This window comes from Arachis hypogaea, chromosome 2, assembly GCF_003086295.3.
Source record: "Arachis hypogaea cultivar Tifrunner chromosome 2, arahy.Tifrunner.gnm2.J5K5, whole genome shotgun sequence".
Classification (NCBI taxonomy): domain Eukaryota; kingdom Viridiplantae; phylum Streptophyta; class Magnoliopsida; order Fabales; family Fabaceae; genus Arachis; species Arachis hypogaea.
In genome coordinates, this window is record NC_092037.1 from 88912218 (window position 1) to 89056396 (window position 144179).

The window sequence follows — 144179 nt, forward strand, 5'->3', positions numbered from 1 at the left end:
TTAATATAAAAAGAAAATAAAAACATTCATGACAAGGTAAAAATAATAAAATATTTATTGTTCATGTTCCATATTGGTTTAAAGTCACTTGATATTTTTAAAATGCTAGTAAACGAATGTATTTTGAATTTTGATTTTAAATTTCTGATTATATTTTATTTTTTATTTACATAGGACTGGGTCAGCCGGTTCATCCACTAACTCAGCGGTTGAACCAGTGACCTAGTGAACTGAACCGTTCGATCACCGGTTTGATTCTGACAACTATGACATCAACGCATGATTAAATAATGGTTAATAAAACTAATTTATTCTTAACTAAATCGATAACTAACTAAAAAAATTACTATCTTAAACTTAAATAAATAAACATATACACAAAAACAAATACCAATTGAGTATATTCCAGAAACTACGTACCTGCACTCATATATTCCGGAAACTCCGCTACATGCATGGCTTCCAAATCCAAAACTCGCATGAATGAAGGCTCCTCAAACGGCTCTTCGTTTGCGAGTGCATTTGCCACCTCTGTCACATTTGGAGCCATAGTTCTGTCACCTTGATCTTCATTTCCGTTTGGTCCAACAACTTCGTAGTTGCTTTCAAACTCTTCTTCACTGTCACTATTATAATCTTCCCATAAAATATTCCACCAAACATCGTTATGGGATATCTGTACAGAATACAAGATATTTTTCTTGTCCTCTCACAGTCAATCTTTTCATAGATCACGCCTTTGAGCTCTTCAAAGGAGATTGTGAAAGGAATAACAACATCTAATGGATTTTCACAAACAAATTTCACTCCTTCAGATGTTTGTAACAAAATCTGACCAAAATAATACACTTTTAATAAAACTTTGTCACTCATTTTTTTCAGTCACTTAAAAAAATATGAACTTGACTAATAAATTTCTTGGTTTCATGAAACACAGCAAGAAAAAATCAGGAAAAGAAGCCGTTGAAGAAGGAGAAGAAGACGTTGCAGAAGGAGAAGAATACGCGACTAGATCTCTTCTCTAAGTTACACACTTTTATATATGTCCATAAAATAAAATCGGACCGTTCGATTAGCTTAACCGGATTCAAAAAAAAATAAAAAAACCAAATGATACTGTTCGATTTGATCCTCCATAGCGTTAAAAAAATTATCCAGAACAAGTAAAATGGAGGGTCTGAATTCTACGTTTTAGATTACAAATTTCTCTAGCTGCAAATCGAATCATGTGATTTGTGAAGCAAAATTTTATGACAAAAGCTTAGACTCAGAAAAAAGCTATTCCACAATTTTATCTTGTACGCCATAAATTTATATTTAAACAGATCACACCTAAACCTTCCATGTCCATAAAATTGAGCCGCAAAATGGCTACTTGGAAGAAAAATTGAATGACAAGGACTTGCAGACATTTGTCGAGGTTGAAGCAGAGGAATTGACAAGGAGGACAACTGTGAGCCGAGGTTCAACACCAACATGGGATGCAACGCTTAAATCTGTTACATCTATCATTAAATTAGGCAAAAAAATTATCTATTTTGTTGTCTAACTTCTTTTGTTTTTATCCTTTTGTAATATTTTTGTATTACTTTATTACGTGATTAAAAATTTAAGTTCAAATTAATTTAATACATGAAAAATTAATTCAGTCAAAACTTTTTTAACAATTAATGATAAGATAGGAATCATAGGATGACAATAATTTAAATTTTAATATGTTATTTCCTCTATCTATAAATCTGTGGCATCTATCTATAAATTAGGATAAAGTCTAATTTCCTTCTTATGGTCTAATTTCTTTTTTGTTTTTATCCTTTTGAAAACTTTTTTGTATTTTATTTAGGATTTAAAGTATAAGTAGTTCAAATTAATTTAATAATTAATACATAAAAAATAACTTCATAGACCTGGCTTGGGATTGTCTGATGACGTTTTTCTTAATATTTTTTTTTTTGTTACCGTTAATATTATTTATCTATTACTAATTTGGTTCAGACTTGAGAGATTTCCGGAACGAAAATTAAGGATGGTTGTTCTGGTATTATTACTCTTTCTTTAACAGCCATGCTAACGTAACAATCATTATTATCCGATTATTTATCTAATTAAATTTATTTTTCAATTCCTATATAAATATTGAAAATATAAATTCTAATTATACAATTGAGTAATTGTTATGGGAAGTCAAGAAGGTAGTAACATAGACACATAGTAGTATTAAGGTTGAAATGAATGCAATTAATTAATATCATCAACTTGCTTTGCAAATTGAACTGCATGAAAACTTGTCTTTCCAAACGAACTAAGCCATGTTCATTAGGGATATAAATAAAAGAGAGTTTTTAATTACTACTAACTAAAACGTAAAAACGCACATACAAATGATAGAAGTAATCAATGATTAGTTAGCAGTGATGACCATAGACATTCCCATTCCAAGACAGGGGGCAAAACCGTAACTACAGAGACGCTAAGATAGATCAGAAGAATATTTAACTTAATTTTCAAAATTCAATTTAATTTGATTTGGTGAGTGTTTTTCTAACTAACCACACACAGTGACTATGACAAGGTCGTAGCTATTAGAGGCTGCATGGTTTGCTTCAAAAAAACACACACTAATCACTCTCACAAACACTCATACCATTTTAGCAACTAACTTTTGCTTCCAATCAGCCATGCCTCGCCGTAGTCCTCCGTCCTCATCATCGCCGCCGAGGCCAACACCTATTCCGGCCAAATTCTGGCGTGCATGTGCTGGAATCTCTGCGCACGCACCAGTAGTGAACTCTAGGGTTTACTACTTTCCACAGGGACACATCGACCAAGCTGCTTCGCAACCGCTTAACCTTTCACCTCTAGTTTACTCCAGGCCGGTCATCCCTTGCCGTGTCGCCGCCGTCAACTTTTTCGCGGACCCTAACACCGACGAGGTCTTCCTCAAGATTCTTCTCCTTCCTGTCACCGATGGATCCGCTCAGGATTTTCTTTCACCTGCCGTCGCCGCCGAAGGCAGCGGCAACGGCAATGGCGACGATGAAAAGGTTGAGTCGTACGCCAAGATTCTCACGCGGTCCGATGCGAACAATGGCGGAGGGTTTTCGGTGCCGAGATTCTGTGCGGACTTGATCTTCCCGCCGTTGAACTTTGAAGAGGACCCGCCGGTGCAGACGCTTCGCATAACCGACCTCCACGGCGCCGTTTGGGAGTTTCGCCACATCTACCGAGGGACGCCGAGACGGCACCTCTTCACTTCTGGCTGGAGCAAGTTCGTTAACAGCAAGAAGATTATCTCTGGCGATACTGTGGTCTTCATGAAGGACTCCGATGGCAGGATGTTTGTCGGAATCCGTCGCAATATGTCACCGGACGACGGTATCTCAGACGGCGGATTGGATTGGTTATCAAAGATCGTTGGGATGGACGAGGGGGAAAAGGAAAAAGAAGAGGAAGATGAAGAGGTGATGATGGAAGGGTTTGCAAGAAACGGGAAGGGGAGGGTGAGTTCGGCTTCAGTGGCGGAGGCGATGGAGCTGGCGGCCCAGAACAAGCCGTTCGAAGTTGTTTACTATCCAAGCGTGGGTTGGGGGGAGTTTGTGGTAAAGGCAGAGGATGTAGACGTGAAGATGAATGGTATTCTCTGCAGTGTTGGGATGAGAGTGAAGATGGCTAGAGAGAACTACGATTCTTCACGGATGACTTGGTTTCAGGGAACAGTTTCTGGTGTTACTATTCCCGGTGAAGCTCAACCATGGAGCGGTTCTCCTTGGCGCATGCTTCAGGTATAACATTTGCCCGCTTTGTGAATTTTGATTTGTGTGTTTATATAGTGATATGGAGACTAAATCCTCATTTGTACAAGATTATTCATTTTTTTTTAAATTTAAAATTATTTATAATGGTCTTTTAGATTTAAGTACGTATATTAATGTAGTTCTTTAATTTTGTGATAACTGGATAAATAGAGTGCTGAGATAGCACCCTTACTGCCACGCTGGATAATGAGTAAAGGAGGTCGTTATCATCCAAACAAGTTGTTTTGTATATGAAAGGAGAAGAAATGATGGAGATCTAAATCAATTGTTTTGGTGTCCATACTTAAACTTAGAGGACTACTATAGCTAATTTTAAATTTGGGAATCAAAATGGATAATCGCGTTAATTTTAAGGACGGTCGTGATATGGACTTTGAATGAGAATTTGCAAGAAAGAAAAAAGAAAAAGAATGGAATGAAAGAAATAAGGTAGAAAATCAACTGCAATCAATTTTACGTAAAATTGATAATTAAGAGTTGGTAGATGATACCAAATTTTTATCTAATGATTTCTTGTGGTGTGTTCTTGTGGTGTGTTCTTGATTTCTCAATCTTAACGTGACAGTTGTTTAATAGTAATTATATAATGATAATAAATAATAATAACAAAAAAATTGGAAAGAAAGAACCATTTTCTTGGTCTGTTATAGTGTGTCAGCAATTTGTTTGTGTGTTGTTGTAGTTTGTTACTTGAGTATATACTATATAGCATAATGGATGAATTTTTACTGAGATTGTTTTGGTGGCTAACTAGAAAAAAAAAATACGAGAGAGTTTCTTGGCCTTTTGTGAAGGGAAAAGAAAAAGAAAAAGAAAGGAGAGTTGTTTTGGTCTGTTATGTGAGCGAGTGAGTCATATATTTTTAATAGATTTTGATTGAGAATTATTTAATGATAAATAGATCTATTTAATGTTATTTCTTTTGAGATGATAAAATAATATATCTAACGAATGAAAATTCGGTCCTAATATCTTTTCTTGAAGCTGATGTTAGCTTTTTTATTTTTTCCTTTTCTGATAATATTATAGATTACATGGGATGAATCTGAAATCTTGAAGAATGTAAGTCCCGTTAGTCCATGGCAGGTGGAGTTTCTTTCTGGCACACCTTCACTTCCTCAAGTATTTCCCCCAACAAAAAAGTTCAGAACTGCAGACGGTTCTAAAATTTTCAGTCATGAAGTGGAAGAATCCTCCTTTTCCATGACAAGACTTGCTATTCCTGATTTAGCAATGGGAGTGCTGAATCAAACATTGTTGATGAGTAGTTATGGCACCCCTTTTCCTGCTAGCATTCAGGGAGCCAGGCATCCTCTACTTTCTGCACCTACTTGTCCCATTTTTCCGATTAATCCTCCTCTGTCTATTGCTAACTCCTTTGAGAATAACATTAGACCAAGGTTAAATGCTATGTTGCCAGAGCCTAATATTGACACTCATAAACCTGAAAGCTTATCTCCACATAACAAGTCTAGTTTGACCCCTAACAGCAACTCAACCAAATCTGGGACTGCTTCTTTTCAGCTATTTGGTTGTACTATTCAAACAGATCAAGCTTCTGATGAAATTGATGACCATAGCACCGCTAAAAATGACGCAGGAGAAGACAACGTATAATAGAGGCATTGACAAACCAATTACATAGAATTTGACTTACACTGTTAACATTATTCTGAATTCAAATTGATCACTAGTTAAGGAGAATGAGTATCTTCTACTCAAACTAATCACTGTTAGTGTATGCATATAGTTTATTAGTTCTTAAAAGAATAAATGATTAGTAAAATATAGAAGTGATGATTCTATTTTTTATCATTGTATTCTTTTTTTAACAAAATAATATTCTGTAAAATTTTATGTTTATTTGTCTTGTTTATTAAATAAAATATATTTGTATTTCTACAATTTATATAAATGAACTTGTACTAATATACAAAAAATTAGTAAAAATGAATATAAACAACATAAACTTTGATATTTAATTTATTTAATGCTTTTATTTTGACTACTGAATTAAAAGGCAAGCAGTTCACATTTCGTTTTTAATTTTAAATATTAATCTTTTATGAGCATGCGCAGCACTTATAAACTTCTATTGCTTTTGGTCAAATTAAATTCAAAACTCATATATATATATATATATATATATATATATATATATATATATATATATATATATATATATATATATATATATGTTACATATTTAAGTTTTTTTTTGTCAACTAAATCCAATTAAGTTGGTCAAAACTCAACAAAAAATAGTTTTATTAGTGGAGCGTGAATACATGCTCCTACTATGTAAATGTTCTCCTATTTTCTCTTCCTTCTTTTTCTTTTTCTATTTCTTCTTCTTGATTTTATTCTTTTCAAAAGAATAAATCAAAAAGAATTTTGAGAAAATAAAATAAGAAGAAGACGAAGAGAAAAAAAGATGAAAAAGAAGAAGGAGAAAATGAGAAGGAGAAATTCAAGTAAAATGAAACTAAACGAACGTAAACTAAACTAAGAAATGAACCGAAATTTATTAAAGAATAAAAAAATTAGTCAATATTTAAAAGCAGCATCAATTGAACCTCACTTAATTCACAAATAAACTGAAATTAGTTCAGATTTGAACAAAAACTAACTAAACAACCACACATAAACAAGTTCAGCAAATTCAAGTAAAATGAAATTAAATGAACCTAAATTAAACTAAGAAATAAACCGAAATTTCTTAAGGAATAAAAAATTTAGTCAATACTTAACATCAACATCAAGTGAACCTTAGGTAATTTACAAATGAACCGAAATTAGTTCATATTTGAACAAAAACTAATTAAACAACCACACATAAACAAGTTCAGAAAATTCAAGTGAAACGAAACCAAATGAACCAAATTTTCTTAAGGAATAAAAAATTTGATTAATACTTAACAGTAGTATCAAATAAACCTCAATTAATTCACAAATGAACCGAAATTAGTTCATTTGAACAAAAACTAACTAAATCATCGCATATGAACAAGTTCAGCAAATTCAAGCGAGGCAAAAGAAATGAACTGAAATTTCTTAAGGAATAAAAAATTTGGTCAATACTTAACAGTAGTATCAATTGAACCTTAGTTAATTCACAAATGAATCGAAATTAGTTCAGATTTGAACAAGTAGTAAAAACATTCAATTATCAACGAAAAGACACTGGATTCATTTTTGGATCCAAATGAACCTCAAATAAACTAAGAAATGAACTGAAATTATTTAATAATGACATTAAAGAAAATTAGAACTAATAAAATTGTTAGCAAAATATTGATTTTGTTGGTGATTACAATAACAAGAGAAAAAGATAACGAAAAAGAAGAAGAAGAAAAATAAGAAGGAAAGAAAAAGAATCCGTATGCACAAATTTAAAAAAAGAAACTATGACCATAAATATACACGCGTGAATTTAAAATAATTAATTAAATATAAACTTAATTAGGTCATGACTTAAATGTGAAGATTTATTCTAAAGTAGTATTTATTGCTTAGTCTCAAATAATAACTAGGATAAATGTAAGAGATTTTTAAGGGAGAATAATGGACAATAAAGAATCCATTGCTAAAGCAATTCTTTTCTCTTTTTTTCCTCCCACAATATTTGAATCTCGTATATTAAAAGAAGATATAAGATAAATTTAAATTATTATCTCCTCTTCTCTTTAACTTGATTTAAAATGGATAGAGATTGTTGCCTCCAAATAATGTGGGTGGTCAGCTTATGAATGAATGAATATCATTGCAACTCAGCTAGAAGACAAGTTTCAATATATACACTTTCTGTCTGAGGATAATTTTGTCTCTAAGAGAGTACATAATATTATCTAGTCCATTCTTCTTTCTTTCTTTCTTCAACGATCATAACATCCCATGCCAAAAATAAGAGGTATTACTATTTTGATATTCCACTCCTTATATAACCGTATGCTTTTTTTTTAATCCATTGAATAATTTTATTGATGTACTGAAGGGAAAAAAAAAAACTTAATCACGGGAAGACAAAGCATGTCGTTCAACTAAAATGAGTAATAAGTTTCAATTATTTATATGCAAGTAAATGAAATATAGTATAGGAAAATGATCACATATACCTGAGGAAAAAAGCGGAATATGGTATTATTCATGGTACGAAAAGTTAGCCTATTTACATAGATGTTGAGAGGATAAAAATAACCTTAGTTGCAGAGACAAAATATCAACAAAGAGTAGTTCTAATTCCTAGTGGCTTAAAACGGGTGTTAGTGTGTGGCTTGTGGCTAAGTGATCACCATAGACTCATACATTATTTTAAAAAAAATATTCTCAGAAATACGTTATTTACTTATTTTCGCTTTGAAATTTTGGTTTTGTTACAAATATAATTTGTGTTTAAAATATTTACATTTCTTTATTATTATATCTTCATTATAAAATATAATTGAAAATACTGACAAAAAAATTTTAATAATATCCCCTATTTTAATTTAAAACTAACTACATTTTTAATTTTAAATTATGAGTTTCACAAAATTTATGGTTTGAATTACGATTCTTGAATTAGACTAAAAATATTTAAATTTTAAATCTTAATTTCATTTTAAACATAAATTACATATAAATTGAGAGTATGTGTTGTCTCAAATCTTTTATTCTATTGTATATTTCTTTAAATTTTAATAGTTTAATTATTCTGTATTTATAATTTGATTGTTATAAAGGTATTCGTAAATTAAAAGTATTCATAGTTAAGAACTTAATCAGATCTTTAATTACATATTTTTTAAAAATAATATTCTATTAATTTTAATATTTTTAACATAAAAATAATCTAATTACAAAATTAAAAGCAGTATAAAGACTAAATTAAAAATTATAAATATTTAATTATAAATTTGATAAAATTATAAAAACTAATAAAATAATTAAACTACTTTTAATTATACAATTTTCAAAACCGTATAAATCAACGCTAATTATTTCATATGAACTTGTCAATTTAATAATTCCTTTAGTAATATAACCAACAGAAATCATAGTACTTTAATTTAAAGTTTGAAGAGATATATTTTTTATTCAAATTATTCAGAGTGATTTTTTTCATTTATTGATAATCGATTAAATTTGTCCTAAATACAAAAATATTGCATAATATTAAAGAACTCTATATTATTTTCAATTATTCATTTTATAATACATTAAAAAAAATTTCAACTTTACCCCCACAAATAATTCATCCATATAATATACAATAAACAAATGAATACAAATTTTCATCCATATAATATACAATAAACAAATGAATACAAATTTTATATGCATTTAAATAGTTCGATTTCATGATAATTTCACTCAATTTTTTCTCTCATCAAAAATATTATTTTATCTATCACTGTATTTTGCATAATTTAATTCATCTCTTATTTTTTTGGAACATTGCTGTATTTTTTAAAAAACAAATTATCTAATTACATGTATACTATTCTTTCCATTCAATTAGGATCATTTCTTATTCATTCCATGATTACCAAAAATTGTTTTCTTCCATGATTACACAAATATGCCTATTAGGCCTATTTCTAACAAATTGCCAACTCGGCTGTATGCTTAAGATCACGCGAAAAGCCAAAAACACACCATGACACCAAGCTTTATTGCACATAGTCAAATAAAATAATATATAAACTTCAATACTTTTCAACTACATAGCCGATTTGAAGTCCACCGTAAGTTTCTTCTCTTCATGTTCACTTAAAAAAAGCTTCCAAAATCTTAAACGTTCAAATAATTTATATTATATCTAAATGATCAACATAGATGAAATATCACATTCCGCTAAATATAACGGAATACGAGAACCGCTTCCGTTAGTATATACTATTAATTTTGTTTACGTTAATATAAGTAAAAAAAACTTCTCTTTCCAAATCAGACCATGTTATAAATGAAGCAATAATGTTTCGCATCCATGTTATAAATGTTGGTGAAGTAAAGAAAGAGGCGGGCTTGGAGGTGGTTCGGGTCTGAGCTTAGAATGTTGCATTCTTCTGCTTGTGGAGCTTGGCTATGGACACTGCTTGCATATAGGCATTGGGCTTGGCTAATAGCAACTCATATTTGAGTGTATCGTTAAGCCCAGCTATGAAGAGTGAGACGATCCAATTCTTGCTGAGTTCACATACATGGTTAGTCAGCTCTTCAAACTCTATTTGGTATCCCTCCACCTTATTAAATGTAAAACTCGATAAAATTATAAAAAAAATAATTAAATAATTAATCATTGAATTAAAATAGTTAAAATGCATTTAGACGGGTCAAAAATTAAAACTTAGGAATTTGAGAATTTAAAGATAATAATTGAATTTAGTGAATTTTTTCGAGTGGGAAGATGTAGATATTTTGAAAAAAATAAACGTGTAAAATGCATATTGGTAAATTAACTGGCAATATCGGCTTAAATCTGTCCGACACTATGAGAAAGACTATTAATTATAAGTGAAGAGAGTTAAGAAATTGAAATTTATAATTTGGCGAGATAAAAATAATTAAAATATGAATTATATGCTAATTTTAAATATTTTGGCATAAAATTAGATCAACGGGCTAAAAAGAGTGAACTGGGCCAAAGTGGGCCTAAGCCCACATGCATATATAATCCCTTAACTCAGCAAAGTTTCAACACTCAAATCCCTTTTCTTGTGAAATTCACGCTGAAATAGAGAAGGGAGGAGAAGAAGAACACAAACCTTAATTCCACAAACTTTAATCCTCTATAACTTTTGATTCGGAGCTCCGATTAACAAGCTGTTTGTGGCCAAACATTCGTATCAGAACTTTTTTCGATTCTATCCGAACAAAGTGGTAAGAAACTCTGTATTTCTCGTCCAATTTCCTATTTTGTCTAGTTTTGCGTTTTTAGTTTGGTTTTTGAAAAAATCTTGTAATTTTGGTTGTTTAGGAGTGCTCTACTATGAGCTACTGTTGGGTTCCATCACTAATCTCAGTGGGCAAGGTAAGGTAACTCTAAATCCTTGTGGTTTGTTGAAATTGTGAGTCCCAATATTGATTTTTAGTAATGTATGATATTTGATTGTAATTGGTGTTGATTGGAGTTGATTTGGCTAATTAGAGTAGTTAGATGTGAGCTTGGTGGTGAGACTTGGTGTTTTGAGCTTGGGAGAAATCAATCAAGGTATGGTTTAAGTTTCATTTAAATACTATGTAATGTGACATGAAGTCCTAGGCTAGATGTCCCTAGGAATAGGATTGAATTGTATGATTTGATGTGTCATAATGATGAAGTGTTGGATTTGATTTTGATTTGGTGATTGATTGTTATGAGTTGTGAGAATGCGGTATGAATTGTCGATTGAAATTATGAACTGTTAAATTGTTGAAATATTGATTTGAATTGAATTAATGAATGTTGGACCAGAGGCCGTAAATTTGGACTGGAGGCCGTAAAAGGTAAGTTGGTGAATGTATTGAATGCTGATTCATGAGCTTGAAATGGTAATTATGGAATCGAATATGTGAAATGAGGTAATGATTTGTTAGAATAGCGGAATTGAGTTAAGATGTTGAAATGAGAATTTAGAGTTGTAATAGGTAATTTAAGTAAGCTTGAACTTGGTTGATATCAAATGAGTGAATTGGGATGATTGAGGATATTATATTGAGTAGAAATTGATATGGCTTGTGAATCTTTGGAAAAATTGGTAAATTTTGTTTTTGGGCAAAAACTAATTTTTGGTCAATTTTGGCAGGCCAAAACTCGGTCCTCAGAGTTAAAAATTTAACAAAAATATATTTTTATGAAAGTTTATTTATTGATCTTTCCAACGGTTCAAAAATGGTTGAAAAATGATTTTTAACGAAAAATTTATGTGCATTTAAAGTTTTGGTAAAAAATTGCATTTCTGCAGCATATCAACATATCAGCTCTTTATTTATTCGTTTTTCAACGGTACTCAACGTTTTTCTTGTAATGGAGTTCCGGCATCGACGACTCACCAACAGAGCTAACAGAGCTTCGGTCAGGTCGTCCAAGTATACTATGGCTCAGCGACCTTCATGAAGACTAACGCTAGGCTAGTATGTAAAGTGACTGTAATTTTGTTAATAACATAGTTATATTCCTTTGTATATCATTACTAGGTATCCTAATCATATTATTCCAATGCAACATGTGTAGTTGAAGTCATTAGATTGTGAGGCGATATTGGCGGAGACGTTCAAGTACTCAGGACTATTATGTGAGTAAACATAAATCTGATTATCTTCTGCTAAAAAATTATTAGAGATTAATTGTATATCTGTCGTACTAATCACAATAACTTGTGTTAATTACACAGGAGTCCTACACATATAGACTAAAGGCCGCGACTCAACAGTCTCAGCAAAGTGGAGAGGACCTTACCAATGGCTCTATAGCTTCAATTGTTGATTCCGATGCGGATTGGCGTGAGACCGCCTCAGCGCCGTACAAGAACTACATATACAGGATGGGGTTGTTCTTCGCTAGCAGCCTCCGTACCTCCATGTTGAGGCCGTCGTTAGGCTCCACCACCAGTCGAGCCCAAGGAAAGCGTGGATTTGATGCTGCAGGTACAGGAGCTCCAACGCAGCCTTCAGCAGCAGGCTCAGGAATTTAACAATTATCGGGAGAGGTATCAGAAGATCCTCACCTGTGTGACGTCTACGGATGAGCTCAAGCTGGAGTGGAGGGAGTTGCTAGACTGGATGCAGCGTATGGAGGCTCAGATCGAGGTGTACAAAGCCCAGATGCGCGCCGCTGGCATCGACCTTGCTGGTGGCATACGAACATCACCGCTTTCTACGCCGCCGACTTAGGACCACGGGACTAATGACAACGACGATGACTACTTGGATCTGTAGTTATTAGTTTTTTTTGTTTTATTGGTTCATTGTATTTATTTGATGTACTTGACTTTTAATATATTTGAAAATTGTATTATTTATTTTAAATAAAACTTTTTTATTATTTATGAATTGACCACTAATTATGTGAAAAAATTTAAATTTAAAATTAAAATTGACCATTTATTTCAAATTAAAAAAAAAATTGACATTACCGTTCAACGTAAGAATAATCCGACGGTAATAGTGCGTGAAATAACATTTTTTTGCGCCATCAAACTGTCGAAAAAATCTGCCAGTATTGTCGGACAAAAAATTTCTGACAGTAAATATTTACCAGCGAGATTTATACCGTCTGATTGTTTTCGACGATAATTAACTTACCATCCGATTTTATTCATTTTTTCGATAGTACTCAACATTTTTCTTATAGTGATTAAAAGTGTAGTGTTCTTTGTATTTGTTGCTTATAAAATTCGACAATATATCTATCGAGTTTTTATATTTTGAATTGTTTAAAGAACGCGACTTGATTTGTATCGTGTTATGCTTAATCTAAGTTTAAATTCATCAAATTTTTATAACCTAATATTAAATGTCACATTTTTGAAAGTTTGAATGATTTTTCTTATGTTATGAAAAATTTTCGTAACGAAGACCCATGTTCAAATTTGTGTCTATGAATTAGAGATATTTTGCTGAGTTGTCATATTTACGTATTTGATATATTTTGGACACGATATTCATTCACATTCGTTGATACATAGGTCTTCTATATCCAACAATGTCTTAAGAAAAAATAAAAAATTCTTCTTCGGATATATTTGGACACATCTAAATATTATCATGTGTCAACGTGTCCAGTCTTATTTTTAACGTGTATTTTTAAAACGAGTTTAGAAATAATATATATTATTATTTATTAAAATAAAAATATTTTAAATATTTTATATAATTAAAAAAATATTAATAAAATAGTTGAAATTAATCTATATTTTAATATCAATAAATACAATTTATCTAAAAAAATACTATATATTTTTTATATATACAGTATCCAGAATTTAAAATTTGTGTGTCTGCGCGTCAGTGGTCAAATATCGTGTGCAATGTCTGTGCTTCTCTACATCATAGTTAAACTTTAATTACCAAAGTTTTGTCTTTTCTATCTCATCATATATAAGCTATTCGTGTCATACTCTATGTTCAACTAAGAAGGAAAAAATGAAACACTGTTTTGGATGTTTATGGTTTGAGTTATGAGTAGGTTTTGTCACTAAATTAATTGAATTGAATTTCTCCATTAAAGTTGCAAGTAGGTTATAATTTTACAATCGTCATAAAATGCTTAAATCTCAAATGAATTCTTGTAATTACTCCAAAAATAGATCTCCGGGTGAAATATTTAACCTTTTTTTACTTTGATATTCGATTATGATAGCTCACTGTTAACTTACCTCTCACATGTTGATAGTGTTAATATAATCTAAAGTTGCAAAATGTATTGAGTCAAAATGGTAAAGTTTTTCGAGATAATTCAAAACTATAAGGATCAACTCAAGAGATTGTGATAATAAAAAGTGGGGAAGCAAATTGCTTTGGTTAGAATTATGAGAGAGTCATGTGCTTTGAGGTTTATTTAGTGATGATAGTTTTCATCGTGTCCTTGTTCTCAGCTATAATCTCTCCTGAAGATCTGCTTCAATACATCTTGTCACATATCAACAATGCTCATGGTAGCTTGTAAATGGGTCTTTAAGCGATGAAAAGATGCAACTTCTTATGTCAGAACCCTCTATTTTACTCTCACTTCATTTGATAACTCTGGATGGTGAAATTCAAGACAACATTGCAATGAGAATGATTTCATCTATTATAAAATTAAAAAAGTTAGTGAATATATATATATATATTCAAAATTTTCAACATCCATCTATATATATATAGATTTAATATTTATTTAAAAAAATTCTATAATTACTAGATTTTATTAATGATGGTCGGATTTTTAGTTGTGTGTGTTTTTCTAGGTAAGTAATAGTCTAAACTCATGGAGGATTTTGTATTGAAGAATTTTGTTTTTTGGGAAGGCTTTGAATTAAATTCTCTCTCCCATTTTTCCTTTCGAGAAGTGTTAGGAGCTAGTAGAATCTGTAATATATAATTATTAATTAGCAATTATCAATATTTTTAATGGTATAAGATAATATCTAGTAGTGTAAGATTACTCAATTTTTTTATGATTAAATGCTGGTCAGATTTTAACAAAAGTGTTAACTCTAGACTTTCTCTTCGCGTAATCCCTCTCAAGTGCATATCGATCCAAACTCATGGAGATCAATGCTTCAAATAAACATAACTTCTCTTCTTTGTAAAACACTAAAGGACGATATACATAATAGAGGGGATGAAGTTAGTGTTATAAAGAGCTGCTGCAAAAAAATTTTTCACAAGGATGTTGAATGTATATAATTTTTAATGTACATTATATTATATTTAGGTATTTTGATGCGTACCGCATGGACATCAACGCTAGTAGAAATCAAAATCTCGACCAAAGATGTATGCAGCCATGCATTAATATTACATGAGTTAACCGTTGCTACAATGACTAATATATTTTCACAAAACTACTACATGACCAAATGATTTTCTTAACCAAATTTCACCAAATTTTTTAAAAATAAGAATATCATTTTTCTTATCCATTTTTTTTTTTGAAAAACACAAAAATAGAATTTATTATAGGCTAGGAAAAGAAACAAAAACAAAACAAAAATACTCAACACAAATAAAAAACAAACCAAAGTACAAAACACAAATAAAGAACAAACTAAAATACTCAATACCTTCTCTCTACTTTTTCTCCTGTTTCTTATTCTCAAATTCTCTTGTTTCATTCAAATAATCAAATGTTCTTTTTTTCATTTTTTTTGTTCCTTTGAAATTTGCTATTAATTGAGGAATTCATTCAAGCAAACAAGTTTTGAAATTAAATTGTACAGAAATATAATACATCAATTATTTTAAATTATACATATTTTTAATTGAATGCTATAGAAAAATAACACTTAAATTTTAATTAAGAAATAGAAATATAAGCAAAATAATATAAAAATTATTTTGAATGATGCCGCTTTTTTAATTATTGAATAACACAAATAAAAAAATCAAATGAAAAAGCATATAAACATTAGTTGGATAATACAAAAACGTAGCTTGAACAACACCTAAACTATTTCGTGTTTATCGTCATAAAATTATGTATTTGCTTACAATGTTTCTCTTAAAAGATTTATGTGTCTACATTTAAAAAATTTATGTGATTATCACTGATAAATTTCGGTATTTATTTCTTTTTCTCTTAAAAGATTTGTGTGTTTACATTGAAGATTGTAGTGTTTTCTTATGTTTTTCTGTGTGGTTGCTTTAAAAATTTTGTATTTATCATTAAAATTTTTTTGAAGTTATTGTCAAAAAGTTTGTGTTTTTTCCCCTATATTTCTTTTAAAAAAATTTGTTGTGTTTACTTTTAAAATTTTCTATGTTTATTGTAAAAAAATTTATACGTTTATCATTAATAAATTTCTACGTTTGCTTCTTATATTTCTCTTCAAAAAGTTGTGCGTTTACTTTTAAATTTTTTATTTATTTATCGTCATAAAAGTTTTGTATTTATTATAGACAAAAGTTATGTGTTTATTATTTTTTATATTTCTCTTAAAAATTTATCTTTAAAAAAATTATGTATTTATCGTCACAAACTTTATATATTATTATCTCTAATAAATTTATACGTTTGTTTTATATGTTTCTCTTAAAATATTTGTGTTTATTTAAAAAAAAATTTGTAGCGTTACAAATTTTTTTTAAAAATACATTTCTTCTTTTTTTTCTTTTTTTTTTGTTGCTCTTATTTATTCTTTTTCTCATAAAATTTTTAAAATACATAAAGAAATAAAAAAATAAAAGGTACAAGAGTAGAAGACGACGATACACAAAGAAAAAAATGCGCAAAAGAAAGAAGACGATAAAAGCAATATACCGTAGAAGAAAAAAACAAAAAAGTGGCGCATATAACAAGTATAACAAGATTTGATAACTCAAAAGTTCTAATTTTTATTAGAATGATCCATACATATATAAAATTTTAGATCTACTATATATTCAAGTTTTATTGTCATTTAAATCTAATTAAGTAGGTCTAATACCAATGAAAATCGTTCTTACTGAATGAGCGTGGAGTATGTACCCAAAACCCCAAACATACATTACCTCTTGCTTCGAATTCTAATATGAAAAATCATTTATATCTTCTACTCAAAATTGCAATAATAAGGAAATTTGAAACTCTCTCAAAATCTCTCAAAAAATTCTTTCAAAAAACTACAGGAAAATTCAGTGTTGCGTTTGAGATCATAAAAAAAACACAAAAATAGAATAATATAGATTCCTTAAGATACTAATAAAACTACTTGTTCATTATGTTCAATTTTCTCCTTCACATTTCTTGCATTTCTCGCATTTCTACTAGTTTAGTTTAGGATTTAGTGGATTGAGTTGGTTTATTTAATAGATCGAGTTTCTCTAATTCAATTTTTTCTTGTTTTTCTCTCTCTATAACTATGACATCGAATGAAACTGCAGTAGTTGTGGTGCATTTTAATTAAGGTTCATTTAGTTTCGTTTCATGAAGTTATTTTGGTTTATTAAGTAATTTCGGTTCATTTCTTAGTTTAATTGAGGTTCATTTGGTTTTGTTTTGCTTGAATTTGCTGAACTTATTCATGTGTGCTTGTTTAGTTAGTTATAGCTCTGATATTTGTCAGCTGTATACACTTGAATAATTTATAATAAGATGCAATTTTTTCTTACAGTGTATGTGTTAGTTGTAATTTTCTTATCACTCATTAGTCATTACTCTAATCGTGTTTTGTCAAGGGATGTGTTTAGTACTTGATAACTATTTTTGTTCTCTTTTTTAATGAATGTTAGGATATAATTTTTTTTTTCACTGCAACATTTTGCTAACATCTTTATTGGTTCTGATTTTCTTTGCACTACAAGAAAATATTGATTTTGCCATACTTTTAAAGCGTGGCGAAAGGTTAAAAAAAGCATGGCGATAGCTTTTTGCCACGCGTTTTGAGCTATTGGCACGCTTTTGAAAGGCTCACATGTGCATGCGTATCGGTTGCACTATCGCCACGCTTTTGTTGACCTATCACCACGCTTTATTTTTTGCCACACTTTTAAAGATCGCCACGCGTAAATGTATAGCATATATGCCAGATATGGCCACGCTTTTAAAGCGTGCCAAGAGAGAGAGATATGGTCACGCGTTTAAAGCGTGCCAAGATTGAGAGATATGGCCACGCCTTTAAAGCATGCCAAGAGTGAGAGATATGGCCACACTTTTAAGGCGTGGCTTGCCCGCTAGAACCTTTTGCCATGCTTTCAAAGCGTGGCCTATTCCTTTGTCAAATTAATAAAAAATGGAGAAAATAAGAAAATATAAAAAAAATTAATTTTTTTTATTAATTTTCATGAATTATTTGCATGATATTATAATCGGTGAAACATCTTAAAAAATGACTCTGAAACTTCATTCTTAATGCAAACCCTTTCTAAATCAGCTGCAAGTTCTTCCATCATCACTCACACTTCGTCCGGCCCTATATCTATCTTCTCAGTCAGTATTGTCTTCCTGAATCTGAACCCTTCACACCTCTTTGGTTCCCCTTTGAATATTTCCGTCGATAAGTACTCGTGAGCCCAAAATGCATACTCCATATCTTGCACTGGAAACAACAAAATTTCAAAATCAAAACCACACAGATATATGAGAAATATAGAGCCAAATGCATCAACTTACAAGATAATATGATATCATTTTACAGTGTTAATAAATCAAATATGTCACTCTCCCTAGTCACTAACTATTAAAATTTTTAGATATTCTAAATTGAAATTAAATTATGCAGTGATTAAGATATTCTAAATTTTTCTACAGGAGTCTCCACTAGTCAAAATTGAGTAAAAAATTAAGGTTAAATTATACAGTTGGTCCCTACACTTTAGTGAAATTGCAACTTAGTCCCTACACTTTAAAAGTTTATAATTGAGTCCATAAAGAAAATTAAAATTTGTAATTTAGTCCCCGCTGCTCAAAAAGTATTTGATTTAATAGAATATTCTCAGCATATTCCTATTTTAAACATGTGAGCTGCACATGTTTGACAATAGGGACCAATTTGCAATTTTAGTGAAAGTATAAGGACCAACCGTGTAATTTAACTATTTGAAAATGACCAAAAACTCCCTAAGCTATCTGAACCCACCCCGCCCCTCCCCAGCTCTCTCACTCTCACTTTCTCACTTTACAAAATGGTACCCCAACCCCAACCCCAGTGCTCTTTATCACCTCGGCTCACCATTGACGTGCCTCTCGCTTCCGTCGCCGCGCATCGGATTCACCGATAAATTGAGTTACTATTTTTATGTTGATTTGTTGTTATTTTTTTCTTAGACATTGAATTGTTTGCTTTGAGCATGTTTGGGATTGGAATTGTTCTCTTTCATTTATCGGTGTTCAGTATCGGGATTGGAAGAGAAGAAAAAGTCGTTGGATGAGAGAGGTGAGTTGGAGGAAAGAGGCGAGACCCGACCCGTGAGCACAAATGCGGTGGATCCGGCATGACAACGGTGAATCGAGGTGAGTAGGGGTGTTCGCGGTGCGGTTTGGATTGGATGATTTTTTTAAAAAATCTGATCCAATCTTATCCAATTTTGAGCAGTTTGGATTGGATTGAATTTGCAGTTTTGTAAATTAAAAAAATTATGTATATAACAAGTCTCAACATCAAATTTTAAATAACCAACAATGACATAACAAGTCTTAACAATATCTTAAAAAACTAACGATAACATAACAATAGAAATAAAATTATAGGTTAGTTAAAATAAATAAATCACATTTTGAACATAAAATATTTATTAAATAATAATACATGAAAAATATAAAAATGTATAACAGATTGAATATGTTATAAGTATAATTATAAATATAATAATAAAACAATAATATTATAACACATTGTGTGGTTTGGATTGGATTGGATCGGTTGTGAAAGTAGATCCGAAATCCGATCTGATCTAGCGGTTTGCAAAAATTAAAATCCAACCAAACCCGAATTAGTGCGGTTTCAATCGATTTTCAGTTTAGATTGGATTGGATGAGCGGTTTAATTTAGATCGGTTTGGATTTGAACACCCATAGAGGTAAGAGACAGAGAGTGTTGGAGTTGGGGTATCGATTCGGAAAGTGAGAAAGTGAGAGTCAGAGAGCTGGAGAGGAGCGAGGTGGGTTTAGATAGTCTAGGGAGTTTTTGGTCATTTTCAAATAGTTAAATTACACGGTTGGTCCCCATACTTTCACTAAAATTGCAAATTGGTCCCTGTTATCAAACATGTGCAGCTTACATGTTTAAAATAGAGAATATGTTGAGAATATTCTATTAAATCAAACACTTTTTGAATGGTAGGGACTAAATTGTAAATTTTAATTCTCTTTAGGGACTCAATTATAAACTTTTAAAGTGTAGGGACTAATTTGCAATTTTACTGAAAGTGTAGGAACTAACTGTGTAATTTAACCAAAAATTAAGGCAGCTTTTTAATTGAAAAAAAAAGGAAAAAAGAAGAAAGAGAGTGACAAGGGATACCATGGAAAACAAAAAAAAAGAATACATCAAAATTCAGAAAAAAAGAAAAAATTACAAAGTAATGGAAGCAGAAAATAATGCAAAGCAATTGAAACTTTCACCTGTTGTACTGTTCTGTTCATCTCTAAATGACAATGGTGTAGAAGTGAAGTCTTTCTTCTCAACACACTCTTGCTGTTCATAAGCAAAAACAGTAACTAATGGTCAATTTTTTATGTCAAGGCATTAAGAATTGAAAATAGCAAAAAGCAATACAGACCTCATAAATTTCTACAAGATCCTTCTTACTTTTATTGTCATCCTGTAATCATTACCAAAATGATTTGCTAAGCTACATATCCATAAATATACAACCAAAATGTTTTATACATCTATTTAGTTAAACCAAAAATGAAATTCCATGAAACTCACCAAGTGAATCAACAAAATCTCTTCCAGTTGTGCCTCAATTTCTCTCTTTTATCATCAAAACTTTCCAAATAAACTTAGTCATGTCACTTTGCAAACTATATCAACAACATGTTCGTTATATGGGTTTAAATTAATTAAATCATTTAACTCTGATCGATGCATTTTCGCAAAAAGTTTGAGTATAGATTTTTTAAGTAAAATTACTTTTTGCAAAGGTAAAGACAACCGATAGTTATATTTGGATTATATATAGTAAAATTATTTTTTTGATTAAATCATATTTTAGAAATCCAGTGATGCTACTTGTATAAGCAGTTTTAATAATTAAGTATAATTAAGTTTTAATAATTAAGTATAATTAAGTTGGTTCAAGTCAAACAAAAATCATTCACATAACATTTGTATACTTATTTTCTTTTCTTCCGTGTTTCTTTTTGTCGACATAACACAAAAAGTTTTGTTAAAATATACAAAAAATTATTAATAGAACATAAAAATTTTTGCACATAGCATAAAAACTTATGAATATAGTACAAAAAATTTTTACTACACAATTCAAAATTTTCTGTTATTACAATTTGTAACACCCTACCACACAGAGTCTTATGCTTAAGTCATAAAATTGAGGTGGCAAGGTATTATGACCTCTAAAAGTAAAATATATATAATAATAATAATAAGAGATAATATACTAGGAGTCTTGAAAGATAGGTAAAACAAAATCGCAAAATCAAAAAGTGCAACCCTCAGAAAATGTGGTTACTTGCATGAGAAGAAAACTAAAGCTCAACAACAAATATGGTTACTTGCATGAGAAGAAAACTAAAGCTCAACAACAAATATATACAGATGACACGAGTAGAGGGTCAATAATACAAAATAACAAGCTCCTAATCCAGCTTGCGAAGTTAAGGCTGGCCGGAGAACATATAGTACATATATATACATAATAATAACCCAAAAGAACATGTTCAAAACCCTAGTTCTCCAAAAAACCTCTAAGAGGTACATAAACAAAGTATTCTTACATACAAGAGGAGAAACTATATATATATATATATATATATATATATATATATATATATATATATATATATATATATCAAAGTAACAAAAGGGGATTCCAAAGTAAACCACTTCGTCGCAGAAACTTCAGACGCTTACCGAGATGCCGCTCGACCTGCATCTGAAAACAACAACACAGTATGGGATGAGAACTGAAGGTTCTCAGCATGGTAAAGGCGCCACGCACATAATATATAAGGTCATGAGAATGCCAGAGGCAATCCTAGAACGCCGACTCTCAAATTATAAAGCTTAAATTACTAAACAAAAATCATAAAAAGGGTGGTCTTCTAGGGAATTCTAAACCTAGCTTAAACTTTAACCTTAACTCTAACATTTCCATCTTTCCTCCGTACCTACATCTCTGATGATTCGCATAAACAAAACAAACAGACAAGGCAAGCACAGGTAGAAAACAAGTAGTTCAAGTAACAACTACAACAATTAGCAGAATATAATCAATTAGGCATTCCCAATTAAGGCATAGCAAACAAAGCACACATATGCATATGATGAATGTCTATCCTATTGGCCGTGAGCTCACGTGTTGGTTACTTTGCCAGAACCCGACACATCTGGTAGCTAACCCAGACATTGGTCTCTAGGTTGCGCATCTCTAGGAGGATCATAAATGAAGGAGAGTGCCTTTCCATCTACTCCTGGAGGTTTCACGAAGGAGAGTGCCTTTCCACATTGAAGGAGTGTTCCTTTCCACCTTGCAACTAGGAAGAATGTGGGAGAAACAATACGAAGGAGAGTGCCTTTCTACCTTTCCCACATCTGCATCACGACAAGAAAGGGAACTTCCGTCCTCAACTTGCCATATTGACCATTTCAGTCACACACAATCATTCTCAAATCTCATCACTTATCATCATCATTTCCTTACATTCGTTCTTTATAGCCATAGCAATATGTATTCATTTAGCTTTCAAATCATTCTCTTATAATTCAACACGTTTACCCTTTCCAGGTCCCGACCAAACCAATTCTTGTAACACCCTCACTACCAGAATGTCATGCTTTCGGCTGTGCCACTCTGATAGCAAGGAGTATTACGGCTATTTTATATATTTAATATTAAAATAAGAGCCTGTGACTCGACACGCTAATTTCTTTTAAAACCGAAAAATAAATACTTTATCTTAAAAAAAAAACAAGCGGGCATAGATTCATATACAAGACTCCTTACATAATATCTTATAATATAATATATACATATAAAACATACAACTCCTATCCCTCTTATAAAATTGTAATAACAAAGACGAGGGAAGAAAATAATCTAATTAATACAACAACATATAAACCAAACACATGATAACTCTTCATAATGCTTCTTCATCCGGTTCCTGAAAAGGTAAAGCTGTAGGGGGTGAGAACCTAACCACACGGTCTCACCACGGAGTTTCAAAGTTTTCATAAGAAGATATTTAATAAGAAAACTGTTTTCAAACTTAGTGATTATCATTGCCTTATGAATCTTTTAAAAACCAATAGGTAATCGTTCAAAACCTTTTCAAAGAAACAATGTTTAATCTTTCAGAAATTCGAAACATTTCCTTCTTTATAAGAAAATCTCAATCAGAAACAAGCCACGCAATCAAACAACACAATCATTAATTCAGCACCAAAGTTCATTCTCAAATGTGGCACGCCAGGACAAACACAGGCAAGACAGACAAGGAAGGCACATGTTTAGGTAGCAGTTATAGCAAATAGTTCAAGTAGCAGTTAAGAACAGTTTAGCAATTAGGCAAACCAAAACAAGTTCAAACCCAAACAAAGCATACAAATGCATATGATGCATGCCTGTTCTATGGCTGATGAGGCTCATCCGTTGGTTATCCAGCCAACTAGACAAGTCTGAATTGAACTTAGACTGTCCCCGACGTGCATCCCCAAGAGTCTATGCATAGCTTTTTCTCAAATAATCAATATTGCTCAATGGAGGTTACATTCTCGGGAATTTATATAGTGTTCGGTCACACTTACGTCGTAGGGTCAACAGAGTATCTCAACATTCTCAACATCATAATCATTCGTCAATCCAAATCTCATTTCCAAATTCATTCAAAAACTATATTTCAAAGAAAATCTTCATCGTTCTTCTTTTCATTCCGTTCACTAATAATTCCCAATCCAAAACATAACTCTTCCTTTGATAAATGAAGTAATCTTAAATCATGTAATACTTAAAATTAAATATTTTAAAATAACTACTTCAAATGAAACTTCTAATTTTATAAAATTTCGGCAACATCTCCTCTAAAACTCGGATTCTGCCACCCCTTTTCGGGTCCCATCCAAACATTTCTCAAACCTTTTTCTCAACCATTCCCAAATCTCATTCATTTCCAAGATTCAACCAGTTCCAATATCAAATTGTTTTCAAAGTGAATCAGTGCCAATAATAAATCTCTTTTTAGAGTCAAACCAGCTCAAATACTAAATCATTTATAAAGTCAGACTAACTCAAAATTAAACCGTTTCCAAAATTAATTCAGTTTCATATTCCAAATCATTTCTAAAGCTGATTCATTTACATTATCAAAAATAGCTTCAAAACCAAGAAAGCCATTTTTTCATAATAATCAACTAAATAACCTTTCAAACTAATTTCTTTTCAGCAATCACAAACTACTCAAACAATCAAGCAATTAGTCATTCAGTCCAGCAAACAACCACATTTATAAGACAATCATAATCACAAGTATATGTTTCTCACATTAATATCTATTTATAACAACTCTGTAATGTAAAATAAATTTTAGGAAAAACCCATACCTCGATGTATCAATCGCAGAATTTAACTCAATAATCCCCTTTATCCCCAATTCACGGCAGCAGCAGCGATCTTAGCAGCTCCATTATCAATTATGACTTTGCAATAGATAAATCAACGATGGCTAGAATGGAAACATATTTCTGTAATTAGAGTAAGGGTAGCACAAGAAAACCAAATAGCAGTAGGATAAAGGCAAAAACATTATAAATTTCAGAATTAAAGGAGTTGAAATCAAAATAGGAAGAATAGTGCTACTGGAGACAACACTCAGTAGTTCCAAACAAGGGCAGCAGCACCGAGATATGACAATAGTGACTCTGGTAAATAAAACGAATCAAAACTAGCTGCATAAATAAAATGGCACAAAGAAGAATCAAAGCGACCTTACCCATAACTTACCAGGATGAAAAGTAATGGCTAAAACGTCTCTCACTACAATCAATCAGCAACAAGGACACAACCAGGTTCATCACTAAAAACGGCAGTAACTACAAGCTCCGGAACACCGATAGTAACAGCAGCAGCATCGGAGGTATCCATCGCCACCTTCTTCCTTTTCTTGCTCGGACTCCTCCCTGCGGCAAATCCAACAGCAGCAACAACTCTCACGATAAGGTAAACTTAATAGATGAAGAAGCTGAAGTAGGGTTGGGGCTTACCAACAGATACAGGCTTGAAAGGTGGTTTCCAGCGCTAGCAGCGGCGGCGAGGAGCTCCGACACGCAGCAGCCGCACGAGCTGAATGACGGCAAGCCCATCAACACGGCGGCGATGGCAGCTCCGCGACGGTTTCCTTCGCGCGCGTTCCCCTATTCGCGACTCAAACGGCGGCGCGTCGGTGGCCATGGAAGCACCGTGACAACAAGGAGTCACCTCCCTCTTGCGCGACGCTCCTCCTGGTTCTCCCTCTCTCAGACGCGACTCTTCCTCTCCAAACGACGTGATGGCAGCGGCGGCACCAAGTCCTGCGGCACCGTTCCTCCCTCTCTCTTCTCCCTCGTCCTCTGTCTCCCTCTCTGTTCTCCATTTTTCCTTGAGCTCCCTCAACGTTTTCTTTCTTTCTTTTTGTTTGAGGTTGCTTTTGTATAGTGTTTGTGTTTGCGGAAGGGAAGGAAAATGATAGGGGCTAGGGTTTTCATTTGGGTGCAGGGAGTGATTTTAAGTATAATTGGGTTAGGGTTAGGCTTTTTGGGAATTTTAGGATTAATTTAGGTTTATTTTAATTAAATTAAAACTTACCGTCGTAATTTGAAATTCAATTAAATCTTTAAAATTATTTTAAAATATTATTTGTTGTATAATAATACTAATTGATTCTCAATCAATTACTCTAATTGAAAATATATGGTAATATAATTAATTTTTTTTACTTTTAACTTAAAGTATTAAATGATATAAATATAAAGTATCTAAAATCGAATCATATAAAATTTTTATTATTTTCTAACTACTAACTTTATAATTTAAATATAGAAAATAATTCAATAATTATAAAATTAAAAAAATTCTAATTTAAATAGCCAAACCTCATTATTTTCAAATTTCTAGAACTTTAAATCATAAATAGGAAAATAATTCATAGGTATAGAATTTGGCTAAAAACCTTAATTTGTTTCAAATCCAATTAATTGCCTTTAATTATTTTCAATAAGAATAATTTCTAAAACTAAAACTATAAATAAATATATAATTTGGGATTAGTTTAAAATAAGACTTTTCAAAAGTCTTGATTCTTACAATTCTAACATTAAATCAATCACATAATACGAAGATTAATCTTTGACTTTCGGACCCATGACTATCAGTAAGACATCCTCGACACTCTATTTTCTTTTCTGTTTTTAATATAACAAATGAACTCGGAATTGGGCAAACTTTATATCCAGACGTTCAACTCGGAATAAGATTTCTAAAAACCCAAAAATCATAATTTTCTGATTTAACTAGCCTCAAGAACAGAGGAGAATTGCTAACTACTCTACAGTGCTTTGAAACCAGAAAACAGCAGCAGCATATGATATCTAAAATTCCATATAAAATAATCAAATTCAATAGCCTTAAAAATTAATATGGTTCAACTTAACATATCCAGGTTTCTTTTCCAATTGGTTTCAAGTCAAAATCATTTTTAATGAAGGAGTTATGGAACTTGGAAGTTGAGTAACTTTCTGCAGAATTCTATTTTAAAAGCCAATGAACATGTCCTCTTCCAAGTCCCATAACTCACTCATTAAAATATGGACAGCCCTGAAATTTAAATCACATCTGATAAACATAATTAATTTTCACCTCCAATTGGTTGCACCTGAATATCCATCCATAATCAGAAGTTATAAACTCTCAAAGTTGTTGATCTAAGAAAACAGAATCTGGCTTTTATTGCATAACGCATCGTATTTCAAAAATTCATATCTTTAAAACCATAAGTCCAACCACTCTGAAATTTTATGACGTTAAAATAATAGGACTAAATTATTTAAAATTGGTTCCATTTCAAAATTCATTTTGAAACATTCGCAGCAGAGCCAACAAGTTACAACATATGTAATACCACTACAACACAACTCTACATCCTTTCATCATCCATCATACCTCAATTCTAAATAATTCTCATGCATAATTCCACAACTATATCATGAAGACCTTCAACAATTCATCATCTATACACATTCATTAATATCATTTTATCAACCATCATTAAATCATCATTTAACATTCAAATTTTCATTCTCAATATTAAAGAACAAATTCATACTCAACTTGGTTCATAGTTATCAACAAGGCACTAAGCAATTTACACCCTCATACATTCATTCTTATCCTATGGTCATCTAGCCTAAGTTTTCGCAGAACATTATATATTAAATACGCGAAACCTAAAGCATACCTTGGCCGATTTTCGCGTGTTGTCCAAAGCGAAACAACAACCAACACAGCCCCTCAAGCCCCCAAAATCATCAAAGCTCAAATATCCAACCTCCACAAAGTTCCAATGCTCACAATTCATGCTCACAATTCAAGCTCCAACATATACACTTATACATCTAATTTCACATATATCACCATACATACTCAAAATTCACAATCTAACATACTAGAACTGAAATTGGCTAGGGTTGATGAACCTTACCTTGTATGTGCCTCAATCAAACCAAAGCCTACCAATTCCTCAAGTCAATTTGATCTTATAACATCAATTTAACCAAAATCTTACCACACCAAAAACCCTAACATTTTAGATTTAAAGAACAGAGAATAGAAGATGAGTTTATGATTTCCTTACCTTGAAAGGTACCGGGCTTTGTAGAGCTCGTCGCTGCGAACGCGTGGCTACAAATGTTGCGACGATCAGAGCTCCGAATCAAAAGTTATTGGAATTTAATCAAAGCCAATGGTTTGTGAACTTAATACATGTTCTTCCCCCTTTGCTGAAATGTTTCAGCGTGAATGAAGTTGAAGAGAGAAGGGGCTGTCTTCCTTTAAGGCATAATGGGCTAAATTGGGCCTTGGGCTCATTTTGGGCCCAGTTCAACCGGTTCGATCCGTTCGGCCCAATCTTGGGCCAATTTTTTGAAATTGGTGTCAAATTCTCGTTTTGAAGAGTTCTATCCTATTTTAATATTAGATTTACATTTTTAATTTTCTAATTAAAATTTAATTTTTTAGTTAATTATTTGCCAATTTTGCGAGGTTTACATCCTATCCACCAAATTAAGAATTTTGTCCTCAAAATTCAGATTCAGTTATCTGAAAAGAGGTGTGGGTAGTCATCTCTTTTCGAATCAATACTCCTTGGTTTTAGTCACTTGGTCTCAATTGCTCACCGTTCCTAACCTCGTCGAGATAATTTCTATAAAAGTGCAACTTCTCTTTTTCTAACTATCTATGTCTTCACTTCCAATTAAATCATTTGGTTAGGATCACGTAGTTAAAATCGTAGTTTGAGTTTCACTAACCTTTTCTCTATTATTTTGGTTTTCAATTTAGATCCTAGGTTGTCAAATCTTTTGGAGTTGGGTTAATACCGAAGTGACTAACGTACCGCGCCACCTTAATGTATAACCTGGTCATTATTCCTCCGATAGGTGAAAGGTGGATAGATTTTCGTCATTTGATTCACAATTACCTAACGGTATTAAATCCCTCAATTACTGCTAAAAGTCTTTCTACCGGGGCGTTGTCATGGCACCATAAGGTTGCATCCCCCCGCATCCTAAATCCTTGGTTAGTGTATCATTAGGTTCAGATATGATGAACCTCGACACAAAGGTCGCTTTCTTCTCTCGAAGTTCAAAAACTTGTTATATTGGGGCCTCTAAGTAATCAGTACATCTTAACGCGTCGATTAAACCACAGACAGTATGGTAGGCAAAATTAAAGTTCCAGATCTCTTCTTCTTGTGGTATACTACACATTCCATCTTCCGTATTTTAAAAGCTTTGCTCTCAATGAGTCATCGCCTAGACGGCTATATTTAGAAACAATACTAGATGTTTACCAAGCTCGAGGAAATTTCTGAGAAGACATCAACTAAAAAACGTTCACACCGCCTAAACGGCGTTTACAAGGAATGAAAAAGGGCATCTGGTATAATATGATTAAATTTTTGGGGGTTACTTATATCTGTTTTGTATGGTTAAATGACGAAAGCTGATAAGGTTGGGAATTAGCGAATAGGCTCGGGATAAGATTGGTTCTGGTTTGTTTTATGGCATTGTAAGGGGCGAATTCGTGATTGATCGTGGTGAAAGCTGGCCGTGTGTGAGTCGAGAGCAAGCACACAGTTGTATTTAAGTTAAAATATGTAGTAAAGCATGGAGGGCTTGAGTAATCTAAAAGAATTATCAACTCTAATTGTTAACAGGGCTTCCAAATTTAAACAAAACTATGAACTAAGAAGTAGAATCGGGAGAGCTACCAAATAACCAACTATAGTGTTGAAATAAGCTCGAGTAATGAGTATGTGAATGCTTAGGCTACTGACTTGTGATGTAACCATAGTACACGAATGATTTGACAAAAGTGATATTGTAATTGTCTTTTAGATTGAACGGTATTAAGTTGATTATCGAAAGTCTTTCTGTTGTTATCTTCCTCTTCCTTCTTGTAACCCACCGTCACCTTGGACCCTCTTACGTGGACAAACTATCGCCCTATGCCTCTGATTCACTTATCTTTAGGAGTCTTGATCATTCATCCAACACCAACCAAAAACTTCACTGAACTCTGCAAATTTTGACGGCAATACCCTACTCAGAACGATTTGGTTTGGTTCTAAGTCCTACACTAAGCTTGACATTTCACTTTTCCTATTCTAGGCTATAAGTTATTATGATACCCTAGAATGCTACATTGCTCCTTAAATTCAATCATTGCAATTACCTTAACCTGGTGATTGTGATCTATCTGCATCATGTGTTTCCACCACGTGGACTAAGACAGTCCTTAACTAGATGCCCGGGTGATTCGCACCGGTAACACAGACCTTGCTTATTTTTATGCTGCCTATTGGGTCGGTAGTTCTTAGTCCTCTTGAATTCTTGACTCCTTGGTGCCAAATTCTGATGGTGATCTCTTCGGCGGGACTCCTGATTATCATTCTTTTCCACGGCTGTGATCCTCACACATTCTTCAGCTATTCGACTCTTGTTCACAAGTTCAGAAAACACCCTGATCTCCATCGGTGCAACAAAGCTCAGAATATCACTTCGAAGGCCTCCCTTATACTTGATACATTTCCACTCAGCAAAATCTTCAGGAGTGCCTTGACAAATCCGTAAAAAATGACACAATTCCTCAAACCTACTAGTGTACTCAGTAACAGTCATCTGGCCTTGTTTCAACTGAAGCAGTTCAAGTTTCTTAGCATTTCTGACTGAACTGGGAAAGTACTTCTTATAAAATTCTGTTTGGAACAAGTCCCAAAAAATTACAACTCCATCAGGCTGCAGAATACACCTCATGCCCTGCCACCAATGCTGAGCCTCACCCTGCAGCTGGTAGGTTCCAAACTCAACCCACTATTTTTCAGGAACCTGCTGAGCCTGTAATGCTCTCTCAATGGCTTGAATCCATTTATCCGCATCGGTAGGGTTCGAGGTTCCTCTGAAGGTCGGAGGATGAACTTTCAGGAAGGAAGAAAGCATAATAGGACCCTCATCGCCGTTGTTGCCATTATTCCCATTATTTATTTGGTTGCCTAGGACTTCGGCTGTCGCTTGCATTGCCGCGGCCATATTCCCTAGGGCAGCTATGAAGTCTACAGGGTTAGGATTATTCCCTATTGCTTCTGGCATAGCATTTCCTATTCTTCCTCTACCTCGCCCGTGTCCGCATCCGTGAGTCGACATCTGGTCCCTATACACACCAAACAAGTGATATCAAGTTGATCAGTCTCAATATCACAAGTTTAGTACTTTAAGTCCCAAATACATGCTCATGAATGTTTATGCCACATATATCAGTTAGATATCCTAATAGTACATGGACACATACACAGAGAATGCACAGAAGTACAATCAGTCCGTCCTCAGGCTCTATAGGAATAAACTGCTCTGATACCATAATGTAACACCCTACCACACAGAATCTTATGCTTTATCATAAAGCTGAAGTGACAAGATATTACGACCTCTAAAAGTAATATATATATATATATATATATATATATATATATATATATATATAATAAGATATAATATACTAGGAGTCTTAAAAGATAGGTAAAACAAAATCACAAAATCAAAAAGCGCAACCCTCAGAAAATATGGTTACTTGCATGAGAAGAAAACTAACGCTCAACAACAAATATATACAGATGACACGAGTAGAGGGTCAATAATTGACAAACCCCATTTGTAGGGTTTATCTTGTATTGATTTTAGGAGATTTTATCACCTTTCACCCACATTTATTCAATGAAATAGCATGGTTTTGTCATTCTCCTTTAATTGTGCTTAAGAGTGAAAACATACTTTTTAGGACTTAAAATAAATAAATTTAATTCACCTTGATTCCATTAGATGCCTTGATATGTTTGTTAAGTGATTTAAGGTTTAGGAGGCAAAGATTGGATCAAGGGAATGAAGAAAGAAGCATGAAAAGTTGGAGAACTCATGAAGAAATGAAAGAACCGGAAAGCTGTCAAGCTGACCTCTTCGCACTTAAACGACCATAACTTGAGCTACAGAGGTCCAAATGATGCGGTTTCAGTTGGATTAGAAAGCTAACATCCGGGGCTTCGAAACGATATAATATTTGCCATAGTTGCTACAAGTATGGTGGCGCGCACGCGCAAAGTACGCGCACGCGCCGTTGCTGCCACCTAGTCCACTTGAAGCAAAATGTGGCCAGCGATTTTAGAAGCCTTGTGGGCCCAATCCAACTCATTTCTAATGCTATTTAAGCCAATGATTAAAGAGGAATCAACTGAACTTTTAACCATTAGTTTAGTTTAGTAGTTAGAAGTAGTTTCTAGAGAGAGAAGCTCTCACTTCTCTCTAGAATTAGGATTGGGATTAGGTTTAGTTCTTAGATCTAGATTTAGATTCATCTTCTTCTACTTCTATCTTCTCAATTCCTTGTAGTTACATTCATCCTTCTCCTACTCTTGTGGTGTAATCTCTTTTATGTTGTTCTTATATTTTGTTGTAGATCTAGTATTGTTTCTTCTACATTCTTCCAATTCAATAAGAGGTAATTCATAATAATTGTTCTTCTTTGCTTTTCTATTGTTGATCTCTTGCCTTTGTAGTTAGATCTCTCTTTAATTCTTGCATTTAATAATGTTTACTTCTATTGCACTTTATGTGTTTGTTGAAATGCCTCTTCTAGATATAGTGTAGATTTTGTTCCTCTTGGCCTAGGTAGAGTAATTAGTGACACTTGAGTTATCTAATTCCTTTGTTGATTGATAATTGGAGAGATTGCTAATTGGTTTGGAGTGCACTAAAGCTAGTCTTTCCTTGGGAGTTGGCTAGGGCTTGTGGCTCAAGTCAATTCATCCACTTGACTTTCCTTTCTTTAGTAAGGGTTAACTAAGTGGTAGCAATGAACAATACTCATCACAATTGAGAAGGATAACTAGGATAGAACTTCTAATTCTCATATCTTGCCAAGAGCTTTATAGTTGTTAGTTTAATTTCATTGCCATTTACTTTCATGTCTCTTATCCAAAACCCCAAAACACATCACAACCAATAACAAGACACTTCATTACAATTCCTAGGGAGAACGACCCGAGGTTTCAATACTTCGGTTATTAATTTTAGGGGTTTGTTACTTGTGACAAACAATCTTTTGTATGAAAGGATTAGTGATTGGTTTAGAAACTATACTTTACAACGAGATTTCATTAGTGAAATTCTAAACCGTCAAAAATCCAATCGTCAAAATGGCGTCGTTGCCGGGGAATTGCAATGGTGTTATGTTATTGGTTATTGTATATATGTGAATAGTGTGAATATCTTGCTTTTTGCTTTATTTGCTAGTTGTAGAATTTTATTTCTCTTATTTTCCATTATCTTTTGATTTTTGTTTTCTCTTTCCATTATGAATTCTCATTTTGGCTATGAGTGTGATTACAACTATGTTGTAGGAAGTGGAGATTACAATGAAGAAATGTATCAAGGATGGAACAACCAAAGGTGGGAGGAGCCATATGCATATGATCAATCCTCATGGCAACAACCTCCACCAATGCACTATGAAGAAGAGCCATTCTATGATGCATACCAATCCAATGGCTATGGTGAATCTACTTGTGACTTTCAAGAACCACCACCATATGCCTATGATCCATACCCTCAACATAACTCCCAACCATACTCACATGCCCCTTCTTACCAACCACCTTCATATGACCCTAATCCATACCCATCCTACCAACAACCATATGAGCCATATGAACCACACATAGAACCACCATAATTCCAACATCACCACTTTCAAGAGCCACCCCTTCCATATTATTACCAAGATGAACCACCTCCAACATATGAAAATTTTCAACCACAAGATGAATACTACTTTCCACCACAACCTCCCATGGAAGAATACTTATGTCCCTCAATCCAAGAGCCCTATGATCCTACTCATGACATCCAAGAGGAACAAGAGTCAAGGGATCATCTCAAGGAAGCATTGGATCAATTTCAAGCAACCATGGAGTGTGTTGTGCAACAAGTGGAAAGAGTGGAGAATATTGAACCACCACAACTCTACCAAGAAGAACCACCTTCCTACTATGAACCCTTCCCCCAAAATGATGAATCCTTCCATCCACCCCAACCTCTAATGGATGAAACCCTTGGTGTTCTTGTTCAAGGGCAAGAAGAGATGAAAAGGGATGTGCAAAATTTCATGGCCGCCTTGGATGCGGTAACAAATCAATTAGCCTCCCAATGCTTGAACACTCAAGGAACTCCCATGGCTACATGTGGAGAATCAAATGAAGAACATAGCATGAAGGAGAGATTGGGAACTCCGGTGGGAAATGAAGGAAATTGCTTTGTATTGGAACAATTGGAGGAAGCTTTAATTGTTGAAGACAAGGAAGAAGTGGTAGAAGACTTAGGAGATGCGGAACCTCCATGGGAACATAGAGTTGAAGAAAACCCCTCCAAGATGATTGAAATTGATGCTAGGGAGGAAAGTGCACACCTTCCAAGGCATACTCCATATGAAGACTTGGATGGGATAGAGCAAGGATTGAGTTCCCTTGGTGATGAAGATCAAGTATCAAGTCTTAGTGGTGAAGAATCCTTTGAACATGAAGAACCTTCTCCCGTTGGATTTGAAAGCGTTGAGGAGGTAAATTTTTCTCACCCTCCCTATTATGATTTGAGTAAAGGAAAAGGTTTAGATAAAATTGTTGAACAAAGGATTGAGATTAAGAGATCTTGTGAAGAGGTGGAAATCCCTAGAAATAGAAGAACGAGGGTTGGTTATGCTTTGTCAAGATCTTTGGAAGCATCTTTGCCTAGGTTGCCATCTACACCTTCATTTGAGTGGGTGAAATTCATTTCTATTAGTTTTATTATCCCACTTGAATATGGTTTGCTTGAAACGGATGACCAACTTAGGGAAGTTTGTGGGATGAAGCGTAAGCGGAAAAAGTTTTGTGGTCGGCGTTGCAAATCAAGGCTCATTATGGTTGATGCATCAAACATGAGATATAAAGGTTGGAGAAGTGCTCAAATAGATGGGTCTAGGAGGATTGTTGGGCACTTCATAGAGAATTCATCTTGTTTACCACCCGGATGGACTAATAATGATGATCAACCTCAAGACGGGTGTGAAAATAAAGTGTGGGATCCCGGATCACAAGAAGAGGATCAACTTTGGGAGCCCCAAGCTTGTGAAGAACTCCATCACCACTTGGCTCAATCCATAAAGAATCTTGGGGCACAATGGAGAACCAAGCATTGGTGGGAGTTTCAAGATGAATACAAGCACAAGCCACCTTGAGAGGAGCTCCCCATAAGTCCAACTTAAGGACAATAAACAAAAGTGCTAGGTGGGAGGCACCCCACCATGGTAAAAATCTTTTCATTTTTTCTTTTGTAAATATTGGTAAGAATTAGTTTGATTTCATGTTTTTATTGGTTTGTTAAGTTTAGTTAGACGTATAATATGATAAATAAGGTTTTAGGGTGTTTTGGTAGCTGTTTGGAGGATTGAAAGGCGTGGAATGGTGCAAGAACTTAGAAAAATTTTGAAAAACAGAACACCATCCACGCGTGCGCGCACCTAACGCGTACGCGCACCTGAGCATTTTTTGACCATCCACGCAGACGCGCACTGTACGCGTACGCGTGGATGCAAAATTTCACCTCCAGCCAAAAACCCGAGAGTTAGGCCTACACTGTGCAAACATTTGGCCTGAGGCACAAGTCTATGCACGCGTGCGCGCACCTGGCGCGTACGCGCACATCATCTTAAATTCGCAATGCACGCGCTCGCGCACTGTGCGCGCGCGCGTCGATTGCACAATCTGCACCCCCGGTACTTTTACCCGAGAGTTGTGCCAGACTTGGGCCGACACTATGCCTCCGGCCTAACTCGACGCACGTGTGCGCGCACCTGGCGCGTACGCGTCCTTCAACCAATATGCACATCGACGCGTAAGCACGCATGACGCGCACGCGTCGGTAAAAAAAAAAAGAGTTTTTTTTCTCCCCTTCCATTTTCTTTTGCTTATCACATTCGCATACTTCTACTCTTCCCATTTTCATTTAGTTTTTGTAGTATATTTTCGTTTTTTTTAGTCATTTAAATAATGGTGTTGGATTCTTACACTCAATTGTTGAGAAATTCTTGCATTATTTTGGTGCTTCTTGACTTGTTTGATATTGTTGGGTGATGAAACTTTTTAATCAATGCTTCATCTTGTATAACTCTTATGTCTTTGTGCATTGATATGACCTCATATTGTCTTTCATGACCCACTTCTTCTTATGTGAACTTGATGTGCCATATGCTCTTCATGCTTTGCTTTTACTTTTGCATCAAGTATTAGTTAATATGCCATTAGGTTATACTATTTTCTCACTTACATGCGTAGCTAACATGTAGTGAGAACCTTACTCTTATTTGGCATTAGCCCCGCCTATGTTCTATTTGCTTCGATATCTTTGTTATAGGCTTAACTTTCTTTCTTTTTCTCCCCTTTTAGGTTGGCCACCAAGAAGGGAGATATGAATAGCTTTAAATGGGGCAACAAACAAGTCATCCGCACTACCATTTGAGGAACTCATCAATTGTAGCAACCCATCCACCTTGCTCATCCTTCAATGCACCGAGGACGGTGCAAACTTTTAAGTGTGGGGAGGTCGTTCGACCGTTCGGCGATTTTGGGTGACAAATTTCTAATTCCAACACTTTTGCATTTCATTTTAGGATTTTATGGTTTTTACTTGCATTTTCTTATTTTTGCATATATATACACAATAAGCTTAGTCAAAATAATGAAAATTTTCAAGAATTCTATCTATAGGGCACCAATTGATTTGAGTGAAAACCTTTTCATTAAACTTGCTTGAATTATGTATCTTGTGGATCATGTTTTTGAGCTAAGAACACAAGCTTGTGAGATTTGAGCCTAATGGTGTGGTTACATCTTATAACCACTTATTTTCCTTCTTGTGTGCATTATTCTCTTTCTATGATTGTAATCTTTGCTTTGTTTGATTCTTTATGTCCATTATTTTGTGTATTCATGCATTTATATGATTGAGGCCATCATTTCATTTAGCTCACTTACCCAAAAAGCCTTACCTTTTATCTTCCATTGTTAGCCAAATTTGAGCCTACGATTAACCCACTTTGTTCTTAATTTTAGCACATTACAAGCCTAAAGCGAAAAACAATAAATGTCCTTAATTTGGATCTTTGATTAGCTTAGGCTAGAGTGTGTGAGTATCATTCAAGTGTGGGAATCTTGGGACATTGGGTGAATAAAAGGGTAATTTTGTATTGTTATTGAAAAATATTGGGAATTGGGAACATACTCATGTATTGATCAAATGTAAAACCTTATGCATTGAGATTCTTGTATATAGAAAGAAAAAAAATGAGAAAAACAAAAGAAAAAGGAAAAAATAATATGGAAAAGAAAAAAAATATATATATATAGAAAAAGAAAGAAAAAGAAGAAAAAAAAGAAAGGAATAAAAAGGGGACAAAATGCCCCAAATCAAAGTATGGTCCAATAAAATCAATGCATAGGTGTTGTGAAATGAAAAGGGATACATGAGTATGTGAAAAAGTGAGAAATGGGTAGTTAGGATAGCTTTGAATTTGTATAGGATGTCATAGGCTAGGTGGGAAGTTTAAGCTTATCAAAGATTCAAATTCCAAGCTCACTTAACCATATATGCATCCTACCTTGACCCTAACCCCATTACAACCAAAGAAAAGACCTCATGATACTTGTATGCATGCATGAAATATATGTTGATTGTTAGAAGAAAAACAAATCTTAGAAAGCATGATTAGGAGAGAATTGAGAGAATCGACCCTAAACACTTGAGCGAATAGAGTGCAACACTACCGATGAGGGTTTGATGCTCAATTACATGTTTCCACCAATGATCATCTCCTTTCATGCAAGTTTGTAAAAATATTTAATAGCTCAATTCAATTGTGGTTTGGCATGGTTGTTAATACCTTTTGCCCTTGTGCTTATATATGCTTCTTGGGAATTAATTTATTTTGACCAAGCAATTGCATTCATGTAGATAGTTGCATATAGGTAGATTGCATTTAGTTAGTTTTCATTGAATAAATGTTGATCCCTTTGCTTTCTCTTGGTTTAAGCATGAGGACATGCTTGGTTTAAGTGTGGGGAGGTTGACAAACCCCATTTGTAGGGTTTATCTTGTATTGATTTTAGGGGATTTTATCACCTTTCACCCACATTTATTCAATGAAATAGCATGGTTTTGTTATTCTCCTTTAATTGTGCTTAAGAGTGAAAACATGCTTTTTAGGACTTAAAATAAATAAATTTAATTCACCTTGATTCCATTAGATGCCTTGATATGTTTGTTAAGTGATTTAAGGTTTAGGAGGCAAAGATTGGATCAAGGGAATGAAGAAAGAAGCATGAAAAGTTGGAGAACTCATGAAGAAATGAAAGAATCGGAAAGCTGTCAAGCTGACCTCTTCACACTTAAACGACCATAACTTGAGCTACAGAGGTCCAAATGATGCGGTTCCAGTTGGGTTAGAAAGCTAACATCCGGGGCTTCGAAACGATATAAGATTTGCCATAGTTGCTACAAGTATGGTGGCGCGCACGCGCAAAGTACGCGCACGCGCCGTTGCTGCCACCTAGTCCACTTGAAGCAAAATGTGGCCAGCGATTTTAGAAGCCTTGTGGGCCCAATCCAACTCATTTCTAATGCTATTTAAGCCAATGATTAAAGAGGAATCAACTGAACTTTTAACCATTAGTTTAGTTTAGTAGTTAGAAGTAGTTTCTAGAGAGAGAAGCTCTCACTTCTCTCTAGAATTAGGATTGGGATTAGGTTTAGTTCTTAGATCTAGATTTAGATTCATCTTCTTCTACTTCTATCTTCTCAATTCCTTGTAGTTACATTCATCCTTCTCCTACTCTTGTGGTGTAATCTCTTTTATGTTGTTCTTATATTTTGTTGTAGATCTAGTATTGTTCCTTCTACATTCTTCCAATTCAATAAGAGGTAATTCATAATAATTGTTCTTCTTTGCTTTTCTATTGTTGATCTCTTGCCTTTGTAGTTAGATCTCTCTTTAATTCTTGCATTTAATAATGTTTACTTCTATTGCACTTTATGTGTTTGTTGAAATGCCTCTTCTAGATATAGTGTAGATTTTGTTCCTCTTGGCCTAGGTAGAGTAATTAGTGACACTTGAGTTATCTAATTCCTTTGTTGATTGATAATTGGAGAGATTGCTAATTGGTTTGGAGTGCACTAAAGCTAGTCTTTCCTTGGGAGTTGGCTAGGGCTTGTGGCTCAAGTCAATTCATCCACTTGACTTTCCTTTCTTTAGTAAGGGTTAACTAAGTGGTAGCAATGAACAATACTCATCACAATTGAGAAGGATAACTAGGATAGAACTTCTAATTCTCATATCTTGCCAAGAGCTTTATAGTTGTTAGTTTAATTTCATTGCCATTTACTTTCATGTCTCTTATCCAAAACCCCAAAACACATCACAACCAATAACAAGACACTTCATTACAATTCCTAGGGAGAACGACCCGAGGTTTCAATACTTCGGTTATTAATTTTAGGGGTTTGTTACTTGTGACAAACAATCTTTTGTATGAAAGGATTAGTGATTGGTTTAGAAACTATACTTTACAACGAGATTTCATTAGTGAAATTCTAAACCGTCAAAAATCCAATCGTCAATAATATAAAATAACAAGCTCCTAACCTAGCCTGCAAAGCTAAGGCTGGCCGGAGAACATATACGTACATATATATACATAATAATAACCCAAAAGAACATGTTCAAAACTCTAGTTCTCCAAAAAATCTCTAAGAGGTACATAAACAAAGTATTCTTACATACAAGAGGAGAAACTATACATATATATACATCAAAGTAACAAAAGGGGATCCCAAAGTAAACTACTTCGCCGCAGAAACTTCAGACGCTTACCGAGATGTCGCTCGACCTGCATCTGAAAACAACAACACAGTATGGGATGAGAATCGGAGGTTCATAGCATGGTAAAGGTGCCACGCACATAATATATAAGGTCCTGGGAATGCCAGAGGCAATCCTAGAATGCCGACTCTCAAATTATAAAGCTTAAATTACAAAACAAAAATCATAAAAATGGTGGTCTTCTAGCGAATTCTAAACCTAGCTTAAACTTTAACCTTAACTCTAACATGTCCATCTTTCCTCCGTACCTACATCTCCGATGATTTACATAAACAAAACAAACAGACAAGGCAAGCACAGGTAGAAAACAAGTAGTTCAAGTAACAACTACAACAATTAGCAGAATATAATCAATTAGGCATTCCCAATTAAGGCATAGCAAACAAAGCACACATATGCATATAATGAATGTCTATCCTATTGGCCGTGAGCTCACGTGTTGGTTATTTTGTCAGAACCCGACACATCTGGTAGCTAACCCAGACATTGGTCTCTAGGTTGTGCATCTCTAGGAGGATCATAAACGAAGGAGAGTGCCTTTTCACCATCTCCTGGAGGTTTCACGAAGGAGAGTGCCTTTCCACATCGAAGGAGTGTACCTTTCCACCTTGCAACTAGAGAAGAATGTGGGGGAAACAATACAAAGGAGAATGCCTTTCCACCTTCCCCACATCTGCATCACGACAAGAGTGGGAACTTTCGTCCTCAACTTGCCATATCGACCATTTCGGCCACACAGTCATTCCCAAATCTCATCATTTATCGTCATCAATTTCTTACATTCGTTCTTTATAGCCATAGCAATATGTATTCATTTAGCTTTCACATCATTCTCTTATAATGCATCACGTTTACCCTTTCCGGCTCCCGACCAAACCAATTCTAATATTAAATCAATCACATAACACGAAGATTAATCTTTGACTTTCGGACCCATGATTATCACTAAGACATTCTCGACACTCTATTTTATTTTCTATTTTTATTATAATAAATGAACTTGAAATTGAGCAAACTTTATATCCAGACGTTCAGCTTGGAATAAGCTTTCTAAAAAACCAAAAATCACAATTTTCTGATTTAACTAGCCTCAGAAACATAGGAGAAACTCTAACTACTCTGTAGTGCTTAGAAACCAGAAAACAACAATATCATATGATATCTAAAATTCCATATAAAATTCAAAATTAATCTAATAGCCTTAAAAATTAATATGGTTCAACTTAACATATCCAGGTCTCTTTTTCAATTGGTTTCAGGTCAAAATCATTTTTAATGAAGGAGTTATGTAACTTAGAAATTGAGTAACTTTTTGCAGAATTCTGTTTTAAAAGCCAATGAACATGTTCTCTTCCAAGTCCCATAACTCACTCATTAAAACATGGACAGTCCTAAAATTTAAATCACATCTGATAAACATAATTAAGTTTCACCTCCAATTGGTTGAAATTGAATATCCATCCATAATCAGAAGTTATAAACTCTCAAAGTTGCTGATCTACAAAAACAGAATCTGGCTTTTATTCCATAACGCATCGTATTTCAAAAATTCATATTTTTAAAACCACAAGTCCAACCATTTTGAAATTTTACGACGTTAAAATAATAGGACTAAAGCTTTATTTAAAATTAATTCTATTTCAAAATTCAATTTGAAACAGTCGCAGAAGAGCCAACAAATTACTGCTGTTCTAAACATGCTGCAGTAAAATCAGATTCCACGACTACAATTTGAAAATTCACCATAAATCATATATTTACCAAAAAGATCCCAAATTCTCTAGTTCAATTCCAAATATTCCGAAGTTTAACCAGGACTTGGTTCCATGCAATTTCGATCATCACAGAATTAGTTACAACATATGCAATACCACCACAACACAACTCTACATCCTTCCATCATCCATCATACCTCAATTCTAAATAATTCTCATGTATAATTCCACAACTATATCATGAAGACCTTCAACAATTCATCATCTATACACATTCATTAATATTATTTTATCAACCATCATTAAATGATCATTTAACATTCAAATTTCTATTCTCAATATTAAATAACAAATCCATACTCAACTTGGTTCATAGTTATCAACAAGGCACTAAGCAATTTACACCCTCATACATTCATTCTTATCCTATGGTCATCTAGCCTAAGTTTTCGCAGACATTATATATTAAATACGCAAAACCTAAAGCATACTTTGGCCGATTTTTGCGTGTTGTCCAAGGCGAAACACCAACCAACACAGCCCTTCAAGCCCCCAAAATCATCAAAGCTCAAATATCCAACCTCCACAAAGTTTCAATGCTCACAATTCAAGCTCCAACATATACACTTATACATCAAATTTTACATATATCACCATAACATACTAGAACCAAAATTGGCTAGGGTTGATGAACCTTACCTTGTATGTGCCTCAATCAAACCAAAGCCCACAAATTCCTCAAGTCAATTTGATCCTATAACATCAATTTAACCAAAATCTTACCACACTAAAAATCTTAACATTTCAGATGTGAAGAAGAGAGAATAGGAGCTGAGTTTATGATTTTCTTACCTTGAAAGGTATCGAACTTTGTAGAGCTCGTCACTGCAGACATGTGACCGCAAACGGTGCGGCGATCGAAGCTCCGGATCAAAAGTTATTGGAATTTAATCAAAGCCAAGGGTTTGTGAACTTAATACATGTTCTTCCCCCTTTGCTGAAATGTTTCCGCATGAATGAAGTTGAAGGGTGAAGAGGTTGTCTTCCTTTTAGGCTTAATGGGTTGAATTGGGCCTTGGGTCCATTTTGGGCCCGGTTCAATCGGTTTGTCCCGTTCGATTCAATCTTGAATCAAATTCTTTGAAATTGGTGTCAAAATTATCGTTTTGAAGAGTTCTATCCTATTTTAATATTAGATTTATATTTTTATTTTTTCTAATTAAACATTAATTTTTTAGTTAAGTATTTGCTAATTTTGCAGGATTTACACAATTACTTTTTTTATTATTTTTCTATACTAATTTTTTATTTTTAATCTAATAATTTTGTCTTAAGTTCTGATAATATTTGATATCTTGAATGTATTTTGTTGGTTGGATTTTAATATTTTGAGTTTGTGATACTTAAAAAATTTATGTGCTGATGATCATAAAATTTTAATGTTTTATGCTAAAATTTTTATGCTATGAACCAAAATTCTTATATTCAATAGTTTTGTTATTAACATATGTAGAAGAAGAAGAAGATGATGATGATAATGGTGGTGGTAGTGATCGAAGACGAGGAGGACAAAAAAAGAGAAAAAAGAAGAAGAAGAAATAAAAAAAAAAGAGAAAGGGGAGAAAAAAGAGGAGATGACGATAATGATGATAAAAGAGGACAATAAAAAAAATCAAATAAAAAAAAAACAAAAAGTATGTGTATATATTTACATGACTTGATTAAGAGTATGCTTGACTATTTATCATTTCTAATATTCTGTTATATATGTTAAAATATAAAATATAAATTAAAATTAAGTTAAGCTATATATATATATATATATATATATATATATATATATATATATATATATATATATATATATATATAATACTTGGTGAGTGTTTTTTGTGCTAATACTTGGTGAGTGTTTTTTTGTGCGTATAGCATTTTTTATTTTTTGCATTAGAAAAACTTTAATTTAAAACTATTGTTTCAGAATTAGAAGTTTTCAAATGGAAAATAATTATTTGCTCCTTACCTTCTTATTTTTAATACTTTAAAAAAGTTTTTGCATTATAAAATTTAAGTTTAATTATCATATAAGTTTTTATAATCTCAACAAACTTATAAAAACAATATTATATACATACAAAAAATAATTGCCAAATCAATTAACATATATTTTTATATAAATATATGTATTATTTTACACAATTTTTAATATATATTTTATATTTTAAATTTTCAAGTAGCATGTATTTTATATGAATGATTATTTTTGTATATATATTTTTTATTAGGTTCTTAAAATTAAAATTTTATAAATAAATTCTTTCAATAGATAAATATCTTAATTAAATTATTATTAATTATTCTCTTTCAAAAAAGGTATAACAATTATAAATCATTTTCTAATTAAATATTCCATAATTTATTAAACACAAAATCAAATATTTAAAAATATTTCATAATTCTTTTTAACAAAAAAATAGTTAATGGTTAACAATAAATTAATTGGATTTTTTATTTGATATAAGAATTTAATTAAAAATTTGTAAAACTAAAAAATAGAGCTTATTTAAATCTAAAATTTAGCAAAAATACTATTTGCATAAAAAAGTTATGCACTAAATCAGTCCCATATATTTGTGTATTTATATGTTGTGTTGTTTTTTTTTAATCAAAGATACCACTATAAGAAAATGAAACATTTGTAACAAAAGTTTTGTAACAAATTTAAAATTGTTACAAAAAATTATTTTTTTGTAACAAAAATTAGTAATTGTTACATAATAATAATATTTTGTAACAACAATACAATTTGTTACAAAACATTTTGATATTTTGGAACGACTTGATTTTTTTATTACAAATTATATTGGCTTTCGTAACGAACCAGTGATTTGTTGCAAAATTTTAAAATATTTTATAACAAAAGATAAAGTTGTTGCAAAAATTTAAAATATTTTGTAACAAAATATCCATTTATTTCAAAAGCTCCAATTATTTTGTAACAAATAATTAATTTGTCACAAAATTCAATATTATTTGTAACAAATTATTTGTTTGTCACAAAATACAAAAATTTTTGTAACTAAAAAAATTATTTTAAAATGTTAAAATCTTTAAGATAATTTTATTTTATTTTAAAAATTTTATTTTTAAAATATTATTTGTGTTAATTATTTATTTTTTATTAAAAAATTAAAGATTAAATTATTTATTTTTAAAAATGGTATATATTATTTTATATTTTTTATAAAATTCATATATAATTTTACTAATAATTAAGTCTTAAATGTTGATTAAAAATTAATTTTTTAAATTAAAAAAATTAATTGTTAAACATAAACAAAAATAGTTAAAATTTAAAAATAAAAACAAATATAAAAAGTAAAAATCATAATTCTAATCCTTACCTTTATTTTTTATTATGCTGTTTGTCGTTCTCGTCCATTTAAATAAAATTTTGAAAAACTTCCTTAAGAATAAAATATAGAGCTCTAATTTTTTTCTCTCTCTACTAGTCCTAAATCTACCATAACCCAACACTCATCGTTAAGCCGGTAAAACTTTCGATTGTTAGAAAATATATAATAAATTATTTATATTGTGATGTATTATAGTTATTCATGATTTTATTTTTAAAAAATTATTTACCAAAAAGTAATTAAAACTAAGTTATGAGATTTTGAGTTTAAAATTAATTATAACTCATATAAATTTCATAAATATTTAGATATTTTTTATTTAGAATTTAAAACTTTAGTAATTTAATTACTCCTAATTTTATTAAAAATACCTACTCTATACTCTAATTTTATTAAAATTCTCAAATAAAAATCTAATTTACACACTCTCCAAAATAATTTAAACTAAAAATAATTTAAATTAGAAAAATAATTGTTTGAGCCCATTGATAAATTGGTAAATAAAATTATATGTGTTTCGAAATTAACTTTTACCGTATTATATTTGAATTCTAAATTGTTATTCTATCATAAATATTTTGTAAAATTATTATATTACTCGTATATATTTTACCTTAACTCTAGAAGTACCAAATAAAACCCTAATTTCACTACATTCCTAAATTTATACCCAAAATCCCTAAACCTACGTTCAGAAAGGGAAAGAAAGGAAACAGGGGAAGCTCGAAGGAGAAGGGGGAAAACGGAGAACCAGATAAAGAAAGAAAGGGAAAGAGCACGAGGGAGAAAGGAGGGCCGCCTCCATCGCGGCCAAGCTGTCGCGGTTGAGGTCGCCGTCATGTCTGTCGAGTTCCTACGAGAAGAGGAGAACGACGCGCGAGAGAGAAAGTGAGAGGAGACGCGACGAGAAGAAGAGGAGAAGGCCGTTTCGGTTACCACTGAAGCCTCCGTCGCCGCTGCTGCCACCGTAGACGTCACCTCAGCTGCGAAGAAGAGGAGGAGGGGCGCTGTTTGTACCGTCGTCACTATTCCACCTAGTCCCTGTCGAGAAGCAGAACAAAATAGAGAGAGACGCGAAAGAGGATGATGGAGGCCACCACCGCTGCTATTGTCGTCGCTGGGCTAGTCGAAAGCCGCCGTGACCATCACTGAACTCTACGCTGCTGTTAGAGTCACTGATGGAGGTATCCTTGCTGCCTCTATTTTGGTTTAGGTCCTTCACTTCCTTAAACTTGTTCTAATTCCACTTTTACTCTACTATTATCCTATTTTCTGCTACAATTAGGTTGAATATTGATGCTAGTGTTACCGTGGGACTGTTGAAGTTGCTGCTAGTTCTAATTCGGTTACCTTGGTATTCATCTTATCTTTTCCTTAGGTTTGGACTGTCACTGCTATGGTTATCATGTTCTGGTTTTAATTCAATTTTAGTCCTTGCTTTGAATTTCAGCAGATTGTTGATATTACCAAAACTCTGCCATTGTTCATGGATCTTCAAACTTTAGGTGACAGGACATAAAGAACCATGCTCTGCAAAGTATCTTGTTTTCAATGTTGCAGGCCTCATTTAATTTGAGTTGAATCATTTGGTTATGTTGGCTGTGTGATTTCCTTAAATGTTTGTATTGACTGAACAATTTGAAACTACAGGTACTAGAGAAAGTAAAGCTCAAATTTTCTAGCCAAATTTTTTTAGGATTGCATTAATTGACATCATCTTGTTATTGATCTTGTCCTAGATATTAATTGCTAATTTCATTTTATAACTATATTTTGATCTTATAGGTACTTTACATCAACAAAGTGTTGGTGCTGAAGGTTTGAAAAATGTTTTAAAGCTTAGGAGGAATGGCTCTGCTGCATCTAATATAAGTAGTGTTGCTTCTTATTGTGTTGCAATATTATGCTTACTATTTCAGATTTTGTTTGTAGCTTCTTTAAAGCGAATGAGTAGCTTATGTTTCGATGAAAAACTATTTGTTCAGTCACTTTACAAGGTAATTTAATTTTCTTAAACTTCTATTATCTCATATTTAATAACAACCTACTCTGTTCTATAGATTTTGGAAAAAGAAGTTCTAAGAAGATTTTCTTTGTGCAGGTCTTGGTGTCTATCTCAGAAACTGCTCCCATCATTTTATACATTAGAGATGTTGAGAGGCTTGTTCTACAATCACCAAGGTTATACAACTTGATACATAATGCTTCACTGCTTTTAAAAATTGGTAGGTATTTATCCTTTTTCGTGCTCTTATTGACAAAGAATCTAAGTTATAATTAGTGTTATATTTTGTTTTTAATTTTTGTTTTGGTTTTTTATATCTTTTTTTACACTACTAGAAAACTAGTTATTACAGACGAAAAAGAGAATTCGTCAATAATTTTGTCGGAAAAATTAATTTTTTTCATGAAAAATAGTTACAGACAGAAAATTCGTCTGTAAATAAATGAACAAAAATGCTGTGTTTTATTAAATTATTATAGACAGAAAATTCGTCTGTAATTTAAAATTTTTCGTCGAAAAATTTTAATTTAAATCTAACTTCATCCCCACCCTATCGAGCTCCTTTCACACACATAAAATCACAGATCAAATGAGTTGTTCCTCTCTCCTTCAACGAGCTTCTCCGTCGCACGAGCTTCTTCTCCTCCTTTCCCCACTCACAGCGCCACCGCCGCCACCCTAACCACCGCAGCTACCTTCTCCTTCTTCTCCTCTCTTTTAAACACTGAACCAGTAGAACACAGCCCCTGGCTTTCTCGTTTTTTCTTGTTCGCAGAACAAATCAAGCTCAACCTCCTGTTCTCTTCGTATCAGGTGATGAGCTCCAGCACGCCGGCGCCACTTGTAGTAGCATCTGTCCCCACCACCGCCGTGCCTCTCTCTCTCCTTTTATGCCCACTCAGTTCTGGCTCACATATCTTCTCAGCGGCGCAGCCATCATCTCCTCCAGTCAATGCTTCCAGGTTTTGGTTTCAAAATTTTTTTTTAATTTTTGTTAAATTCAATTAATTTTGTTTAGTTAGTTTGATTTTAGTAATTAGTTTAGTTAGATTTATTTTCTTATTAGTGGATTTTTAGGTTTTGATTAGATTAGGTTTAGTTAGATTTGTTTTTTTTTATGTTAGTAATTAGTTTGATTTAAAATTTGTTGTTGAAACTTTTTTCCTCATGGTTTTTCAATTTTTAGTGTTTCCTTTCACTGCACTATCTTTTTTCTTTTGCTGCTGCTTCTTGCTGCAATGTGATAGTGATCCTTCTAAGAGAATACGATTATGGATTATGCTTTACAAGGGTTGAACTTAGTGATCTGCTTAGAGCTCTGTTAGCTGTAATTCTTCTATTCTATATGTCTTACTAATGAATCACCCATAATTTTTCTATTGGTGATAAAGCCATAAGAAGAAAGGCAAATTTTGTTACTGATGATAAAGCTAACCAAGACAAACTTGTCTCTACTTAAATCCTCCTGCATATATACGATAGAATAATATTTGGTTTGGATAGTAACCAAATTTCAAATAAGTCCATATAGTTAAAAAATTTGTAATCGTGTGGTTTTTATTGTTGTGTGTGGAGGAAGGCATTATTATTGAAATAAGAATACAGCATGGAACAAAGCAGATTGGTTTCATGGCTGTTATGTTCACTTCTTCTGTTGATGAAGGAGATTTTTGCTGCTGTTCTTTCTCCTTCTGGCATAAACTATGAAGGTTAGCCTTTTCTTTAATTTTCTTCCCCGCTTCCCTTTTTCATTTTGATCTTTGGTCAAGTTAATTATGCTGAAAAATACTAGGAATGATAGCTGAAAGATTGATGATGATGCTATTCTGTGACTTGTTATTTACTTTTCTTTTTTGCCTTGAGAATCTTAACTCTTAAGTACTTCTTAATTACCCGTTACATAGTGGCATATTCTCAAGTGAATCAATTGATGGGAGGTTTTAGTTCTTACCCTTCTTTCTGTTTCTTCACTAAACAGTTCTAGCTTTGATGGCGATAAAGAATGAATTGAATGATCCTCACAGTGTCTTGGAGAATTGGGATAGTAATTCTGTTGATCCTTGCAGCTGAAGGATGATTACTTGTAACCTTGATGGCTCTGTTTCAGTATTGTAAGTTTAGATTTTGAAGTGTTTTATGAAAGTAGCAAACAAGTTTCAAGATATTTATATAAGAAAATAAACCAAACAAATTTGAGTAGTTTGAATTATTTTTTCTTTCTTCTAAAGATCTTTTCTTTTCATATCAGGGGAATGCCTAGTCAGAACTTGTCTGATACTCTATCTCCTTGAGTTGAAAACCTTACTAACTTACAATCTATGTAAATTGTCCGGATTTTCATTTAAGTCTCTTGTATAGTTCTTGCTTTGGATGTTGGTTCAATTCTGAATCAGTTGCCTTTGCTCTTATTGATTGAATGAATATTTATTTTCAAATTCTTTGGTACATGATATATTATAAACTTATATTCACTCAAAGTAGATACAGTTACAGTGATGCTTAATTGGTACAAGTTGCTTTAGAACAATATAATTTCTGGTCAGATTCCTACAGCAATTGGAAGCCTAGAAAAGCTTCAAACACTTGATCTCTCCAATAACGATTTTAGTGGCGATATATGAAAATTAAGAGAATAAATAAGAGTAGTCTTAGGACTGATATATGGACTTAGGAAATGAAAACACCTAAAAGTGATGTTATACTAACTACTATAGTTTTTCTGGCAGGGCTATAACAAAAATAACATTTTCTCAAAACTGATAATGTCAAGAACTCAAGATTGATAGGCAGAAGCCATAGGCATTTATCCAAAAACTTTGCTTTCTAAGTCAAAGATATAGACATTCTACAACCAAACAACTGAATTTACAAAATTTATTGGCCCTTGTTCTTTTTAAGGTTTGTTGATATTAGCTTTTATCTGTAGGTTGTCAATTAAATGTTATAGTATTTGCAATATTTTCCTACTGCAGATCATCTTGGCTAGAGAGTATCTAAAGGATGTTTCCATTAGTAGAGAACAATTGAAGTACCTGGTTTTCGAAGCTTTACGAGGTGGTTGTCAGGTTAATTCTCTATAACTTGTTAAATTTCAGCACAAATTTTTTTATATATTTGATGTATCGCAGGAGATATCCAGAAGTTATTTGAACTAATTGTGATTACTTTGATCCTATATTGATTTCATTTCAGAACATTTTGTCCCTTGAGGGTGGTAACTGATTCTTCTGTCTTGTGAAATACATTAGCATGGAAGTCTCATTCTTTTGTTATTTGCAGATAAATACATCCTTCAAATTTTTTGCTACAGTTTTTAAAGATACATAAGTAGTTGAACTTTTGCTTCAATAAGAGATAAAATTTTAAAAAGAATGTTGAATCATTCTGACATCTTGTTTGGTCATCTACAAATATACTTAATTCAATAGAGAGAGAGAAAAAAATGCTCTGTGATCACAGTAGTTATACCAAGCCATTTTTTGCAAGCCCTAGTCATATGGATTGAACATTTCAAATAGTTATTATGAACAACGGGGGCACCGAGCTAAGCTATATGATGTTCGTGTTGCAAAGTGCTTAGCTGCTCTGGAGGGACGTGATAAGGTTTATGTGGATGACCTGAAAAAAGCTGTAAGCTTTCTTTAAGTGCAAGTTTCGCACATCAATATTACTTTCTAAAATAAACAGTCTTTTTGATAAATTATTTAACATTTCTTTTTTGATACAGGTAGAACTGGTTATTCTTCTCCGGTCAATTGTTAGTGAAAACCCACTAGAGTAGCAAAATCAGCAGCCTCCCCCTCCACCTCCACCTCCCCAAAACCAAGAAGGCGATGAACAGAATGAAGAGGAAGAACAAGAGGTTGAGTAAAGCATCTTTCAAGTCAACAAAACTTTGATTACAATATGTTTTTGAAAGCAATAAATGTTGGCCAGAAAATATATTAGCCATTCCTGTCCAGTGGGTTTCCTAATTCTTTTAGTATCCACCTTGTTGTTCTTATACAATTTTAAATATTTTTCATTTTGCACAGGATGAAAATGATAAAGAGAATGAGCAGCAGCAAGAGCAATTACCTGAAGAGTTTATCTTTGATGCTGAAGATGGCTTGGTAGATGAGAAACTTCTCTTCTTTGCCTAACAAGCTCAGAGACGCCGTGGGAGGGCTGGAAGGGCAAAGAATGTCATATTTTCAGAGGATAGAGGCCAATACATCAAGCCAATGCTTCCAAAGGTCAGCTACTCCAAAAGTCATTCATTTTTCCTACAATTAAAAAAGATAATCAAATATCTATCTGATTTGTAGGTGTTTCTAAATTTTTCTTGGAACATTGATGAATGCTTTTAGGTTATATAATTTAATGATTTGATTAGTTTGTAAACTGTATTGGGTTGCATTTGTATCATTTTATTCTAGTTTGACTATATTTTTGCGAAAAAGTAATTGAATCAATATTACTTCTTTTCAATACAACCTTATATTTTATATGCTTTTAAAAACTACAAACACAAATACATGATCTTTTTAGTTTATCAAATATAAAATAAGGAGCACAATGTCACGGCCTTGGACATACTCCAACGCTATCGTGCCGGCACTCGGACTTACTCAACCTCTTGAGCTAAGACTAAGTCAGCCTAATCCTCAATACTTAACAAGAAAGCTAAGAATACAAGAGAACACAAGAGAAAGGAAGCTTTGGTGGAAGAACACTTTATTGCTCAAGTGTTTGTTATAAATAATTCACACAAACCCACAAACTCTAACTCTCACCCCTATTTATAGCCATCCACCTCCTCAATAGATGGTTAGGATTAAATATAATCAATAGTCCAGATTAATCATCCAGAACCTTCTTTACAAATATCTATCCTACCACAACTTTCTAAATGTTTCTAGATTATTCCATATTACTCTTTATACTTCTATATACATCTACCCTCTTCTAGAATACTATATGACCTTCTAGAGTCTTCTAGAACCTTCTAGGGTATTCTGGGACCTTCTAAGACATTCTAGAACATTCCGGAACCATCTAGACCATTCTCAAACACTCCAGAAAACTATACAAATACTGTTAAATTTAACCTTCTAAAATTTACCGTGACATTCTCCCCCACCTAATGCTCAGACGTCCTCGTCGCATTTTGTTCATTGTAGTGCTCTAGGTGTTCTTGGAATTGCCACAAATCTTCACGAGCTTCCCAGCTAGCTTCGGTTATCGGGAGTCCTTTCCACTTGATCAAGTATTGGATACTTGGTGGTACTCCTCTTCGTCGCATGATACGATTAGCTAATATCTCTTCGATCTCTTTATCAAAGGATCTAATCACCACGGGCGGAGCACGACTCGAGTCACCCCTACTCGATTCGTCTTGGTCTCCATGATATGGTTTAAGCATACTCACATGGAAGACCGGGTGGATCTTCATAGAGGGAGGGAGTTGTACTTTGTAAGCAACCTCCCTAACACATCCAATGATCTCAAATGGCCATTCATATTTGCGGATTAAACCCTTATGAACTTTGCAAAAGGCTTTGAATTATTGTGGAAGAAGTTTGATCATTACCTTGTCTCCCACTTGATAGCTTGCATGCCTCCTCTTCTTATCTGCCCATTTCTTCATCCTCTTGGTAGCTTTGTCGAGGTAAGAACGAGTGACATCTGCTTGTTCTTCCCATGACTTAATCATATGATAAGCTCCAGGGCTCTTCCTTGAGTAAGAGGAAGAAAGAGAGTGAGGTGTAAGCGACTGTTGTCCAGTCAAAATCTCGAATAGGCTCTTCCCTGTAGACTCACTCCTTTGCAGATTGTATGAGAACTGAGCAATGTCTAGGAGTTTTGTCCAATCCTTCTGATTAGCGCTTACAAAATGCCTCAAGTAACACTCAAGTAAGGCATTCACTCTCTTAGTCTGCCCATCGGTTTGAGGATGGAAGCTTGTTGAGAAACAAAGCTCTGACCTAAGGAGTTTGAACAGCTTTGTCCATAGTCGTCCTGTGAAGCATGGATCTTGATCACTAATGATTCTCTTAGGCAATCCCCAGTACTTCACCACATTCTTGAAGAATAGTCGTGCTGCTTCCTCTGCATGCAGTCAGTAGGGCAGGTATAAAGGTAGAATACTTCGAAAATCGATCCACTACCACAATAATAGATCCAAACCCCTCAGACTTCGGTAAGGCATAGATGAAATCTAGAGAGACACTTTTCCATGGTCGCTCTGATGGAGGCAGAGGTTCCAACAATCCACTTGGTGTCTTGTTTTTCAATCTTTTCTTGTTGGCACACAAAACAAGTCTTTACATAGCTCTCCACTTCATCTTTCATTTGAGGCTAATAATAAGAAGACTCAATGAGTGCCAAGGTCCTTCGCTCACATTAGTGACAAGCCCACTTGGTTTCGTGGCATTCTCTCACTAATTTTCTTCTTAGATTTTCCCATTTAGGGACCTATAGTCTTCTCCCTTTAGTGTAGAGAAGGTTGTTTTCTAACCAAAATCTTTTGGTCTTACCTTCTCTAGCCAACTCCACCAACTTCTTGGATAATGGATCGGGGATGCAACCCTTCCTTGATGGTATACACAATATCTCCTTCAACCATAGAAATGGCCGCCAACTCAGCCTTGCGACTCAGCGTATCTGCTGCCACATTAGTCTTGCCTGACTTGTATTCAAATTCGAAATCAAACTCAGCCAAGAAATCTTACCACCTAGCTTGTTTAGGGCTTAACTTCTTCTGAGTTTGGAAGTAGCTTGTAGCTACATTGTCTGTCTTGACGATGAAGTGTGAACCAAGCAAGTAGTGATGCCAAGTTCTCAGACAATGCACCACTGCAGTCATCTCCTTCTCTTGGACGGTGTATCACCTCTCTGTATCATTCAACTTGCGACTCTCAAAGGCAATAAGATGTCCTTCTTGTATCAGAACCCCTCCAATAGTATATTCAAAAGCATTAGTGTAGACTTCAAACACTTTCGAGTAGTCGGGCAGTGCTAGTACTGATCCTTCTATAACAGCAGCCTTTAACTCATCAAAGGCCTTTTGACACTCTTTTGACCATTCCCAAGAGTGATTCTTCTTGAGAAGATCAGTTAATGGTGCAGCCTTGGTGGAGTATCCCTTGATAAACCTTCGATAGTAATTAGCCAACCCAAGAAATGACCTCAATTTAGATACATTGTTTGGCGGCTCTAATTCTTTGATAGCCTTCACCTTTTCTTGATCCATGCAGAGAGTTCCATCTTTAATGTCCCAAGAAGTGAACTTCATCCCTTGCAAAGGAAACACTTTTACTTTTTCATATATAGGTTATTCTCTCGCAAGATCTTAAACACGGTTCGTAAGTGTTCCACATGTTCCTCCAAAGTATTGCTATAGATAACAATATCATCCAAGTAGACCACTACAACCCAATTAAGGTAAGGTCGAAAGATCTTGTTCATCAAGGTACAGTAGGTCGCAGGAGGATTGGTCAAGCCAAAAGGCATCACCAACCACTCATACGATCCATACCTCGTGACACATGTGGTCTTAGGCTCATCACCATCGGCAATCCTCACTTGGTGATATCCTGACCTCAAATCCAGTTTTGAGAACCACTTGGGTCTACCAAGTTGATCAAACAAATCGGCTATCAAAGGAATATGGTATTTGTTCTTGATGGTTACCTTGTTAAGTGCTCGATAGTCAATGCATAGTCTCAACGAACCATCATGCTTTTTTTGGAACAAGGCTGGTGCGCCATAAGGTGTCTTTTATGGACGAATAAATCCAGAATCTAGCAAATTCTTGAGTTGCTTCTTCAACTCCTCAAGTTCTGGTGGTGCCATCCTATAAGGTGCTGAGGCAGATGGCTTTACTCCTGACTCCAATTCAATCTTGTGCTCCACCTTCCTCCTAGGTGATAGCTGTTTTGGAAACGCGGGAGGCATTACATCCTTATTTTCTTCAATGACTTCTTTGATTTTGGGAGAAACGTCTTCTCTTTCAGATGTTGACTCCTCCTACAATAGAGCCAAAATTATAATCTCTCCCTTTTTGAACCCTTTCTTGAGTTGCATAGCAGAGAGCATCGGTGGTCCTCCAACTTTAGAGACTGTAGGGACCATCCATGGAGAACCTTTCTCCATTATGAATACTATGTCGTAGTATGGCATAGATATTATATTTTCCTTCCTTTGCAAATCGAGTCCGATGACTATTTTAAAATCGTCCATCAGTGCTACTGAGAAATCCACAAGGCCCTTCCAAGAACCAAGAGTCATCTCAACCCCTTTTGCTACTCTCTTAAGAGGTTCACCCTTGGTATTCATGGGTTTGAACCAGCCATTCTTTTCGATGATCTTCAATATAAGCCTCTTTGCTTCATCAGGCATGATAAAGTTGTCTGTAGCACCATTGTCGATCATAGCCATGATGGGTTTTTTTTATTGACAACGGTCTTGACATACATCAAACCTTTCTTTTCTGTGTTGCTTGCTTCTTTGCCCTTCACAGCATTCATGAGTTGGATAGATCCAACACACTTATTTACTTGAGTTTGGGCCTCTCATTCTTCGGCGATAGATGCCAGAGTTCCTAACTTGGGACAATCCTTCATTTGATGTGGTCCCTTGCACACGAAGCATCCTCCTTTGAGCATGAAAGCCTTCTTCTTTTCCTCGTACTCTTTCTTTGAAGAGTATTTTTCTTCCTTCTTGGTTGAGAAACTCTTCCTCTTGTCTCCCCCACCTTTAGTAGAACTAGGTTTGGAGGAAGACTTGGGTTTAGAGTCTCCTCTATGATACTCAGTGAATGATTCGGCCACTACGATGGCCTCATCCTTAACATTCCTTCTTTGTAATTCTTGCTTTGCCCAAGGTTGGAGTCCATCAATGAAGAAGAACAATGCATCTTCTGATGCTAAGTTAGGGATTTGAAGCGTGAGAGTAGTGAACTTTTTTACATAGTCGCTAATTGTACTCTTGTGCTTCAACTCCCTCAACATCTTTCTTGTTTCATAGACCACATTCTCGGAAAAAAATTGTCTTTTCAACTCCCTTTTAAAATCTTTCCATGTGGCTATGTTGCAAGTACCTTTCTCTATATCTACGCATTTTCTCCTCTATCACAAAGTAGCATTATGAGAAAGGTAGAGAGCTGCAATACATAACTTTATTGCTTTTTCGATCACCCTTTGGCCTTCAAAGTACCTCTCTATTTGCCATAGAAAGTTCTCCACCTCTCAAGCGTCCCTCACGCCCTTGAGCTCCTTTGGATTTGGAAGATCAATCTTTGTCGTCTCCCTTATAATGGTTGGTCGAGATTTTGCCTCCTCAAACCAAACTCGAACTTTCTCAAATAACTTCAAGGAATTCTCAAACTTCTCTTTGATTTGGAGCATGCTTTCTTTGAAAGCATCTAGTTCTCCTAACACGTGAGTCTCAAAGCTTTCCTTGTTATGTTGATATGTTCTATCATTTGGAAGCGCTCATCCATAGAGGATAGAACATTCTCCAACATAGAAACTCTCTCTTCTAAGAAGTTAGAGTCCTTACCTCTAGGCTCACTTGAAGAACGGGCCTTCCTGCCTCCCCATTGAGAAGGAATAGCATCCCTTCCCCTTTGAGACTCAACATGCTTCATGGTTACACTAGAAGTCATACCCATAAACCACTTGTGCTCCCTCTCGAACCTTTCTCTGATACCAAATTGTCACGACCTTGGACACACTTCAACGCTACCGTGCCGGCACTCAGACTTACTCAACCTTTTGAGCTAAGACCAAGTCAGCCTAACCCTCAATACTTAGCAAAAAAGCTAAGAATACAAGAGAACACAAGAGAAAAGAAGCTTTGGTGGAAGAACACTTTATTGCTCAAGTGTTTGTTACAAATGATTCACACACACCCACAAACTCTAACTCTCACCCCTATTTATAGTCATCCACCTCATCAATGAATGGTTAAGATTAAATCTAATTAATTCAGATTAATCATCCAGAACCTTTTTTACAAATATCTATCCTACCACAACTTTCTAAATGTTTCTAGATTATTCCATATCACTCTTTATACTTCTATATACATCTACCCCCTTCTAGAATACTCTATGACCTTTCCGAGTCTTCTAGAATCTTATAGGGTATTCCGGGACCTTCAAGGACATTCTAGAACGTTCTGAAACCATCTAGAGCATTCTCAAACACTCCAGAAAATTGTACAAATACTGTTAAATTTAATCTTCTAAAATTTACTGTGACAACAAGTACCTTTTTAAAAAATTTTATCAAATTAAATCTTAGTCTAACAATTTAACAATATATTTTTAATCTAAAAATAATAAATCATCTTCGTCCTTTAATATTTTTCTTAATATATAAAAAAATGATCGTTATTAGTACAGATTGTGCATTGAATACATCAATCATGATAAATCAAAATACATGATTTCTACTTCTGTATGATAAAAAATGCCTTTAAATTGTTTGTTAGAAAAAAATATTGTTGATATATATGAAAACTAACTTTGTATATAATATATATTTTTTAATTTAAAAATAAATTGCGTCAAGGCTCATTTATATCTAAATTTAATTATTTCATCCATCGAAAAGGAATGAATTTGAATGTTGAAAATAGGTGAGTCAAAAGTAAATAAGAATTTAATTTTAATACCTGATTAGAATAAAGTAATTTACATGTGAATTTAATTATATAATATCATATATAAAAAATAATTACTTTTTATATTTGGTTGTGTGAATGATAATCTAAAAAAATAGATGTAATTATACAACAATATAAAATAGTTTGTACTATTAATATATTAAAATTAAACTCAATTAATAAATAAGTAAATATGTTGATTTAAATTTCCTATTTAAACTAACTAATGCACCTTCTATTCGATCTAAACTTATCACTAGACTATTAATCAGTATCAGAATAATTATATCTTGTTTCTTATATTAAACAGTGACAAGTGATTCTTGCAAAAATATTATATCATAATCTGGAAATAGTTAGTATAAATGATCATGATTATTATGATTATTTAAGTTTATTGTGTGAGATTGTGCAAATTTTTTTAATAAATTACTTTATTAAGGTTTAAACAATACTCTTCAATTGTTAGATCGATAGATAGAAGCCATCAAAAGGGTTGCTAAGTACGTTGCTCAACTGAAAAAGAGTTGGGAAAGGACATAGTAAGAATTTTAGAGTTTGTATTCATTGTTGAATAATATGAGTATAGTTTTTTGTTTTTCCTGTGCATTTTTAAAGGAAAAACAAATCTTGTTTCTTAAGCTAGTGTTTTTGGTTGGTGGTCTTTTCAGGTATGTGGCACTTATTAGAAGCTTCTCCATGAGAAAGGAGCTGTATGAACATGATGGAGTTTGTAATTTGTAGTTTATATTTTGTAGATTTATAATTTCTTATTTTTCTTGTCCTATATATCTATCTAGTTCATTAGGATTCTTCAATGTGTCTTGTTAGTTTGTACTTTAAAGTTTATATGTTGAAGATTTATAAAACAATCTTAGTTAAATGAAAGATATTTGAACTATCTATGTTATTATATATTATATAAATGTTGACTTGCTTAGTAAATTAGTTAATATATTAATTAATTAAAAAAATATAATTTAACAAATTATGTATGTAATTGGTATTAAAAAATTATTACAAAATAAATAGTGTTTTGTAACTAAAGAAAACAAATGTTACAAAATCAAGTTATATTTTGTAACAAAATTTTATTATAGGAAAAAATATATTGTCACCAAAAATATTTTGAAGATCAAAATTTGTTATCACTTTTGTAACGACTTTTGATTTTTTGTATCTGAAAATTTGTTACAAAATATTACTTTAAATTGTAACAGTTTTATTTTTTGTTACAAAAATTTTTTGTAACGGGACATACTGCAACGGCCTTTTTTTGTTACAAAATTTTTTTGTTTCAAAAGTTCGATTTTTTGTAATAATTTTTTTTTGTTACGAATACTGCTTTTTCTTGTAGTGTTGGAATTTAATTCATTGAATGAAAATTAAGAATTTGGGTCAACGATGGACTACCATACAAAGAAAAAAATTTATGAATAAGAATTGTGCTCTAAAACATTATCTTTCTCCTTTTCCAATACCTGAAAATCATCCCCAAATTGAGTTGCTGCTTCCAAAATCTGTTGATGGCTTAAGCCTTCTCTTTCAAAAACTAGTTTGTTCCTTGCTATCCAAAGTTGCTACATAAGGTAAGCTACGAATTGGATCTTTTTCCCCCTATTTCTACTTAGTTTCAAGTCTTTGATGAGCTTCAACCACTAATTTTATATCTCTGCTGCATCATCAGTCACGGTGCAGGTTATCACCCTGGAGTTATACCATGTCATCATTACGTTGCTTGTGCACAGCTCAATAAATAGTGCCATAGTGATTTCTCCTACTAGTCAAATCTCAAACAAATCGAGAAAACTGCAAGTAACATCTCATGGGGTCTCTTTCTTACTGGTAATCGATTATGAAATACCTCCATAGGAAAACTTTGATCTTTGCCTCTTTGGTGGGTATTTCAGGTCCCACAAGGAAGATCAGTGTCGCTTCGACTTGAATTATTCTGGGAGTAATTTTAACTGTGGGTGGTAAAATTCGTGGGCAACCTTATAACCCGAAGCAATAGTGTACAAATCCTTCTTTTTGAGTGATCGGGTAGGTCTGTTTTTCCATTTTGATTTTTTTTTTGTAAAATAACATGTGCAATTTCATAGCTAAATTATGCTATCACTACTTGATGATTCCATTTTTGTGATCTATCATTAGCTATTCAACTTATTCTGCTTGTTGTGCATTATTTGTTTGAATAATTGTGGCTAATAATGGATAATTTTTAATTCAAGTATCTATCAATACTTTTATTGAATTCCTCCTCCCTATCCTCCAAACAAGCTCTTTTTTAATTATTTTTCTTTTTTCCAGCAAACTCCTCTACCACAAGACGGGTTATTACTTGATTTAGCCCTAAAAAAGTTTGAATACCTGAAGTATTTTTTTTTTGCGTACAATTAGGATTGTTCAACAACCTAAAATCTTGTTTTCCGAGAGCATAGCCATATTGAATGCTCTGAGGTTCTTAAAATTTAAACCATCGAGGCATTGGTCAACAGATAACAGTTCATTTCACCTAGTGTATCTTCCTCTCCTATCCCTTTTGTCCCTACAAAAACTGCATAATCATTTTATGTATTTTATCCATTAAGATCTTTGGGAACTTAAACAACTCAATCTATAAATAAGAATAAGGATCGTTTCTAATGCTAAAGCTTCTTGAAAACTCTATCCTTAATATAGTTAAAAGTATCCTTCTTGGATCTATGAACAATGGAAAGGAGCCCCAAATATATGTCCTGGTTTCCTACATGGGAGACTTGTAGAACATTCGTCAACTGATTCCTTATGTCTCCGGTGTGTTATAGCTAAAACACACTGATGACTTATTTAATGAGTTGGTCACTAACCTTGTAATAGGAATGTAACAAATTTAACAGGTGCTAGAAATCCTCCTTTGTAACTCTACTAAATAAAATTGAGTTGTTCACAAAGAATAGGTGACTAATAGCTAGGCATATGTAATTAAGTCTCAAGCCAACAATTTCTTGCCTCTGTTCTCCTCTATAAAGTAAATGGGATGGCTCATCTACAAAAAAAAAAAAAGAAATAGATAAGGAGATTAAAGAGAGGATCGTCTTGTCGCAATCCTCTATATGATCTGAAAAAACTATAAAGTTGTCCTTCTATAGTAATAGAACATGAGACTGTCATTACACACTCTTTCCTTTACTCCACCCACTTTTTGCAAAAATCTATTTTCTCTAACATAGTCCAGACAAAACTCCACTCTACCATATCATAAGCCTTGCTCATGTCCAGTTTGACAACCGTCTCCCTTTCTCCAAACTATTTATTCTTTAGGAAATATATGAACTCATGACAATTAGCATATTGTCACTGATAAGTCGGCCTTTAATGAAGGTGCTTTGGTTGGGACTAATAAATTTATCCATAACATTCTGCAACCTGTGCACCAGAATTTTAGAAATAATTTTATAGAAGATACTGCTCAAACTAATAGAGTGAATTCGCTTTATAGTATCAGCATTAGGAACATTTGGTATCAAGAAAATAAGAGTATGATTAAAAGCCCTCAATAAATGAACCTTCCCTAAAAGAAACTAAATATTTTCTGTATCACATTAGCCCTTACAATATCCCAAACAAATGATAAAACTTTATAGTAAAACCATACTTAGGCCCAAAAAGTATTAACGGAAAAATATTTCTTACCTCCTTATCACAACAGTCATATTAAATCTTCTATTTGTGCTTGTTTCAATTTTTTACAAAAATATTCTCTAATTCAATTGTAAGGTCCTTTCGATTAGAGGATTTGAATAGATCCTCAAAGTGATTCTAAGCAATAATCTATATTCCCTACTGGAATAGAGCTACTTCGCCATTCTTCATTTATCAATATGGTTATTTGATTCTTTCTATTCCTAGTGTGGAACTTGGAATGAAAAAACTATTATTATCACCCCACCTGAGTCATTGAACCCCAAACTTTTCCTTCTAATGTGCCGTTTCTCCATTATATAGGGCTCCTCCAACTCCTCCTCTAATTGTTGAATAGTCGTTCCATTCACCACTATGCCTTTTTCCTCTTCCTCTTCGAGCTTTACAGAGAGTAGGAAAAATTGAGTTTGTAAGTTTAAGCTAGTGGTTTTCTACGAACTAACGATGGCATGCATGCATAGTTTTTACATTGGGGATCCTTCAATTTTCACTGTCCAGATTACTTTCACCAAGCTGATCACTTTGTTCTCTTTGCACTATTGCTTCTGAAACCTAAATCTCCTCTTAGGTTTGAGGAATGATGCATCAGAATTTAGGAGCAATGAACAATGATTTGATTCAACTTCATTTAGATGCGTGAGTAAGGCCCCTGAACAAGAATTCTTTCATTGATTAGACACTGATCCCGATCTAATCTCTCTTTAATTAGTGCACTACCAAATTGTCTATCAGACCAGGTATACTTTGAGCCTTCAAACCTAATCACACGGAGGCTTCCTCCATTAATAAAATCCATGAAATTATGAATTGAAGTTATCGATTTGACCCTTCTACCTTCTTTCTCATGTGTCACCATAATTGCATTAAAATGACCGATTACTAGCTTGCACTCACCACACAAATCAAGACCTCTAGTATTCAATTGAATTGCTCATTTTTCAGCCTATCATCAGTGCTTAAATACACCTCAATCATATCGTATACTTTCTGCTATCTAGGATCTTCCCATTTGTAGTGAATGAAAAAATTCTCATGTTAACAAACTTGCACCATAGCATTATTTTCACTATAAAAAAAACCTCAGGGAATAGGTTTTACAAAACTCTTTCATGATTTGAACTGTCATGGGTTTTTTCAAACCCCAACAATTCAACATGATCATCTTCATTGAGCTTTGGGTGCCTCTTGTGGGTGACAGGTCTTCTTTTTTCCTATTATCATATTTTATATATATTTGTCCCTACTGTCAAAATTTTCTGGATCCGTCACTAATATTTGGTATTGGTATGGTTTGTGCTATGGTTTCATGTGTGTTTGCATGGCCTTAGTTCCACAATTTTTGTTTCTAGCAATGTTGACGGGGCTTGTTGAAGAGGGATGGAAGAAATTGTTTCAATGTTATGCGTATAAATTTATGAGGAACTTTGCAGAGTCATTCAAGCATCTGGTCATTGGTATAGGAAAACTCGAGTGTATTGTGTATCTTAATTTTTAGTAGCTGGTTCAAGGAATCAATCAACATTAGCCATTTGGATAGGCATTTTCTCATGTTGACAACACTCAACATTGTGTTCCTTGTTCTTTTCGCATTGTATTACTTTGCATATGTATACAAGAATGAGTTTTCGGAGGACGAAGAAGAAAAAACAATGGAGAAATTAATATTGGATCATGTTCTACAATCAAACTCACATGAAGCAGCAAATGAAATAGAGGAAAATTTGTCAATGGCAATGGCCCCCAAAGGGGATGGAGAAGCAAATGGAAGTGAGAAAATTTTGGCAGTTGGTGAAGTGTCGATGGTTCTTGAAGATGATATGAAATTGAGATGAAGCAAAGATTACAAAATGTTCATGAAATAGACTTATCAATTGAAGGAGATGCAAGAGAGGAAAGTTCGTAAATTTGGGAAGGGTCAATGGTGATGTTTGAAGGGGATTTTCAAAGAGATCTCAAAAATAATCAAGTAGTTTGTCATGAAACCGCAGGGACATGATGGTGTATATATATATATATACATATATATATATTAGGAAAGAGAAAATTCCTAGGTTTATAATTTAGAACTTAGAATTAAATGTTCATGATTTAAGTTCTGAAATTTAAGATAAATAAAATAAATTAAAAAAATTGGTTGAAAAAGTAAGTTTTTTAACATTATTCAATAGAAAATTAATTTTTAATTAATTAATATTAGACAAGTTTTCATTGTAAACTAGGACTTTGGTATACTGAACTATGATACCTACCTTACACGTAAATAGTATGATTTTAAATTCGTAGATTTTTTCCCAATCTAATCTCATGGTCACTTTCTAATAAATTGTATATTTGAAAATCAGGGATTCATTGGAGACAAAATGGAAAAAGGTAAAGACCTTAAGGGCCGAGCAAGTAAGAAATCAACACAATCACACTCCAAGGAAGCACACCAATGGAGGGCGCACAACACTTCAGTGCCTCCTATGGTAAGTACTCAGTGGAATTTGAGTAAGCTACGTTGATTATCTTTCACGTAAAGCAAAGATGCCAACTTTAATTAGGTAAATTATTTGCTAGTTTGGTGTATGTTTCTCTAAGTGTAAAAGTGGTTCTCTATTTTGATAATGCATTGGATATACAGCATGGTTTCCATTCTAGTGTTCTTATGTGAATAATTGCACGGTTATTCTTTAATTTTCTGGATGTATCCGAATAGGGAAGCACCAGCGCTAGAGAGATGAAGGAGGGAGCCATAAAAAGACAACCCCGTAAAACCACTAAACCACAACCATTGAGGCTAGGCCGCAAAGAACCATCGGAAAAACACTCAGTGATGCATAATGTGAGTCCTACTAATTGTTTGTATATGTTCGGCTCCTAACATCATGACTTGAGTTCATGATATGATTTGTTGGAATTGCATTTATGTTTTTGACAACTAAAATATAACGGATGTTCAGTTCATCAGGTATATAGATGGTCATGTTAATTCTTACCTGGATGTTCATTTCGACATTATGTTGATTGTTTTATCTTCCTTAATTCCAATTCAGCTTCACTTGCTTTATTGCATGTTCATTTATAAATATGTTTCCTGTTTCTATTTTGTGATCTGTTCGATATTAAAAACACAGAAAAATGGGAAAGCTACCACGAGAAAGGTGCGCCTTGTCAAAGGCAAATCATGGGCAGACAACACAAAATCACCTGTAGAAGGAGCTGCCTCAAAGCCTAAGGAGACACATTTAATAGCTACCGACTCTGATGAGGAGGATAATGAGCCAATCGCTAAGAGAATGTGCCGCCCATTTCAACATGTGGGAAGCCCACATGATGAGAAACAAGCCAATGACGAGGTCAATGTCAAGCATGAGAAAACTCCTGCAAAAATGTTAGTTCCCAATGATCGCACTCCAACCATGCTATCAACAACAGTAGTACCACTTGAAAGATATGATTTTGAGAGGCAAGTTCTTTATGACAAAATCTGTTATGTTTGTCCATGTTGCATATGCTATCATTCTAACTACTTTGAATGAATGAGGTGTTACTTTTATCTAAAATTTGTTGCTTTTTCGCAGTGACCCTAGCATTTTGTCCTTGCGGTGCCCGAAAAGTGAAGAACTGTGGAAAAATATTGAACAAGGTCAACACACAAGAAAGACACCCACCCCATCCCCTACTCAATCAGTGCATCCGAGACTTAAGAATTTAAAGTTGGACAAGAGTACAGAGAAACTAGTCCAAGGATGGATTCTGAACGCGTCCCTCGATAAAGAACAACCCTTGGCAAAGTACGAAAGTAGACCATATCTAGTATTGCTCAGGAAGGACCTATGGACGTTGAAAGCTCGTAGTTGGGTCAACAACAACGTATGTAAATAAAATCAAGTTCTATTTAAATTCACTACATTGCTACCATATGTTACATCTTTAATTGTATGGCCTAATATGTACGTGTAAACTTCATCATGCAGATCATACTATGGATGTGCTACATATTCAACGGAACAGCATCATCGAGATTTAGACGTGATTTTTACTGTGTGTGTCCGGGGATATTGGTAATCAACCTAAAGTATAATTTCACTCTTACAAAACTTGTGAGCATACTGACTGTTGATGGTTTAACAGGAAATGGTCATGCACCAACGAAATCTGGATGCCTTTCATGATACGGCAGTTCCGGTGTATATAGGGTTGGGTGCAAACTTCGGTGAGGACACTAGATTCTTCAACAAAGTCGAAGCAGCTAAGAGAAAATGGGTGAGCCAAAACTAACTAAACTATTCAATATTACACTGTATTTGCATGAATTCAAATTATCTATTCGTGTTAACTGATTTATATGTTTGCTGAATTTCTCACGCTTATGTTTGACTATATTAGTAACCTTGTATTATTCAAATTGCTACTTGTTAACTATCACATGAGCTGGATGGTCATTTTTACCAGGTATGGGATTAATCTCTTTGCAACTCTAGTGTATATATGTGTATTTTAGTAATACGAATACCATGGTACTTTAATTAATGGATTCACATCCAATAGACCTCTTGGTAGTTGTTGTTTAATTTGGTTTTGGCTTAACTTCATTTTAATGAATTTGTTAGGTGATGTCCTCTTTGGTGTTTGAGTTAATTTAAAAACAGTTTAATCTTGTGTTGAATGTGGTTGATTTGAAACAATTAAATAAGGTACACTAGCATGAATGAATTAAACAGTTGTCATGTCTTGAACGTTTTGGTCCATGTGTTTTTTGCTGCAGTGGTTAATTCCCATATGTTTGAACAACCATTGGTGGCTCTATGCATTTGAGGTGGCCAACAAAAGGATGTTGGTACTCGATCCTATGCATTCTGAGGCACCCGATGCTGGTCGGAATAAACTGGATGCATATGCGGTAAAAAAAGATCTCCCGTGTACCGCGTTAATATTATTTCTCATTTTAACCTTTATCATATCATCACCCTATAAATGAAACTATTTTATAGGGGAGACTGGTTGAAGACATGGCCAAAGTTGCCATCCCATCGTACGAGCGCACTACGCATGGCCTGCCTCGTGCATACGCCAAAGTCCCTAAGCAACCAAATAGGTGAGTTGCACCGAAACACACCTATTTATGTATTTGTCATGAACTGTGCATAGCATCCCAATAAATTCAATCTTCTTAATTTATGTAGCTATGATTGTGGCATTTATGTCATTAAATTTATGGAGAGGTGGACTGAAGACGGTCAACTTGATGCATGGGACAATGTGAGCTTACCAAAACTTCTAAACTTATTGTATGTAACGTGTAATAATCATTTGTTTGACGCTTCTAACCCGTCACTCGCTACGAAATTTACCATACAGGATATTCTTAAGTCAATTAGGTGGGAGTTGATGTTAGACATCATTATGGGTCCACAAAATTTATTGGTTGATCAGGTGCGAACGTTATTGGAAGCTAAAGATGTACCTCTACGCCGCAATCATCCAAAAAACAAGTGTAAAGAGGTCAGCACACCATTCACAGCACCAAGAACAAGAACTCTGGTACAGCAGGCCGAAGGATTACCCATGAAAAGAACTAACAAAGAGAGAAAAAAATAGCTGGATAAATTTGAATAGTACAATTCACTTTGGCACATTTTATTTGCTGAATAGTTGGATTTTTTTTAAAAGCAAAGGGTGATGTTTTGCTAGTCACAATTACATAGATGTTGTATTCTTTTTGTGAAACTCTGTGATTCTTTTTCAAAATTGGCAAAATTTGAGGTGGATCCAAATCCAACAAACGACCATTCACATAGTTATTAGAATAACCATCTGGGTACTTAGTGATATAAACATCCAGCATTTGTTAACTGTACATGCTTAAACCGTGTCAAACAAAATAACCATCTAATTAAGAATTAAAATAACTATTTACATACCTATTAAATTGAACATCCAACATATTTTACTTGTACTTACTTAAACTAACCATCCTCATAAGAATTACATAAGGAAAGGTTTATGTTGAAGAAAAACAAACAAGAAGAAGTTTGCATTAAAAGTCTGTTATAAGCAGCACGTGACTCTAAATCACTTGATTAAACTTGGTTAGTGAAATCACTTGGATGCAGAGTATTTCTGATAAAATTTATGTTTTTTATAAGATGGAGACTCACGTGTAATTGTTTTTATGTGAAATTGATAGTTAAAAACGGTTATATAACTTTACATGTTTAATTTGGCTAATTTAAAGTCTAATAATTTTTAACTATTAACTTCACATTAAGACAACTACACGTGAGTTTCTACCTTCTTATAAATCTCAAATATTCAAATAAAATGATCGAAACATAAAGGTATTTTTTATTTTAGAAATAAAAACCAAACAAAAACAAGAATAAGAACATTTGTCGGTGTGAGAATTTTTAGGTTGCGTTTGGTTCTGAGAACAGAATAAAATAAAATATTGAAAATAAGACACAAAATGCATGCAAATATACAAAAGTTAGTGTTCTTATATATTATATGGTGATAAATTAAAACAAATGAGAAAGTATAATTTATTTTTATTCAAATAATTTAGAAAAAAAATATAATAATAAAAAATATAATTATAAAAATTAACAAAAATAATAAAAAAATAAATTATATTTCTTATTAGTATTTTTATATTTTTTTGTCAGAATAAATATAAAATATAATATTTTAATATTTATAGATATAATTTTTTTATCTATGTCTCACCTATTAAATACGATTTTATATCTCTATATTCAATCCCTAAGATAAAATTTAATACTTATAAACAAACACCGCCTTAGGCGATTAGTGAGCACAAGGAACTAACGTCTAACTAGTAACTGCCAAGAAACACTTTAGAACCAAATATTAATGCTTTTTCGTCAAATTTTACATGCATGTGTCTTTTATCTCATTTCGGCAATAAAAGAAGTCTATGATTAAATAAGAAAAATAATGTCACCAAAAAAAAAAAAGAAAAATAATGTTTATATTATTTTATATATTTTTTATGATGTAAATAAAAATTAAATATTTTATTTTTATCAACTATTTTTAATATAAAAAATAAAAAATATACAAAAAAATCATTTATATAACATACCGTGTGAAAATGTACGAAAAGTCCAATCCCATTAATGATTGATGTTCTATCTATCCACCACGTATACTTGATAACTTGAGTTATTTTAGTTTTTATAAATAACAAAAGACAATTACGTTAGAGTCTCATTAACATTTTTTTATTTGATTAAGTTAACATTATTCGAACAGAAAGATTTGGAGCTCACATTTATTATATATTATTAATTTTATAATTAAAATATATTATATATTATTTTTTATTATAATTAAAAAATTTTTTTTATTTCTCTTATTTTTTTTACGCACTTTATCTGTTATTTTTTATATATTATTATTAATGACTAATTATAAATTTAATAATCAAAATATATAACATAATATTCTCTAATTATATTAAAATTAAATTAAAATTAAAAAATTAAAATTAAAATATAATTATATTATAAATTATTAACTAATTTAATAACCAAAATATGTCACATATGACATAACACTTTCTTATTAAAATTGAGAAAAAATATTTTTTCCTATATTTTTTCATCTACCTCTTTCTTTTTCTATTTTTCTTTACCCTTCTTATTCTATATATAATTTATATTTTATATTAATAATTTGACAAATCAAAATATGTCACCACATATTTTTTTATTACAATTAAAATAATTTTTTTTTCAAAATCAACAATTTTTTTCATTCTTCTTCTTCTTTATCTTTATTTCTTTTCTCTTTTCTCTCATTATCTTTTTTTTCTACCTTTCTATTCTACAAAAAATAAAATTAGCAAAATAATATTATTCAAATAAAAAATATTATTATATACATATTTTTTTTAGTTTTAAATCTTTACCGTTTATCTTTTTAATCTTTATTTTCACTTCTCTTTTTTTAAATATGTATTACATATAATTTGGAAAGAAAATACTAGTTGTTATTAAAAAGTAGAATCAAGATTCAATTGCTTTAATAAAAAATTGATTCTGAGTTAATTTTATAACTATCAATATAATTTTTATGTTAATATCTAATTATATTTTTATATATATAGAAAAAAATATTATTTTTAAATAGCAAGCATAAAATTAATTATTTTTATTTATACAACATATTTAACACCTAATCAAATATAAAAATATACACGTTAAATTATTTTAAATTTGAGATAATGAATGTTAAAATTAATTATTAGTAAAAGATTAAATTCTTTCACAAAAAAAAATAATAACTAAAAATTTTATTATTCGATTTTTTTATCTACGGAGACTAGGGTGGTCTTCTTAATCAGCAAAAACTTTTATCTCTCATTATCTTTTTGTAAAAGTAGTTTAATTTTATAAATCTTTTATATCATAATTTATAATGTTACAACAAACTGACGTAATTTAAAAAAAATTATATTTCTATAATATTACTATGGATAAAAATACTAGTTTAATATTAAAAAAACATCCAAAATTTTTAAACTTGATAAAAATTATTCATTTTTAGCGGGTTTTAAACTAAATTTGTTTCACAATTTGTTATAATATTAATCGAAATAGACTACTATAAAATTAATTTTCTAATATTATTCTTAATCAAACGAGTATATATATATATAAAAGAAGAAGATAGCCTTGGTAACGATCAAGGAACTAACTCTAGAGTTTCCTAAAGTTTTCTTCCTCCCCTTCTATTTTCCTTTCAACCAAATTATCTTTTATTGGTGGGGCAGAGAAAGTGAAATATAGGAGTAGTCTTAGAAAGACGATTGGGTCAGCATACATGAACCGCGTTAATTATTGTTCGTTTTAATTTAAATCTCATCTTGTCATCACTGCAATTAAGTGAGTTGATGAGAGCAAAATTCGAAACAGAAAACCCCATCAAAAAATGAAGAATCCTTGGAAGTTATTGAAGTTACTACCAATTCTAGTCATCAAACAATTCTTCATCTCTAAAGCTCCATTTTTTGTTTTAGGTAATCTTTGCTAAACTCTCTCTCTCTCTACATTTCTTTAATTATTATTTTTTCTTGTACTTATTCTAAATTTATTAGTTTGTAATTCACATAAAAAATTAAAATCTTTGAGAGACCACGTTAATCCTTAACTTAGTCTTTCTTTCTTCTCTAAGATAGATAACTCCGATCCTTATACATAAGTTAAACTTAGTCATGACACTTTTTAGCAATCCTTCTTAGAGTCTATCTTATTTAATGATGTTGAATTACTTATAATTCATGAGATTTTTATTTTTCAGGTTTGTTGGTAAGCTACGACTTCACGGAGAATTGGGCAAATTCTCTGATGATGGATTACCTTTCATATTCTCTGAAGAGTGATAGAATAACTGCCATAATTACAAATCTACAAGATGGTGTATCAGATATATTTGTTATTTTTTTCTCTTCGGTCTCTGAAGCCTCCACTGGTAGCTTCACTATGATGGCTTTCTGTTCATCTGGCACCATCGTGGTAATTATTATATTTCTATCATGACTTTCTTTGCAAACTATATCAACAGCATGTTAGTAACCCAAAAAAATATCAACAGCATGTTTGTTATATGGGTTTAAATTAATAATTAAACCATTTAACTCTGATCGATGCATTTTCGCAAATAGTTTGAATATAGATTTTCTAATTAAAATTACTTTTTGCAAAGGTAAAGACAACGGATAGTTATACCTGGATTATATATAGTAAAATTACTTTTTTGACTAAATAATATTTTAAAAATCCAGTGATGCTACTTATAAGCTGTTTTAATAATTAAGTTTAATTAAGTTGGTTAAAGTCAAATAAAAATCATTCACATAATATTTATATACTTTTTTTCTGTATTTTTTTTTGTTGATGTAACACAACAAATTTTGTTAAAATGTACAAAAAACTATCGATAGACCATAAACATTTTTGTACAGAGCATAAAAATTTATCAATATAATACAAAAAAATTTTACTATATAATTCAAAATTTTCATTTACTGCAATTGATTTTTTTGTTATTTTTTATGCTAATTTTTTATTTTTAATCTAATAATTTTGTGTTGAGTTCTTAGAATATTTGATATGTTAAATGCATTTTTGTTAGTTGGATTTTAATATTTTGAGTTTGTAATTCTTAAAAAATTTATATGTTGTATACCAAAATTTTTATGATTTGAACCAAAATTTCTATATCCGTAATTTTGTTAATATATATAAAAAAAGAAGATGATAATATAGAAGAGGACAAGAAAGAGAAAAAAGAAAGAGAAAAAAGAAAAAAATGAGAAAGAAAAATATCAGAAGAGATGATAATAATGATGATAAAAGAGAACGAAAAAAAATCAAACAAAAAAAAACACATATACCTATTTACATGACTTAGTTAAAAATATGCTTAACTATTTATCATTTCTAATATTTAGTTATATATGTCGAAATATAAAATATAAATTAAAAATAAATTAAACTACATATATATTAATTTACAGATACTTAGTGAGTGTTTTTTTTGTGCATATAGCATTTTTTATTTTTGCATAAGAAAACTTTAAGTTGAAACTATTGTTTGAGAATTAGAAGTTTTCAAGTGAAAAAATAATTATTTACTCCTTACCTTCTTATTTTAGTACTTTACAAAAATTTTTGCGTTATAAAATTTAAGTTTAATTATTATATAAGTTTCTATAATCTCAACAAATTTATAATAAAAATATTATATACACAAAAAATAATGACCAAATTAATTAACATATATTTTTTTATTTATATATTTTTAATGTGTATTTTGTATTTTAGATTTTTAAATAGTATGTATTTTACATAAATGACTATGTTTTCTATATATATTTTTCATTAAGTTCTTAAAATTAAAATTTTATAAATAAGTTCTTTCGATAGATAGATAAAATTTTTAATTAAATTATTATTAATTATTTTCTTTCAAAAAAGTATAACAATTATAAATCATTTGCTAATTAAATATTCCATAATTTATTAAACACAAAATCAAATATTTAAGAATATTTCATAATTCTTTTTAACAAAAAGTAGTTAATAGTTAACAATAACTTAATTGAATGTTTTATCTGACATAAGCATTTAATTATAAATTGTTAAAGACTTAATTAAAGCATTTATAAAACTAAAAAATAGAGCTTATTTAAACCTAAAATTTAGCAAAAATACTATTTGCATAAAAAATATTAAGCACTATAAATCAGTCTCATATATTTGTATATTTACATGTTGTGTTATTTTTTTTAATCAAATATAGAAATTTAATTTATTGAATGAAAATTAAGAGTTTGGATCAACGATGGACTACCGTATAAGAGAAAAATTTTATGAATGAAAATGTGCAGTCTTTGAAAACATCATCTTTCTTCTTTGTTCAATGCCTAACCAAGTTGCTGCTTTTAAAATCCGTTGATGACTTAGACTTTCTCTTTCAAAAATAAATTGGTTCCTTGCTATCCACAGTTGCTACATAAGGTAAGCTACGAAATGGGTATTTTCCCTCCTATTTCTACTTAATTTCAAGTCTTTGATGAGCTTCAACCACTATTTTCGCATCTCTGCTGCATCTGAAAGATATCAGGTTCAACACGAGAAGAAGAAAATGAGAAGAGAATATGCAGTATGAAGAGAGAGAGAGAGAGAGAGAGAGAGAGAGAGAGAGAGAGAGAGTTCTTTTTCTAAATTAGTAAAGTGAGAGTTCAACTAAACAATAATTAACTTTGGCTACTTATAGTAAGAAAGTGCCAGCTATCACACTATAAACCACACAAACTAAACTAACTAATTCTGTTAACAATCACAAAACTAATCACAAGCTAACTAACAATAATGCTAATAATCACAAACTATCAACATCATTAACCAATTCTGTTAATAGTAATACTAGCCCTAACCAATTCTGTTGAGTTAGTTTACTCTGTTATGACCTCTACTGCTCAGCTTCTCTTATAGTGTTCCAGTCTTGTTTCCTTTGATTTCCAACTTGATATCATGACCCCTGATGTTGATTTGTTCTGCCTTTGCTATCACAGATTCAAAATGTGCATTTGGTTCTTTATCATGACTATTGCTGCCTACACCTTTTGAAGTTTTAGAATTCTCTGATTCTCCTTTGTGATCTCCTCCACTGAGCCTGTTTGTGCCACTGTCACCACTATACTTCTTCAAATCTTCAACCAGTAGTCTAGATCTGAACTCCAGAAACGCAGCACTTGGTAATGGCTTTGTCAACACATCAACTAGCTGGAAAGTTCTAGGGACATGACTCACTTGAATAATCTTCTTAGTGATATAATCGTGGACAAAATGAAGATCAGTCTCAAAATGTTTTGACTTTGAATATAGAATTAGATTTGCAGCCAACAATACAACACTTAAATTATCACAATAAACTAATGGATCTGTTGAAAGTGTAGCTCCTATTTCACTCATAAAATTCTTTATTCAAAGCAACTCAGCCTCTAAGTCAGCCATAGCCCTACACTTTGCTTCAGTACCGGACCAGGCAACAACACCTTGCTTCTTTGAACTCCACGAAATTAGATTACTCCCAAAAAAAATATAGAAGCCACCAGTGGATGTCCTATCATCTGGGTCTCCTCCGCAATCAGAATCACTATAGGCTTTAACTTGTTGAACATTTGTTTTGTACAAGTGTAGACCAAAACCGAGTGTCTCATGCATATCTTAGCACCCTTTTGATTAGCTTCCCGTCTTCATTTAACAGATTTTGCATAAACTGTAGGACCTTACCTACACAATAAGTTAACTCCAGACGAGTGACAGTAAGATATTGTAAACTGCTCACCACTGATCTATAAAGTTTAGGGTCCTTGAATGTTAAACCTCTAAAGAAAGAAAACTTAACCGAGGAGGGTAGAGGTGTAGGACAAGGCTTGTAGTGCTCTATATCTGCTTTCTTAAGCAGGTCCTTGGTATATTTTTCTTGTGACAATACCAGACCACCACTAGCAGTCTTAGTAACCTAAACCCCAAGAAAATAATGAAGGTCACCCATATCTTTTAAAGTAGATTTGACATTCAGTTGTTGAATCACTAGCGAAATTACATCATCAGAGTCTCCAGTGATGATTATATCATCAACATATACCAGGACAAACAATGAAGAGCCATTTTTGAACCTGTTAAAGACAGAGACATCGAACTTTGTTGCATTGAACCCAAGGTGCTGCAGGGCTGTGGACAGCTTGTAATACTGCGCTCTTGGTGCCTACTTCAAACCATAGAGGGCCTTGGTGAACTTACACATTAAACTGTCATCACCAACTTCATAACCCTTCAGCTACTTCATGTATATATCCTCAGCCAGGTCACCATGCAGAAATGCATTATTGACATCAAGCTATTTAATTTTCTAATTTATGGACAATGCCAATGTGAGCACAAATCAAATTGAAGTAGATTTTACCACTCGACTGTACATTTCTATAAAATTAAATCCTGGTCTCTGAGAGAAACCTTGAGCCACGAGATGAGCCTTATACTTTTGTAAGCTACCAGTCAAGTTATATTTAACCTGAAAGACCCATCTACTACCCACTACTTCTCTGTCCTAAGGAAGGAGAACCCGTTTCCAGGTTTGGTTTTACATGAGGGCATTGTATTCTGCATCTATTGTAGCCTTTCACTCAGGCATGGACAAGGCAGCTCGGACTATCTTTGGTTCAACACTAACAAGGAAGGATCTGGGCTTAAGAACTCCAATTTTTCTTCTTGTGGTCATAGGATGAACATTTGAAACGAGTGGTGCTGGGACTGAGGGATTGACGTTAGGATTTTTGCTAGTAAAGAATTTTATAAAAATAGTCGCGTTGTAGATATAGATTCTAAACCAACAGAAATCCCTTCGTGCAAACGTTTTGGTTGTCACAAATAACAAACCCCTAAATAAATTAATAACCGAGTATTTAAACCTCGGGTCGTCTTCTCAAGGAATTGCAGGGAGGTGTGTTCGTATTATTGGTTATGAAAAAGTGTATTTTGGGGTTGAGAGTGAGGAATGAATATGGCAGATAATTTAAATGGCAATTAAAATAAATAAATACTGTAAAGCAAACCTTTTGGCAATGTATGAGAAATTGGAAGTCCAGACTTAGTTATTCTTATCAATAATAATGAAAGTTGAATCTTAATTCCACTTAGTTAACCTTTGCTAAAGCAAAGGAAAGTCAAGGGACTAATTAGTTGACCTTCGAATCCTATTTATTTCCTAAGAAAAGGTTGGGATTATTGAAGTTCAGTTCAATTAGCAAAGATAACAGTTATCAATTATGTTGAACTAAGATAACTCCTGAGTTACTGATTTCTTAACCAAGACCAAAAAGAAAAAAGTAAATTAATTCTACTGGAATGAAAATGTCTTCAGATTGGGAATAATCAATGACATAAATAAAAGAAAGCAATATTAAACTGAAATACCTCAAGGAACATTAAATAAGGAAATCATCATGAATGTGGCATAAGCCAAATAGGCAACATAACTAATATAAGCATTAAAGTATCTGAGAATAAGAGATAAATATAAAGTAAAAGAACATTGAACCTAGGATCGAGAGTCACTCCTAAAACTAAGAGAAGTCCTAAATCCTAATCCTAAAGAGAGAGGAGAGAACCTCTCTCCCACTAAACCTAAATCATTGAAAGTGAATAAAAATTTGAGATTCTTTGAATGGATGCATTCCCACATTTCATAACCTCTGGTCTATGCCTTCTGGACTTGAATTTGGGCCAAAAAGGGCTTCAGAATCCGCTATGAGCGTTTTCTGCAATTTCTGGTGCGTGGCCTCTGTCACGCGTCCACGTGGGTCACGCGGTCGCGTCGATTGGAGTTTTTCTTGTCGCGCGGTCGCGTCAATCATGTGGCCGCGTCGCTGCTTCTTCGCTCTTGGCACACGGTCGCGTCGTCCATGCGGCCGCGTCGCTGCCAGTTTCTCCGAAACTCCGTTTTGTGCTTTCCTTCCATTTTTGCATGTTTCCTTTCCATCCTTTAAGTCATTCCTACCTTAGAAGATCTGAAACTAGTCAACACACTAATCACGACATCGAATGGAAATAAAGGTAATTAAAATAATTAATTTTAAAGCATAGGAAACATGTTTTTCACATACATCACATAATAAGGAAGGGAAAGTAAAACCATACAATTAATGTGAATAAGTGGGTGAAGGATTGAATAAATCAATCAAACTAAGCACAAAATATATCACAAAATATGGGTTTATCAACCTCCCCACACTTAAACAATAGCATGTCCTCATGCTATATCCAAGGTAAAAAGTAAGGTTGAAGTGGTGGAATGCCATGCAATGCAATTCTAATCTAAATGCAACTAACTAAATGCATGATGCAATTCTAATTTATTCACTCATATATAAAGCTTACATGTAGTTAAATTAATTCACATTCCCAAGGGATCATATATATATATATAGCCAACCCTAGATAATGTTAAAGCACTTTTACACTTGAGATGGGAAGAAAATTATTTTATAAGCTTGCAAGACAATTAACAAATTAAGCATAGATATATGTTAATGAGTTATTGAACCCTCACTGAATTTTGTGTTTACTCTCTAATCACTCAGTGTTTATTGGGTTGATCACTCTATTCTTCTTTTTATCCTTGCTTTCTATAACTTTGTTCTTCTTCTAACCAATCAACAATTATAAAATATAGACATATCAAAAATCATGAGATCTTTAATTAAGGTAGTAATGGGGCCAAGGTAAAGGTAAGGGTATATGTATAAGGCTAAGTGAGCTAATAAGTGAATCCTTGATTAGTCTAAGATCTCACCTGACATACATATCTTGTAAAGTAGAACTTCTTCACCTAATTCCCACATTTTTCCACTTTTTATGTTACATGCTCATGTTGTAATTTGTCCCATGTGCATTGCTTTATTTTGCAGTTGGGGAATTCTTTTGTATCCCCTTAAAAAATTTTTTTTTCTACACATGGCAATTAATTTATTTCAACTTCACATGAGCATGTTTCCCAAATTATTTTCACATGAATTGTTTAATTTAATTTCCTACTTTCTATCATTCCACGTTCCCATAAAATTTTCTATACTTAAATATTACACAAAATCTATCTTAAGTTAGCCAAGGATTCAACTTGGGATTTTTATTTTGTTTTGCTGCTTAAGGCTAGTAATGTGGTTATAAAACAGAAGGGATTAAAAGGCTCAAGGGGGCTAACAAAGGTGATGTAAAAGGTAGGCTTTATTTGGGATAAGTGAGTTAAAATCAAACAAGGCCTCAATCACTCTCTTGGTATGTATCTATATTCTATAACTGGACATATAGATTAAAATAAAGCAAAGAACACCAGAATAAAAAAAAAAGGATGAAACACACAGGAATAAAATATTATGGTTTAAATGTAGCCATACAATTAAGCTCAAAACTCACAGGCTGTATGTTCTCAAACTCAAAAATCATATATCAATTATGTATGTCATGGAGGTTTAGTTAAAAATTCCCATTATTCTCAATGTAAAATATATTGGATGGCTAAAGTTTTAGTGTTCCTCCTTGATGAAATGTTGTTAACTTAACTACATGATGTAATACTTTATATACAAAGTGTGTGGATTGTTTTGATCTTGTTTAAATTTCCTAGTCTACTCCTTTTATTTTGATCAAATTAAACTTTATATGCCAAAAGGGTAAACTATACTAATTAATCCACATACTCTATAGCTAATAAGTTAGAACTGCAAACTAAACTAAATGGCTAAAATATGAACTAAAGTGCAAAATGCAGAAATAGAGTAAAAATACATGAAAGTAGCAACGTATAAGTACTCGGAAAATAGAAATAAAAATAAAGAGAAAAATACAGAAAAATAGCCAAAATAAAAAAAAAGAAGGGTCTGTAGTGGTTCACCAAAATAGTATGCCAGAGATGGCGACCTCCCCACACTTAAAATAAAGCATCGTCGTCGATGCTCACTCAGGCTGGGTGTGAAGGAGTGTCAGCTCCGGAAGGATGGGTAGCTGGAGTCTCTGTGGTGGTGGTCTGAGGATCTGGCTGCTGCAGAGGAGGTGCTGACTGGATAGGGATCTCGAGATCTGCAGCCTGGATATGATGTGGGAGCTCCTGTTGTGGCGCAGCCTGCTCAGTGCCTGCCTGCGCAGTCTCGCTCTGTGGATGGGTCTCCGCCTCGTGCTCATCCGCCTCCTCCTCAGATGGCTCTGATGGTGTGTCAGGCTCAGAGGGGATGTCGCCGCCAGATCGTATCAACAGCTTCAGGTGCTCATAGCGTCGCCAGCTGCGACGCTCAGATCTCTCATACCGGCGCCGGTTGCGGCGCTCCATCTTGTCTAGCTGCTGAAACAAGCGGTGCACTAGGTGATAAACTGGCTCTGAGGCAGGTGGAGGTGCAGTAGTGGTAGCAGGGGTAGCTGTGGAGGAAGAAGGACCAGCGGAAGGTGTGGCTGTCTCATCAGTAGCAGTGAAGGGTGGGGGTCTGTAGCCCAAAGCTAGAAAGTTCCTATTGTGAGGAATAATCTTCCTGCAGTCTGCAGCCGGTGGCTTCTCATCGGCATCCTCCCAAGGCACGTCAGCTCGACGGCCCAGTTGGGTAACCAAATAGGAAAAGGGAAGAGTGCCTCGGACGTGGACCCTGGCCATGTAGGACTGGATAAAGCGTGGCAGGTACAGGTCCTTACCCTCCATCACACACCAAAGGAGGGTGATCATAGCGGCCGATATCACGGTCTCATGGGTACTCGGCATAACATAGTTGCTCAAGATCTGGTGCCATAGCCGAGCCTCACCATTTAAGTAAATCTGCTTGATTCCCTTAGGCATGGTGGTGTCCTGACCCAATTCCCATGGAACAGTCGGGTCAAGGGCAATTCTCGCCTTGACTGCATCCCAATCAAATCGCATAAAGCGCATGTCCTCTTCAGCCCTTTTGTAACCATCAGGTTGATCGGACTTAGGTGGGAGCTGCAGAATGTCCTCAATGGCCTCTTCAGTGACCAGTATCTGCTTGCCTCTTAGGTTCACTGCATCTAGGGAAGTGATGAAGTAATTGCAGTAAAATTCTCTTACCCAAGATGCATTGACTTCTGTAAGGTTTCTCTCCAGGAAGAACCAGCCTCTTTCTTTGATTTGATCAGAGGTGTATTGCTGGAGTTCATTTGGGATTTTCAGAGTCCGCTCTAAGTACAGGTGCCTGGAGGTTGCAAACGCCGGATATTTCAACTCGCAGTATCGGTTTGCAAACTTGATGGGATCAGTAGCAGGGAGTAGCTGGTCAGCCTTCTCCTGGGCAAAGTTTTTTTCCCGCCAGGAGGCATCATGCATCAGATCTATGATAGACATAGATGAATCTCCTCTCTTACGTTTGCCAGTGGTAGCCTTTCCTTTTCCCTTTCTCTGGGAATCTTACATCCTGAAAAACAAAAAACCAGGATATAATAAAAATAGGAAAACAAATAGGCAAATAGGTTGATGATGATTCAGATAGAGATAGAAATGGCAAAAAATTGGAATCAAACATCAACAATGCAATTTGAGAACCAGGAGATCAAAGAGAATAAGAATGCGTGCCCTGGCATTCATGGATTGGATTGGTGAAAGCTAAGGAAAGCACAGTTGAAAATGCCAAAACCAAGACAAGAATGGAAATATTTTACAGAAAATTGGGCAGCATTTCAGCTAAAATTGGACTATCCCAGAAAATAAACAGCAGCAGAATAGTTCATATGAATAAAAAATAAACATAGCTGCAATCACATATAAGGGGTATGAACATGAAAAAGGCAATGTAAAAAGCAGCATGAAACAGGAAATCATAGCATATGAACAATAGCAATATCACAGAAACAGCAGAATTGCGAAAAGCATAAAGCAAGAAACACGAACATCGCAATTATCAGACCTAAATCCACTAACCACATCCTAGGCTACCTAACAACCTAGAATCCACTACAACATGCATATCTAACTAGCCTAAATATGAACAAAAATAGAAAAATATGAAGTAACTACGAATGGATAGAAGGGTGACGTGATGCGGAACCTGGTAGGCTAATGAAGGAGATTGGGGCAGAGAGGCGGCTGGGGGTGGCGGTGGTGGCGGCTGTCGCGGCGGAGGAGGGAGACACGGCGGCGGTGGCGGCTGGTTAGGGGGCAGGGGCTTCGGTAAGGTTAGGGAAAAATGGGGGGGAAGGTTTGGGACGGGGGTTGAGGGTGGTGGTGGTTGGAGGTGGCGCGGTGGACGGCGATCGCGGAGGGGGGCAACGGCGGTGGAGGGAGAAGAGGAGAGAGGGGAAGAAGAAAGAGGGGAAAGAGGAAGGGGGTGTCGTGGCGGTGGGTTCTGGGTGGTCGGCGGGGGCGGTGGTGGCCGGTGGTGGTGGCTGGGTGGTGGTTGGGTGGTGGAGAGGAAGAGAGGGGGGAGAGGGTTTCGGGAGGGGGGTGCGACTGATAGGGTTCGCGTGACAGGGGGTTATAATTTGAATCCACGCGATCGCGTGGAGCACGCGGTTGCGTGGCTGGGGTGAAGTGTGGTTGACGTGATCACTTGGGTCGCGTGATCGCGTGGAATGGGTAAAAGAGGGAATGACGCGATCGCCTGAGGCATGCGATCGCGTGGCTGGAAATTGTGCTAAATCACGATTCCAGCGTCGTGTCAGCGCAACTCTCATTCTCCTTTTGGGTGGTGTGCAATCCTCTTGACGTGATCGCGTCGCTCACGCTGTCGCATGGGATTAATGTTTGTGCATGTGACGCGATCGCGTCAGGGATGCGATCGCGTGGGTGTTTTGTGCGAAACGCACAATGGCCGCACGATTCCAGCCTAACTTTCTGGGCGTTGGATCTTTTACGCCGATTTCCAGGTCACGCAGACCGCGTGGATGACGCGGACGCGTGGGGGTGTTTTATCGCAACCGACGCGATTGCATGAGTGATGCGGTTGCGTCCCACGCCCTTTTTTTTATGCACGTATGCAAAATGCAATGCCAATATGAATGTTATGTAAAACTCCAGGTTCAATACAATAAAATAAAATAAAACTTGAAACAAATAAAAATGAGGAAGGAACGATCATACCATGGTGGGTTGTCTCCCATTTAGCACTTTTAGTTAAAGTCCTTAAGTTGGACATTTGATGAGCTTCCTGTTATGGCGGCTTATGTTTAAATTCATCCAAAAATCTCCACCAATGTTTGGAATGCCAATAGCCTCCGGGGTCCCAAACTAGGCATGTGAAGCTTCTGAGCAGCTTCAAATAGATTTTCAGACTCCCGGAGTGATAAATATCAGAGTATTTTCCAGGATCCCAAACTTTGGTTCCAAATCCGCCTTTGTTTTGATCTATACTTTTCCATTCGGGCAGTTTGGAAATTAGATTCTCACTAAGATGACCAAACGTTTTCCGAGATCCTATCAGTGAGCTTGACACCAACTTCTGCACCTCAAATTGAAGTGCAAAACCTCATTGGATCTTGCATACCAGCGATGAGTGCGAGTCATTTTCCTTTTTCTCTTAAAATCGCAAAGAGCTCTAAGCTGGCCATCTGTTTCAAGCAAACCATATTCAAGTGAAAAATTGAAGATAGAGGTTACGGATTTTACCCACTTGAAGTTTGTGTTGAGTGGTAGTGGCCTTGGGGTCAGTGTTTCCAGTGGTTCTGCAAGCTCTACTCCCTTGTGGTCTCCTGTGAATTCCTTCACTTCCTTACAAATTTCTTCAACTTCACCCATGTCTTAATCAAAGTCATTGATATCTTCCTCATCGCTTAAGTCATAATTGGGAGGTTGAGAAAAGACGACCTCTGCATCATCTTCGTATTCACTTGGGGAAGATTCTTCTGTCTCAAAGAATTCACTTGCGGATGCAAGTTCATTGCTAAGAGAACTCGGCTTGTGATCATCATCATTAAGGAAACTTGTATCTTGGGTTATTCCGTCCAGTTCTTCATAAGATATCTACATTGGAGGCTGCGCAACATCCTTGGTAGCATCAATTGTAACATCCTTGACGGAATTTTTCACAACTCTGGATTCAGGTGGCGGGTCAGCATCTCCTAAATCTTCAACCAACTCTTCCTCTTCTATAATGACAGCATCCTCTATTTGTCCCAGTACGAAGTTAGGCTTTATGCTGTCCACTGGAGCTTCTCGTGTCTTCTCCTCAACATATTCTTCATTAGATTCTCCACATGAAGCCATGAGATTCTATTGAGTGTCCGAACGTCTGGAAGATAATTGATTTATTGCTTGCTCCAGTTGATGAAGGGTTGCATTAAATTGGTTTATTGATTCTTCGAGGCGAATCTGTGATTCTGGCTTTGATGGATATGGGCATGGTGTATAGGAGACTGGTGGTTCTTGGGAGTAATTGGATTGGTGTTGGGGTGGATAAGGATCATGTGGTAGTGAATGGTGAAAAGAAGCTTGTGAGTGTGGTGGTTTGAAGTTATGTTGAGAGGATGATCTCTGAGTATAGGGTGGGGCTTGTTGGTAGCTACAAGGCGGTCCACCAAATCTTTCAGCTGGGTATGCATTATAGAATGGTCGTTGTCTATGATATCTTGGAGGGTGTTGTTGCCTAAAGGGTTGATTAGATCCTCTTGGCTCCATCCATCCTTGATTGGTTTGACCTTGATGCATATTCCTGCTGTGGTTTCTATTTCCTTCAACAAAGTTAGAACCAAACTCAAAGCGAGAAGGGTGAGAATTTATAGTAGTTATCAGAAATAAGGGGGAAAAAGGAGAAACAAATAAACAAGTAAAAGAAATATATATATATATATATATATATATATATTTGAAAAATATTTACAATAACCAATAATAAGGCACACGTTTGCAATTCCCCGGCAACGGCGCCATTTTGACGTTAGGATTTTTGCTAGTAAAGAATTTTATAAAAACAGTCGCATTGTAGATATAGATTCTAAACCAACAGAAATCCCTTCGTGCAAACGTTTTGGTTGTCACAAGTAACAAACCCCTAAATAAATTGATAACCGAGTAATTAAACCTCGGGTCGTCTTCTCAAGGAATTGCAGGGAGGTGTGTTCTTATTATTGGTTATGAAAAAGTGTATTTTGGGGTTGAGAGTGAGGAATGAATATGGCAGATAATTTAAATGGCAATTAAAATAAATAAATACTTTAAAGCAAACCTTTTGGCAAGGTATGAGAAATTGGAAGTCCAGACTTAGTTATTCTTATCAATAATAATGAAATTTGAATCTTAATTCCACTTAGTTAACCTTTGCTAAAGCAAAGGAAAGTCAAGGACTAATTAGTTGACCTTCGAATCCTATTTATTTCCTAAGAAAAGGTTGGAATTATTGAAGTTCAGTTCAATTAACAAAGATAACAATTATCAATTATGTTGAACTAAGATAACTCCTGAGTTACTGATTTCTTAACCAAGACCAAAAAGGGAAAAGTAAATTAATTCTATTGGAATGAAAATGTCTTCAGATTGGGAATAATCAATGGCATAAATAAAAGAAAGCAATATTAAACTGAAATACCTCAAGGAACATTAAATAAGGAAATCATCATGAATGTGGCTTAAGCCAAATAGGCAACATAATTAATATAAGCATTAAAGTATCTGAGAATAAGAGATAAATATAAAGTAAAAGAACATTGAACCTGGGATCGAGAGTCACTCCTAAAACTAAGAGAAGTCTTAAATCCTAATCCTAAAGAGAGAGGAGAGAACCTCTCTCCCACTAAACCTAAATCATCGAAAGTGAATAAAAATTCGAGATTCTTTGAATGGATGCATTCCCACATTTCATAACCTCTGGTCTATGCCTTCTGGACTTGGATTTGGGCCAAAAAGGGCTTCAGAATCCGCTATGAGCGTTTTCTGTAATTTCTGGTGCGTGGCCTCTGTCATGCGTCCGCGTGGGTCACGCGGTCGCGTCGATTGGAGTTTTCCTTGTCGCGCGGTCGCGTCAGTCATGCGGCCGCGTCGTATGCGATTGGCTCAAGATGCGCGTTCGCGTCAGTCATGCGGCCGCGTCGCTGCTTCTTCGCTCTTGGCACGCGGTCGCGTCGTCCATGCGGCCGCGTCGCTGCCAGTTTCTCCGAAACTCCGTTTTGTGCTTTCCTTCCATTTTTGTATGTTTTCTTTCCATCCTTTAAGTCATTCCTACCTTAGAAGATCTGAAACTACTCAACACACTAATCACGTCATCAAATGGAAATAAAGGTAATTAAAATAATTAATTTTAAAGCTTAGGAAACATGTTTTTCACATACATCACATAATAAGGAAGGGAAAGTAAAACCATACAATTAATGTGAATAAGTGGGTGAAGGATTGAATAAATCACTCAAATTAAGCGCAAAATATATCACAAAATATGGGTTTATCAGGGATCATCAGCAAAGGAAAGCAGAATTTCAAAGTCTGAAATAGGAACAGGTATTGGTGTTGTAGATGGAGCCAAAGGTGCTGTGAAAAGAAAATTATTGCTGGTGAGGTTGTTGTTGTTGGAGGCTGGGTTTGAGAGAGGTGAGATTGAGGAAGCTCTTGTTTGTACTTGTGACTGGGAGCTGGTGTTGGACACAATAATGTTAGATGGAGGTGTGAGTATTGGAGTTGGAGTTTGGAGAGAGGAGCTATTTGCAATGTTACAAGAATTGTGTGAGGGTTGAGCAAGGTTTAAGTTTAGTAAAGAAATGACTGGAGGTGAATAAGGATTAGAGATTGAACTAGAATCAACTACCAAATTAAAGGAGGTGCAGAACCAGTTTTGAAAGGAAAATACTGCTCATCAAATACTATATTACTAGTGATCACAACTTTATCTTGTGTAGTAAGGCACTTGTAACCTTTGTGTACTGCACTGTAACCCAGAAAACTTCATGAAGATGATCTGAATCCCAATTTGTGCCTATTGTATGGCTTCAAATGTGAAAAACACAAACACCCAAAAATTATTAGGCTTGTGTAACCAAACTCCTTTCCAAATAGCTTCTCAAATGGCGACTGACCATGCAAAATCTGGGTTGGCAACCTGTTTATGAGATGCACTACTGTCATAAAGGCATTTTCCCAATATTTAATTGGCATTCCAGCTCCTGCTAACATTGTTAAACCCTTCTCCACTATGTGCATGTGCTTTCTCTCGACATTGCCATTTCGCTGATGCTCATGCGGACAGGAACATCTATGTAGAATACCCTGCACTTATAAATCCCTGGCTAAGCTCACATACTCAGCAACATTGTCAGACTAAAGCATCTTAATTTTAGAATTTAATTGCAACTCAACCATTTGTTGAAAATATTTAAAAATTGATTTGATTCGATATCGAGTTTTGATGAGATAGAACCAAGTGTATTTATTGCAAGCATCAATAAAGACAACAAAGTAAAAATTTTCATTTAAATCTGGAACAGGAGCAGGGCTCCAAATGTCTGTAGATACTAATTGCAGTGGAGCAGTGTACAAAGAATTTGACGAAGGACAAGGAATACTATAGGACTTTCTAATATAGAAGATGCACAGGGGTTTTTATTCAAAGAAGAAAAAATATTACAAGACTTTAAAATAGAAGAAACAACATTATTTGCGGCATGACCCAATTTGTATTGCGACAAAAGAAATTGGTCAATAGTGGACACGATTGAAACAAAAGCAGCTGATTTATTTAATAGAGTGAAGTTGAGAAACTTGTACATTCCTCTTTCAACTTTTCCATGTATGACAATTTCTTTAGTTTCCCGAGAGTTCACACAACAACCATTAGAGTGAAATTCAAAAAAGACACTATTATCACAACATAATTTATACACACTAAGTAAATTCTTTGTGATATCAGGCACGTGTAGCAACTTCTGCAACAAGAATTCTCTATTACTCAAATCAGTTTTAAAATAAGAATTTCCAATAAGGTTGATGTACAAACTTGATCTATTTCTCACAATTACTTGATTTGTAGCTTCATGCTTTTCTCTCTCAACCAGATTTTGCTTATCAGAAGTCATGTGGTGTGTAGCACCCGAATCTGGATACCAACTCTGATCTTACAATGTTGTAGGCGTAGCCAATACATTGCTCATATTTGCTTGTGAACTTTGTAGATTTTTGTGAGTTTAAGCCTTCATATTGAGCTCTGGAACCTTCTGGCCTTTCATACCTATACCAGGAAATCTTTGCAGTATGCCCTAGCTTATCACACACTTGACAAACAGGTTTGGTACCATTAGTCATCCTTGAACCACTATAATGCTACCTTTCACCAAATCTGGAGCCATCACCACCTTCAAACCTTGAGTCATACCTTGAATCATTATAGAACTAAGTTCTAAACCAGGAGCTGTTACCACCAAATTGTCCATTCTCTTCAAACATGGAACTGTTTCCACCAAATTGTCTATTCTCGTTATAGAAATTTCGACCACCTTTGATGATCTTGCCACCACCTCTACTCCTGTAGTCTCCTCTGAAACTGCCTCTTGTGTTATAGTTCTAAGAATATCCTGGTGCACTTTGTGCCACATTTGCTTGTATAAACGATTATGGTTTTCTTATCCTTTCTAACATACTCTCATGAGTCAATAACAAAGTCTCTAATTCTCCCACTGAAATACTCACTAGTCTTGCCATAACTGAAATAATTACAAATCTATATTTTTTAGTTAACCCATTCAACAAAGCATTAACATGATCATTTTCATGCATCGGTTCTCCTACTGAAGCTAGAGCATCAATTGTTCTTTTTAAGGATAACACATACTCATTTACAAATCTTATGTTTCTGTTGCATTATTCTTAGCTCGAATGTGTGAAGAAAAATGATCATCTAATCTTTTTCAAATATCATATGAATAGATGTATCCTACCATTCAAGTCGTGAAAGGATTGGTCATCAAAGCAAGCCAAGATTTGAGCAACGCATCCAGTCTCTTCCAAGCAGCAAATTCTGGTGTCACTTGTTCCGATCCGTCAAACCTTAGAAGAATTCCCTCTCCTGTGATATAATGAAGCACATTGTGACCGTCAATCATTGATTCGGCCTAATCTTTTCACTGTAAGAAGTTGTCATCATCGAGTTTCTTATAAATTGAGAAGAAGTGAAATTCTTTGGAGCTATACTTGATTGATTCACTGAGTTTTCAGCTTGTGTATTGTATTTGCCATTGAATTGAATGGAGAGAGCTTTGATACCATGAAGGATGTCAGGCTCAACACGAGAAGAAGAAAACGAAAAAAGAATATGCAGTGTGAAAAGAGAGTGAAAACAAAGAGAGAGAGAGAACTTCTTCTTCTTCTAAATTGGTAAAGTGAGAGTTTAACTAAATAGTGATTAACTTTGGTACTTATAGCAAGAGAGTGCCAGCTGTCATACTATAAATCACACAAACTAAACTAACTAATTTTGTTAACAATCACAAAACTAATCACAAGCTAACTAACAACAATGCTAACAATCACAAACTAACTAACTATCAGCATCATTAACCAATTTTATTAACAGCAACACTAGCACTAACCAAACTAACCAATTATGTTTAGTTAGTTTACTCTGTCAGCATCATCAGTCACGGTGAAGGTTATCATGCTGGAGTTCTACCACGTAAATTGTTGCTTGTGCGCAACTCAATAAATAGTGCCATAGTTATTTCTCCTATTGGGCAAATCTCAAACAAATTGAGGAAACTGCAGGTAACATCTCATGTAGTCTCCTTCTTATTGGTAACTGATTATGAAATACTCTCCATAGAAAAACTTTGATCTTTGCCTCTTTATTGGGTATTTTAAGTCCCACAAGGAAGACCAACGTCTCTTCGACTTACATTGTTTAAAGTAATTCTAACTGTGGATGGTGAAATTTGTGGGCAACCTTGTAACCCAAAGTAATAGTGTACAAACCCTTCTTCTCGAGTGATCGGGTAGGTTTGTCTTCCCATTCAATGATTTTTGTTTGTAAAATTGCATGTGCAATTTCTTGGCTGAATTATGCTATCACTACTTGATGATTCCATTCTTTGTGATCTATCATTAGCTATTCAACCTATTTTGCTTGTTGTGCATTGTTTGTCTGAATAATTGTGGCCAATGATGGATAATTTTCAATCCAAGCATCTATCAACACCTTCATTGAATTCCTCCTCCCTATCCTCCAAACAAGCCCTTTTTTAATCACTTTTCTTTCTTCTAGCAAACTCCTCCACCACAACGAGGTTATTACCTGATTTAGCCCTTAAAAAGTTTCAATACCTGAAGTATTTGTTTTTGCATACTCTGTAGATTAAAGAATTAGGCTTGTTCAACAACCTAAAACCATGTTTTCTGAGCGTAGCCATATTGAATGCTTTGAGGTTCTTAAAATTTAAACCATCGAGACTTTGGTCAACAAATAACAGCTCATTTCACACAGTGCATCTTCCTTTTCTATCCTCTCTGTCCCTACCAAAACTACATAATCATTTTATGGATTTCATCCATTAAAGTCTTTGGGAGCTTAAAACAACTCAATGTATAAATAGAAATAAGAATTGTTTCTAATGTTAAAGTTTCTTAGAAGCTCTATCCTTAATATAGTTAAAAGTATTCTTCTTGGACTTGTGAACAATGAAGAGGAGATCCAAATATATGTCATGTTTCCTATATGGGGGACTTGTAGAACATTCACTAACTGATTCCTTATGTCTTCGGTGTGTTATAGCTAAAACATACTAATGACTTGCTTAATGACTTGGTCACTAATGTTGTAATAGAAATGTAACACATTTAACAAATGCTGAAAATCCTCCTTTGTAGTTCTACTAAATAAAATTGAGTTCGCAAAGAATAAGTGACTAATAGCTGGGCATCTGTAATTAAGTCTCAAGCCAACAATTTCTTATCCCCCTAAAAGCAGCTTATAAAAATATGCTCTAGGTTAAAAGTTGGCCAGCAAGAATAAATTGTCCTAGTCTTATAATACTAATGATATATAAAATACCAATTTTATGATATATATATTATATAATGTCTAACTTTTGCTTAATTTATTTTTTATAATAAATTTTAAATATTTAAAAATAATTTATTTTTATATTTTATAATAAAATATTAAATTTGATTTTTTATAAATTAGATATCACCTTTTAAATATCATAATCATTATATAAAATATCTAAATTATTCTTAAGTATAATTTTAGCTTAGGTTTTTTTGATGTTTCACACGTACATATCTAACTAATAAATTGTATCTTGTATCCAGTGGCGGATTGATGGAGGTTTAAGGTGGTTATATGATCTCCCCCAATTTTTTTTTAAAAAAATTAGTAGTAGTAAATAATATTAAGTAGTTTTTATATATGATGTTGATTAAAAAAAAGATATATTAAAGAATTTTGTAAATTAAAATCTAACTAAAATTTACAATATGTATTGGGCTATTATTTATTGGCTCTTACTAATAAATAACTCATTCTAATAATTAATAAAAATAATACTATTATACTAACTCAGTAGCTTATATTAGTAATTAAAATAGTCCATCTCCCAACAAAATTTCAATTGATATGTAATGACTAATTTCCTATTCCATCGAATCCAAACTATCACAGCAGGGTTGCGAGTGCACACTTTTCTCTCCTAGTGGCTCTCACTTATAACATTATAAATTTAATGTGGTTAAAGCTTCAAATTTAAAATTTGTCTATTTTTGTTGAATTATATCAAAAATTGACAGAGATAAAAAAAATCAAATATCTATCTTTAATTGATAGATTAATTCGTTTTATTTTAATTTTTTTTGTGACAGCAATAACAAATGAATAGATTTTTTCTACTATAAAAATTATTAAAATAAGACTTTAAAATACGATGAAAGATGAATTTTTAGTGAATTATATAATTGTATATATTACAAAGGAGATTGCTTCAAAATTCACTTCAAAAATGATAATTGATGATTTTAGTTTAATGAAACATCATCAAGCAAGTTTAAAAATACAAAAATCTTAAAGTATGTAATTAAATATTAACTTTTATATAATATAATTATTCTTTTAATATATATGCTATGAATCATATTTTAATAATTTTTGTTATATTATATTTTAATTTATTTTGTATTTAATTGGTCCCTCTTATGAAATTTCTGATGCGCCACTGACTGTACCAGTATATTGTATTTTTCTTTTTGTAAGGAGGAAGGAAATGGAGATGGCCCAGATGACACAGAGTTTCCTACTTTCCTATGACAAAAATAGGGTGAGAAAGGAAGAGTTTGGGCTCGAAGACGGGGATCGGGAATCAAAGAGGAATCCCTTGCCCCTGCCCAAGTGACATCCTAAAGGTAAATTGCTCCCAGAGATTGGAGAGAAGTGTTTCACTGAATAATAATACCATATACTATTGATTAACTAATTAGAAAGGGAGAGACTCTTGAATATAAGAGGAGCTCAAAACAAAAAGAAAGGAGTGACTAAGTTGTTGTTGTAACCGAATAACAACTCTAAAAATAGAACAATAGATCCGTTACAAATTGGTAATATACCCAAAATATTGTGTCTACAAAGCTCACAACAATATACTTACTCTAATAGAGTGGCAAAGATGAATAACTCGGAGGAAACAGAGATATAGAAAAACTGATTCATTAAAAACGACAAATCTGGCGAAAACTTCTAAGAATTTTCAATTTTCCTTTCCATAAACAGAAGCATAAGCCATTTGTATTTATGAAGATCACATTTATGTTTATATTTACGTTCTTAGTACTCTGCTATTGATGGGGTATAAGGACCTGTCTGTAACTACCTCATGCCAAAAATGCTCTAAGAATTACAGAAGAATTTCTAACCGTGATCACTCTAAAAGGCTGTCAATTGGGAAGATAATTTTGGATGTATATTAATGAATGCATGTTCAAATTTGGTGAAGGTACCACACTGATTTGGTAAAGTGAATTGCTCTTAGAGAGAAGAAGGTTTCATTGAGTAATACCTCATATTGATTCGTTCAACTAACTACAAATAGAGAGTCACCTTCAATATAAGAGGTGCTCAAAACAGAGAGAGGATCGAGTAACTAGAACAATTGTTGTAACAAAAAATTACAAGTCTAAAATGAGAACAACAAGCAATTATGCTTCGTTACTTTCTACTACAACAAGAAGTACCCCTTTGTTCTGGAGATTGGAATCTCCTTCAAAGATTGTTGTCAAATGTTCTTCTCTCGTTGCATGTTCTGAAATTGGCTCTATTTCATGATCATGCTCTGATATTTGCTCCATCTCAATTTCCTTATCCTCTTCGGGAACCTCTGGCCCTTGGTTAGTTGCCGAATTTTGCTCAACGCCATTTGCATCTTCAAAGTCTGATTCTAGACCATCATCAACCAATATTTGCTCCATCATTGTTTCTTCTTCTTCGTCCTCCGGAAATTCATTATTGTGCACAAACATGTAATAATAAACTAAAAAAACGACAAGAGACACAATATTGAGTATTGCTAATATGAGAAAATATCTGTCCAAATGGCGGCTAGCGGTGTTGTTTGATTCATAAAGCCAGCCGTCGAAAATCAAGAACCATGGTATGCTCAAGAGTTTTCCTAAACCATTCACCAGATTACTGAATGGCTCAGCAAAGTTACTAACAGATTTTGATGCATAGTTCTCGAATAACTTGGATAGACCGCCTTCAACAAGCGCTTCCGCCATTCCTAACAACAGAAATTGTGGAATCAAGACCAGTTTACTCATAATTCCTGTCGAATACAGTATATGATTTTCCACTCTCCATGCGAAGACACAAGAAATCGCAGCAAGAAACATTCCAATACCAATCTTCACGGTCGTTGAATCTTTTATTTTTCTCTTGGCTCCAAATTTGATGATGATCTTGCTGATCTTCTTAGCCACATGAGGTTCTTCCACTATCTGGAAAAGCAATGGTATTACCATCTCAGTCATGGTGGTCTTGAGTAAGAAGAGACCGGAAATGTCATTAGGCGTGAAACTTTTCAAACTGCTCGCTTGTGAAACAAAAAAAGTGTTCCCAGAAGCCGCAACAAAACTGTAAGGGAATAAGCAAAACCCCCAACAGAGCAACAACACAATGCTCTTGGCTTCTCTAACTTCCTTAACTGTGCAAAGCTCCCTTTTCGTCTCTTGCATATGGGGACTAACATCATGATTTTCACTTTGTTTCTGGTCAATTATAGCTGCTTTTTCCAACCATCCAAACCCCCAAGGTACTCGCGGTAACAACCTTACAACCCGGTCTTGGCCATGGTTAGCCTCATAGAGATGTCCCTGCTTATAATTCTTCCAGTAATATCCATCTTCTGTGGTTAAATATGCCAAAATCCTTTTCCTATAAGCTGCTTTGCACACTCTACAAAACTTGCCAACATTGCTTTCAGGAAGCAAATCTTCATGGTTGTACCATGCATATCCAAAGTAGAACAACATATAGCTCCCTACCATGAATGGTGACACAAATCTAATGCCGTGCCACGGATTATCACCAGCAACTACAGAGCAAATAACGACTGCGCCAAACGAACAAAAACATAGAAAGATCGTCCACGCAAAAGAGATATAGTATAGCCTTGCATTGTTGTTTATGCTTTGTTGTCCTAACTCTTCTTTTTTAGCTCTCGCTATCTCCTCCAAATGAGAGTCGAAAAAATCTTGGGACAAACATTTACCGGCGATGTTTCCCATTGTAAGAAGAGCAATTGCTACAATGACCATATAATATTCGAAGTACTTGCGATCTGACATTGAAGATATCCAGAACAACATTGAACCCTGCAAAAACAATGTAGATAATAGATACTTATCTTTAAGGAAAAAAAAAAAAAAAACTTGAATTCTACCATATTTGATAAATAACAATGTTATTGTAAAAAAAAAAACATTAGCCAACAAATCTGATATATAAATACATAGATTGTGTTCACATCTTTTAAATATATATTTAGTATTCTAATGCACACGCATAACTAATTAAAATATTTTCCTTCGTTCATTGTGTAAATATCTAAGTGATTTAATCGGTTCATTTGAAGATAATTAAAATCTAAGAGATATCTCCTATAAATCTTTTGTTTTAGAAACTATAAAGTAACCTTCAAAAAACAGTTCTTATTCAGTTATTTCAATTATATAAAAGGAATAAGTTATAAATCACATTTTCAGAATCTGAAGAGGAAAAAAAGAGACTATCTTAATACAACTTATCATATGATATGATCACCAGTTTTGTACAATTATTATATGAAAATTTTATTACTGTTTACATAGTCTAACTTTAAATGTAATTTCAATATCCTTAGCTTCTTTAATTTATTTGAGTAATAATTTAAAGACCTAATTTATAAGGAAAACTCACTAAAAATTAAAGGATATTAAACTATTATTTATTTTATAATATACCGTATTTAGTTTGATATACATGGGGAACTAAATTAGCAAATAATACTAATATTTTTACCCGTAATAATATTATAGGAATATAAATCTTTTAAAATTATGTTGGTTTTGTCATGACATTATAAATTATGGTACAAAAGATTTATAAAATTAAATTACTTTTACAAAACTGTCATAGGTAAAAGTCCCCGTCGGCTAAGAAGACCAAACTCTCCATAGATAAAAACAAATTAAATAATATGATTTTTAGTTATTATTTTCATGTATGTGAAAGAGTTTAATTTTTTATTAATAATTAATTTTAACATTCATTATCTAAAATTTAAAAGAATTTAATGTATATACTTTTACATTTGATTAGGTATTAATTCTGTTGTACAAATAAAAATAAGTAATTTTTATGCTTGTTATTTAAAAATAATATTTTTTCTCTATGTATATAAAAATATAATTAGATATTAGCATAAAAAAAATTATATTGATAGTTATAAATTAACACAAAATTAATTTTTTTTAAACAATTAAATATTGATTCTAACTTTTAATCACAACATAAGTATTTTCTCTAAATTATATGTAATAAATATTTGAAAGAAAAGATTTAAAAATATAGATTAGAAAGGTAAGCAGTAAAAATTTAAAACTAAATAAAAAATATGCATATAATAATATTTTTAATTTAAATTATATTATTTTATTAATTTTACTTTTTGTAGAACAGAAAAGTAGAGAAAAATAGAGAATGAGAGAAAAAAGAGAGGAAGATAAATCAGAAAAATGAGAGAGGGAGTTTGTTAATTTTAAAAAGAAAATTTTATTTTAATTGTAATGAAAAAATATCTAGTGACATATTTTGGTTTGTAAAAAATATAAAATATAAATTACAAATTATATTTAGAGTGGAAAGAATAGAGAAAAATAGAAAAAAAGGAGAGAGGTAGATAAGAGAATGTAAAAAAGGAATTTATTAATTTTGGAGAAAAATATTTTCTTTCAATTTTAATAAGAGAGTGTCATTTGATACATTTTAGTTATTAAATTAGTTAGTAATATATAATATATAATATAGTTATATTTTAATTTTAATTTTAATTTTGATTTTATTTAAATACAATTAGAGAATGTCATATTACATAATTTGATAGTCAAATTTATAATTAGTCATTGATAATAATATATAAGAAATATATATTAGGTGAAGGAATAAGAGAGATAGAGAGAAGGGGAAGAAAGAACTCTTTAATTTTAAAAAGAAAGAGATTTGATTTTAGTTGTAACGAGAAAATGACATATGACACATTTTAATTATAAAATTAGTAATATATAAAAAATAATAAATATAAATAATCAATTTATCTTTGTAGTAAAAAATTCTAATTTTTTTTTATTATGTATTTTTAGCTTAAACTTCTAACTTTAATTATTTCTTAAAAAATAAACAATCTTTTTTACACAGAAGGATTTTACGATGTTTCAATGCTCTACAAAATTACTGCTACGACAAACGAACAGGAGCTTCATAATAATAACTAATTAAGTTTATATATTTTTCATAAAATAAATATTTGAGGAATTTGAAATTTTTGGTTTTTTTAATATAAATTTTCAGTGTTTAATGTGTTAACTTGTGTTTTCACTTGTTAGCTAAATCTTTAACCAAAAATATTTACGAATTAATATTTTTTATTAATATTTATCAACATTTTAAATTAATACTTTATTTTTATATTATTTAAAATTTATGATTTAAAATTTAATATAAAATTTTTTTTATTAATTAAATATTGGTTAAAAATATAAATTTTGTTCATCATGTCATATTTAATTAAAAAATAATATTAAAGAGTCAATATTTTTCAGTCAACATCGATTAACTTAAAATTTTTTACTTCAAATAATAAATTCTTTAACTTTAGAATTCTAAATTATAAACCTTAAAAATAATGACTAATATTAGTTTAACTATCAGTTTAGTTCGCTCTATTTTGTCTTAATTGAAATAGTAATACGAATCTAATAGTAATTAACTACCATGGTGGAGGCACTTGCACAAAAACTTATTGCAGTGAAACTGCCGGTGTAGGCTTCTGACATTAGATAAGCAATCACGACAAACAAACATGACAAGCCATCTTGCATATTTCTAACCATAGTACTACCCCTTTCACTATTCATTGACTCTTTGAGATAGTCCATCATCGTAGAATTTAGCCAATTTTCCATGAGGTTGTAGCTTATCAGCAAACCTGAAACGTAAAATTACCCAATTGATGGGGAGAGAGACAGAGAACAAGGAAATAATTAGATATTTTAAATAAAATTTTAGGAATAAAATCCACTTATATGAGTAATATTTCGAAGATCAATTAAAGACTTATTTAAAAGAAAGTAGAGATGTTAAAAAGAATACCTAACATGAAAAATGGAGCTGGTTGTGGCTTCAGTAACTTGTGAAACTTCATCATCACCGAAACTAAGATGCCGAGTTTCAATTCATGCAATATTAAGAAATTATATAGAGAGGTGAAGTGGTGAACCGTGTCGGAATTAATTGCTCCGATATCATATGAAGATTCTCGGTAGCTCTCGCATTCTTACTGGTTACTTTCCCTTCTCAAATACCAATAGAAAAAGTTGAATTGTTAGGTGGTTCCAACAGTTACAATTTATCACTAGAGTACCTGAGCATTTTCCCCTTATTAGTAATAACTTCCAGGCAGTCCTTTTGACCACAACGAGCAGGGGCATGTGAAACCTAGGGTGTCTGCGGTGCGGTTTGGATCGATTTTGAATCAAAAACTCATCCGATCCGAACACTAATTTTACTTGCGGTGTGGTTTGGATTGGATGATGTTTTAAAAAAAATCCGATCCGATCCGATCCAATTTCAAGCGGTTTGGATTGGATTGGATTTGCGGTTTTGTAAATTAAAAAAATTAAATACATATAACAAGTCTTAACATTAAATTTTAAATAATTAATAATGACATAATAAGTCTCAACAATATCTTAAAAAACTAACGATAACATAACATAGAAATAAAATTGTAGGTTAGTTAAAATAAATAATAAATAACATTTTGAACATAAACTATTTATTAAATAATAATAATATATGAATAATATAAAAATATATAATAAATTAAACATGTTATAAGTATAATTATAAATATAATAATAAAATAATAATATTATAGCACATTGTGCGGTTTGGATTGAATTGGATCGGTTTTGAAAAGTAGATCCGAAATCCGATCCGATCCAGCGGTTTGTAAAAAATAAAATCCAATCAGATCTAAATTAGTACGGTTTTAATCGGTTTCAATTTGAATTAGATTGAATGAGCGGTTTAATTTGGATCGGTTTGAATTTGAACACCTCTAGACTGAAACCTGCTATTTTATGTTCAAAACATACTACATATATACTAAAATTAATGCTAAACTTATTTATTAATATAAAATATATATTAAAAATAAATTAAATGATATATATATATTTATACACAAGATCGCAAATTTTAATATACACATGACAATTTTATTTGTTTATTAAGATACCTAGCGTCTAGCGAGTTGAGCTACTACTACTGAGCTACCAGCCTACCAAGCAAGGTAAAAGTGTGTAGCATTAACTCGGAGAGGGACATATGCAGTAGTAAATTGATAAGTGTAATGCTATGGTACGGTTGATGATGCCATTTTTCTCCTCTCATGCCATGAAACTCGTTGGCACAGCTACGGGAGTAACACGTTTTCTTTCTCTTTGCAGGTTTGGAGTTAGGTTCGATTGCTCTACATCTTCCTAATCATAGCTACACCTTTTAACAAGGCAATATGTGCCACTAGTATCTTTCCCAATTCCCACTAATATAATTAAAATTTTAAATTTGAAATTGTCCACTAATATCGTGTTTTCTTTTTCTTTTTCTTTTTTTTTTTTCATTCGGCGTTCAGGTGCTAACAATATCATGACATGGACTCATGGTTACTATATATATATACTTATGTATCGTTATGTTATAAATTTTATATTGGATTTATTTTTTATTATAATTTAAAATTTAAAGTTATTAAATTTTTTAAAATTAAATATATACTAATTCAATCTATCTTACAATAATTTGAATTGAATTATATTGAAAAGTATATTTATATTGATACGTAACAATCGTTTAAAATAAATTAGGTTAAATTAAAAATTAAAATTAGATTGATAAAATTTAAATCATAATAAATTATATTCATTTTATTTTTTAAATTGAACTAAATTATACTACAAACGCCATTTTTTTTGTTGTTCAATGGCCTAATTGTACAAACGTTTCATTTATATTAGCAACGAAATACACTACAAAAAAAAAATTTTACAATAGCGATAAGTAAAATCGGTTGCTATTTACAACAGATTTTACGATGGATCAATTCTTTTTAGAACCAAAAAGAAGTTGATCGCTACTTGACGTTGTAGATTTGTGTATCCTATAACTACTAGAAAGAAAATAAGAGTATCATTTAACCAGTATTATTATTTTGCCTTTGCATGAGAATGGCTACTGTGAATCTTAGATATACCAGTTGTAACATGGTATTAATGAAGAAAATGGTCTTGTTGATAAAATAAAGGAAAAGTATAAGGTACCAAGAGTTGTATGTGCCAACTATTACCAACACTAATTAAAATTAATTTAAATATAATTTGTTATGTCAATTAAAAATTTGGTGGGTCCATTATAATGTAATTTAAAATGTGCAGAAGTGATAGCAAACAAACGTAGCATGATGCCAATTACAAACGCAGCTGGGCACACCGCCACGCAAACTTAATCCTCATTCTTCCTCCTGGTTGCATCTCCGTCGTCTTGCTTTTCATCTTACCGGATTGCTGCCATTTGATCCATCGACGGTGACATCGCCTTTACCCGGAGGATAAATCTACTGCGACGTGAGTCTTTGAAGGTGTCACGGTCTCCGTCGGGTTGCTTTTCATCATCTCACCGGAACGCCGCCATTTAATCCATCGACGGTGACATCGCCTTCACCCGGAGGCCACATCTACTGCAACTTGAAGTATTTGAAGGTGTCACGCGACCCTCTTCTCCTCAACCATCTTCGGTAAGGTACATGTGTCTTCGTTGAATCCACGTGGACCACATAATGTCGATGGAACAAGCAATTTTTGAAGAAGCATCATACGGCACATCATATGATGATAGTGATCAGTATAATTCTTGCGACGTTAATGTTCCATCGCTTAGTAAAGATGACACACAACATGTGGACAAGGTAATTTTTATGGTAGACTTATATTTGGTTATGTTTATATGTAACTTTATTTTTAGTTTGATATTGAGTTCTTAACAGAGATAAGCTTTGTTGGAAGAATTGTGATTTTACTTGCTTAATTAGGAATTGTGTGGATAATCTTTCTTTCAACTATGCTAGAATGGTGCTACATTTTACGTTTTCATTTTCTTCATTAGGAATTGTGTATATAATCTTTCTTTCAACTATGCTAGAATGGTGCTACACTTTCATACAGTTTATCATTTTTGTTTTGGTCACCATGTTTAATTGATGTTTGCAAATTTGATTAATGTTTGTTCAACGCCAGTTTAGTTTAAATTGTTTATTAGTTGGTGATATCAATGGATAAGTGGTTGGTGGAAGAGTTATTGTGAGTGTCGAACGGTGCATGGATATGTCTTTTGTTTATATGTTATCGGTTATCAATTTCAGGGGAAAGAATCTGGAAACATTATTCAAGTAGAGGACAATGCAACGGCAGTGAATCATGAGGTGTATAATATTCTTTATTTTGCTGAATTCCTGTACTCATGAGGGGATACTCATGAGGTGTGAAATATTCAAGAAGATAGGAAATTTTTATTTTAATTAGTTGAGTACTTTTTGTGTTGAATGATATTTTTTTCTGAATGGCGTTGCAGTTACCCGATCACACTGGAATTCCATTAGATGAAATCCCGTACGTAGGATTGAGATTTGTTTCCTTGCAGCGGGCACAAGAGTTTTACTTTAATTATGCAAAGAAAGTTGGCTTCGTGACCAGGATTAGGAATACCAACTTTGACAAGACCAGGAAGGATTCAAAGATACCCGTTAACCAATCGTTACACTGTAGTCATGAAGGTTATCGGGAGTCTCAAGTGAAGGCAGCAACTCAGGTAAAGAGAATAACAACAACCAGATGCAAAGCAAGGATATACGTCATGCTTGACAGGCAGAAGAATAATTGGATGGTCTCCAAACTAGAACTGAAGCACACCCACCCATGTTCTGCCAAGCATGCTGTGCACTACACTGAGTACAGAGAACTGACCATGCATGCCAAGTGTGTGATTCAGAATAACGATGAGGCTGGCATACGGCCCAACAAGACTTATCTCGCACTGGCGAACGAGTTTAGTGGCTCGTCGAATTTGGGTTACTCAGAAAAGGATGTCAGGAACTTCATTACGAGCAAGCTGCGTGTGCTAACAGAAACGCAGATGTGAAGGAAATGATTAGCTATTTCATGCAAATGAAAGATATCAACCCGAATTTTTTTTATGCAGTTGATGTAGACGAAGCTAACCAGTTTAAAAGTGCACTCTGGGTAGATGCAAGATGGAGGGATTCCTATGAATATTATGTTGATATGGTATCATTTGATACAAACGTACAGAAGAAACAAGTATGTTGGTGTGTTTTACCTCTATTTAAATGTTTGATGATTTTCGAATTTAGCTTGCTTTTGGTAATTTTAGTTGGATTTATTACAGGCACGGACTTCCATTTGCATCTTTTGTTGGTGTTAACCATCACGGTAAGTCCACTCTGCTCGGACATGCTTTGATGGGAAATGAGAAAATTTGTAGTTTCGAGTGGGTCTTTAAGCAATGGTTGAGGTGCATGGGATCTCCCCCACAGGCCATCATCACGGACCAGTACAAATCCATATTTGGTGCTATCAAGAATGTCCTTCCAGATACTCGCAACCGATGATGCATATGGCACATAATGAAGAAGATACCGTATAAGCTCGAAGGATATGCTCGGTTTACAAAAATAGATGATAGAATGCATGGCACTGTTTGGAATGCCAGGTCTATGGAATATTTCGAGAAGGATTGGTCTGCATTCATTGTTGAGTTTAACTTAGAGCGAAATAGATGGCTATCAGGTTCGTTCTGTATTGTGTTCTTATATTCCTCTTTTATATTGGTTTTGTTATGGAACCTCTGTATGGTGATTATTACTTTATTTTCTGTTGGTTATGTAGACTTTTATGACGAACGTCGGATGTGGGTTCCAATATATTTTCAAGGTGAATTTTGGGTAGGTATGAAAAGTACTCAACGGAGTAAGAGTATGCACGCCTTTTACGGTGGTTACTTGCATTGCAAGAGTGGACTGGTTCAGTTCGTGCATGAATATGACAACGTGCTTAAGAACAAGGAGCAAAAGGAACTGGAAGATGATGCTGCAGACTCTAAAGGAGTTGTCCCCTATTCATCGAGTTCTACAATTGAAAGACAATTTCAGCATGAGTACACAACCTCTAAGTTTAGGGAAGTACAACAGGAATTCAGGAAAAAAATGGGATTGTTTAGTCCGTGGTGCAACTCAAGAGGGTGATTTATTTCGTATGATCGTGAAAGAGCAATATATAGTATATGGGGAACCTAGGTCCTGGAACAATATTGTCGAGTTTGACCCATCGACACACAAAATTTGGTGCGAGTGCAACATGTTTGCATCGAGAGGTATTCTTTGTTGTCACTGTCTTGCTGTTTACTTTTATTATGGAGTAGGCAGAGTACCATCTTGCTATGTTCTCCCTCGATGGAGCAAGAATGTACAGCGAAAACACACTTTCATTAAGAGTAGCCATGACGAGAAGCGATCGGATGAAAGCCACAACTTATTTAGGAGACTGTGTACGCACTTCTTTAACGTGGCACAAGAATTTGTGATATGTGAAGAAGAAGTGGCCATCTTACATTCGGGTCTTAATGAGTTAAGGGCCAAGTTGGTTGATTATCGTGCGAACTTGGAGTCCAGAAGTGTTCCAAATACACAGAACAACATGGTGACACAGTGTGACCCAGCTTGTCTTGCATCTGACATTCAAGGTCCCTCTAAGGTCACAACAAAGGGTCGACCGAAACTGAAGAGGCTTGGATCTAAACTTGACGCCTCCATTAAGAGATCTATGCGAAGAAAGAAGAATAATCCACCTCAGGTATGTGTCTACCAGTACATAGTCTCTAACCACATGTTAGCATTTCTTGATGGATAAAGTTCTACGTGTTATTCACTTGTTTATGCATGTTTGCACCTTTTAGGAAATAACGGAGCTATCAATCCAAACATAATGGCGGTTTCTGCTGTGACAACGAACGAATCACAGGGACATGGTGGGTTCTTGTCTTTATTATACTCATTTCGACATACTTAGATTACGTTTGATTATGAATTTGTATGGACACTTGCCTTCTTTAGTATTATTTTTTTCCACTAATTTTTTTACAAATTATTCAGGTTTATTAATTTAAATGACATTTTTTAAGCTGAGGATATATCATTACTTAATGAGTTTTTTGTTATTAGGATGCGTATTTTTTAAATTTACAGTTGCTACACAAAAAATGTGAGTTATGCCTCATAATGAATCATTTAAGACTTCGTTGAAACCTTCAAGCTTTCGTAACTTTAAAAGAATATCGTCATGTATAAGACACATACGTACTGAGACAACTTCTGAAAAGTGATGATGCAATTAGGAAGTAACTGGAAAGACATATATGCGATTACATGAAAACACCAAAATGAAATAAGTCAGTCTTATAACACACGTATGGTATTAGACACATCGATATATACATAGATACATCCTAATAAGATATGGAAGACACATCTGGCGTTAAAAAGCCACATCCAAACAGAAGACACATACGTGAGTAGGCAGAACCTTGTCAACATCACATATCTATGATAGTCACTTCCAGTGTAGGACACATCCATGCTGAGACAACTCCGAAGGTGACAGGAAGAAATAAGGCAGAAACATGTAAGACACATATGCGATCACATGCAAGTACGAAAAAGACACATTATTATAAGACAAATATGACAGAAGACACATCCATGTAGACATAGACACATCCGATAAAAATATGGAAGACACATCTACTGTTAACAAGACACACCCTTTCAGAAGACACATCCATCAAAAGGACACACTTGTCAACACCTGTCGGAAGACACATCCATTTTCATGCACCTACGAACAACACTTGAATAGCAATACACTGCTAACATAAATGGAGACATCTAAAATATAAGACATTCAAACTGTGACATGCTTAACAATTGGAAACAAAAATATCGCAAAGTGTATCAGTTGGTCAGCTTGTGCATAAACTTATCCCAGACAAACATGTGAAGGAAAAAGAATATAAAACAAAATGCCTGTGTAAAACAAGGAAAATATTTAAACCCAACAAAAAATATCTCACAATGTGAGGATTACCCTGCCCTAAGTAAACTAGAATGTAATATACAGCCTTTTTATTTCGATATTTATCTTTTTTTGCTTGGCTGTTTCTTTTGCATCCCTGCAGCTCGCCGAAGCATGCTCTTTGTCCCAGGTGTTGTAAATGGAGTCCTAACCTCCTTACGTTTGTTCCTTGGTTGGTTGCGGCACACGGGAGGTCGATCACGGCTGCTAACGACATTCAGAGCATCTCCAATGACCAAATTTTTGTGACATAGGATGATGTCAAGTATTATCTCTAATCTATATAACTTGATAGTGTCCTGCATGTGAAAATCAAAGTTAGGTAACTACATGTAGGTTCAGACAACGGCATGTGCTTAAAAATTCAGTTAACTATAGCTAGAATTCGGAATCTCACATAATCCCAGTCATTCACATTCCCAGCTTCAGTCCAGTACTCCATAAACTTTATTGCATACACCCCACAATCAAAACTATTTGAATAGAAATAACAGATTGTATTAGGAGAACCAGAAAATATCTAAATGAAACTTAATAAATACAACCTTTGAAGATTTTGAGGGAGACTCACCCATTTGGTTGTACTGGAACAGAGGCATATGTGCAAGGTAGCCCTTGTTGAGTGGGCTTATAAGTGGGGATGGCCACCTGTGCTATGTCCTCAATGAGCCTCGCCTAAACCAAATTGAAAACACTTAAATAGAATACAATAACAAGAATTAAATAAAGCCTAAGGGTGACGAGATGTTGTGGTACCGCATATGCATCTAGCCTGCTCCGGAATGTATTCTGTTGTCTTTTGGGTATTGATGATAAGTCATCTTAGCCTAGTTTCACTAGTCTCTTTCTTTTGTTTTTAATTGAATTATGCACTTTCTTGAGGCCTAAGCAAGCCAATTTGGGTAGAATTTTCATGCTTCCTTTGATTGAATCAACCATAGATAAATTCATGCTTTTTCATGAGATTTGATGCCATAATGGTTGCATATTAGGATAGAATGAATATCTCATGATTTTGAGCATAGCTTTGATGTGTTTGGTTGGTTAATGATAGGTGAAGAAAGCTTGGAGAAAAGTTGAAGTAAGAAGGAATGGCTAGAAGCAAAGAGAGGACAATGAAACAAGTGAAATTGAACCAGGAAGCATAAAGTTGGACTTGAAGTTAGCCCTCAAACTTTTGCACAAACTTTTGGGTGAAAAGTTAGCCTCAAAGTTAGCCCCCTAACTTGGAGGCTAACGTGAGAATTTGAAAACCACCCCAGGGCTACTCAACGTTTGCGCCAACGTTAGCCCCCTAACTTGGAGGCTAACGTTGGCATGAAAAATTTGTCCCAGGGCTACTTAACGTTGGCATGAAAAAATTGGCCATGGGTTCCTCACGTTTGCTCCAACGTTAGCCCCCTAACTTTTGGGCTAACGTTGGCACATGAAGTTGTAAGGCTAGGGGCAAAAGTTTGCGCCAACGTTAGCCCCCTAACTTTTGGGCTAACGTTGGCGCCATTGGTGCATTAGGAAGGGCCAACGTTGGAGCTAAAGTTAGACCCCTACTTTGGCACCAACGTTGGCATCAGTAAATTTGGCTATCTGATATGAAAAGTTTGAGCAAAAGTTAGACCCCTAACTTTGGCTCAAACTTTTACTCCAACTTCTACAAAAATCCAATCCGGTTCAATTGGTTCACTTCGGTTCCTCTCCAAACTCCAAGAGCAATCAACCAAGGCCTCTTTCAACCCAATTCCACCAAGAGCAAAAGCCCAACTCAAGGCTTGAAGATCATTTGAAGAAAGTGTATAAATAGGCTAGAATTCAAGTTATTCGGAGAGCTTCCTTTTCTTAGTTTTCATAGAGCTTTCCTTTTAGTTTTGGATATTGAGTGAATTTTAGTTTCTTAGTTTCGGGGAAGGAGAATTCCATTCTCTTCCTCTTAGTTTTAGTGCTTTCAATTTCAATTACTTTGTCTTGGATCTTGGGTTGGAGAATTGAAGGAATTCTGTTTCAATCTCATCCTTGGATCTCTCTGTTTCTTTACTGCTTACTTGAATTTAATTTTCCGTTAATTGCTCTTCATCTAATTTCTTTGCAATTTACATTTCCCTTGCAATTGTTCTTGTTGGATCTAGGAAGGCATTGAGATCTAGACTTGGTTTTCTAGTCTCTGGGTCCTGAGATCTAAATTCCAACTTTACATTCTGTTTAATACTTTCCATGCTCATTTACTTTTCTGTTTAAGATCCGATTTGATCTAAATCATTCTCTACTTCTCTGCTTGTTGCAATTTTACTTTTCCTTGTTTAATTTCTGCAAATCCAACTCCCAATTCCCTTTACAATTCAAGCCATTTACATTTCCAGCACTTTAAGATTTTGCAATTTATATTTCTTGCAATCTAAGTTTCTGCCATTTAATTCTTGTTATTTAAGATTCAGCAATTTATTTCCTGTTCTCTTTACTTTCAATGCAATTTAAATTCTGCAAATGACCAATCAATCAACCAAATCTTGATTCGCTTGACTAAATCAACCACTAAACTAAAATTGCTCAATCCTTCAATCCCTGTGGGATCGACCTCACTCCCGTGAGTTTTTATTACTTGATGCGACCCGGTGCACTTGCCGGTTAGATTTGTGTGTTTTGAGAGAAATTCATTTTTCCACCAAAATATCTCATCAAGTTTTTGGCGCCGTTGCCGGGGATTGATTAGATTGACAATGATTAAGTGAGGTGGTAGTTTAGATCAAGCACTTTTTCTTAATTTTTGATTAACCCACTAACTGTTTGAATTTTTGCCTAAACTAACACTAACTCTGCTCTCTCAGTAGAGTACGTTGCTTTTATGGTTCTGTGTCTGTTTCTTGTTGTTCTGTACAACAAAAGCAATTTTCTTCTGATTTTCTCTCAAAGCCTATTAACTGTTTGACACATTGTGTCAACTAATCCTCTGACTACATTCTGGCATGAGAATATCCAATTTTCATTTAGATTGTTTGTGATTGTGCAGATCATGGAGGAAAGGAATCCTACAGCAAGAGGAGAAAAACTGAGGCATTATGATTTTCAGCCTCCATAATCAAAGAGCAAGATGTCAAGCTAGTGACAATAAAAGAGCGCTTGTTGGGAGGCAACCCAACCGGAGATAACTTTCTTTTCATATCTGTTTCAATAAAAAGGTTAATTAGTTTTATCTATATTGCAAGAAGCTAAGTTTGGTGTTGCACACCAAAACAATCTAAGGGAGAATGAAGGATTCTAAGTTTGGTGTTCCACCAAAATTTCATCATACAATATATTCTCACCTTTTGCATAATGCTAGCTTCAAGCATTTAGACAAACTAATTAACTATTTTGCTGTTTTTAGTTTTATTGCTTTTGAAAAAAAAAAAGAGAAAAAGAGTTTCACACATGGTTAATCTTATGCATGAGAATTATTGGCAAGGTACTAAGTTTGGTGTTCCCACACCAAAGTAAGTTCAAAGTCCCACAAAATAAATCATGCATGCTAACCATTTTTCAAGTGCTTGGGGAACAAGCAACTTTCAATATCACTGCAGAGTACCATACAAACTTTTGGAAGGATTAAGCATCATCAACCAAAGAGGTGAAAGATGAACATGAAAGTCAGAATGGATGATGATGAGAAGAAGGAAAGCAAGTGAACTCCAACAGGTTGTATTGTTAAGTGATTGTTTTACATCAAATATTGCGTAATTGAAAGTTGGATTGTATCCTTATTTGTCCCGCCTGTCTGCATAGTATAGTTTTCTTTATATACCCCTGCCTGCCTGCATAGCATAGTCTTTCTTTATAATTCAATAAGCAAGATGCTTGATTATTCACAACATTCTTATCTTCAAAACTTGTTTGCACTCAATTTTCAAGAATGCATCACATGAAGGTTCTTTGAAACGAAGGATTGAGGAATTAAACAATTTCGAGGTAAGCAAAAGATTAGGAGAAGTGGTGGTTCTAGTTGTATGATTATGTATTGAGGTTGCATGCTTGTGAAAACTTGCATGGGAGCTCATAGGCAGGATATGAAGTTCAAAGAAGTATTGTGGAGATTCTCAAAAATCAATTGATCCGAGAAGCAGCAAATAAAACAAAAAGAAAAGTAAAGAAAATACAAAAACAAAAAGAACATGGCCCAAGGCTCTGAGCATCAATTACTAGGCAGAAAAAGAAAGAAAGAAACAAAAACTCAAAGAGTTGCTATCCTAGTAAATGCTTGTGGTTGAAGTGTGTCAAGGAAAGAGGCTTGAGCAAGTAAATCCTTAGGGGTGCTTTAACACCTAATACCTTAAAACCAACTGGTTTAGGAGTATTGATTGAAAACTTATTTAAAGAGCCGCTTTGAGACATGACACTTAGAGTCGAGGCCAAAGCACAGAAACTATAAGCTGCTTCAAGGTGATTACATATAAAGAGATCTCCATGATACCATTTGGATGAAAATCCTAAGACCTACGACTCCCAATATGTGAGGACTAGTGAGCACTGAAGCCCTTGCATGAGCATATGATTTAGAGCTCACCCCACTGTTACTTAATCACTTCACTCACTGTACTTTACAAGTGTTCTTCAATCCATCTTAATTGAAAGAACCTCTGAGCATAAATCTTTTCTTGCTTGGGGACAAGTAAGCTTTAAGTTTGGTGTTGTGATGACAAGTCATATTAGCCTAGTTTCACTAGTCTCTTTCTTTTGTTTTTAATTGAATTATGCACTTTCTTGAGGCCTAAGCAAGCCAATTTGGGTAGAATTTTCATGCTTCCTTTGATTGAATCAACCATAGATAAATTCATGCTTTTTCATGAGATTTGATGCCATAATGGTTGCATATTAGGATAGAATGAATATCTCATGATTTTGACCATAGCTTTGATGTGTTTGGTTGGTTAATGATAGGTGAAGAAAGCTTGGAGAAAAGTTGAAGTAAGAAGGAATGGCTAGAAGCAAAGAGAGGACAATGAAACAAGTGAAATTGAACCAGGAAGCATAAAGTTGGACTTGAAGTTAGCCCTCAAACTTTTGCACAAACTTTTGGGTGAAAAGTTAGCCTCAAAGTTAGCCCCCTAACTTGGAGGCTAACGTGAGAATTTGAAAACCACCTCAGGGCTACTCAACGTTTGCGCCAACATTAGCCCCCTAACTTGGAGGCTAACGTTGGCATGAAAAATTTGTCCCAAGGCTACTTAACGTTGGCATGAAAAAATTGGCCATGGGTTCCTCACGTTTGCGCCAACATTAGCCCCCTAACTTTTGGGCTAACGTTGGCACATGAAGTTGTAAGGCTAGGGGCAAAAGTTTGCGCCAACGTTAGCCCCCTAACTTTTGGGCTAACGTTGGCGCCATTGGTGCATTAGGAAGGGCCAACGTTGGAGCTAAAGTTAGACCACTAACTTTGGCACCAACGTTGGCATCAGTAAATTTGGCTATCTGATATGAAAAGTTTGAGCAAAAGTTAGACCCCTAACTTTGGCTCAAACTTTTACTCCAACTTCTACAAAAATCCAATCCGGTTCAATTGGTTCACTTCGGTTCCTCTCCAAACTCCAAGAGCAATCAACCAAGGCCTCTTTCAACCCAATTCCACCAAGAGCAAAAGCCCAACTCAAGGCTTGAAGATCATTTGAAGAAAGTGTATAAATAGGCTAGAATTCAAGTTATTCGAAGAGCTTCCTTTTCTTAGTTTTCATAGAGCTTTCCTTTTAGTTTTGGATATTGAGTGAATTTTAGTTTCTTAGTTTCGGGGAAGGAGAATTCCATTCTCTTCCTCTTAGTTTTAGTGCTTTCAATTTCAATTACTTTGTCTTGGATCTTGGGTTGGAGAATTGAAGGAATTCTGTTTCAATCTCATCCTTGGATCTCTCTGTTTCTTTACTGCTTACTTGAATTTAATTTTCCGTTAATTGCTCTTCATCTAATTTCTTTGCAATTTACATTTCCCTTGCAATTGTTCTTGTTGGATCTAGGAAGGCATTGAGATCTAGACTTGGTTTTCTAGTCTCTGGGTCCTGAGATCTAAATTCCAACTTTACATTCTGTTTAATGCTTTCCATGCTCATTTACTTTTCTGTTTAAGATCCGATTTGATCTAAATCATTCTCTACTTCTCTGCTTGTTGCAATTTTACTTTTCCTTGTTTAATTTCTGCAAATCCAACTCCCAATTCCCTTTACAATTCAAGCCATTTACATTTCCAGCACTTTAAGATTTTGCAATTTACATTTCTTGCAATCTAAGTTTCTTCCATTTAATTCTTGTTATTTAAGATTCAGCAATTTATTTCCTGTTCTCTTTACTTTCAATGCAATTTAAATTCTGCAAATGACCAATCAATCAACCAAATCTTGATTCGCTTGACTAAATCAACCACTAAACTAAAATTGCTCAATCCTTCAATCCCTGTGGGATCGACCTCACTCCCGTGAGTTTTTATTACTTGATGCGACCCGGTGCACTTGCCGGTTAGATTTGTGTGTTTTGGGAGAAATTCATTTTTCCACCAAAATATCTCATCAGGTATGCTATCTAGTACAACCAGTTTTTTCCCGGATACATCGAACGTATACACCCACCAGTGACGGCTGATACATACAGAAAAAAACCACTGCAACATTATGCAACTGTAATTAGGCATTTTAAGTGGATTTACAATGGAAAACACTTGCCCGTTGTTCGGGTGGAAATAAAGATATGAACTTCTCATTTGACAAACAGACTTACCCATTTTCTCTTTGAAGCTGTTACCTTATCAAAATACCTAGTATCAACACCAAAGTTTTCTCCCAAACCCGCACACACCAGATTTGGGCCGTCCTGAAGCTGCAATATATTATTTTCGACCAACAACATTTCCTATCCAAAGACGAATACGAGGTTGTTTAATAAGTTTAATCTACTTAAATTATTCATATAAAAGTCGTCTTACCAGTATCCCTGGACACACGCAGTAGAAGTCATGCGTGAATCTTCTTGACCCTGAGTCATTGAATGCGCAACACATCCAGTGCACGACCTACTTAACAAGAATGTAAAGATTAATTATCCGCAAAACAGAATGCCTAAACAAATTTGATTACCAAGTTTTTGGATTACATACATTGTTATTGAGCCAAGCACGTGGCCTCAAGGTGTACAAGTCAGCCCTTCTCAGCACTAAGTGTGGTCTACCCTCGTACGACGCGACTTTTTGCTGACTAGCAAGGGATCTGTCCACAGCCCATTCTCTGATTCTTTGTTCGTCCCGCTCAGTGATTTTTCGTCCCTTTAGTAACAGATGAATGGGTCGAGGGGGGACGGCGTGGGTGTTTTGAAGATCTGCATCATCCCAAGTGAGAATGATGGGCGTGGTGGACTCGGTGTGGGGACTGAAGACCCTTTTGGAATAATTGTTTGTATCGGGTCGATGCTAATGGCTCTCAATGGGTAACGTCACTCGATTTCTTCCCATAGCCTTTCGGACTCCGAATCTCGCTGCGATAAGATGTCAGGGTGCCTGTTTCAAAATTAAGCATGTGGGGGCGGTCAACCTATATGAATTTCAAAGAGAAGAAGTGAAAAACAATGCACACTATTAAGGAAACAAAGTTATATACTATTCACTTGCATGTCAAAAAATTCACTAGAATATTCCTAAATTCCTGAATAGTCAATCATTGCATTTGACGGAGTTTTTGGTTCAGCATCATTCGTCTCAGTTGGTTTCTTTGATGTGTTCGGGAGGCTTGTTGCGATGTTCTCCCTTTCTGTCCCTTTTTGCTGTTGTGATTTACTTTTATGGGCTTTGATGCAGATTCTCTTGCCAATGGGTTGGTTATCATCGTCATCCTCGTCGAAAGTAATTGCGTTATCTTTTTGGTTCTTTATTCTCTCTGTCTTTCTCGTTTTGCTTGTCTCCCCTTTTGCCAAACAAGATTTTGGTGTCCTCTTCAAATCATATTTATGACGTAGTCTCTTCGCAATAGGCTCATCGTCATCATCATCGCCATCACCCTCTCTGCGATCAGATCCCTAAATTTACAACACCAAGCTATTCAGTTTCAATAAGGACATGGTGCCTAGAATTCACACTATTAACGCAAATTAAAGGTATACAACTTCTCTTTAAGCAATATTAAGGAGGGTCTTAGCAGCCACTGTTAAGAAAAAAAATGGAACTTTCATTTTATTTTTATTTTACAAATCTAAATAACAGATTCATTATATAGCCATCTTTACTCACTTTTTTGCACCCATCAGGACTCATTGTGTGGTTCATGTCTTCTTTGTTAAGACCTGTGCCCATTGTGTGCTCTTCTGCAGCACCTTCGAGGACCACACCATCGTTCCCTCCGGGTACGCTAAAAGCCTGTTTAGGGTCATCAACTAGTCAAAAGACACACAAAACTAAAGCCACATCCAGCACAAACACATCCAAATAAGGTTACATGAAAAAACACAACCATAACCGACAAACCAAAGTCATTAATAATTCAACGCACAACCATAGATTCCAGGTCTTCAAAAGTGTACTTGCAGTTAATTACAAGAGAAAGAGAGCTTCGAAGAGTACCTCGAGTTGAATAGTTGCTGCCATGGCGCTAAGCTCCTTGGCATTCCATGCAAAAAGCCATGGCTGAGGTTCTTGACAATTATCGAGATCACCATGCTTTAGCTTCTGGAAGTACAACACCTGTGGATATTGCATACAAAACTTATTTATTTGGATGCAAGGGATGGACAGATTAACATGCATGCTAAATTTAAAATGTTACCAGCAAGGCAAACATGTAGCCCTTGCAAGACTTGTTATTTTTACGTTGGTACTTCCTAATTGCTTGTTCTAATGATTTGAAAATATGCAACGGCCAACGGAATCTCCCGGGATCAGATACATCAAGTATTGTATCGATGTGCCATGGTGAGATGACGTGTTACACAGTCGGACACAGAAATATCTTCAGCACGAGCAGGATGAAATGCCTCCTAAACTCTATCCTGTCATCTTCAGTATCCATAGCGCACTGGTTAACAAAGTCCCTTGGCTGTATAGTATTTAACTGGTGAAATCTTCTTCTTATCGACACATGGTCAGCATTACCAGCGTCGAACGGTGGGAAGTCATCAACTGCAGCATAAATGTGTATTAAACACGGTAAAACGACCAGCTGAATAGGAATAATAAAGGTAAAACCACAGAGACCGAAACCATTTTAACCAATAAAATGCTATTTAACAGATAAAGGTATTCTCACCACCGGGCAGAATTCGGAACAGACGTTCGAACAGCTCAGGCCCAATGCGGATGACTCCATCAGCTACTTTCAAGGTGCTTGTTTCAGTGTCGTAAGCCTTGGTCAATATCACCATTATCCCTTGTTTAACATTCCACTTTGGTACTAGCTTAAGAAAACCAAAACCGATTTCTTCTATCTCATCTAGCTTTTCTTGGACTTGATTAGTTTCCATATTGTGGAACAGATCTGCGATGTAGCATGGTTTTACCGTGTCTCTAGTAATTTCTGTCAACATTAACCAAGACCTTCAGAAACAAACCAATGCTAAAATAGAAAGAAACACAAGTTTCTAAATAATTTAATACCGGCTTTCTCATGTCTTGACGTCGATATCTTGCAACAGTTTGAAAATTCTGTCCAAGTTCCAACTTGTGTTTTCTTCCCCGAACTCAACTAAGTAAGCGATACACGAAAATGATGAAATATAGATAAGCACCAGATAATAAAACGATCATATATCGCATTGAAATATTTATAACAAAACCTCCAGCTTTTAAATTTGTTTTGTGTTACCTGGCCTTTCCCGAATTTAACTTTCATTCAATTTCATTTAGAAAACGAAATTAACAGAATAAAGATAACTAAAGAAGATCAAAAAGAAAAGTAAACTCAGGTGTGGGAAGTAAAAAATAAACATATACATAGCTTGAGAATGACGGTAGTGTGTCTTCAAATTTTTATCCTTTTACTGTTTTTATCTCAAATAAAGGATATAATTATTATTGCTCATTTATGCTATTGTTTATTTCTTTAGGCTAAGATTGAATTGATATTGAAAAATTGAGACAATATTTTAATAATTAGATATTAAAACTAAAATTTAAAAATATTAAATTTCTTTCTAAATGCATTGTTACCTATTACAATAGATACCTCTACCAATATACAAAGGCATGTGCACTGTGTACATAATACATACACATGAATATATAAATATAACACTACTGCATGAACAAGTCACATGTAACTAAATCTTAACTGATTGAATAGATCCAATTATGTGATTAATTACTACGCTTTCAAAAACTTGAGAAGCAGAAAATTGTAATACAAAAAAGTCAAGATCACAGCCAAGATCACAGGATTCTTTAGCTCTGGTGTGTTCGATTTAATGTGTGTGTGTGTAGTAAGACACATTTAAGACAAAAGTTCAAGTTACTTTGTAATTGTGAGGAGGAATGAGAAGACACATCTGAGGTAAGGTCCCCATAAATTAAGGTAATAATAATTCTCACAATGACAAACTAATTCATCAAAGATAGTACATACATAGTTAAATATAGCACAATCAAATGTATCATATTACATGGGAACTGCCACAAGGATCATCAACACCGATTTAAATTGTTATTATTAAATTTTAATTTAAATGTATCTTATTACATGGGAGCTGTCACAATACCATTAATCGGATACGCCAACATATATAATGAATTAAAAAAATCAGTCAATTATTAAAAAACAAAAACTAAGACTATTTCATGGTAGAAGGGAAATAAAAAGGCTGTGTACAGCAACAATATTATATAATATGGGACCACAAACATATGTTCCGAATTCTACTCCAGAGTCAAAATCCGTCCAACAAAAAAATACATCAGCGTAACTATCATGGCAACAACATTTTTTTCATATAGCTAGGCACAACATCGTAAACCATAGTAACACACATGGGAACCATATCAACAATAGGCCTATTAATCGATATATTTCTGTTTTTTTAAATGGAACATGCAACAGACACAACACCATTGTTGACTAAATCTCAATTCCAGTATAATGTTCACAAATGAACCCAATAACTAGAAATTAGCCAAAAACTTGAAGACCCACTTACCTGCTGTTGTTCCGCTGGTGTCGAAGGGAAGAGACACTGCAAGTGGGGCTTGAACTCGAGACAGGGATCGACGCCGGGAACGCGATTCAGCTACAAACTAGTTACGAGGATAATTTCTCCACGAAGACGGAAGAGTCCAGCCGTAGTGTGTCTTGTGGCGGACCTACCGGAGGGTGTTGCGTTGAAGGTTTTCACGGTTGGATGCGTCTCCACCATGGCAACATGCAGCCACTCAGGGTGTGACTCTTGGCGGATGTGGGACCATACCTGTCAGTGGCGGCAACTGTTTTCCTGGCGGCGTTGACTCCGTTGACGAATGCGACCGGAGAAGAACGGCTGTCCGGCGTGCTACGCGGCACTGCCAGAGGAGATGGGGAGTGGGGGTGTGTCTCAGCAGTAAGAACAAGTGGAAAGAGGGTAAATTAGGGTTACAGGGATAAACATGTGGTATTAGGATTAACTGGATTAATTTGGGGTGTGCTTTTCTGGATAATTGGGCTTTCTAAAACAGTCCACTAACCTTTAGCAGATTTTGGCAAATTTCTTCTTGGTAACATAGCACGGTTGATAAACATATGAATCTGTAGTGTTTATCATTTAACGTGTGTGTGGTCGAAAGAATTATAAATAATTCCTAAAAATTTTAAGACGAAAATATTATATCCTCATACTTGGTTCAAAATTTAAAAAATTATTTTTAAATAAGTTTGATTTCAAAAAATTAAAATACCATCATTTCAATTTTCATCTTCTCTCTGAATATATTTGATTCCCATTAAAATAAAATTTAAATAACAAAATAATACTTTGAACTACACACATATCCATAATGTGATTATTATAATTGATGCCACAAGATGCTATGGTTTAGTAGGAAAGCGTAGGAGTTAGTTCAGTTTAAGCTTTAAACTTAAACCAGCACACAAATACCTGCATCTATCTGCTGCCCTAACAGAATCAGTATTTTGATATTAAGTAGGAACATTTATTTTGTCTAGACTGAAACTCTGAACTAAAAATCGATCTGTTCATTTTATATTAATTTTAGAAAAGAGAAAATATCATCGGATTACAAGCCATGACCATCCTTTCTTTTCTTTTTATTTGATAAATAAATTTGATATCCAAGCTTTCTATTCATAAACATGTAGGGAAGGCTGCAGTCGATGGTGGCTACACTGTTATTGCAGACACAATATAATCTGATGATCCTATAATCTAGTGATCATGAACGTCTTCGGTTAAATTGAATTTGTGTGGATTTTTGTCTCCAATTAAATTTTGAAGGATTAAAATGAAAAGTAGAATGCATTGACCTTTTTGTTATAATATTTGTAGATTCAATAACATTGTGAATCTTTATTTTTGTTATATATTCATGTCTTTGAATTCTTAAGATTCTTAAGTTTTTTTTTCTCCATGTAAACGGAATTTTTTTCTTTCTTTGTTCTTTGCATATATTTAGAGCATTGACTATAAAGTCATTAATGTACATTTAGATTGTGATTATAAATTTGATGTATTTATGAATTTTTTTTTATTTTTATATTTTTAAATAGACATTGTGAATATTATTTGTATTTATTTAAAAATTAATCTATGTTTGATTTTTTTATATTTTGTTAAAATATAATTATTTATAAAAATTAAATTTTAATAGTGGTATACGTAAAATTAGTAAAAATCTATAATTAGGAAATCAACAATAACAATGACTGATTTAACTATCGATTTTAGATTTTTAAATCAGACATCAGTGACCGATTTAACGTCCGAGTTCATCAGCGATCGAAAAATTGCTTACTATTTAGCGACTAATTTAGTGGCCAAAAAATTAGTTGCCATTTAGCGATCAGTATCATTTGGTACTAATTTGGTACCATTAATTGAAAATCGGTCGCTAACTATTAGAGACTGAAATTGATCGCTATTTTCTAATCGGCGACTAAGATTTTAGCGACTACCAAAATCAGTCGTTTTTCCAGTAATTTCTTGTAATGATATACACATATCTTATTATACTATAAAAAAAAATATTTTTTGTCAGTAAATTCTTGATATCTTGTTTGTAAACAAGATTTGGTCAATTAAAAATAATTTACTTATTTTATTTATATTATAAAGTATTTTAATGTTTAGATATTTTATATAAAAATATCTTTTTATTTATTATGTTTGGTATAATAATATAAAAATATAGATTAAATGCATATAGGATACGTGTATTAATAATTATATATATAATCGAGCTAACACAAGAGCTAATGAGTTGAGCTGATCCAAACACAAGCTTGACTCATTTAATTTATGATCTCAATTCCAAGTTCAAACTCGACTCACCAGCTCACGAGTTCAACTTATTGAGTTATTAATGAGTCGAACTCGGTTCAATGACTGATTGGGTTCTTATAATTTTAGTATTTTCTAAACCGAAAAAAAGAGAATATGACTCAAAATGGCAAAAAAGAATAAATAAAAGATGAGTTCACTAACTCAGTTAATTCTTTTAAGGTTTAATTACGCTGTTGGTCCCTATAGTTTTGCGGAATTTTCAATTAGGTCCCTATACTTTTTTTCTTTTAATTGAGTCCTTGCACCAATTTTTTTTTAATTGGGTCCCTACACTTTTTTTCTTTTATTTAGGTCCCTATACCAATTCTTTATTTTTTTTAGTTGGGTCCCTATAAAATTAAGCTAATTACTACTAAGAGGGACTTAATTAAAAAAAAAATTAGTACAGGGACCCAATTAAAAAGAAAAAAAGTATAGGGACCTAATTGAAAATTTCACGAAACTATAGGGACCAACAGAATAATTAAACCTTTTTTTAAAAATAGAAAAAATTGTGTGTAATTCAATATTATGGTTACTTGGTATGTTTTTATTTGATATGAATTTAATTTTTTTAATTTTAAATAATAAATTGGATCCACAAATTTGAAAAATTGGAGGATCAGATTTTCTACTACATAAATTGAAAGAACCGATTAGTATGTTTAAAAAAAATTTAGTATTACAATATAAATCTGATCTTTAAATTTATATTTTTTAAAAAAAAAACTCAGATTTGTGGTATCAAAAATAAAAATTAAAAACCACAAACTTGATAATCAAATTTGTGATATTTATACAAAAAAAAATACTAAATTTTTATATTATTAAAAAATGCCACTATAACTCTAATATTAAAAATAAATAACTCACTAGGGCTAAAATAAAGTTGACACCAACATGCCAAAAGAATTAACAAAAATGCTCTAAAAAGTTTTCAATTGGGCAGATAATTTTGGATTTTTATTAATGAAAATGCATGTTTAAATTTGCCGAAGGTACCACATTATTGATTTGGTAATACCTTGAATTATTGATTCATTCAACTAAATGGAGAGACTCTCTAAATATTAAATAATGGTATTTATACAGTAAAATAAATTATTATATATGTGTATACATATATAATTTAATTTATTTTTAATGTATATTTTATATTAAAAGTTAATTTTAATATTTGATTTTGATGTTTAATATGATTGTTAATTAAATATAAAAGGAGATTTAAAAAAAAGAAAAACTAAAAGAATTATTGTAATTACTAACGAGTTATAATTCTCTTTATCCCCATCTAAAGATCTCATATTCGAGTTTCACTCCAAATTTAAAAAAAAAAAAAGTTGTTATAACTCAAAAATTACAACTGTAATAGAGGATATCAGACCAATTAAAAGTTGAAAAATTATTTATGGTTCATTACTTTCGACTACAGCGACAAGCACTCCGTTGTTTTGGTGGTCGAAATCCCCTTCAAAGATCACTGTCAAATGTTCTTCTTTTGCATGTTCTTCAGGTGAGTCTATTTCATGATTATGCCCTAATCTTTCCATCTCAATTTCCTTATCCTCATTGGGAATCTCTGGCCCTTGGCTAGTTGTGGAATTTCGCTCAAGGCCGTTTGCTTCTTCTAAGTCTGATTCTAGACCATGATCCTCCGATATTTGCTCCATCATTTCTTCTTCGTCCTCCAGAAAATCATGGTCGTTCCCAAACATGTAATAGTAAACTAAAACAAAGAGAAGGAGCACAAAATTGAGTATTGCTAGCATAAGAAAATATCTATCCAAATGGCTGGTGTTGATTGATTCATTAATCCAGCAGCTGAACATCAAGAACCATGGTATACTTAGGAGTTTTCCTATACCAATCACTATATTACTAAATGGCTCAGCAAAGTTTCTCACAGATTCTGATGCATAGATCTCGAAGAGCTGGGATAAACCGTCTTCAACAAGCGCTTCTGCCATTCCTAACAACAAAAATTGTGGAATCAAAGCTTTTGTATTCATCATTCCTATCGAATATAGTCTATGATTTTCCACTTTCCATGCAAAGACACAACAAATTACAGCAAGAAATATTCCAATACCAATCTTCATGGTCGTTGAATCTATTATTTTTCTCTTGGCTCCAAAGTAGATGATGGCCATCTTATTGATCTTCTTAGCTATTTTAGCTTTTACTACAAGCCAGAAAAACGCTGGTGTTGCCATCAGTCATGAAGAACTTGAGTAAAAGGAGAATTGAAATGTCATTAGCCATGAAACTTTCCATGCTACTGGCTTGAGAAACAAAAAAAGTGTTCCCAGAAGCCGTAACAAAACTGTAAGGGAATAAGCAAAACCCCCAACAGAGCAACAAAACAATGCTCTTGGCTTCTCTAACTTGCTTAACTGTGCAAAGCTCCCCTTTCGTCTCTTGCATATGGGGACTAACATCATAATTCTCAGTTTGTTTCTGGTCAATTATAGCTGCTTTTTCCAACCATCCAAACCCCCAAGGTACTCGCGGTAACAACCTTACAACCCGGTCTTGCCCATGGTTAGCCTCATAGAAATGTCCCTGCCTATAATTCTTCCAGTAGTATCCATCTTCTGAGGTTAAATATGCCAAATCCCTTTTCCTATAAGCTGCTTTGCACACTCTACAAAACTTGCCAACATTGCTTTCAGGAAGCAAATCTTCATGGTTGTACCACGCATATCCAAAGTAGAACAACAGATAGCTCCCTAGCATGAAAAGTGACAAAAACCTGGTGCCCTGCCACGTGTCATCGACAAAAAGGGCAACAATAATAATTGCGGTATATGAAAAGGTAAAAATACAGAGGTTCCACAGTTTCCTGGTCCAAGAAAAGATATGGTCCAGCCTTGCATTGTCTGTGCCTTCTTGTCCTAGTTTTTTTACTTGAGCTCTCACTTTCTTCACTTGAGAGACCAAAAAATCATGAGATAAGCATGCTCCGGCAGTTTTTCCCAGTGTGATAAGAAAAATTGCAAGATAGATCATATAATATTCGAAGTTGGAAGTTGCCGTAGTAGATATACAGAACAACATTGAACCCTGCAAAAAGAATGTATACAGTTATTTTTCTTTGCAAAAAAAATTGGGCTTAAATCTTCATTTTCCTGAAGAAAAAAAGTCTAGGACAGTATTTTTATTAAAATTTGGCCACAGCACTTAACCAAGAAAAAAAAATGAGTAATTTCATATCATTAAATATAATTTTACATTATTAAAAACATTAATAATTACTAATTGATGACTACAAAATATAAAAGATGTTGTCCCGTAACACTCTTCTTTTTCTTTGGGTTATGCTACGTGTATATCAAAATCAACTACTAAAATTAGCTATCAGTATACAAATACACTATGAAAATAAATTAAACCACACATGTATTTATACACAAATACATTAATGACTACTTTTAGTGGCTGATTTTAGTATACAAATAGCATTTCTCCTTTCGTAAATATATATTGTCCAAAACTTATCACAAGATATGCAAAAACCATCTTAGAAGTGGAGCAGCTGAAATGAATTTGAATATCAACTCACAAAAAAAGTTCGTAAAATAGCTATTGCAAAGTTAGCAAATGCAAATTCAATCCGCAGAATAGTTTGTCCATCAATTCGCATTTGCTAACCTTACAATGGTCATTTTGCATATCCTTGCTATGAGTTGATGTCCAAACTCATTTCTCCTACTTCACAGTGAAATAATTTTTGCATATTTTGGCCAACTTTGGAAGGAAATAAAAATTTATGTTTTTTTAATAAAGAAGACCCAAATACTGGGATAACAAATATTGAATTCTACCAGATTTTATTACATTGTGTATGGATGAAGATAGAAAAAAGAAAATAAAAAAAGAAATGAATCATGAAAGTAAGATCAACTTATTTAATTCGTTTATTGCAAAAATATCTAAGTGATCAAATCAGGTCCATTTGAATAAAATAATTAGAAGAATAAATATAGAAAATTAATTTTTAATTAATTAATATTAGTCAATTTTTTATATTATTATAAATTTATTTTTTTTAACTCTCATTTCTTTTAGAAAAAATTAGAATTTAAAATTTAGTATTTAAAAATGAAGGCTTAAGATTTATAATTTAAAATTTTAAACAATAAAATAATTTAAAAATGTTAATACTGGGCAAAAAAGTTAGCTCCCTAATTAAACTAATTTATTCATATAATTATATAAAAGGTATAAGTTATAAAAACACTTTTTAGAATCTGAGGAGGAAAGAAACACGGACTATCTTGATAATAACTTTTTGAAGGAACCTAAATTTTTTGGGAAAAGCTTTATTAGATGTCAGTGGGTAAATTTTTATTAATTGGTTGTTAATTATTGATTGAAGGGCTTCAAATTAAAATGAAATTTCTTTCAAAATTATATTTTTGTGTTTATGCAAATTTCAAGTTCTAGGATTTTGCATAATTAAGATTTTAATTATGATTGATGCAAACTTGTAATGTAGTTTTTGGTTTGCAAGGTTGAAATAAATAAAATATATATCCGAACACTTGATCTGAAACAATAACGTCCTTTAGGGAAGAATAATGTCTTTTTGAAAATTTCAATTGACATTTTTTTTAGACTCTGTTTTTATCTTATTTAGACTTCTAGTTATAGTCTTGAATGTAATGAGATTTAATCGGATCTAAGGTGAGGTTAGAATATAAAAGATAAATCTAATGTATTTTTTTAGATTGAATTTGGATGCTCTAAATTTTAAATTTTAATTTAGAAAATAAAATATAATCTTTTACCATTTATTTCTGTAAAATTAAGAACATATATAACTAAATTGATGATGACAAATATTGATGTATTGAATTAAACACCCAATTAATTTTGATTACTTTTGATTAGTGCTGCAGGCCAAAATCAAAGTAGCAGCAATCCAAATAGATGAAAACAAAAATAAAATTGTTGGTGGGCACTTTAATTCTCAAAACCCAAAGAAATAAAACAAAGAAATCACACAAGCTAAGAGGTAAATAAAACAAATCCAAGTTCAAGTTGTATCATCCAAATGAAAGCTTTCCAAAGCCTTCTTTCACAAGTTTGCTTTGATCAGAATCACATAGAGAGAGAGAGAGCTTCTTCCTTCTAGTTCATTTACCAAAAAAAAAAAAGAAAGAAAAAAGTAAATAACAAAAAGTAAATGTCTAATCGTCCTAATCAAAACAAGTTAAGTTAGAGGATAAAGGTGGTTTATTTCTATTTGTATGCAATTTATTTTCTTCACTCATTCTTCAAATTTTCGCAACACCAATTTGGGATACATGGAGAAAGTTATTTTTGATAATCACTGCTGTGAATCAAAGGTTCAAATTGTTTCTTGGAGGCAAAGTACTATCTCAAGGGTTCGGATTTGGATTTATCACTGAACGATTGTTCCCTACTGCTTTGAGGTTTTCGTTCAAGAAAATAGGACCAGCTTTAACATCTTTAATTTGGGGGTCAAGCAAAGAGAGCTCAGAGTTCAAAGAGTTGACTTTGGAAGAACCAAAGCTGTGACAGAAAATAAGATACAAAAAAAATTAATTCTGAAATTGAGCTCAAGGAGAGAGAACCAGAATTTGATATTAGAGTAAGAGCTTCCCTGTGAAGAGTTCAACATTTTGGATAGTGTTTTCTAAGATAAAGAAGCATTCCGCCAAGATGAAGAAGTCAATCAGAGTTAACTAAATCCAGTTCAAGTTATAGCAACAAATGTTGTTAATGCATTAATCTCCTTCATATTTTACAGTTTTGTATTTTTTTTACAATGTATATCTTTCTGAAATTTCTTTGAGAGGTAAAAGGCTGAAAGAGAGACATTGAAAAAAAAGCCTAAGAGTGAAAAGGTTGAGTTAAACACTTGAGAAAAAATCATAGAGTGATCTACAAATTTCTTTAGGCTGTATTTTCTGTCTTGTGTCTTGTACTTGAAAGGTGCCCCTTACTAAGTTGAGTAAGCACTTAGATTGAAGAGGTTAAGTATAGCATAACCAAGTCAAGTTTAGGTAGAAATTTGAGTGTTCAGATGGGATTGTGTGAATCCTAAGGAATTGGTATATGTAATACTTTGACCATAGTGAAAATTCCACCATTGTTGTGGTGGAGACTAGATGTAGGTTGCATTGCACAAGGCAACTGAATAAGAATACATGACTGTGTTAACTTCTCCTTTTCTCTTTCTATTCTGTTTTCTTATATTTATGAGATAAAACAAAATTGTCTCTTAAATTTTCTGCTGCACTATCCAAACAGAATTCAAGAATAAAGTTGAATATTAAAGGCTTAATCTACTAAAGCAAAAGAGGGTCATAGATTCAACCCTCCTTCTCTAAGCCCTCTGAAACTTTCAATTGGTATCAAGAGTCAAGGTCTCAAGAATCAAATCTCACCGCTTGGAGTAAAGATCCAATGGCGAACAACTTAGACACAACCACAGTTGCCTATACTCTAACAGAAGGCCAATTAAACAACAGGCCTCCCTTCTTGAACGAGAAGAACTATGCCTATTGGAAAGAAAGGATGTGAATCTTCATCCAATCCATCGGCTACAACATATGGAAGATTGTTGTGAGCAGCCCCAAGATTCCAACAAAGACAAGTGCTGAAGGAGTGGTGACTCCAAATGAGAAAACTGAATGGAATGACGATGACAAGAAGAAAGTGGAACTGAATGCTAAAGCCATTAACTTGCTACACTGTGCTATCAGCTTTGAGGAGTACCGAAAAGTATCCAAATGCAAGACAGCCAAAGAAATCTGGGAGAAACTCCAAGTTACACATGAAGGTACCAAACAAGTCAAAAAAATAAGGATTGATATGCTGCAAAAATAGTATGAGATATTTAGCATGAAAGATGGAGAAAGTATTGATGAAATGTTTGAGAGATTCTCAATCATAATAAACAGCCTTGATGATATGGGTTTAACTCACACATAACAAACTCTAGTAAGAAAAGTACTTAGAAGCCTCACAAAGGAATGGAAAACAAAAGCCATTGTCCTAGCCAAGAGTAACAATCTAAGTTCTATAACCTATAATGAGATGAGAGGAAAACTTCTTACTTATGAAACCACACAGATAAGCTAATACTCAAAGAAAAAGGGAATAGCTCTTAAGTCAAAAGTCGAACCAACAGATAGTGATTCCAGTGATAGTTTTTCATATGATGAACTTGTGTTTTTTGTTAGGAGACTTAGAAGGCTAATGAAGAAGGCAAGTACAAGGGGTCGAGCTTAAAGGAGTACAAGAAGGATGATATGAGCAAAGTGATTTGCCACAATTGTAAGAAGGCTGGACATCTCAAATACAATTGTCCGAAACTAAAAAAGGAGGACAAAGGAAAGAAAGAAAAGAAGAGAGTGCTCATGTAATCTTGGGAAGATCTTGAAAATGATTCGATGAGGAAGAAGACCCCGAATGTGCTGGTGAGGACCAACTTGATGAGGTAAATTACTATGACTTGTCCATAGATGATTTACACGTTAACATTAATGATCTAACCCTCAATTCTGAAAAATTACTAAACAAAGACAATAAATACAAATCTGAAAAAGAAATATTGAAAGTTGAAAATAAATTTTTAAAAGAAAAGGTGAAGGAAACTGAATGTACTTTGAAAATTATTGAAGAAAGCATATTTTTGAAATCTAAACTTGAGAAACTTAAAGAAAAGAACATTATGGATCCTTCTTAAGAGCTTGTTGTTAAAATTAAAAGGTTAAATGAAATGATTAAAAGATTAAATAGTAATTTAGCAAAATTTGCTCATAGTTCTAGTAACTTGGATACATTACTTGCAAATCAAAGACCTTTATTTGAAAAATCTGGTTTGGATTATGTAACAAAAGAAAGTGCAGTTTTTTATAATTCTTCTACAAAATTCATGGCCTCTTCTTCAAAAACAAAATCTAACTTCAACAAATCTGGTATGGGATATATTCCCACCTATGAAGAGGAATTTGAAAAATCCTATTTTGGTGAAACTACATCATCTTCAAGAACTGAACCCACACCAAACAAGTCGGATTTGGGTTGTGTATCAACCAATGAGGTTGTCTTCAAGAATTCACACTTTCACAAAGGAACCTCAAATTTAAGAAGCCCATATACTTTCAAAAATTTTGGTTTGAATGCTTTTGCAAAAGGGAACTGAATTTCAAAATTAATCATTTGAATTCTTTTGTGAAAAATTTAGAATATCACAAAAAAATTTTTGTCCAAGAACACCACAACAAAATGGTGTCATTGAAAGAAGAAATAGAAGTATTCAAGAAATGACAAGAGCTATGCTTTGTGAAAGTAATGTTCCAAAGTTTCTTTGGGCTAAAGCTGTTAACACGGTTTGCTACATTTTGAATAGAACAATCATAAGTAAGTTTTTTAAGAAAACTCCTTATGAACTTTGGAAAGGTCACCCACCAAATTTGAATTATCTACATATCTTTGGATGCAAATGCTTTGTCCTAAATAACAAAGAAAATCTAGGAAAATTTGATCTAAAGGCATATGAGTGCATATTTGTAGGATACTCCACAACTAGCAAAGCGTATAGAGTTTATCACCGAGAAGCTAGAGTAATTGAAGTGTCCAAACACGTTACTTTTTGTGATACTAACTTGGTTCAAAGTATTTTGAAAAATTGTGATGCAGGAACTCAAGTTGAAAGCAAAGAAGGAGAAGCCCAAATTCAAGAGAAAGAAATTGTTGGGCCACCTGAATCTGAAATTTCTACTGCAGGAGACAATTCTGTTTTGTCTCCTGAAACTGGCGAACTATCTGAAAATACCAGCTCCTTGGATCCTTTAGTGACCGAATCTGTTCCCAAGTCCACTAGACCATGTGAGTAGAGATTTTTAAAGAATTATCCACTGGAATTTGTTATTGGGACATTTCTCATGGTGTTAAAACTCGATCCTCTACAAGAAAAGCAGATGAAGAATCAAACATTGCTTTTATCTCTCAAATGGAGCCACAAAACATCGAGGAAGTTATTGATGACCCCTCTTGGGTAAAGGCTACAAAGGAAGAGCTTAGTGAATTTGAAAAGAATCAAGTTTGGACGCTTGTTCCAAAGCCAATTGAAAAGAAAGTGACGGGAACCAAGTGGATATTCAGGAACAAATTGGGTGAAGATGGAAGCATAGCCAGAAACAAAGCAAGATTGGTGGCACAAAGATATGATCAAGAGAAAGGAATAAACTTTGATGATTCTTTGCCCCTGTTTTCCGAATGGAAGCCATAAGACTTCTTCTTGCTTATGCTGCTTATTGTGGTTTTAAATTATTTCAAATGGATGTGAAATGTGTATTTTTGAATGAAGTGATAGATAGAGAGGTGTATGTGGCTCAGCCACCTGGCTTTGAAAATAAGAAATTTTCTAATCATGTTTTCAAACTTTCAAAAGCTCTTTATGGACTAAGACAAGCTCCTAGGGGTTAGTATGAAAGACTTAGTTCTTTTTTTTTTTTGAAAAATAGATTTCAAAGAGGTACCACTGACACCATTCCATTTATTAAAAATTCTAATGATTCTTTCATTTTAGTCCAAATCTATGTTGATGACATTATTTTTGGATTAGCAAATGAAACCCTTTGTGCTGAATTTGGAAAACTCATGACAAGTGAATTTGACATGAGTATGATGGGTGAACTTAACTTCTTCCTTGGGCTTCAAATAAAGTAAACTAAAAATGGCATTTTTATACATCAAGAGAAGTATGCCAAGAAATTAGTTAAGAAATTTAGTATGAAAAATGCTAAATCCATGGGAACGCCCATGCACCCTAACTCAAAATTAGAAAATGGTAAAACTGATAAATATGTTGATGAGACTAGGTATAGAGGAATGATTGGATCTCTTATGTACTTAACTTCCTCTAGACCTGATATTGTGCAAAGTGTTGAAATGTGTTTAAGATTCCAATCAAAACCGAAGGAATCACATCTTTCTGCAATCAAAAGGATTATTAGATATGTTCATGACACATTCAATTTTGGCTTATGGTATCCTAAGATTGATGAGATTTCTGCAGTTGGTTATTGTGATGCAGACTTTACTAGAAATAGAGTGGATAGAAAAAGTACCTCAGGCATATGCTGTTTTCTTGGAAAGTCCTTAAATATCTGGTCAAGTAAAAAGCAGTCTATCATGGTATTATCCACTGCTGAGGCTGAGTATATTGCTGCTTCTCAACTTATTTAGTTGAAAACTCAACTTGCTGATTATAAATTGAAGGCTGAAAATATTCTCTTATTGTGTGACAACATGAGTGCTATAAATATTTCCAAAAATCCAGCCTTGCACTCAATAACTAAATATATTGAGGTGATATTTCACTCAATAAGGGAACATTTTCAAAAGGGGAATATTAGCATTCAATTTGTTAAATCAGAGGACTAACTAGCTGATATTTTCACTAAACCTCTTGATGAGGACAGATTTTGTAAACTAAGGACTAATCTAGGCATTCTGAGTTATGATTCATTATTTGCGCTTTCCTGATATGTTTGTTGAAGTTTTTATCTCTCAGGTTGGGATGACACAATTCTGGGCACATGATGAACCATCATCCTAAACATTACTTTCTGGGCTCAATTGCACGTTCTGAATCTTCTGGGCCTACTTTTCAGTTCAAAGTCCGTGTGGTCCAATATGTTTCCTTAAACTTTATCATCTTTGGGTCCAATGAGTGTTACATCAAACATGTGTGAATTTTATTTTGTCTTTTGGTAAAAAAGTTTCAATTTTAAATTGGTCTTGTTTTACCTAGTATATTTTAATAAAATCAAATCATCTTTTATGATGTCAAGTCTTTTCAAGGTCTAGTCATAGGTGATGCAGTTGCATGTTTTCAAGAAACCTCTTTTTGTGTGGCAGTTACTAAACCTCTCTCTTCATAACTTCTCCCTCAACCTCTTCGGTTTCCACTCCCACTACCATCATTGTCTTGTGTGTGTGAAACCCTTTATTCTCAGAATGAGGAAGAAAACCATCGTGCAAAGGGGCCCTCGTGACAAAGTTTTCAAACTCCCTGATAAACCAAGAACCTCTCCTCATTCCAAAAGTCAAATCTTTACGCCATCACCTTCTCCGCCGAATTCTCCACCTCGGACTGATCCAATGGCGTGAACCAAAACCACTCCAAGGTTTTCTTCTTTTTTCAAACCGACGGCTCCACCAAGTTCTCCCTCTAAGCAAAGCACTTCAAAGGGAAAGCATCCTGCTACTGAGGAACCTACGCTTGAACCTTCACAACCTAAGTTTGGGTCTGCTCCTCAACATCCTCAAAGAGATAATCCTCATATCCCTCTCAAATCAATTAAGGAGCCTTCCATTGATCTTTTTGCACACAAATCACACTTTATGACCTCTCACTCAAATTACAACCCTCTTCATTTTCACTCTGCCATGAACCATGATTTCTATGAAAGTGTTGTCATCCATCGTACTATTTGTCCCACTTTTCTAGTTGATTTACCAAATCTGAAAAAGAAAGGTTTTGTTTTTTGTGACAATTTTGAATTTCTAGACTGGAACCACATTTTCAAAATTGAAAAACATGTTTACCCAATTTTAGTTAAGGAGTTCTATGCAAACATGACCTATCTTGAGAGCAGCATTCACTCTTATGTGAAAGATCGTGACCTTGTTCTGAATGATGAAACCATTAGCGATTTTCTAAAATACACTGCTGTTGGTGCTCGTGCCTACACCTCCGGTAAGTGGGATGACGGGTTGGATATCTCTTACAATGATGCTCTAACCCATGTGTGTGAACATATCTCTTTGATTGATGGCATCACACCAACTCACGAAGCTCTTAGTTATCTTCGTGCTCAGTTACATCGCATAGTGAACCATATCATCCTTCCTCAAAGCGGCTCATATCATAGAGTGTCTTTCTGTGATACTATGGTCTTATATGCTATCCTCACTAAATCTGAAATCTCTTTTGCATACTTAATGGTAAGACATATGTTTGACTGCATTAGAAGTGAGAAAGTTAAATCCCTTCCATATGGCATGTTCTTAACTTGCATTTTCGAATATTTTGGTGTTGACTTATCACATGAGTCATATGAAAATAGACATTCATATCTAAAAAGAGGTGGTTTAGTGAAACAGCAGAAAAAGGGACCAACTTAAACTGAAAGAGTGGTTCTTGATGATGATGATGATGACTATGAACCAGAAGAATCTTCTCCTCCATCTGCCTCAGAGACATCAGCTTCTACTGGACACAAATCACTCAAATATGGAGTGGTTAAGAATGTGGTGCAGGAATTTGTCTCTCAATCTAATCATCTGATTACCTTGAGTAAAGAGCAGAGAAAACTGGCTGCCAAGCATGAAAACTATCTCAGAAAGTCTAGAGACAAGGTAGCAGCTCTCATGAAGTTCATTGAAAACACCATTGAGGATGAAAATGTGGCCTCTGGCCCTGAAAAATTTGCTAACTCTGAGGGGGATGGTTCAGATACCTGAGGATGTCTTCTTTATTGATCTTTTCTGTGCTGTTTATTTTGATAATTGTTTCATGGAATAATTGTATTTTATTTTAACCTTTGTCTCGACTTGGATGACTGTAAACAGACTAACTACTGTTTTATTTTGTTTTTGATTATCTAGTTATCTGGACTTTGCCTTGACAGTTTGCTACAGGTTTGAAGATGCTTCTATTTCTTCCCTTGATGACAAAAGGAGGAGTAGTAGCGTATGTTCTATCTGTATACTCTGTTTAATTTTGGCTGTTTATTTTTGTACATTTTTTAATGCTCTGCTTCATGTAATGTTGAAATGTTTGAAACTCTTGCTGTATGCTTCATCCATGGATAACCATTTGTATATAGTACACAGTTGTGTTCTCTGTGAATATGTGAACAGGAAACAAAAGAATAGCACAAATTTAGGGAGAGCAACCCTTGAAAAAGAAAGGGGAAGCAGGTCAAAAACTAGTATATCATTCACAGAGAAGTAATTTAACTTTATATCATTTAATCCCTGTGATCATCCTTCCTGAAAATATGTTTGTCATCAAGGGGGAGATTGTAGAATTAAGAACATATATAACTAACTTGATGATGACAAACATTGATGTATTGGGTTAAACACCCAATTAGTTTTTATTACTTTTGATTTGTGTTGCAGGCCAAAATCAATGTAGCAGCAGTCCAAATAGATGGAAACAAAAACAAAATTGTAGGTGGGCATTTTAACTCTTGAAACCCAAAGAAATAAAACAAGGAAATCACACGGGTTGAGAGGCAACCAAAGCAAATCCAAGCCCAAGTTGTATCATCCAAGTAGAAGCTTTCCAAAGCCTTCTTTCACAAGTTTACTTCGGTCAGAATCAGATAGAAAGAAAGAGAGATTCTTCCTTCTGGTTCATTCACCAGAGAAGAAAGAAAGAGAAGGTAAATCACAAAAATTAAATGTCTAATCGCCCTAATAAAAGCAAGCTAAGTTAGAGGATAAAGGTGATTTATTTCCATTTGCATGTAATTTATTTTCTTTACTCCTTCTTCAAATTTCTGCAACACCAATTTGGGATACATGGAGAAAGTGATTTCTAATAATCACTGCTGTAAATCAAAGGCTCAAATTATTTTTTGGAGGCGCTCAAGGGTTCGGATTTGGGTTTACCACTGAACAATTTTTCCTTGCTGCTCTGAGGTCTTCAGTCAAGCAAATAGGACCAGCTTTAACATCCTTAATTTGGGAGTTAAATGAAGAAAATGAGATGACAAGTAAAGAGAGCTGATCAGATTTCATTCTGAAATTGAGCTCAAGGAGAGAGAACCAAAATTTGAAAGGAGAGAGAACCAAAACTCCTTGTGAAGAGTTCAACATTTTGAATAGTATTTCTAATATAAAAAAGCATTTTGCCAAGATGAAGAATTCAATCAGAGTTAGCTGAATCCAGTTTAACTTATAGCAACAGAGGCTGTTAATGTATTAATCTCCTTCATGTTTTACAGTTTGTATTTTTTTTAATGTATACCTTTTTGAAATTTCTTTGAGAGGTAAAAGGCTGAAAGAGAGACATTGAGAAAAAGTCTAAGAGTGAAAAGGCTGGGTGAAACACTTGAGAAAAAAGTCTAGAGTGATCTACATATTTTTTTAGGTTGTATTTTCTGTCTTGTGTCTTGTACCTGAAAGGTGCCCCTTGCTAAGTTGGGTGAGCACTTAGTGTGAAGAGTTTAGATATTAGCATAACCAAGTCAAGTTCAGGTAGAAACTTGAGTGTTCAGATGGGATTGTGTGAATCCTAAGGAATTGGTGCATGTAATACTTTGACTATAGTGGAAATTCCACACTTTTGTGGTGGAGATTGGATGTAGGTTGCATTGCACAAGACAACTGAACCAGGATACATGACTGTGTATTAAAGGCTTAATCTACTAAAGCAAAAGAGGATCAAAGATTCAACCCTCCCTTCTCTAAGCCATTTAGGACCTTCAATTTTATAAGTGGGATTAAGGAAAAATATGAAAGAAAAAATATTTAATAGTAAAAGAGCACACTTTATCCTTTAAAATAAAAATAAAATATTTAGATGATCCAAATTCTTTTAGACCCAATCTGAATCATAAGAATGAAATTTAATTTCACATGAACACATTTATGGAAAATCTAGTAAAAGTTAATGAAATATTAAACTATTTTTTTATCTGCAATTTGAGGTTTTAATTCAAGTGATAAATTATGTATCTCTTAATATACTATATTTGAATTTAAAATTTGGCAATAACCAATAGTAAAAAAACTAAATAGTGAATAAAAGCTCTTATAAAATATTATTTATTTTATAATATATCGTAATTTTTAAAATAAAATATGCTGAAAATTTTTATGTATTTTTAGCTTAAACTTCTAACTTTATTTCTTAAAAAGTAAAACTTTTTTTTTTTTTTACAAAAAAAGGCTTTTACGATGTTTCCATGCATGCTCCACAAAAGTACTACTACATACAAATAGAAGCTTCATAATACCAACATATAAATAAGAGAAAATGCCACTCGTCCCCTGTGAGATGCTAAAATGTCACTCTCCTCCCCTCTATTTTATAAATGTACATTTTTCTCCCTTCTAACTTTTAAAAAACCTCCTCTTTAATCCATTTTAAATTTTTTTTAAAAACCTCCTCTTTAATCCATTTTAAATTTTTTATGTTAATAATGTTAACTTTATCCATTTTTTATGAAAAGAAAATAAATTATTTTTTGAAAAAATATCCATTAACAAAAATTTTATTTTTTATCATTAAATTTTGCTTACCAAAATATCTTTTAATAAATTATTCTTTTATTAATTAAATTGTATTTTTAACGAAATATTTTCAAAAAAATTAATAATTAAATTATTTTTTTCTAAGATACCTATTTTTCAATAATTTTTTAATTATTAAATTGTGATTTTACTAAAAATTTTTTAACAATTATTTTTATATTTACTATTAATTTTTTTATATTAATATATATTATTTTAATATTAAATAAAAAAATCTTACCACTGGTAATATGTATAACAATTAATATTTATTGATATTGAAAAATAATCTTACTAAAATTTTTTATTTAATGTTAAAATAATATATAGATATCGAAAAATTAATAATAAAATATAAACAAATTGTTAACAAAAATTTTAGTAAAATTATAATTTAATAATTAAAAAATTATTAGAGGGTATTTAAAAAATAACATAATTATTAAATTTTTTAAAAATACAATTTAATCAATAAAAAAATAATTTATTAAAGAATATTTTATTAAGCAAAATTTAATAATAAAAAATAAAATTTTTGCTAATGAATATTTTTTTAAAAAATAATTTTTTTCTTAAAAAATGGATAAAGTTAACATTAGTTAACACAAAAAGTTTAAAATGGATTAAAAATGAGGTTTTTTAAAAGTGAGAAGGGAGAAAAATGTACATTTATAAAATAAAGGAGAATGGAGTGTCATTTTAGCATCTCACAGGGAAGGGGAGTGAAATTTTCTCTATAAATAAACATGAATAAGTTGTCTACCGATATCATGCTAATTTTTGGTAAACCATATATCGATAATACTGGTTCGCAATATGATATAAAACATTATCTTTTAAGGATTTTTAAGGATTTTACTAGCAAGTATTCTAAGATGATAATTAAGATTATTTATTTTAGATAATTTTTAAATTTTTATATATTCTTTATACAATAAATATTTTAAAAATTTAAATTTTTTTATTTTTTAATATAATTTTTTTTGTATATCTAATACCTTGTTAGTGTTTGCACAGGTTAGCTAATCCAATAGAAATTAATTATTACCATGATGGAGGCGGTTGCACAGAAAGTTATCGCTGTGAAACTCCCGACGTAGGCTTCCGAGATTTGATAAGCAATAACAACAAATAGACATGACAACCCATCTTGCATATTTGTAATTATAGCAGCAGTCCGTTGATTGTTCAGTGAATCTGTTAGATAGTCCATTATCGTAGAATCGAGCCAATTTTCCAGGAATCTGTTGCTTACAATCAAACCTGAAAAGTAAATTTACCCAACAGGGGAGGAAGAGAAAGAACAAATTAAAGAAGTATATGTACATGTATTTGTAAACTGTTGTCTAATTTTGCATAATTTGGTAAGTAATTTTTATTAAGGTGATTGTTATGGTCTCTACAAATGTTTGCTTAACTTTTTAAAAGGATTAAAAATTAATATTTAATTTTAAAAGTATAAAAATAAAAAATTATTAAATATTCAAAACTTACCGTATCAAGTAAATTAGATAAAAGTTAGGCATCATACCATAGGTATCATAGAATTTACCTTTTATTAATTTTACGACTGATCATTTTGAGAACAAAATCTACTTCTGTGTATAATTTTAAAGATCAAGTTATATATTTGATAAAAAGATAAATTTAGATCCCTAATTTTTTAATAAAAGGATACATAAGTTCTTGACTAATAGAAAATATAAAAATGTTTCTGACCTTCTAAAATACGAGACATTTAAGTCTTTCCCAAAAAGACTTAAATGTCTCGCATTTTGAAAAATGAAGGACATTTTTTATTTTTAATTAGTCGAACACTTATTTATCATCGAAATAAAAAGTCAGAGATTTATTTATCATTTAATAAGAAAAAATAAATTCTTCTTTCTTATAAAAAATTTAAATAATAATTATATTATTTTGTTTATAAAATGTGCACTCTCCTCACATATAAAATTAAAATAATGTATGCTTTAGTTTATTTAACCAAAATATTTTTTAATAGTCCTTATAATTATAAATATAGTATATATTAGTAACAATTATTTAGTTGGTTCAAATAATAATAATAATAATAATAATAATAATAATAATAATAATAATTAGATAAATAATATATTCATTATTAATATAAAATTTTTTATCATTAACTATGAAATATATAAAAATTTTAAATTAAATAATTTTACAAGTGAAAATATTTTATATTATGTGATAAAATATTGAACGAGAGATTGTAATTTTCTCCTAAAAGATCGTATATTATTTTCCAAAAATATTTTTTCCCCATAAATGATGAAAGAAAGTACCTAAGACGAAAAATGGAGCCCTAGAGATGAGGAATTGTTTGATCACTAGAGCCGGTAGTGAGTTCAATAACTTGCGAGACTTTATCATCACTGAAATTAAGCTGCCAAGTTTCAATCTATTTTTCATGGAATGTTATTACAATATGAGGTTTAATTTTGGAAACAAAACCTCTACTGTAAATAGCAAAATTCATGCTATTTAAAAGACTAGATAGCGAGGTGAAGCGCGTCGGTTAATTCACCGCTACAACCTAACTAACTTTACATGAAATTTCTTGGTACTTCTCACGATCTTACTGGTTAGTTTCCGTTCCCAAATGCCAGTGTAGAAAGATGAAAATGATAAGCTTATTAATAATAAGCTCGTGGTAGTAGACCATTTTGACTAGCTATGAGGTTCAACCCCGAGCTACTAAAACGATAGGTGTATGCAAATCTCATTAATAAGAAAATATAGAGTTGAACTTTCAAACGAGATAGAACCGTGTTCATTAAATGGCTGTGGGACACATACTGCGACAAAGAGGTTGTGATTGTTAGATTTTCATTATGATAGTGTTCATACCTTGTGTGGAGGTTACAAGCTGAGGAGATTCGGAGTCCTAACTTGAAACGATGTTGGAATTAGGCTGAGAACTATCTATAAGACACTTCGAAATCTAATTAGTAATGTTTTAAGTAATAGAAAGAATAGAATGTTACTTGTTTAACGCCAAAAATTCCATGAAAAAATTTCAGTTTCCTTTAAATAGTTGCTTCTCTCTATTTTCGAATGGTCAAAAAAGTAAAAGTCAAATATATTTAGGATTCGTGTGGAAAATTTAAAAGTAATTTTTTTGAGTTTTTGACTTATGAAAAGTAGTAGTATCAAAAACCCAATTAAAAGAAAAAAAATTATAGGAACCTAATTAAAAATTTCATAAAACTATAGGGATAACAGAGTAATTAAACCTTTTTTTATATGACATTTGATATTATTAAGGACATGAAATTCATGATCTATAAGGAGAAAGTCTTACTAATTTACTGTAGAAGATGAAGCCAAAAAAACAAAAGAAAACACCACATTGAACCATCTGAAGTCGTTCTCCCAACCTCCTTTGGTTACATTCTGGAGAAAGACTTTCATTCTCCTAAGTTCGTAGACTCATGTCTTATGACTAGGACCACTAAATGGGGCTAGTCAAGATACTCTTTGAAGACATCTTGTCCTGAGTTTAAAAGATACTTCTTTTTTTAGCTACCTTTGTCAGAGATATCGAGGTATAAATTTCAAATTTTCGTTTTGAATTTATGACAAATGATAAAGAAATTAACAATTCCAACGCTCAGATTTAGAGTTTAAACGCATCTTTGACCTCTCGTTAAGAGGAAACACTACAAAAAATGCGTTGAATATCATTGGATTTAGCGTCGCATATTAGCGTTGGTTTTGCCGATGGATTCATCGACGATTTTTGTGTAGAATTCGTCAAATTAAATCATTACTGGCGGATTTCTATTTCTGATGGTACATTCGCTGGTAATAACTGGAGGCAAAATAGACACGAAATGTAGCGTAGGATTTACCGGCGAATTTCGCCGCCCGTAAACCCAATTAGTAGAACGCTGCGTTTTGGTGACTCGCAATGTGTTGGACTTATCCGCCGATAAATCTGACGTTAATGAGCCCTAAAATTCAAAGCGTGAACCCTCTCCCCCTTCATTTTGAAATCTCCTCTCTCTTTCTCTCTCTCTCTAACCTCTCTTATCTGACACTCTCTCTAACCCTCTCCTCTCCCTGCTGCCCCGTCAGCCTCGTCGGTGCCTCCTATCGCTGCCTCCTCTCCCCCTCACTGAAACCAGTCCGTTCCTGCTCTTTCCTCCGTCAACCACGACTCTCTCTCTCTCTCTCCCCCCTCTCTCTCTCTCTCTCTCTCTCTCTCTCTGTAACACGCTAACCACCAAAGCTCACGCTTCCAGCTACGCGACTCTGATAGCTCGGACATTACGACGACACTTTTACTATTTAATACTAAAATATGAGCCTGTTTAAAAACTTTAAACTGCAATACCGATCCAAAAATACTTTTGCAATGCAACGTACATCCATACATACAATACAACTTACAAAAGCTCTCAAAGAGTACATACATACATATATATATATATGTATATATATAAATAATATTACAAGCATTATCCATACAATTCCTATCCCTCTTATAGAATATATCAAGATAAAGGTGAGGGTACAATAAAAAAATCTAAAGCAATACAGAGCATTTCAACAAAAAACTAAATAAACTCTTCATGACTTCTGCGCCCATATCCTGAAAGGGGAAAAAATGTAAGGGGGTGAAAACATCATCCTCGAAAGGGTTCTCAGTAGAGGATTTTTGGGAATTAGTGTAATAGGATACGTGAAGGTAAACTGTACCAGTGATTAATAACCGTCTTTTGCCTCTTTTCAAAAACAACGATTTACAATAAAAGTAAAGTCGGAAAACTTTTCTGAAAGAGGAAACTGTTCGTTTAAAACAAGATTCAAAAGCCTTTCAAAAGGTTTATCTATGCTGAACCAAATTAGCCTTTTATACTTTTCCAAACCAGAAATACAAAATCGAAACCAACAATCGATCTATATCATTTCAACCAAGGCCCTAGGCCCAAACAATCCAACAGCAACCAATCCACCACAATCCAACAGAGTTTCAGTCGCAAACACAAGTAGGAAGGTTCAAGCACAAACAAACAGTTACAGCAAGTAGATCAATTAGCAGTTAATTACAAGTAATCACAAAGGCAAACCAAGTACAATATGCACACCCAAACAATGTCACATAGATGCATATGATGCATGCCTGTCCTAGTGGCTGATGATATCATCTGTCGGTTATAGACCCAAGCCGACAAGTCCTAGTAGTTAACCATTAGACTGTCCCTCTGTCGTGCATCCCCAACTCGAGTTATACTCAATATAAACTTGATCATAATCATGATTCATATCCAACACCCTCACTGGTGTATATTCACGGGGGCGAGCTCATCCGAGGCTTTCACATTGTCCGGCCATCCTTACTACATAGGGTCAACAGAGTCTCGAGTCTCCACCTGGAGCACGTGGTGGCTAGCCACTACTTTCTTCCAGGGAACTCGTGTCTCAGATAGTGGAAGTGCAAATCACAATTATCAATAAACAGCATATATGCATTCATTCCCAGCCATGGATCAACATCCATCTCAGCCATCCGGCTTAAATTCATAATTCATAGTCAGCCATACGGCTTATAACTTATTCGGCAATCAGCCATAATTCAATATCATACATAGCCATTCCGGCTCATAACAAAATAGCACTTCCACCATTCAACATCATCAAATTCATAAAATCGGCATTTAAGCTATAAATCACTTTTCTCAATTCATTTCACTTTGAAATCAAGTTTCAACTTTTTTCAACCTTGGCTTTAAAGATCTCATTTCTCAAATCATCTCAGGCTCATAAGCCACTCTTACACAAGGTAAGTTTTCCTTTTAAAAACAATGCCACTCTCGGCATCCTTTTTCCAAAACTTCCATAACCATGGCAAGTTAAAGATTTATTTTGAAATATTCAAAATCATCCATCCCACAATGGGATTTTTATAACAAAAGTCCCTCGACAGAGTCTCAAGTCTTTAGGGGAGAATAACATAACTCATTCTGTCAAATTCCCTTGGCTTCCTGATTTGGGTAATAAAATAGGATCTAAGCCAAACCGAGTCACATAATCATTTACTTCTTTCAAAGCAGTTTCCTTTACTTAGGCAAAACCAGCTTCAACCCCATGATAAATTCTAAAGCGTTTCAACTATTCAAAACTGTTTTAGTCTTGTAAAAATTCAAAATTCAAATAGTACCTAAAACCTTTCCTAAAATATTTTAAAATGAAACTTGTCAATAGACATTCAGTTTCTTTCAAAGTCACTGAAACTCCTCTAATTGAAACCCTCAAGTCAAATTCAAAGGCATAGCCCTTGTCATATTTAAAACAGCTTTAAAACATAAGTTTCATCTAAATAACTTTCTCCCAAAAGAGATACAATGCTTTTCTTCAGAAGCAAGACTAAATCACAATTTTCTCTTTAATAATTCATTTCAAAAGCATGAATCATCCTTTTCTTGATAATTCAAATAAAATAGTAGCAGCCTTTAATTCATCATTTTTTCAGACAATATTTTCATAAAGACTCGGATTTATAGAAATTTCGGCAGCACCTCCCCTAAAACTCGGACTTTGCTACCCGGTTCGGGTCCCAACTAAACCATTTCACAATCCTTTTCAACAGTCCAGATCCAAAATTCAGTTCAAAAGCAAACTAAATCCAACATTCATCTCCTTTTCATATCTCAAGGAACCGTTTAAAAATCAAATCGTTATCAACCAATTAAACTCATTTCCAAATCTTTAAAGAATCGGTTCAGCAACAAATCATTTATCAAAACCAAATCAATTAAAGCAAACCAGGCTGAATTTCAAAGAGTATTCTATCTTTCACATTATCAAGAAAGTCAACTCAACTCAAATCAATCCCCAACGGATTAAACTCAAATTTTAAATATTTAAAGAATCAACTTCAAATGCATTCCATTTCACAAAGTCGCACAACAATTCAGCCAAACAAACATTCATAATCATTCGAGACAATCAAATAATACATAAGGCTGCTACAACCACCAAATACACATTGCTTCACATCAGTATCCATATGTAATAATTCTAATATATAAATATAGTTTTCGGAAAGCGCCCCTACCTCAAAACGCGAAACCACAGCCCAAACGCCTCAGAGTCCTTTCTGCCTCAACCCAAAATCAACAACCAAAATCCCAGCTCTGCTTGTTTTTTCTCAAAAATATAAATAGCCTCAACGCCACATATAAACTCGGATTTTAACTCCTAGAACCATCAACATCAGAAACACTTTATTAAATGGGATAGAACATTAACGCAGGGCTTTCGAAACAGAAATGCTTACTGAAACGAAGAAGGAACGACTGAACCGAAACGGCGGCAGTCTCCGAACCGGTTCGACGGCAGCCCGGCAGCCACCTCAAGCGGCAGCGGCGACCGGACTCTGGCAAGGTGACTGAAACCCACATACAGAGACGATAAGCTTCCAGAATCTTAAGCGAATAAAAATCAAGTTCAAAGCCCTTACCGATAGAGTTTTTCGGCGACAGCAGCAGGGTTTTCCGGCAACAGAGGCAGCTTCGCCCCCCTTTCACCCATAATCAGCCATGTCGGAGGTAAAAGCTGGTAGCGACGGCGGCGGTTCCGACAGAAGCAACGCCAGCGGCGTGAACGGTGGCTGGTTGCGGTGGTTGGACCCCCAGCTCGGCCTCAGCTCTCTCCGTCTCTTATGCTCGGTGTGACTGGGCGGCCTTCCTCCTCCTTCGAGTTCGACGGTAATGGACCCACGGCGGCAGTGTACTTCCTCCATCGATCGGCGTCGGTGAGTAGCAGGGAATGACGGAAGCCCCGACGACGGCGACCCACGACCACCCTCTTCCTCGCGTAGCTCTCTATTTCGACCTCTCTCTCTCTCCTCTGTTCGCAGTTCATGGCATCGGCGAGGGTGGCTTCTGCGGTGATGGCAAGGAGGCTCGCGACGGTGACAAGCGACGTCAGACCCTAGCACTGGCGGCAGCGACTCAACAGGACGTGCTGGCGGTGGTGGAACCACGCCGGCAGTAGCGCACGATGGAGGTGGCGGCAAAGGCCCCCTCCCCTCTACTTCCCCCTCAGATCCTTCTTTCTTTCTTGGTTTCTTTCTTTTTCATTTCCTTCGTTCAAGAAGAAGAGAAAGCTGCACATGCTACTGCCGCTGGGTGAGGGAAACATTGTGGGTGATACGGCTGGGTCATGGGGGGAAATGTGTCAGGTTAGGGTTTTCAAGGTTAGGGTTTAATTTTCAAAAATTAGGGTTAGGGGTAATTTGATCATTTCACATAAAATTGGGAATGATACCTACCTCAAAACGCGAAACCACAGCCCAAACGCCTCAGAGTCCTTTCTGCCTCAACCCAAAATCAACAACCAAAATCCCGGCTCCGCTTGTTTTTTCTCAAAAATATAAATAGCCTCAACGCCATATATAAACTCGGATTCTAACTCCTAGAACCATCAACATCATAAACACTTTATTAAATGAGATAGAACATTAACGCAGGGCTTTCGAAACAGAAATGCTTACTGAAACGAAGAAGGAACAACTGAACCGAAACGGCGGCAGTCTTTGAACCGGTTCGACGGCAGCCCGGCAGCCCCCTCAAGCGGCAGCGGCGACCAGACTCTGGCAAGGTGACTGAAACCCACATACAGAGATGATAAGCTTCCAGAATCTTAAGCGAATAAAAATCAAGTTCAAAGCCCTTACCGATAGAGTTTTTCGGCGACAGTAGCAGGGTTTTCCGGCAACAGAGGCAGCTTCGCCCCCCTTTCACCCATAATCAGCCATGTCGGAGGTAAAAGCTGGTAGCGACGGCAGCGGTTCCGACAGAAGCAACGCCAGTGGCGTGAACGGTGGCTGGTTGCGGTGGTTAGACCCCCAGCTCGGCTTCAGCTCTCTCCGTCTCTCATGCTCGGTGTGACTGGGCGGCCTTCCTCCTCCTTCGAGTTCGACGGTAATGGACCCACGGCGGCAGTGTACTTCCTCCATCGATCGGCGTCGGCGAGCGGCAGGGAATGACGGAAGCCCCGACGACGGCGACCCACGACCACCCTCTTCCTCGCGTAGCTCTCTGTTTCGATCTCTCTCTCTCTCTCCTCTGTTCGCAGTTAATGGCATCGGCGAGGGTGGCTTTTGCGGCGATGGCAAGGAGGCTCGCGACGGTGACAAGCTGCGTCAGACCCTAGCACTGGCGGCAGCGACTCAACAGGACGTGCTGGCGGTGGTGGAACCACGCCGGCAGTAGTGCACGATGGAGGTGGCGGCAAAGGCCCCCTCCCCTCTACTTCCCCCTCAGATCCTTCTTTCTTTCTTGGTTTCTTTCTTTTTTATTTCTTTCGTTCAAGAAGAAGAGAAAGCTGCACATGCTACTGCCGCTGGGTGAGGGAAACATTGTGGGTGATACGGCTGGGTCTTGGGGGGAAATGTGTCTGGTTAGGGTTTTCAAGGTTAGGGTTTAATTTTCAAAAATTAGGGTTAGGGGTAATTTGATCATCTCACATAAAATTGGGAATGATACCTACCTCAAAACGCGAAACCACAGCCGAAACGCCTCAGAGTCCTTTCTGCCTCAACCCAAAATCAACAACCAAAATCCCGGCTCCGCTTGTTTTTTCTCAAAAATATAAATAGCCTCAACGCCACATATAAACTCGGATTCTAACTCCTAGAACCATCAACATCATAAACACTTTATTAAATGGGATAGAACATTAACGCAGGGCTTTCGAAATAGAAATGCTTACTGAAACGAAGAAGGAACAACTGAACCGAAACGGCGGCAGTCTTTGAACCGGTTCGACGGCAGCCCGGCAGCCACCTCAAGCGGCAGCGGCGACCGGACTCTGGCAAGGTGACTGAAACCCACATACAAAGACGATAAGCTTCCAGAATCTTAAGCGAATAAAAATCAAGTTCAAAGCCCTTACCGATAGAGTTTCGGCGACAGTAGCAGGGTTTTCCGGCAACAGAGGCAGCTTCGCCCCCCTTTCACCCATAATCAGCCATGTCGGAGGTAAAAGCTGGTAGCGACGGCAGCGGTTCCGACAGAAGCAACGCCAGCGGCGTGAACGGTGGCTGGTTGCGGTGGTTGGACCCCCAGCTCGGCCTCAGCTCTCTCCGTCTCTCATGCTCGGTGTGACTGGGCGGCCTTCCTCCTCCTTCGAGTTCGACGGTAATGGACCCACGACGGCAGTGTACTTCCTCCATCGATCGGCGTCGGCGAGCGGCAGGGAATGACGGAAGCCCCGACGACGGCGACCCACGACCACCCTCTTCCTCTCGTAGCTCTCTGTTTCGATCTCTCTCTCTCTCTCCTCTGTTCGCAGTTAATGGCATCGGCGAGGGTGGCTTTTGCGACGATGGCAAGGAGGCTCGCGACGGTGACAAGCGGCGTCAGACCCTAGCACTGGCGGCAGCGACTCAACAGGACGTGCGGGCGGTGGTGGAACCACGCCGGCAGTAGCGCACGATGGAGGTGGCGGCAAAGGCCCCCTCCCCTCTACTTCCCCCTCAGATCCTTCTTTCTTTCTTGGTTTCTTTCTTTTTCATTTCTTTCGTTCAAGAAGAAGAGAAAGCTGCACATGCCACTGCCGCTGGGTGAGGGAAACATTGTGGGTGATACGGCTGGGTCTTGGGGGGAAATGTGTCGGGTTAGGGTTTTCAAGGTTAGGGTTTAATTTTCAAAAATTAGGGTTAGGGGTAATTTGATCATTTCACATAAAATTGGGAACGATATAATAATTGAAACCCAAATTAAATTCAACCCTAATTGTATATAGAAAATACCATTAGCTCATCAATTTTACAAATTATTTTCAATAAAATGTCCAAATCAAATAATTAGAATTAATATACTTAATTTCTTCATTTTTCAAAATAGCAGTATTAATATTTAAAATATTATTTATTTAATTCAAATCATATAAAATCTTCATTATTTCACAACTACCAACTTTATAATTTAAATATAAAAAATAATCCAATAATTGTAAAATTGGATAATAAATCCTAATTTATTTTAAATTCAATTAATCAAAACTTGCTTTAATAATTTTCTTTAATAAAGAAATTTTTGAAATTAAAACTACAGAAATACTGAATTTAAAATTAGCTCATGATAGCCCTTTTTCAAGAGTTCTGGGTCTTAACACACACTCTCTCTCTGTGTGTGTTCGTGTCTCGCTGTCGCCGTCCAACACCACCGCGGTGCTCCACCAACAGCTGTTGTCGCTGCCATTGCATCTCCCTCCCCTGAGTTCTTCTTTTTATGTTCGACACTCAAGTTCCATGGTCACTCTTTTTCTTTGTTTAATTTAATTTAGAATTTAGTTATATGTTAATTTAGCATTTAAGATTTGGTTATCATATGCTAATTTAGGATTTAGGATTAAGTTAATTTAGAATTTAAGATTTAGTTATATGTTAATTTAGGATTTAGGATTTTGTTATCATATGCTAATTACATACTTTAAAAAAATAGACTATTAATTAGGGTGGAGACTTAATGTTTAGTGTTGGATAGGTTTAGGCCATTGAAGATAAAATCTCTTGTTAAAGTCTAAATAATTAATAATTAATATTTTCTATGTATATATTAAATATTATTTCAGCTATTAAGTTTAATTTATTTGCTTATGATATTTGAAGATATAAAATTAATACTATATAAGTTGTATTAATTATACATTGTACATTTGTACCTAAATCATCATATATTGTCTGTGTTAATACTTATGTCTTGAAATTTATGAAATATAATAACTTCTATGAATTAATGAGAACGTAAAAGATTAGTTCTCGTTGAGTATTCATCATGTGAATTTATATGAATGCATAGGAATTATAAAATTATTATAAATAAATATGAAATAATATATTATGAAGTTATTATTGTAAAATAAATTTTAGGATGATTGAATGAACATGTATAACAATTATTTGCTGAAATTTTTAAGCATAATTGAAACAAAAATGTTGCCTTTTTAATGTATAAACAAGTTAATATATTCTGCTGTAAATGTTGTGAATTTACTTGAGTTTTGACCGATGTAGTGGATTGAGGTTAGTTGGATTTGTGAGAACTGTAAAGGTGGATATATATGCAATTTTAGGGGAGGTTATCTCAAACTTTTTTTTATGAAA

The 144179-nt window shown here is 33.9% G+C and overlaps 4 protein-coding genes and 5 long non-coding RNA genes across 11 annotated transcripts; 4 read left to right on the plus strand and 5 right to left on the minus strand.

Moving 5' to 3' along the window:
* The first annotated feature begins 2678 nt into the window (after positions 1-2678).
* LOC112727603 (auxin response factor 17-like) lies at positions 2679-12469 on the plus strand. The gene is made up of 3 exons (XM_025777420.2): positions 2679-3782; positions 4845-5426; positions 12170-12469. The coding sequence occupies exons 1-3, from the start codon at positions 2679-2681 to the stop codon at positions 12467-12469; spliced, it is 1986 nt and encodes a 661-aa protein (XP_025633205.1).
* Positions 12470-18210: 5741 nt separating this feature from the next.
* LOC112719865 (uncharacterized) lies at positions 18211-20595 on the minus strand. Its single transcript, XR_003161918.2, has 2 exons — positions 20521-20595; positions 18211-18496 (listed from the first exon to the last, which is right to left on the minus strand). It is a non-coding gene; the product is annotated as an uncharacterized lncRNA (long non-coding RNA).
* Positions 20596-21653: 1058 nt separating this feature from the next.
* Positions 21654-25830, minus strand: LOC112749978 (uncharacterized). Of its 2 annotated transcripts, none has more exons than XR_003175299.3 (4): positions 25343-25820; positions 25083-25258; positions 24683-24804; positions 21654-22016 (listed from the first exon to the last, which is right to left on the minus strand). It is a non-coding gene; the product is annotated as an uncharacterized lncRNA (long non-coding RNA). The 2 variants fall into 2 exon arrangements; XR_003175300.3 differs by lacking the exon at positions 21654-22016 and adding an exon at positions 23008-23247 and having other exon boundaries at positions 25343-25830.
* Positions 25831-50227: 24397 nt separating this feature from the next.
* Positions 50228-51250, minus strand: LOC140177925 (uncharacterized). Its single transcript, XR_011869586.1, has 2 exons — positions 51059-51250; positions 50228-50609 (listed from the first exon to the last, which is right to left on the minus strand). It is a non-coding gene; the product is annotated as an uncharacterized lncRNA (long non-coding RNA).
* LOC112719875 (uncharacterized) lies at positions 50485-58561 on the plus strand. Of its 2 annotated transcripts, XR_011869583.1 has the most exons (4): positions 50485-50611; positions 50709-50843; positions 51016-51216; positions 58306-58561. It is a non-coding gene; the product is annotated as an uncharacterized lncRNA (long non-coding RNA). The 2 variants fall into 2 exon arrangements; XR_003161922.3 differs by lacking the exon at positions 58306-58561 and having other exon boundaries at positions 51016-51364.
* An 11443-nt stretch (positions 58562-70004) lies between these two features.
* LOC112749990 (uncharacterized) lies at positions 70005-90910 on the plus strand. The gene is made up of 3 exons (XR_011873753.1): positions 70005-70346; positions 70628-70842; positions 90540-90910. It is a non-coding gene; the product is annotated as an uncharacterized lncRNA (long non-coding RNA).
* A 377-nt stretch (positions 90911-91287) lies between these two features.
* On the minus strand, positions 91288-96374 carry LOC112749998 (protein NRT1/ PTR FAMILY 5.4-like). The gene is made up of 3 exons (XM_025798474.3): positions 96186-96374; positions 95807-96021; positions 91288-93151 (listed from the first exon to the last, which is right to left on the minus strand). Exons 1-3 carry the CDS (start codon positions 96238-96240, stop codon positions 91478-91480), a joined length of 1944 nt encoding a protein of 647 aa, XP_025654259.1. The 5' UTR covers positions 96241-96374; the 3' UTR covers positions 91288-91477.
* A 2557-nt stretch (positions 96375-98931) lies between these two features.
* Positions 98932-100779, plus strand: LOC112727626 (protein FAR1-RELATED SEQUENCE 5-like). The gene is made up of 5 exons (XM_025777453.1): positions 98932-99060; positions 99514-99573; positions 99723-100263; positions 100350-100468; positions 100522-100779. The coding sequence occupies exons 1-5, from the start codon at positions 98932-98934 to the stop codon at positions 100777-100779; spliced, it is 1107 nt and encodes a 368-aa protein (XP_025633238.1).
* A 17633-nt stretch (positions 100780-118412) lies between these two features.
* Positions 118413-134670, minus strand: LOC140177926 (protein NRT1/ PTR FAMILY 5.4-like). The gene is made up of 3 exons (XM_072211610.1): positions 134344-134670; positions 133083-133297; positions 118413-119803 (listed from the first exon to the last, which is right to left on the minus strand). Exons 1-3 carry the CDS (start codon positions 134468-134470, stop codon positions 118913-118915), a joined length of 1233 nt encoding a protein of 410 aa, XP_072067711.1. The 5' UTR covers positions 134471-134670; the 3' UTR covers positions 118413-118912.
* Between the last annotated feature and the right edge of the window lie 9509 nt (positions 134671-144179).

Bases quoted from the DNA above. Each gene is read 5' to 3' on its own strand.
- LOC112727626 (XM_025777453.1), top strand. From the start codon at position 98,932: ATGTCGATGGAACAAGCAATTTTTGAAGAAGCATCATACGGCACATCA. The intron at 99,061-99,513 runs GTAATTTTTATG...TATCAATTTCAG, and splicing joins ACACACAACATGTGGACAAG to GGGAAAGAATCTGGAAACAT. The intron at 99,574-99,722 runs GTGTATAATATT...ATGGCGTTGCAG, and splicing joins CAACGGCAGTGAATCATGAG to TTACCCGATCACACTGGAAT.
- LOC140177926 (XM_072211610.1), bottom strand. From the start codon at position 134,470: ATGAAAAATAGATTGAAACTTGGCAGCTTAATTTCAGTGATGATAAAG. The intron at 133,298-134,343 runs GTACTTTCTTTC...TTTACTTTTCAG, and splicing joins GGCTCCATTTTTCGTCTTAG to GTTTGATTGTAAGCAACAGA. The intron at 119,804-133,082 runs GTAATAATTAAT...TTCTTTTTGCAG, and splicing joins GTGCAACCGCCTCCATCATG to GGTTCAATGTTGTTCTGTAT.
- LOC112727603 (XM_025777420.2), top strand. From the start codon at position 2,679: ATGCCTCGCCGTAGTCCTCCGTCCTCATCATCGCCGCCGAGGCCAACA. The intron at 3,783-4,844 runs GTATAACATTTG...ATAATATTATAG, and splicing joins CTCCTTGGCGCATGCTTCAG to ATTACATGGGATGAATCTGA. The intron at 5,427-12,169 runs GTATAATAGAGG...TTAATTACACAG, and splicing joins ATGACGCAGGAGAAGACAAC to GAGTCCTACACATATAGACT.
- LOC112749998 (XM_025798474.3), bottom strand. From the start codon at position 96,240: ATGATGAAGTTTCACAAGTTACTGAAGCCACAACCAGCTCCATTTTTC. The intron at 96,022-96,185 runs GTATTCTTTTTA...TTTACGTTTCAG, and splicing joins AGCTCCATTTTTCATGTTAG to GTTTGCTGATAAGCTACAAC. The intron at 93,152-95,806 runs GTAGTTAATTAC...TTGTTTTTGCAG, and splicing joins GTGCAAGTGCCTCCACCATG to GGTTCAATGTTGTTCTGGAT.